Consider the following 135,367-nt stretch of genomic DNA (forward strand, 5'->3'; position numbering starts at 1 on the left):
CTCTCTACTTTTGGGCTTTATGGCTTGCAACACAGACACTGAGAGGTCATCATGTTTGGTCCATTATCTACTTTCAGCACACATCTCTCATCCTGACTGACTGATTCCTCCAGCCATCATTTTCTTAGTGATCCTTTCTCTATTCCATCTGCTTTCTCCCCTCTGCTCATGAAGCAGGTTTCCAGCTATGGGGCAATCCTCCTGGCCCTTGTATCTATCTATGTCTATTGAAGCGTTATTCAAAATAGCCAGAGGCTGGAAATAACCTGAGTGCCCGAGAACAGATGTATGGATAAAGAAACTATGGTACATCTACATAATGGAATACTACATAGCTGTTAGAAAAAATGAGGTCATGAAAATTTGACTATTAATGAATAGATGTGGAAAGTATCATGCTGAGTGAAATGAGTCAGAAGAAGAGGGACAGATATAGAATGACAGCATTCATTTGTCAGATATTAAAATATATATATAGTATGACACTAATATCCAATGCCAGGGAAAATGGGCTAGGAGGATTAGTCAATGGTTGTTCAATGTGTGGGAGATAGAGGGTAATTAAGATAGAGGAGGATCCATTATGACAATACTAATTGAAAATGAGCACTCTGGACAAGAACTATGTGTTGAAAGCAGGTAAAGAGATATACTTGATAACCTTTCAACATCTGTGACATAAAGCATAATGCCTAAAATGAGAGAAAGAGGGAGAAAGAGAGAGAGAGAGAGAGAGAGAGAGAGAGAGAGAGAAGAGGTGCCTGCCATAGGGGCAGGCTGGGGGGTGGGTGACTTGAAGGGGTAGGAGGGAAACTGGGGTCACTAGTGCTGGGAAATTACACTGGTGGAGGGATGGGTGTTGGAACATTATATGACTGAAACACAATCATGAAAAATTTTGTAATATTCTATCTCGTGGTGATTCAATCACTGTATCACTGTATCACTGTCATCCTGTTGTTCATCAATTTGCTCAAGCAGGCGCCAGTAACGTCATCATTTGTCCCTGTCTAGTGTAGCCCAATGGCTTCTGCTCACTCCAGGAACATGAAGAGCAAGCACATTGTTGTTACTATTTTTGGCATATCAAATACATCATGGGTAGCTTGCCAGGCTCTGCTGTGTGAGAAAAAATAATAATAAAATAAAATTTAAAAAAATAAAGAGGTCAATAAAGAATAAAAATAAAAAACACCACTACCATTTCTTTCTATAGATGTATATATACATATTTACCTATATATGTACATATATGTATACATACATTCATTATAGCAAATAAACAAATACAATGTTTATTTCCGGCTCTCCTCTCAAAACTCTAAGTCTCCCTCTCCCTGAAAAAGGACTCTGCTGATAGCTATATCTCAAAATCTGAAAAAGGATAAAATACCTCTATATTCAATGTATGAGCATTGGATAAAATGTGTCCTTGTCAAATTAAGACCCATATTCTCAGCATAACTGATAACACATTCATATCCACTCAACTATCCCCTTTGAGTGAAAACTTTCTTTGTTCTTTTATTATTGGTCAGAATCTGGGATGCATGCCAAAGAATACTGGTGCCTTTGAAGTTAATGCTATGAAGTCAGTCCTCTGCTGCCATCCACTTCAAGCTCTCTTATTGCTAAACTCAGTTCTTGGTCACTATCATATTTTCCTCTTTCAACACTGCAGATAGCTATTCTCTATGACTTTGAAAATACATGTAGAACTTAAGAGATAGCTCAACAGGCAGGCTGTAGTGTGTACTTTGCATGCAGGAGGCCTGTGTTTGAATTCCAGTACTGCATGGTCCCCTGAGCACTGCCAGGATTGACCCTGGAGCACAGAGTAGCTCCTGAACATTGCCATGTGTGGCCCCCAAACCCAAACCAAAAGATATAGGTGAGTCATCTGATAGACTTTTACTTCTGTCACTCTCTCCCATTGGTTCTCTCTAAGGAGTTTCACCTTCTATAGACATTGCGTATCTATTCACATATCACTTACTTCATCCATTGCAGCCCTTCACAGTTACAGCAGTAGTTTTAAATCACTGAGCAGACAATTCTAACATCTCAGCCATTTCTGGTTCTGCTGTTAACTACTGTGTCTTTTTAAATTGTGTGCTTTGCCTTTTAATAGGTCTGAACATCCTTTCTTTAATTTTTATTTTTATAAAGTCGTTCATAATAGTTTATTACAAATAATGTTCAAACACCAATTCCATCACCAGGCACCTTCCCACCACAAGAGGAAAGTTTATTTCACCCTTGAGCCATCTATGCCTTCATATAAGATATTACAAGCATGTGTATTAAAACCAAACAAATGTGTGCTACTTTTGGTATATCAGTGAGCTAGAGTGTAAGAGTATTTGCAGCCATGCTCTCCAGGACGTCCTGTGTTGCTGTCTTCTGGGAGCTTTATTTCATAGTCTCTGGGTCTTGGCCATTGATGGGATTATATGGCACTGGGGGCAATTTATGGCTGTGGCTGCCAAGCTATTGGAAAACTGGAGAGCTCTGGGGAGGACGCCCAGTCCCATTTCGAATGGACTTGGAGATCTCACTGACCATCATTTTTTGATAGGCAGACATGAACTGGATAACAGGAACAGTGGCAAATAGGATTTTAATGATGTGCTCAAAAGTTTGAGGGAAAGGGTTCTATATCATGATTAGGTTTCAGTCTCCTAGAGAGCCTGTTTCTCCAGCCTGTGGATCTCACAAATGTCTTTGAGTTTATTTTCTGCTTGCTCTGGTAGAGTGAGAAGGCTGCAGGGTACAGTTTGACATTTCCCTTCCACTGCTACTGACATATTTCCCATTCATGGCCCTCTCTCCCCTGAGTTTTTATGACATCAGGTAGGAAATATAGACACACATTTACAAATGAAATATCTAGTGATAATAAATGGTAAAGAAATTTATTTCAAAGCAAGGCTTCAAATGTTATAACCACAGTCCAAGCAGTGGGGCACTTGGCCACTCAGGATCTCTGCACCAGCAAGATGGACTCTGGTCAGCTAGTTTCCCTCAAGCAGATTCCTGTTTCATGGAAGGATATTCTGACATTAGTCAAAACGGTTCTGTTCCCTCCTACCTGTTGGAAGATTGTCTGACTGTTTTGTGTGTTTGTTTTGGTTTGGGGACTACATTGAACAGTGCTCAGTGTTTATTCCTGTGCTACACTCAGAGGGTTGGGGGACCAGATGGGGTTTGGGTATGGATCCTGGGTTAGCCACATGCAAAGCAAGTGCTGAAGCTGCTGTATTGTCTCCCTGGGGCCCCTATGAAGCAGAGGGATTGTTATGCAACAGTTCCCTGTGGGATTCTGGTCTAACTCCTGGAAGTCATAGCAGTGTTATGAGAGGCTCTCCAGGACTGGTTCTGGTTAACTCGTTGGGCATAGCACTTTGTTCAAATAAGCTCCAATTTTCATACAACCAATGAATTAACCCACTAGTTTCTGCTCCTCTCTTCAACTCAGTGGTTAATTCCTGAACTGGTCTAACTTTCTTGGACAAAGAGATTTGTCCTGTGTTCTCCCTCTCTTATGGACTGAACAAGAGTTCTTGGTCACTTTCTTTCATGTTTTTGGAAGAATATTATTAATGCACAGTTCATAGCCAGAACAAACTCAGCCTTATCAGCAGAGATAACTGAACTACTTGTAAAATATATAGAGCAAGGGGTGGGCATGGGGGACATTTGGACCACACCTAGCAGTGGTGAGGCACTATGTCTGGTTCTGTGTTCAGGAATCAACCCTGGCTGTGCTCAGGGGGCCAAATGAGGTGCCAGGAATTTGGGATTTGAACCCGAGTTGGTTAGATGCAAGGCAAGTGCTTTAACTGTTTTTTTTTTTTTTTTTAGATATTTCTCTCTGGCCTCTGAAGTACTGATTCTGAACATCTGAACACCCTGTTCAGTCCACCACCTACATTTTAGTTTTGCAATGTCTTTAGCTTATTATTCTCTTTTTTTTAAGGTCACACCTGGCAATGCACAGGGATTAGTCCTGGCTCTGCACTCAGGAATCACTCCTGGATGTGCTTAAGGGACCATATGGAATGCTGGTGATTGAACCCAGGTCGGCCACAGGCAAGGAAAATGCCCTCCCCACTGTACTATTGCTCCAGGCTCCTTAGCTTATTTTTTATTTTATTTTTTCATCCTTAGCTTTACAGATGCCTCCAACTTCACTGTCTGCCTCTCCCATCACTGGCCTACTTCCAGCCTGGTGCTTGTTCTTGACCATGCCCAGTGTTTGGTGACCATTTGGTGCTGGGAACCGAAGCTTAGGGTCCTCTTTAAGTTTTCTATGGCAAAATTTTATTTTCTGTTACTCAAATTGTTAATATTAACTTCCAGTTCATATCCTGAACTAAGTCTGTTATCTCTACCCATTTCAGCAAATACTCCAACCTCACAATTCATTGTAAATGCAGAACTCACTACAGAGGAGTGACTTCATTTCCATCTAACAAATATCAAAATCTCTGAAAACGTTGCACTTTCACAGCCTTCTTTTGTTAAAATTGGGTATTTTTAAAATTCTCTTTGGGCATTTCTAGTTTTTGACATCTATAATTTTTTCCTCAGTGCTTTGCTTCTTTAATTATTATTACACTTGTCTACTCCATATCTGCTTTTGATTCTCAACTTACTATTCTGCCAGTCCACCAATATGCACTAGTGCTTCTAATTTGAAAATTCCTCTATTACTTCTTCCATCATAATTACATCCTAATCATTTTTTCAGTTAAAAATGCACATACATTTACCCATAAGCATACAACATACAAGTTTTATAGGAAAAGTATATATATAAGGTTTGTTAAAAAAAGCAGAAGTTAGGGACTGGTAGCTCAGGTGGGGCACAGTCTTTCCATGCTGGAAGCATAGGCTCAGTCCCTGGCACTACATGGTACCTGGGTCACCACTCCCAGTGTCCTTTTAGCATAGAGCTAGGAGCAACTCTCAGGACTGCCAGATGTGGCCCCCAAGACAAAACAAACCCCCAAGAAAAGGAAAAAGAAGTCACCCCTCTTTAAGCAATGTAGCATTTCTAGCTTTTTTTGGTGGTGGGATGTCACACCTGGCACCGCTCAGGGCTTCCTCCTGGCTCTGTGCCCTAGGGGCCATAGCGGGTTTTGGTGGACCTGGCAGTCCACCTTGCCTGGCAGGCAAGCACCTTGTCCACTCACTCTACTATCACTCCAGCCCTAGTGGTTTAGCTCTTTGAGATCTACTCCATAGTTTCAAACTATATGCTTCCAAGTGACACTTAAAAATTATTTATATACTAAAGTAGGGTAAGGGAGGATCTCAGTTCAAATGGTGGTCCTTTTATATTTCCAAAGAATGATTCCAGCTCTTTATTCCCCAAGCTCTTTCTCAGACTATGGATGACTGGTAGAAGCACGTCAGTCCTTACGTGCTCCAGGGTCAGATGAGATTGTGAGGCCTTCATTTGACCATGCATCCAACACTCTTCTCCTTATCCCTGATTTAGAATGACTCGGTAGAGAGCAAGAGAGTTAACTGCCATTTCCATTCATTTTACTACTAACCATTTCCAGTGTAGCAACCAGCTAGAAAAATCTTGACTAATGTAAATATATTGTGCTACTGGGGGAGGAGGAGTGGCACACTCAGAGGTTCTCAGAGCTTGCGTGCAAGACAAGTGCCATACTCATTGTACTCTGTCTCCAGCTGCAGATATTATGCTATTGTTTTATGTAAGATTTTTTTATGACATCCTATTGTGTTTGGAATAAGAATTCCAAAGGTACTCCGTATCCCACAACACTACATATCGACAACACTACATATCGGGGCTGGAGTGATAGTGCAGCAGGTAGGGCATTTGCCTTGCACGCGGCCAACCTGGGTTTGATTCCCAGCATCCCATATGGTCCCCCAAGCACCGCCAGGAGCAACTCCTGAGGGCATGAGCCAGGAATAATCCCTGTGCAATGCCGGGTGTGACCCAAAAAGAAAAAAAAAGACTACATATCAAAGGAGGTTTCTCAATTATCTCTTCAACGTAATTCCTACTTGTCACTCACTAGTCTTCTTCAGTGCTTCTTATTTAATATTTTCCCAACTGAGGGTCTTTTTTTTCATTCCTGCTTTCCCCATAGGTTCTTCCTACAGCCAGCCTTCCTTCTGTCTTCTCAGTTACAGGTGCAAGACTTCTCTAGCACTACTGTTCTTCCCATTTATGTCTGTGTTCCCTGACATTAGCCTCTTTCCTTTACAGCTTATTCTATGTCATAACCTACTTCCCTTATTCATTTTTCTCTGTCTTCTCTTTCCCCAAATTAGAATGTCAACTTTGCAAGACAAACTCTTGTTCAGGGCTGGAGCAATAGTCCAGCAGGTAGAGTGCTTACCTTGCAAGTGTACCAACTCGCGTTCCATCCCCAGCACTGCATATGGTCACCAAAGTCCCACCAGGAGAAATTTCTGCATGCAGAGCCCAAACACTGCTGGTTGTGGCCCAACTGCTGCCCCCAAAGAAAACAACAACCCAAACAAAGACACCTACTCATTTTAGCAATTTATCAAGTAACTATCCCAAAGATAGAAATATAAAGAACACATAAAGCTGGGTTAATCCTGTTATCTGTGAACTAGATGCAAATTTAACTGCTTTGACTATTCGAGCATATATTGGATCCAGTAGGAGTGGGATAGAAATAGGTCCTTGAAAACTGACAAGGCATAATTTATAAGATGTCAAGTCTTATAAGACTTACTTCCTAGTCAGTTATTAGTATTTGACTGCACCAAATTTGAATTTTCTTGAGTTCTCCAGGGTCAGTACTTGGAAGCAACACAAAGGTTCTTCATCTGGGGCCTGGGGACCCAGGGGAGGCTGCTGTGGATTCATTTATAAAGGATGCTTGAGGGGCTGGAATGATGGAGGTCTTAGCCTTTTGTAGACATTGCCATTTTATGGCATGCAACCAGCTCACTGTGGGGAACTGCCTGACAATTTTCTTTTCGGAATATTCCTTTTGTATTCCAATGATGCTGAAGAACTGAGTGGGTCAGGTTTCTCCTCAAGTCCTCAATTCTTCTGGACTTCAGTCTCTTAGCAACAGTTGGGACTATGCCCATCCTCATTGTTCTCTCCTTTAGCCTCAAAGCAAACAAGAGAAAAAAGCTGGTATGGCAGCTTGCAGTTTCCCTTTAGTCATATTATCAGGCAGAATGCATTCCAATCCTCAGGGCAACTGATAGGGTGAAGGATCACACAGCTTTGCTGAGGAATGGAAAGGGATGCACAGGCAGTAAAAAATATTTTGGAAGGCATTGAGGGATTAAACTTTTCTCCAGTTGTATCATTTTCTTGAAATCCTTATTTATATTACTAAATTTTTATATTGCTAAATTTTGTATTACTAAAATTTTAGAAATAAGATGTATAAAAATGAGCTGCAATTCAGTAATGTAATTTACTGATGTAATGTAATTTACTGAACCTCAATTTACTGATCTTGTTATGTATTCACATCAAAGGCAAATTTGTCTGCAACCATTTAAGAATTTGCTTAAATTTCCACTTTTCTGTATCAAAAAATCAAATAAAGTCCACCACCCTTTCTTACAATCCATATGTTTTCCTATCCCTCCCTCTTCTCATTAAGTAGCCTGTCCCTTGGATTCTGGCAGTAGTCAATGTCCACTAGTTTTATTTCATTATATCCATTCATCAATTTTATATCCTTCTATTGCACACATAGTGAAATCATCTAGTACTTGTCTTCTTTCTCCTTATTATGCTTTGCAAAATACCCCTAAGTCTTTTCCATTTTACTGCTAATTGCAAAATCATTTAATTTTTAAAAATTTTATGCATGATTTGCAACTGTTAATGATAGGGTTTTGTGCAAACAACATGCCAACAACACACCCTTTCTCTCATGCTAAGCCCCTCACTCATCACTATCATCCCTTCCAATCCCCAACCATACCAAACTCAGTTATCTAGACCAATTCTTAGGTTCTGTTGCCCTTGGCCATTATGCCTCTACTATGTTTCTTTATATTCCACACGTGAAATCATCCTGTATCCAACCCTCTCCTTTTGACTGATTTCACTCAGGATGATCTTTCCATATCCTACGTGTAGGAGAAAATTGCATGATTAGGTATTTTTTTATACAATGAACAAGAGCTTACCTATTTTTTAATTAGCCATGTAATGTTCCACACTGTATTATGTATACACATCTTTATTCAATCATCTAACAAGCACTTGTTTCTACCTCTTAATCAAATAATGCCACAATATACATTAGATTGGCTATAACTTCTTTTTAATATTGTCATCCTCTTTGACATATAAGTGTGGTTGCTTGATTATATGACAGCTCTACTTTTAGCTTCTCAGGGAAGTTACATTTTTTTTCCAAGATGGCTTCACAAATTTTCATTCCCAGCTTCAATTAACTTTCATCTGGAAACTGTTTAGAATTTCTCATTTCTGATTCTCTTTTCAAAACTCCATCTATAGGAACTAATGCACCTGACATTTGTACTTGGCTATTAACTGCTATAATCACCTATTTAGTGACTATGTAGTTTTGAGTCCTGACACTACTGGAGAAAGTCTGGGAAAAATACTATCATGTCACACAAACTGTAAACTCCCACCACAGGGTAGAAGTCTCCTAGTCAGCTTCCTCTCCTAGATTCAGTTTGATTTCGATGGCTGTAACCCTATTCATCATTTACTGGAACAGGACTCTTCTAGTCTCAATTGGCTGGAATTTATTTAAGCCAGTTTATAAGACATGATGTTTTGTTCAAACGATAGTTTATGATAAATAAATGGAAGAAGCAGATGTGGCCTGCTCAAGGGACTAAAATCAGGAAGCAGAAGAGACAACCACAATTCCAAGGTACTTATTATGTGCCTGGCTGTCAGCCTTCCTACATGAGAGCCAAGTCTGGAGTAGAACTTCTTGGGTTCTAGTTTAGCATCCATTGTGTTTATTTGCTTTAGTCAAACTTCTTAGTTTCCCTACCTAAAAATAAGGGGCAGACATATTGCACTCAAGATACTTGGAATACCAAGTGACCCTAGAAAGTCATCTGATAATATTCTTGTTCTGCAACAAAACTGTGGTTCTCTGTATGTTCCCTCACCTGAGCATTTCAGAGGTCAGCAATCTAATACATTTTTTCAATCCCAGTTTTACATTCTTAGGACAAGTTGATTGGTCAAGAGAGAGTTCTCTGTATGTCCTGACTAAACAGTGGTGTTGCTGCCTAACACATACATGACTGTTGAGACATGCCCTGAACATATATTTGGTCTTTCTCAGTGGTCACAAACCAAACCTGAGACTTTAAAAAGGCTTTTTATACTTCAGTTGACTCACTTACCTTCTGTCCTCCCGACAATAACTCCTGATGTGCCATTTGCACTGTCATAGTGCTTATGTGGATGTAGCTATGACTCAAACTAAAACCAAGTGTATGCCTCCAAAACCAAAATGATTTCACTGAAAGTATTAGTTATTTTTCAAGAACAGATTATGTAGCTGAACTGCCTTTTATCATTTGAGATAGAAGACCTCAAGCCATTCAAAGTTGGATTCACACTGCCACTCAATTTTCAAAAATTGACAATCTAAGATTATCAATTTTGAATCAAGATTACCAAATAAGTTGCAAAATTTAAGTGTCCAGCTGAATGTGTAGTCATATAACCATCACCTACAGTGATAGAGCATACTTCCATAGTCTCATAAGGCTCTCACGCATCCATTTCCAAGCCAATAGCCAATTCAAGGTGGTAACTAACATTCTTACTTCCAGTACCTGGCATCAGTTCTGTGTGTTCTTGAATTTCATAGAAATGGAGTTATGAAATATATTTCATAATGTATTAGTCCCTTTGCATTTATTTCACTCAATGCAAGGCCCATGAAGCTAATCCATGTTATTGTATCCAGCATTTTATTATTTTTTAATACTGGGTACTGCTCCGTTAGAGGGGAAAAGCTTCAAATTAGAGGTTATAAAGAACACATTGAATCAATTTAACTATTTTAAGATAGAAGGGAGGCTTTAGGTCAGTTTTTGGAGAGAGATGTAGAAACTGGTACCATGGACTCATATAATACTTCTAACAGATACCAGAATTCATATCTTTTTAGTACATACTCAGAATTTAATTACAGAGAAAATACACATTCACCTAAAATGGACATCACCTACCAATTTCCCAAAGTGGCAATACACTAATAACTTTCCTCTGTGGTATGATTTCTTTAAAACAAGGAAAAATAACATGCTCAGTCTATTGTGTTAATCACACTTCTAGTTCTGTTGGTATTATAAATCTCCTCAGGTAATCCCTAATTTCGGTCAATTTTGAATTGCCTTCATTTCAATATATCACCATTCCAGGAACGTATTGTTTAAACTCTTAAGTTAATGACATTTCAAACAGTAGAGCATGAGGCATGTACTTGGAGAATAGGCAGTGCACAGAAATTCTCAAATCATACCAATTAAGTGACCACTGGTATCTCCAAACAAACAGCACAGCAGAATTATGCTATTCTTTTGCTGCTTAAAAAACAAATTCTTCCCAAACCAGATGGTTATATTTATGTATTTTCTCATACAAATTCTTAGAACTCTTCTCTGTATATCTAACCTCTCTAAAATAAAAATTCATTAAATGTCAGGTGAGAAAGAGAGTGATGGGCTGAGTGCAAGCTTATGCTTTGTGCACAGGAGGTCCAGGTTTGATTTCTGGCATCCCATGGTCCCATGCATCACCCAGGAGTGATCTTGGAGCAGAGAACTGGGACGAGTTCATGCACAGTGCTTGGTTTGAATCCCAAAAGACAAATAAAAAATAAATAAGCAAAAACCTGTAACTTTTCAAGATACTATTACCTTATAATACAAGTCAAACCTTGGTTAAATAAATTTAATATCCATGGTTCTATTTCTTTATTTATCATAATATACATATGCCAACTGGCTTCTGGTCTATTATTCCAACAAAAACATAACCAGTGGCCATCAACTTACTATGACCAATGTGTGTTATTCAAGTCCACTTTGTGTGGCTGGGCACTAGTCACCCTTTGTTGTGAAGTACTTCTCATGCCTGACAGCCTCCGACATCTGTGACTCTTTAGACAGCTCATCTTCTCCTGCCGTGGCAAAAACTTTGCAGCCCCCTAGGATGCCTCCCAAGCCTATCTCCTGTATACTAAGTTGTATATTCTCCAAACATATGGGATAGCTTTTTTTTTTTTTTTTTGCTTTTTGGGTCACACCTGGCGATGCTCAGGGGTTATTCCTGGCTCTGCACTCAGGAATTACTCCTGGCGGTGCCTAGGGGACCATATGGGATGCTGGGAATCGAACCCGGGTCGGCCGCATGCAAGGCAAACGCCCTATCCGCTGTGCTATCGCTCCAGCCCCTGGGATAGCTTTTATTTGCAGTCTAGATATGCCTTCTCAGTTCCAGACTTCTATCCAAATGCTCCTGATATATATTATGTAATACTATATATGTATTACATAATATATATAATCAGAGATTCCTAAACTAAGCTTATAATCTCCAAACATTAAGTAGGAATCATCACCACCCAGTAGTAAATATATAGCTTCCCTCCTCTTAATTCTGAATCCAAGAGCGTCAATAAATCTGAGACTTCCAGGCAAATCTAATTTTCTCCACTTCCATTACCCTACTCTGGTCTATCAGTGATTTCTAATCTGTCATCTGTCATACCCACATAACTTATTTAAGAATATTGTGTCTCCATTGACCTGCCCATTATCCTTTTTTTTTTTTTTAATTTTCAGCTACACTTTCAATTTGCAGATCCCATCCATACAAGCTAAAGTCCTTCAGAGACTTTCCATTGTTCCAAGAAAAGAATTTTGGGGCTCTAAATGGACTGATTAGTATAGCCTCATTTTCCTTTATTTCTATAGTCCTGTGTTTCTATAGTCTCTTACAGAAAGGATGATAATGTAACTGACCACCCAAACACAGACACTCCTGCAAGTTTAAAAGGTCTATCCTTGAAAAATTGGTAAATTGACATCTCTCTGCCATGTTTGATATAGAAACTCTTTACTTCTCTTTGGCCTATCATACTGGTTCTTCAGTTCTCAGATCATACCATTTCCTTAGGGAAAACTCTCCCAGTTGTCTTCATTATGAATTCTCACCACAATGTATGCTTTACAGTTTTGTTATTTTGTAGCATGATCATTTTCTGCCTTGGACCTCAGCTCCTGAAAGTGATTTTGTTTGTGCTATTATAATCCCCTCTTCTCCATACCAGCAGAATGTCTGGCACCCCATTCACTGAACATCAGTAACAGGCATTCGGAACACAGTTCAAAGAGCATAGAAACAAGTGCTTTATTATAGAATGACACGATACACTTTCAGAACACACAATTGGCTGCCAAAGGGTAGGCAAGAGCCTCACCCACCAGTGTCATTTCTTGGAGACTTAAAATAACTTCCCAGAGTCTGATTCATAAGACAGAAGAGTGTTTCTCACCCCCATCCCATTTCCTTCTGGTGCTACCCCTCCCCATTTATGATTCTCACCTATGCCCCACCTTGAAAATCTCGCCCCTGCCTGAGAAAAGTTGATAGAGGATCTCCTTTACCATGAGACACGCCTTTCTAAACACCTTATGAGAAGGTGACTTGTGTCAAATATGAAGAATGGGAAGTGATGCTGGGGACAGTGAAAAGACAAATATGTCTTGTATATTTATGTGCACTGAAAGCAGAGGAGTGATTTAACTGTTTTAAGACAGAAGGAGGCTTTAGTTCAGTTGTTGGAGACAGATGTAGAGAAAACAGAATTAGGAAGTATTAGGAGCTGGGGAACTGGCTGGGCTTTGCAAGCAGGAACGCTAGGTTGCCACAGCTGGGTGTGGCCCCCAAAACAAAATGTAGTGGGAATTAAGAGAGCTGAAGATAAGCTATATTAAGTAAAATAAACAGTAAAGGATTTGGGGGAGGATGAAGGGATACAGCATCAGTTACCTTTTTCGCTATATTGAACCTAGTAGATACACTAAAACTAGTTTGCTTTTTTTCTTACTCCGTGTGCACACTGCACTGGTAGTAGAAGCAGAGTCTTTGTATCCACTTCAGAGCTCATTAGATTTTGCAGGGTTGTTTCTTAGTGACATCCCCAAGAACTCTTTGAAATTTAACTTTGTTTCAAGAATTTATTAGTAAAAAATCCCAAGCCCCTGGAATCATATACAAAGTGACTAAGATCTCAGAATGTTGGGGCTGCTAGGCTCTGCAGGTTCCAGCTTGGGATCTGCGAGCAGGGCAGCTGGGTTTCAGAAAATCCCCAAAGTGATGAGAAGGGAACAGCCCTCCCCCTGCCTGCCCAAGCCAAAACAAACAAAGAAAAACCACAGTGATTGATCTCAAAACAATGTAGGCTGAAAAGCCTAGAAATCCTGCAGAGCAAGAGGCACGAAGGGTCTAGACCCTTGAATTTAGGTGACTGGCTCTGGCTGGGATGTACTGCAACCACAGCACCTCAACTTTTCATGATTAATAGAAAAGGTACAAGTGTTCACTGTAAGGTGACTTCGGAGCGCACGAGTCCTACTTACAGAGAACTTTATAATGCAAGTATTGTATTTGGAGAGGTCTGTTTATATGATCTGGAGGATGATGTCAGACTGAGATTTCAGAGTATTTAATCCTGTCTCAATTGTTTTAGGCACAAACAAATACTCTGCAATACGAGCATTAACTATAGACTAGCATCCTATCTCCATACTGAAAATAGTAACTGAAAAGCAAATGACTTCTCTACACATCTCTTAACTCAATTTATCTGAAACTCGCCAGTTCTAGTAGCATCTACCAGAATTCACAACCCACATAGTACTGTTCAAGACTTCATAAAAGCAATAGTCTTTCCAAACATGAAATCTCCCAACTAGTAATAGCTAGAATAAAAGTCCTTTGGTTGATGTCAGTTTTCGAGGATACTGATGGTGGTGGGGTGAATTTATCAACATTACAGTCACCAGTAAACTCATTGCTTTTATTACTCATAGAAAAGCCCCATGCACACAAAGTGAAACAGAACTAGTCAGACAACAAATGCTTAACCTTTTTGCTTTACTTATTAACAGACTTTTAAAAAGCTGTACTGAAGATTGCTTCAATTTTCCACCTCTACATTTCTCCAAGTTCTCAAGTCATTCTTAAATTCTGTGGGACCAAAGTACGATTTCTTATATAAAGTATAATTCTTATCAGATATACACATCATCTAGGCCCCTCAATTTAAAAAAAAAAGCAAGATTTTTTTGTCCTGCAAAAAGTGTCCAGAATATCTATGTAGCCCATTCCATCGAAGTGCAAAGCTGTCATAAAAAGGTGAGATACTTTGAGAATTAAGGTCATAAAGCAAATCTCTATAGGACAATGACAAAATGTACTGAGTTATAGCTGAAGCCTTTATTAAATGATCACAGCGCTCATGACGTTGCCAAAGCTCTGGGGGGCTCTTTCTGTTCTTCACTTACCCAAGAGAAAGTTGTAGCAGGGACAGAGGTTCAAATCATGAAGGCACATTCCCATCATACTTTTTTCCGGCGGGGGTAGGGGTTGGGCCATCCCCCGTGTGCTCAGCACTTAACTCCTGGCTGAGCTCAAGGTACCCTATGCAGTGCTGGGGGTTGAGCCTGGGTGGGCTGTGTGCAAGGCCACCTTATCCGCTGTACTGTCTGTCTCCCCCCGCCGCCCCACTTCCCCCTTATACTTCTTTAAAAAGCCCAATATTAAAAATCTGCTTGTATCTCCTACCTGTTGGAATACGATAATCAGAAATTTTTATGCTCAATGTTAGACCTCACACCCCAGCTTTATGACGACTGAGCAGGGAGCAAGGGGGAGGAAAGAAGTCGCGCAGAGATGATCCGGCAATGCAGAGCCCGACACAACGACCCCGAGTAACCAGTCCCGCCAAGCACCGGCCCGCGAGGGCCGCTGCAGGGCACCTCGGGAGGGAGCCGAGCCCCAGGCCGGGACAGAGTCACAATCGCGTTTCCCTCACGTGCTCCGGTCGGGGTGAGCGAGCAGGGGCGCCGCCAGGCTCACAGTGGACCGCGCAGGCTAACGCGCCACACGCCGGGCCTTTGCATCCGATCCCAGGACAGGGGTTGGGTGGGCGGGGAAAGGGGGGGTGCAGAGAGAAGCAGTACGCGCCCCCTGTCATCCCTCCGGGATCCGGAATGACGCATTGTCGTTGACATAGTCCTCAGGGCCGCCCTGCAGGAGGGGCCCGTGCAGCCGGGAGCGAACACAGCGGCCCCGCCCGGGCTCCGGGAGCCGCAGCCGCAGGTCGCCCACAGCGTCGGGAGTGGCGGGAGGTCCCCGCGGTGGCCCAGCAGTCCGTCCCCAAGAGGCCCGGTGTGACGCGGCGGGCCGGGCTCGCAGAGCCTCCGCACAGCCCACCGCGCGGGCGTCCCGGCCTGCAGCCCCCGCGCGCCGCTGCGGCTCCGTCCCGTCTCTCCTCTGCGACGTCTTCGCGCCTCGTCCGGAGCGGCAGGAACGTCCACACCCGCACGGGGCGAGCGGACGGCTCCCACTCCCCCGAACCCGAATCCCTCCCCGAGCTGGAGCGACAGCGGCCGCAACCGGCAGTCCCTTCGCGGCTGGCGCGCGCGTCCCCGCCGGCGCGTGCGCGCGCCGCGGCGCCCCGCCCCGCCCGGCCGCCAATCGCGCTCGCCCCGGCGCCCCCCAGCGGCCCGCCCCGCCCCGCAAGGCCGCCAATCGCGCTTTCTCCGCCGGCCCCCGCGGCCCGCCCCGCCCCGCCAGGCCGCCAATCGCGCTTTCTCCGCCGGCCCCCGCGGCCCGCCCCGCCCCGCCAGGCCGCCAATCGCGCTCGCCCCGCCGTCTCCCGCGGCTCGCCCCGCCCCGCGCGCGCGCCCGCCGCGCCCCGCGGCCTCGGCGTGCGCGCGCCCGCCCGCCGCCCGCCCCTCAACCTCGCGCGCGCGGCGGCCCGGGGAGCGCGCCGGGCTGCTGACGTCGGCGGGAGGCGGGGGCGACTGCGACCTCGGCGGCGGCGGCGGCGACGGCGGAAACGGTCGCGCTCGCTCGCTCGCTGCTCGGCGTCATGGCGGCTGCCGGGAGCCGGTAGGCAGCGGGGCGGGGGCGCGCGCGGCGGCGGCTCGTTACTCTGCCCGCGCCGTTGGCGCCTCAATAATGAACTGATCGTCGGGGCCGCTCCGCGGGGTCGCGCGTCGCTGCCGGGCGGGCTCCGTCCGCTCCCGCGCCTGCCCTGCCGGACCCCCGCGCCCGCCGCGCCGCCCCAGCCAGGACCGCTCGGCGCCGATTCCGCGGGGCCCCGGGCGCGGGCCAGGCCGCGGCCCCCGCCGGCCGCCCGCGGCCCCGCTGCCTGCGAGCGCGCCGGTGAGAGAAAGGGGGCGGCGGGGGCCGCGCGAGGGCGGCGGCGGCGGGCCCGGGGCGGACGCGGGGCGCGGGGCTCAGGGCGCAGGCCGGGGCGGCGCGCAGGGGGCGTGAGGGCCCGCGCTGGCCGGCGCCCCCCGCGTCTCCCCGGCCTCGGGGCGTGGGGCTGGCCGGGCCCGCGGCACGTGGGGAGCGTGGGGGGCGGGGGCGGCGGCCGGGGCGACCCGGGGCGCGGGGCGGCGGCCCGGGAAGTTCGCGGCGGGAAGCGGGCCGGGCCGGCGGAGGCCGCGGGAGGCGGAGCGGCGCGGTGCCCGCCTCCGTCGGCGCCCGCGGCGGAAACTTGGACGCGGCGGGCGCGGGGCTGGTGGGGGAGCCAGTTCCCGCGTCCGAGGGGCACGCGGGCCTCGCGAAGGGCCTTCCGGAGGGGCGCGGGAGGGGACTTGGGGAGGGACGCGGGGCAGCGCGGCCGAGCCCCGAGCCCACTTGATTGCGGGGCGCCCGGTGGCGGCACTTTTGGCCGGGACAGTTACTTCTGTCGGGGGCGCCGCGCGGCCGGCCCCTGCACCCCCTGCCTGGGGAGATCCTGGGGGGCGGGGGGGTCGCCCGAGGGGCGAGCGCGGCGCCTCGGCGGCAGGCTCGGGACTTTCTGGCCGGGGAAGGATCTGACGTCTCCGTCCCCCGCTTCTTCCTCTCCCTCCCCTGCCCGGCGTCTCCTTTGTTTATTCGTGCCGGGCTCGGAGGTGACGCTCCGGCCCGGGCGGAAACCCGGGAGGCGAGAGCGCGGCGGCCCGGCCGTTCCGGACCCTGAGCCTGTTCTTGTGGGGAGCCCGGGGGGCGCCGACCCTTGCGGGGGTCCCGGCGTGCGCGGTGTCTGCATGGGTCCGGGTGTGCGCGGAGCCCCGGCGCGGCGGCGATGCTGGAGGCCGGTCTCGGCGCGGGTCGGCCCGCGGGCGCGCGCGCTCAGCTGGACTCGCCTGGGCGGATCGCAGGTGCCCCGCACGCCCTCGGCCCTCGGTGCTGTGGCCTCGAGCATCTCCCCCAACTGCCCCTTTGAGCACACATAGTCTCCAAGTTGGGTTCGGGGTGGCCCCTTTTCCTTCTCTGTGCGTCCGAGCATCCTTAGAGACTCGGAAGTCCTGGCGCAGCGTGTTACAGTTGCCGGCGAGTGTTACAGTTGCAGTGCTTCGCGGTCTGATCACAGAGTGTCTGCGAGTGCGTGCGCATCTCGCTACAAAGTTACGCGCGACCTAGTTTCTGAAAGTTTCCAAGCCCTCCAGACACTTGAACGCAGTTAACAGTGATCAACGGTTTGCTACACCCCTCAAAGAAAGTTGTCACTCTTAAACCTGGCTGCCCTAGAAGACGACCCTACCCTGATTTGTCCCATGTAGAAAATGGCCTTACCCGTCTTCTCTCTGTAGGAAACTTCCTTACTTTCTTAATATATTTTCTTTAGGTGGATAAAAATCCCTGGAAGTCTTTGAATATTGAAGAAAATTCATCTGAATTTTTGATATTCAAGGGGGAGTCAGTATTTATATTCATCTTTTAAACTGGGAAGATTTATATTTTATATTAAAACTTCTTGATATTTACAATGAATGGACACAGTGATGAAGAAAGTGCTAGAAACAGTAGTGGAGAATCAAGGTAAGCACTCTGTTATCTATTTTGTGAAGAAACTTTGACCTTCTTAAATTAATTTTCGTTATAGGTAGCAGTTTTCAAATTTAGATTGTTTTTATCTGGCCAGATAGTCGAAGATGTCCGATATACGGTCCTTTATTATTATTATTAATCAATGTTTATTTTATTTTAGGATGTATAAAGAACTTAAATGTAGGAAATTTTGGCTTAGTGAAGTGTTTGGTGCTTTATATTTCGGTTAATAATAAAAGCCAGAGCAATTAAAATACTTAAATTGGCCTGGCTGTTAATCTACTTCCAAATAAAGACAGTAAAATTTTTATTTTGTTTTGTGACTTCATTGTAATGGCACCAGCCACATGTGGCTACTTAGAAAACATCAGAATGTAGTTGCTCGAATGCACTTTATCAAGGATTCAGTGGTCACATGTGGCTGGTGCTCAACTACAGTGCAGGGATAGTGCCAATGGCAGCACCCAGCGTTGCTGTCACTGCAAGAATTTCCTTGGACATTGTTGATGGGGACATGGAAGTATTGCTGCCTACCTCCTTTCCCTGCTATTTTCTAAGTTTGAGTTTCAGTAATGTGTGAAGGAGAGTAGAGCTCTTACCTCAAGGGAGGCAATAGTTCATGGGAGTATCTGGTTTTTAGCCATTTTGATGTGTAAGAAAACTTCTCAAATAGACGGCTATTTATTTGTTGTTTGTTTGTTTTTGGGCCACACCTGGGGCTCTCAGGGCTTGTTCCCGACAGCACTCAGCACTCAGTACTCACGCTTGGCAAGGTTAGGGACCTCTAAGGCTGCCAGGCTCCAACCTGGGTTGCCTTGAGTGAGGCAAGTACTGTACTGTCACTCCTACAAAGGCTATTTAAATTCTGGAGCCCTTGCATTATGAGTTCAAAATATAAGGACTCCGAAGGAAGTCTAATCTGTTGAATTTCAAGGTCACGCATGTTAAAAAACATACTTAGTTTTATCCACTTAGGTGTAGACAGTTAAAGAATATGGGTCAGAGTTAGAATTCCCAGTTTCTTATTCAAGTCTGCTTCTTACTCAAATCTGCTTCTTACAAATTATCAACCTCTGAGAGTTTAGTTTTTGTACTTAAAAAATGTAGATCATAGTGTTATGTATTTAAAGTTGAGAATTGAATAAGATCTTCCATGTAAGGGGCTTAGAATTTCTGATACAGTAGCACTCAATAGTCGATGATCATGATTAGTTTTGGAACTGATGTAATGTTGTAATGTAGGATACTAGGTAGCTAAAGCGTGCATTATAATAATGTAGAAATAGAAAGGACAAGAAAAGGAAAGGATTTTAGGATGGTTTCTGGAAAAATACTGGTTAGTAAATAAAGCTGTTAACAGAATGAGAAGGTAAAATATAGATAGAAGATTTTTTTTGGCATGAAACAATATATGAATGTGAAGATACTTAAAAATATTAAACTGCTTTATAAATTGTTTTCATTGGCTAGAATCCTTAATTGTAATTTTGTATTTTTAAGTTGAAGATTTGTATTTTTGTTTCAGTTTTTTTTTAGTTCTTTTTGGAAGTTTATAAAGTGAAGCAGGAATACAACATTTATGGTTGTATGATTTCTACCAAAAATGCTTATTTTTAAGAAATTCTTTTCACATGGAAGGCATTTTATAGTCACTTGCTTTTCTTTACATTTATTAAAAATAGGAATACACAAGAAAAGATGCAGTCCAGTAACCAACTAACAGTGTGAAACTTAATTACTAAGATAATGTGGGTTAGGATACACCTGTATAACAGTTTCATCTTGGTAGAAAGTTGGGTATATAACAGAAGTTAAGCTTTAGAAAGTTTCTATTGGAAGGTTTTAAAGTATCAATTCCCAGCTGTTTCGATTTATCGTGATATTTGTAACCAAGTTTTTCAATCTTGGATAGATTTTTGTTGTTTCTGGGCCACACCTGTCTGTGCTTATAGTTTATTCCTGTCTCTACACTGAGAGGTCATTCCTGACAATGTTCTCCAGGGCCGTATGGGGTGCTGGGAATTGAACCCAGGTTGGCCCTGAGCAAGGCAAGCATCTTATCTGCTGAACTCTCGCTAGGCCCAGATTCTTCAGAATTTATTTCGTTTTGGGGGCCATATGGAGCAGTGCTCAGGGCTTACTGCTGGTGCTGTGCTCATATATCACTCCTGGTGGGGCTCAGGGGACCTCATGGGGTGCTGGGGATTGAACCCAGGTTAGCTACATATAAAGCAAGCACCCTACTTGGTGTATATCAATCTAGTCCCATTTTTTGTAGCAATGGTTTGTGAATAATGGCCAGAAATCAATAAAACCAACTGGCCAATTCTTGGATATTTGCTTAATAAGAAGAATTTCTCTGATCCCATGTAGGCAATATTCATATACTGTATTTAAGTCACATTCTTCCCAGTCCCCCTTCTTAGTTTGGGGATGGGGAAAGTTGGATATCTAACTGTGTTCAGATGCTGATCCCTGTGGTCAGGAGCTGGGGATCATGTGATTTTGGGGATCAAACCTGGGCCTCCTGAATTTGTAAAGCATGAGCTCTAGTCCATTACATACCTTTAGCCTTTGGGAAATTTTTCATAGCATAGGTAAGGCAGTTGCTAGTCATGTTCTTTAATGGACTTAATTATTAGAATTAATGTTGAACTAGCAATCGAACTTTGTGATTTTTAGAAATCTGTTATTTTATTAAATCTTTTTTTACTAATAACTGCATCAGTATATTAACATGTTTCAAATACATATGTTTATTCACATTCTGTTTACTTGAAAGAATTGTTTCCCACTTAAAATTTTTTTTCTTTGCCTTTCGAGAGGCCCAAGAATCCAGAGGTTCCTGTATGCGGTCCCAGCATGTGCTCCTCCTGGTTTAATTCCCAGCACCACACACCAGGTCTCCCTTTATACCGTACACTGCTGGTACAGCTCTGCAGGCCCTGACACAGTCCAAGGTGGCTCTGCGGGGTCTCCCAGCTGCCAGGACCCCAGCAGTTTCATGCTTTCAGGCCCTCCTTGCATCCTAAACATTATATTGAACTGCTGGGCCATTTAGCCCAGGATAGCGGAGACTGTTTCTGGGCCCTCTGAGCACCTCTGGGGATGCCCCACGATGCATACATATGTGTTTGTGTGTATGTATGTACGTGTGTGTATATACATTGTGTATGTGTGTGTGTCTGTGTGTGTGTGTTTAATTGGCATGTAGAACATTAGTTGGTTTTCTGTCTTAAGTCTTTGGATCTCAAAGGTGTTTTTGTGAAGGCAGTGGGGTAAGCATTGTGAGTGAGTAATCAATGGAAATATACTAATTTAAAGTCTGTTTAAGAAATGAGAAACTTTGGGGCTGGAGTGATAGCACAGCGGGTAGGCGTTTGTCTTGCACGCGGCCGACCCGGGTTCGATTCCCAGCATCCCATATAGTCCCCTGAGCACCACCAGGGGTAATTCCTGAGTGCAGAGCCAGGAGTAACCCCTGTGCATCGCCAGGTGTGACCCAAAAAGCAAAAAAAAAAAAAAAAGAAAAGAAATGAGAAACTTTAAAGACTTTGAGATCTGTAGTCTAAAGTCAGTGTTTTTTTTTCAGCATTGTTGTTTGTTTTTAAATAGGTTTAGGGTGATTATGGCTTTCTCTTAAGGGCTGGGCTCTGGTTGACTTGTATGCTGTGCAAGGCAAGTGTCTTACCTACTGGACTCTCTCACTTGCCACCGTTTCCCACCCGAGGATCTAACACCTCTTTGAGCATCAGCAACCCGGAACACTGCTCTCCCGTATCGTAACTGTCAGGAATGCCATTCAGGGAGTTGAACCCAGGCCACACTTTTCTTTTAGTGTCCTGTTATTGACACCATTTTTGTGTGAACATTGTGTCGTTTTTATTTGTAACTCTCAGGAGCTGTTCCTGGCTTGTTGCTGGGGTGTGGGGTTGGGAAATAAGACAGGGTCTACTTGTAGCAGTGCTTAGGGAGCATTTGCGAACTGGCTTTGAACCTGGCCCCTCTTGCATTCACGGCGTGTGCTCCAGCCTGGGCCACACCCGGCTGTGCTCAGGCCTTAGTCCTGACTCTACTGAAGGATCCATCACTCTGGGCTGGGTTCAGGGGGCTTGTAAGGTGACTGGAGTCAAACCTGGCTGTCGGTAGTGTGGGTAGCATGGTTGCAGTAATATTATCTCATGATTTTCAGAAGCAAAGTTCCTGCACCTTCGCCACCACAAAAATGCCCAACCCCCTGCTTTGCTAATTCCCATTTTTCAATCTAAGGCCCAGTGTTTGCTCTCATTAGATGCCAGCATATCTCTTGTTTTATGTCTATTACAGATGACTGAGTTCATTTGGGTATTTGTCCTCTGCTGTGACTTCACTTATGTGTGCTGCTTGTAACTGAGAGAGCTCGTCCTTCCTTAGAGCTGTATAGTATTCCATTGTATCTATATTCTACAGTTCTTTACCTTGTTACCTGTCTTTGAACATCTGGGCTGTTTCCATAGCCTGGGTACTTAGTGTACTTAGTGATGCAATGATCATAGGTGTGCAGACATCTTTTTGAGTTGTTTTGTTTTCTGGGTTTGATGACTGGAAGGGGGATTGTAGGGTTATAGGGAAGATCTAGTTTTAATTTTGGGGGGTGGAGCGTTCTTTGGTCCCCCCTGGCAGAGGGCTCAGGGCTTATGCCTACTCCTAAGCTCTGTGTTTAGGGCTTTCTCCTAGTTCTGTGCTAGGATTATTCCTTCCAGGGCTTCTTCCTCTCATGCCAGGGGTGGGAGTGGGGCTACGGGGGGGTCTGGGAATCATGTCAGGTGCAGGGGTTGACAGGGGTGAATAATGTGTGCAAGGTAAGTGTCTTGTCTCTGCATTATCTTTTTGACCCATCTATTAATATTTTTAGAGAAGTCTTAGTACGGTGTTTCGTAGAGGCTGAATCAGAACATTCTTGAATGTCCTTTTCTACCACATTCTTGTCAACACTGGCTGTTTCCAGTCTTGTTGATATACTTTTCCTGACATCTCATTATTGTTTTAGCATTTCCCTGATCATAAGTGACACTGAACATTTTTGTTTGTTTGCTTTTGGTCACACCTGGCAATGCTCTGGGGTTACTCCTGGCATGCTCAGGGGACCACATGGGATGCTGGGGACAGTATGGGATGCCGGGATCAAACCCAGATCAGCCGCATGCAAAGCAGAGGCCCTACCCACTTTTATTGCTCCATCCCCAACACTGAACACTTTTTAGTGTGTTTATTTTCCTTCTGTAAGCCCTTTTCAGGGAAGTGCCTTTATCTCCTCTCATTTTTTGATGGTGTGTGTGTTTAAATTCTTGGGAAAAGTGTTATCTCCTCATTTTTTTTTGTGGGGTTTTGTGTTTCTATTGCTGTTGTTGAGCTTTATGTGTGCTTTATATATATTTTGGATGTTAGCCCTTATCTGACATATATGGTGTGCAAGATTTTCTCCCACTGGGTAGGGTGCTGTTTTAGCCCATCCTTTTTGCCCTGCAAAGCAATTTTTATTTTAATGTCTGGTTTGCTTCTATTGCCTGTGCCAGTGGGCACCCCTCTGTGCCTGCACCCCTCGAGGTTCTTTCTTGAGAGTTCTGCCTTTTTCCTTCAGTGTATCTGATAGACTATAAATTCGGGGATCTAAGTCTTCAAGTCTTTAATCCACTTTGAATTTGCTTTGCTTTTGTGTCTGTTCTGAGATAGGGTTCCAGTTGGGTTTATTTATTTATTTATTTTTGCATGTAAGTAGTTTTCCCCTAGCACCCTCTGTTGAAGAGGTTTACCTTCCTTGCTCACTCCACTTCTTTATTTAACTTTTTGTTTTGTTAATGGTACAGGGGATCAGTCTAGGTTTTTACACCTGCAAGGCAGTCACTGCCACTGAGCCTTATCCCTGGCCCTCAGCTCAAGCTTTGTTGTTGTGTGTTGTTTCTGTGTTTGGGGGGCCACACCCACCCTGCAGTGCTTGGGACTACTTTGTACTCTATGCTGGAGGCCATTCTCTGTGGGGTTGGGAGACCTTGGCTGATTGGGGGCAGGGCAGAGTGGGGGTCTAACCTGGGACTCTTGAATGCAAAGCATGCACAAAGCCTGCTAATAGCTTTCTTCGCCCCTTTCTCAATTTTTAAGGTTAGTTTATTGTTAAGATCTAAATGTTTCTTCTGAGAAGTATTTCAAGAAAGAGAAATATCAAGTCACAAAGCCAGAGTAGCCTGATTACATTGGGTTAAAGAAATAGGCTTAAAATTTCCTGTGATGTCATTAATTACAGGAAAGTGTGACTCTTCCATTTTGTTTTTTGTTAATCCCTATTTCACAATTCAGTATATGCACTCTTCATCTTTTCCTTCCCATTCCTCTCCAAATACCCTGAGTGGCTTATTAACTCTAAAGAGAATGCCATTTTTTCATTTGAGAACCCAATACATTCTAAGTTGGAACTCTCCAGGTAGAACTTTCCAAATTAAATTTTTCACCATATTTTAAGATTGTGGCAAGTCTACATTATTGTAAATTTTTTATGGTAAGGACAAAAGAAACTCAGGACTTCTGAAGACATTACTTTTATGTACATAGGTATATGGGCAAACGTTACTTTGAAATCCATTTAAAATTTTTGTTGTTGTTTTGGTGTTTGAATCACACCACCAGTGCTTAGGACTTACTCCTTTGCTCTTAGGGATCATTTCTGGCAGTGCTGGGGGTCATATGTCTGTGCCAGGGATTGAACCCAGCTCAGCCATGCACAAGTAAGCACTTTAACTCTTGTTTTATATCATTGCTTATTGAGATCTCGATGCCTACTACGTTATATCTGGTATAGTTTTGTGTTTTAAAGTGAAAGCACTTTCTGTAATTTTTTTAAAAAATGTTTTTAAAATTGTTTTTAAAAGGTAAAAATGTAAAACACAGAAATAGCAAAGTTTAGTGTCTCATTTGTGATCCTAGGACCAGCACGTCTGGGAGCGTGTTAGAAGTGTAGAATCTTGGGGCCCAGCCACACCTACTAAGGCAACATCTTCAATTTAGTGAGACTGTGATGTGATTTGTAGTGATGATAAATATTTATGCATGCACATATAAAGCAGTTGGCCTGAAATCTTTCTAATCATTCTGCACCTCACCTTATTTGCTTGTTACTGATGTTAGTACACATGCCTCTTGTTTTCTGGGGACCCTTCAAGATTCGAATTGTGGACCATCACATACCAGGGCGAGTTTGGGTGTATTTATTTCTCTTGTTAGAATAATAATGCAGCCAACCAGTGGTTACTGTGCTTTCACTGACTGAGCCAGCACCTGTCCTGGTGCACACTGATTTGTCAACATTTATCCTCACAAGTTACTGTGATGTAAGCGGGGGTTTGATTCCCTGCTCTCAGAAGGGAAGCCAGATTTATTAGGCACCTATTTTTTTTAATGGTCAAATTCCAGACTTTGAACAAGCCTTACTAATGTTGTTCTTGTCTTTCTGTTCTTAAAGTCCGTGATACCATGATAGCCTAATTTGTTAAATCTTCTTGGTGTTCTTTGGTCTGGGAGTTTCTGAATCTTTCTTCCATATGTTCTTTAATTGTCCTGAGAAGTACCAGCCAGGTATCCTATGCAGTGTCTTCCAGTTTTCTTTTCTTTTCTTTTTTTCTTTAAACTAAATGAGGCTTGTTTTTATGTAGAGATGAGGATCTCAACCATATTTGGGTTGCATAATATTCACCTGATCTTGCTGATGAAGACCTTCATTACTTGGCCTTGGTAGTTATTTGTCAGGTTTTTTCATTGTAAAATTTCTCTTTAAATTCTGTGTTGTATTAGGCAGCAAGTCTTTGGAAGATCTGGGGTGTGAATTTTATCTACTGCTGGAATCTCTAGACTTCCCTGAAGAAGTCATTTCTTGCCTCTCCACTCATTTGTCTGTGTGAGCATGGATTATGTATATGTTGTTTCTACTTAAGTTACAGTCCAGTAATGCTTTGTTTGCCTCATCATTTTCTGCCATGTTCATTGGGAATGCCCTTTTACATTAGTTTTGGTGTCTCTTTTATGTGCTCCTATTCTTTTGCCCTGGAATTAGCCAGTTATTTGAAAGTCCTTGTGTCTTTTGTTGGAGAAAATGGTATTACATAGAAAGATTTGGGCTCAGTTATATCTGTTGCTGATTCACAGCTTTTTGATCATTAGCAGACAAAGCAGACATGTAATTCTTTTACACACACACACACACACACACACACACACACACACAGAGCTGTGACTGTCTCATCTCTAGTTGTGCCTATCTAATGACATATTTAGGTAAATATGAATTCATATTGATGTCTCCAATTCAGTCCTTAACTAGAGTCATCCTAATTTTTTTATTACAATTTTCACTTCCAGCAGTGAGAAAGCTGACTTCTGTCATCATCTTTCATGTACTTGTGCACAAAATACATTTTCAGAATTTTTAGTCATACATTCCTAAGCCAGTTTACTAACTAGAATACAGTTTCTGCACAGCCCTACATTTTTAGTTTTAGTTAGTAGTCCAACACTATTTCCCAAATTTCTCTAGTGTAGTTATGCCATAAATTTTTAGTAAAATAAGGTTCATTTGTCACTTAAGTTGTATTTTTATTCTGGGAAGTTTGGTGATACTGGGTCATTTAAGAAAATTGCATACCTTACATTTGACTTCTATGGTACACAGCTTTGAGGCTTTTGACATAATACTGTGCACAAAAACATTTATTCGTGATCCTGGTATTATACAAATTTTTTTTACCTTAAAAGCTCCCCTGTGTATCCCAGTCTACTGAATAAATAGAATGTTCATTTTTACAAGATTCCCAGGAGACTGTACACATATGCTTGTATGTGAAGCTAGACTGTTGGAGTGATTCAATCTCTTCCCAGGTTTTAGAATTATAAATAAACTTGAATAATAAAAAGGTGATAAAGGAATAGGCAGGGTTACACATGCAATTGTATAAATTAATATACTATTTAAGAGGCCCTGTGGAGTATACAGCCAAGTCAGGTAAAAGAAAATGAAATAAATAGAAGCAAATTGGTTGGGTAATTTAATGTGCTTCAGGACGAGTTTTTATGCCACTTTCATAGTCTTGATGATCAATGATGTTTGAAAAATGAATGACAAATGGTGTGTATTCAGAAGTGTGAATAGAGGGACAGGAGTACAATAGTCTACTTTATAGGAACATGTGGGGAGAATATAAAGGAATTCAAATTTACAGCTTCACTAATGAAGACTGTTGGATCGCCTTATTTTTTTAGTTCTCAACACGGGGTTAATATAAAACAATGTTGTGCTCAAGTTTTTTATGACTTAGTTCCGGGTGAAAGGAAGAAACCAAAAATGGCTTAGTGGGATGCACAAAAAAGCTGCTGTGGCTGTGAGCCCCGAGGTGGACTGACCAGACCCCTGCTTGAGGGGAATCCCGGGGATCTGTGGTACCTGGCAGGCTCTGTCTTTTTCTGGTGGGGTGGGGTGGGGTGGGAGGGGCTTGAGCCACACCTGGGCTTGCTCTCCTGAGGATTTTAGGGGACTGTGTGCAGTGCCAGCATTCAGCTGGGGTCGGCCTTGGGCAAGTACCTTAATCCAACTGGTTATCTCTCTTTCCCTACTCCATTGAGTCAAGTTCTTGTATGACCAACTACAAAAGTTGTGATATGAATAACTAGCTTAAGCAGAAGTCTTTGTGCAGGAGTTTGGTTGGTTTTTAGGATTCTTCTATTCTTAAGGTAGTCCCTTTAGTTCTTCTTGTAAATATGGTTTTGAGTCTGAAGTTCCTGAGTTGTTTGTCCATGAAGTTGTGTCTCATTCCTTCAAATCTGAATGAGATTCTGTATGGGTAAAGCACTCGGGTGACTTTGATTTCATGGAGTTTTTTCACTATATTCCACCATTGTCTTCAGGCCTGGAGGATTTCATTTGGTAAATCGGCTATAAATTTCAAGGTCACTCCTTTGTATGTAATTTCCTTCTTTGATCGTGCTGCTTTCAGTATTCTATATCTGCTTCTTTTGTCATTCTGGTTAGGATGTGTCTTGGTATATTTTTATTTGGATCTCTTTCAGCTGGTCCCCTTCTGGCTTCTTGAACGTGGACACAGGTACCTTGTAGCTCTGAGACCTTCCCATCAATGCTGTCTTTGACTATTGCTTCTTTACCAGGGTTGCCTTCCTGCCCCTCTAGAACTCTGATGATTCTTATGTTGTTCCTCTTGAATTTACTCCAGAATTCTCTTGTCGACTGTCCATTTGTTTTGAGGTTCCCCCTTCCCCATCTTGCATTGTCTGGAGGATTTCTTTACCTCATCTTGGAGCTCACCGATTCTGGCCTCAGCCACTGTTACTCTGCTGCTGAGGCCTTCCAGAGAGTTTTTTGTTTTGCACACCAGATTTTTAGATAAGGTCATTGCTGTTTATAGTTTTTTCATTTTTGCTCTCTTATCCTTTTGTCTGTTCCATTCTTTCTTTGAGCTCCTAAATATCCACAGCAATGCTGAATTCCTTGTCAGAGAGATAATATAGCTCATTATTATTTGTTGAGTCTCTGGGGCTCCCGTCTTCACTCAGTGAGCATGGTAGGGTTCTGCATTGCTTTTCCATGGTGACTTTTGTAGTCTGGAGGTGTTTCTTGTGTGGCTTCTTTCTATGCTCATGGTGACTTATGAAGACACAGAGAAAAGCAATGCCACTATGCTCATGGTGGGGCCTCCTGACCTGGAGAACGAAATGGTGATCTTGGGGAGCAAATAGTGCTCTGATGCCATGTTGCCTCAATTTCTTGGGATCGAGGCTGGGTGGAGTCAAGTTGGAGTGGTTAGCAGCTTCCTACTAGCCCTCCCTCTACTCCCCCTGATGTGAGGCCCAAAATGGTGATCTTGAGGGAATCCTGCCCCAACACACTGCCTCCAGAAATATACTTTATTCTGGGTCCGGGGCCACACCAGTTATGCTGAAGGGGTTACTCCTGGCTCTGCACTCAGAAATTACTCCTGGTGCTACTTAGCGGACCAGTGGGATGCTGGGTATTGAACCCAGGTCAGCCACACACGAGGCAAGTATGCTGCCCACTGCACTTTCACTTCAGTCCGTGTTGAAAGTTGCTTTAAATACAGCATGAGATTTTTTTTGGCACCGCTATATCAAGTCAGGTCTAAGTTGTCACTGAGATTAAAATTCATAAACAAGCAGAGAGTTCAGGCTACACAGTACACACATCCTGGGGTCTCTAACTTGCCTTGCACCGACAGAAGGCATGAAAACAGTGCTTTAGCCTCCACATGCCCCACCCAGTCCCAGGGACTGGATTCAGAGCATCACTTAAGCACAGCAGATGCTCTCCCTCTAGCTACATCCTTTGTCTTGGGAACTTTTTTTCTGTTTCTGGGCCACACTTAGCAATGTTCAGGGTTTACTCCTAGATCTGCACTCATTATCTTAGTGGGGCTGGGGGCGGGGGGGAACCCTTGGGGATGCCTGGATTGACTGCATGCAGGCAAGCATCCTGCCTGCTGTACTGTCACTTGGTCCCTATTTTCAGTTTATTTTTTATTGAATCACCGTGAGAGTATTACAAAGCTGTTCATGATTGCATTTAAGTCATGTAATGTTCCAACACCCATCCCTCCACCAGTATAATTTACCAGCACCAGTGTCCCCAGTTTTCCTCCCACCCCTTCAGGGCACCCCACACCCCAGCCTGCCTCTTATGACAGACACTCTCTTCTCTCTCCTATTAGGCATTGTGGTTTTCAATACAGAGCTGCAAAGTTACCATGTATATCCCTTTTCCTGTTTTCAACACTCAGTTCTTGTCCAGAGTGATCATTTCCAACTAGTATTGTCATAATGGACCCTCCTCTATCTCAGCTACCCTTCACCTCCCACACCATTGACCCACCATTGACCAGTCCTCCTGGCCTGTTTTCCCTGGCCTATTTTTATTTTTGAAAAGAGAGACAGATTTTAATTTTTCAAATCCTTGCCTTTTACTGAGGTGATGAGTTAGACTGAGTTTCACACATAGCATCCCACATGTACCCAGAGTTCCTGCTTCCTCTGGGCAGTGTCCAAACCTCCCTACATCCCAGCCCATTCTATGGACCAACGCTCCAGGAACTCCGTTCCTAATGAGCAATGTCTCTCCTGGTGGTACATACCTTTCTCTGTCCTTAAGATGAGTGAGCGACTTCATGCAACTGTAGGTTGCATGAAATACTGAATTTGAGATTCTTCTTTAAAGCTTTTAAAGAGGAGACATAAACCTTGATTCTTTGTACTGTGAGGTAGACACAGTAAACACAGAGGGAATCACTGGTAGTGCAAAGGTAGAGAGCTAACTTTGATAAGAATGATTAATTTCTACACTGATGTAGAATATTGGGATGAAGTTTTTGGTATTTTGGAGGGAGATTATTTAAAATTCAGATAATCTTAAAATATATTTAAGGCCCTGATAATGTAATTTGATAATGTAATTTTTATGATAGTGAAATATTTTGATAAATTTAGGAAAAGGTTAGAAGGTAATAAATCTTATACTGCAGTATTTGTTATGTGAAGGTTGGAGCCCTTGGAGAATGACAACATTGTATCTCTTTGGGGAGGGGAGTGCCCCCCCTCAGTGCTCAGGACGCACTCCTGGCTCAGTGGACCATATAGTGTGCCAGGTCAGCTGCATGCAAGGCAAGTGCCCTGGCTTCTCTACTTCACTCCAGTCCCTGGCTCTGCATTAATTACATCAGAGACTTCTTTCTATGCCTGAAGTAGATATGTTATTCTTACCATTTGATACAACTACAGCTACATTCCTAGTTCTAAATGATTAAAGCCTAATGGAAGAAACTTGATCTGAAAAAGAATTTTTGAAAGAATTGCATTATATGTGATTACTAACATGAAAATATTTTATTCAGCAGGTTTGTTTTTCATTTTTGCTCTGGTGTCAGGGATCAGATTCATGTCTTACGTTACAGCTGAAATACATCTGTGATTTAGCAATCCATTGTATACTGAGGATTAAAGCCATGTGCATTGTATCTTAAAGGACCAAGTCAGGAGATTATTATAATCATATTATGCTATCTTGATTATTTTATTTATTTCTATTAAAAGACTTAGTACTTAAAACTATCATAGCTCTATGGGTATTTGCAGACTGAAGAAGACTACAAATAATTTTGTTAGTAAGGCGGGCGGATTGGTGCAATAGCACAGCCGGTAGGGCAGTTTGCCTTGCATGAAGCCAACCTGGGTTCGATTCCTCCGTTCCTCTCGGAGAGCCTGGCTAGCTACCTGTGGCGTATTCGATATGCCAAAAACAGTAACAACAAGTCTCACAGTGGAGACGTTACTGTTGCCGCTAGAGCAAATTGATGAGCAACGGGTCAACAGTGCTGCAATGGTGCTACAGTGCTATATGAGAGCCGCAAATGATGTAGTATCTGACAAGTTAGGCAAACTTCGTTTTTTGTTGCAGTACTTATTAAAAGTAATAAAAAACAAATATTCTTTAAATTTTTAGAAAAATTAATCAATCACTTAAAATTAGGTCATTTGATTACTTACATTAACTTAAAAGTTAAGGATTTTTTAAATATATGTAAAAGTAGTGACAAAGATATGAACTCACATGCATCTATCATTTAGCTTCAATATGTTTTATTTTATGGCTAGTCTGATTTTATTTCCAGATTCTGCCTAGTATCCCCCATTTTGCTTAAATGCTTTGAAGATTATTTTGAAGTATAAAATTTCTACATGTATCTGCTTTATAGGTAACAGTAAAGGGTACAATGAATACTATTGAGTTTCACCTGCTTGTTATAAGTAGTGGAGTTACAAATAGTAACAGCTTTCATGGGTTTTTGTGAAACTTGATTCTGGAGTTGTCTCCTTCCCTCTCTACTTCCTCCCTTCCCCACTGCTCCTTGTTTTTTTTTTTTTTTTTTTATGCTTTTCTAGATCCACTTGAATTTACTGCTTTTCCCTCACTAAGCTGAATCATGCATTAAATTAGTTGGGTTAGTTGCTACCCTTCCCTAGATTATTAGTTTCCTCATTTATTTATTGCAGTTTATTTATTTAGAGACTTGAATGTGATGGAATTTTACCACATTTATACTCTAAGAACTGTTCATTTAAAAAAATCTTTTTACTTCTGGCACCACATTTAGTGCTGGGGGTGGTGGTGGGGGCTGCAAACTGCATTGCTATTGCCTGTCTGGCATGTGACTTACCTCCTGCACGAGAACAGTTTACTTTATAATAGAATTTGCTTGAGAATTAATGATTTCTCGTGTTAAAAGGAGCTCTTCTCATTGCTGTTCAGTATAGTGAATCAATCGCAGTAACAGGTTTTTAAAACTATTTACTGGATCTTCTTGAACTTTTGGTAGTTATTTTGTTCTTGTTGTAGAAGGTACTGGATCATAAAATTTAATAGTGTGATTTTATAGAATTTGAAAATGGGTCTTACTGATCTTACCAAACAGGGCTAATTTCTGACTCTGTGCGTAGGGTCACTCTTGGTGGTACTTGGGGGACCATATGGGATGCTGGGATCAAGCCCCAGTTGGCTCTGAGCAATGCAAACACCTTCCCCACTGCGCTAGCTCTCCAGCTCCACATATCAGAAAATTAAAATGGAATCACCGATTTATGCCTGTGCTCCAATTAGTCTATTTGGCATGCAATCTGTAAATATGTGCGAACAGTCTTAGATTTGTTGGTGCTGCTGTTTGGAGAGGTTTTTTAATCGTTAATACCATTCCCAAAGAGAACACGAAACCAGAGTGGGGAGCATTAGGCTCGAAGTTGCTCTGGCAGTGTAGGGACTGTTCTGAGGGCTCTAGGTCTTCAGGACAGGAGGACGTGGAGTGTCCACCCTTGCCACTCAGTCCCTCTCAAGATGGTGATGGTTCTAGAAGAGTCTCCTCTGTAGAGCCCTAGAAAAGCTTACTGTACCTTTAAGGACATGCTTTTATTGTAAGGGTGGAATGGAATGTGGTGTAAAAACATTCTAAGAACTCTGAGGAGCCATGATTTAAGCATGGTCTTAATTGAAGTGTAAATGAGAGCATGATCAGAACAAAGCAAACTGTAAATGAATGAAACTAAGTTGGCGCGGGGACTGGTGAATTGGAGATCACAAAGTCACTGTAAGGAGCCATCGCCACTTAGAACAGGACTATATGAGAGGCCACCTAGTATTGCCAGTTATTTGATTTTTTGGAAGAAGTTGCTTGAAACTGTTAACCCCACAAACATTTGCACTTAGAGGAAGATGAAATTCAGAAGTACAAAAGTAAAGGTAAAGAAACTCGGAGGAAAGAGTAAGAAAATTTGTGTGAAAGATTTAGGCATGTTATAGGGCTTTAGAATAGAAAGCAAATTCTCAGGAGGTTCTGTTTGCTGTTAAATCAGTGTGTTTCCTAGGTTAGGTAGAGTGCTAGGAAATAGGGACATGTAAGTATATATGTATATGTATGCACCTATATATATATATATGTGTGTGTGTGTGTGTGTGTGTGTATGTATATGCACACACATCCCTGCACACAGTGACTTATTCCCAGCCAGTGCTAGACGCAGTTCACAGAGCAGAGCTAAGAAAAGCCCAATCTGAGAAGTGAAGGATGAACAGAATAGGAATGCTGTGGACCAAGATGGAGTAGAGATCAATACACTTTCCAGGTCAAGAGAAACTGGTCATAAAATTGAGATTATGAGGTGAAAAAGATTAGAAATGCAAGCACTGAAGGTCAGGTGGGCAGCAGAATAGAGATGAATGAAGTTGGGGAAATGGGTAGAAATCACATTGTACTTGTTTTATCCCAAGTGCAAAAGTTAACCTCAGTGTTACAAAGGGTGAGGCTTAAATAGCTTGCATGGGTTAGAGTTTGAGAAAGGTAGTACACTCCTAAATTTTGAACTTAAACAGTTAAAAAATTAATTTAATGAACTGGGATGTGGCTCACTGTCGATGCTTCTGGCTCATGTAAGACCCTGGCAGGTACATAAAGGATATTCATTTCATTTCTCTCTTTCTCTGTCTTTCTCATTCTTCCTTCTCTCCCCCCTCCATCCCTCTTCCCTTCTCTCTCTCTCTCTCTCTCTCCCTCTCTCTCTCTCTCTCTCTCTCCCTCCCTCTCTCTCTCTCTCTCTCTCTCTCTCTCTCTCTCTCTCTCTCTCTCTCTCTCTCTCTCTGGCGCATGCGCACTCTCCCCTTACTTGCTCCCCATTTCCCCTCCTCCTCCTCCTTCCCTCCCCTTCCCCAGCTTTGCTCCAGGTTTATGCCTGGTGATTATAGGCAGTGTCAAGAATTTGGGATTGGAAAAAAAAAGAATTTGGGATTGACCATCTTGAAGACAGGTATCTTTTTTTGTTTTATTTTGCTTTTTTATTTTTGGGTCACACTCAGTGATGCTCAAGGCTTATCCCTGGCTCTGCACTTAGGAATTACTCCTGGCAGTGCTCAGTGGACCATAGGGGATGCTAGAGATTGAACCCATGTCAGCCACATGCAAGGCAAGTGTGTGTCCTGCCCATTGTACTGTCACTTCAGCTCAAGACAGCCACCTTATTTCTGTTCTTCCTCTGGCCCTCTTACTAGACAAATCCAATTTTTTTCTGGCTCCTTGATGAGCCCTAAGGTTGACTTCTTCCTGGGAGCTGTGGGCAGTAATGCCCTCTGCTTGTGCAGGTGTGAAGTGTTGCTCAGGGCCCCCAACCCCCCACCCCACCCCCTTTGAGTTCCTAGTGCTGCTGTCTGTCCACTATTACCGGTTGGTAGCCAGAGCTCTCACCTGTCCTAGGTGAAAGGGCACACAGCCCTCACCAGTACATCTTTGGTATGTCTACCTGCCTGCTGTTGGTCAGCGTGGTCTCAGCTTCTGTGTAGTTGCACAAGTGAATGGGGACTACACTGACTAAGAGGATATCTGGATGATTGTGTATTAGATCATTCACAAGAGTACGGAGTATTAATGGCTAGTTATGAAAGTGAGGGATATAAACATTCTTATTTGTAATTTGCTTACATTCAAAAGTAATATATTAAAATTTTTCGAAAATTAGGGACAGAGGACAGTGGAGAAGGGATTTTGGGAATGAAAGTGAAACTTCAGATGTATCTCTGAAGTTAAATTCAAGTAGTAGTAAGGCAATATTATGTCAAAGTGCTCCCTAAAAGTAGAGGGAAAGTAGGTAGCTCTCATCACACCATTGTTGACCCCCCAAATAATTGTATTCTGCTGACTATAATAAGTTGATGGTGGGCAGGAGTTATTCCTCAAAGGCAAGGAATTGCAAGTAAATTTTACATGTAGTAATCATATCCTTAATTATTTTCAATTGTTATTATTTTCAACAATTATATGGTGGGGTATTTTTGTGTGTGGGTGCCACACCTTGGCAATATTCAGGGCTTACTCCTGGCTCTATGCTCCGGGATTGAACCTGGGTCGGTCTTGTGCAAGGCAAGCAACTTACTAGTCTCATTCTCTCTGGCCTATGTTGTATAGTATATTCTAAGATAAAGCATTTAACTTTATTAGTGTTATTTGGAACCAAGAAACTCAACCCTAGTAATACTATAAATATAAAATCAAAGAAATGAAAAGTTGTGGACTTGAGTTAAAAATAGTAGTGTACATTATTTTCCTAATTGTCTTTTAGAAAATATATCTTAGGGATCTGATAGATAGCTCAAAGAACTGAGTACACTCTCTCCGGCATGTGGGAGGTCCAGGTTTGGTCTCTGGCATTAGATGGTCCCCTGAGCACAGGACTTGGTATGGCCCTTAAGAAAACAAAGCACTTAAATTAATGACCAATCCAGGAATTATGATATAGTGATCTAATACTATGATTATAATTTATTCCAATTTAAATGGAATTTAGGCTTTTTTTTTCCCCAGTTGAAGGGAAGTTTTTTTAATTTTTAAAAATTTTTTGCGGGGCACATCTAGTGGTGCTCAGGGGACCATATAGGATGCTGGAAATCAACCCAGGTTGACTGCAAGCAACACAGTTGCCCTACTCTGACCTTGGAAGATGTCCTTTTAATGAGATGAGTAAGTTATAGTTTGGAGCAAGAAACATATTTTGCTTTATCTTGAGAGTATCTTGTGGTCACTTGTCATTATTGTTGGAGTTATTTTTCTTTTTTTAATTTTTGGGTTACACCTGGCTATGCACAGGGGCCATTCCTGGCTCTGCACTCAGGAATTACCTCTGGCATTGCTCAGGGACCATATGGGATCCTGGGAAACAAAACCAGGTTGGCCGAGTGCAAGGCAAATGCTCTACCCTCTGTGCTATTGCTCCAGCCCCACTTGTCATTATTGTTAAAGATGACTTGAGATCTAGTCTTGGGAAAGGACTTCAGAAGGATTTTCAGTTGGGTAAAGACGGAATGTTTTGCATAGCAGTGATACTGATGATGGAAACTCCTTAGTTTTAGATTTAGGAATTCATAATAAGATTTAAATCTTAGTGATTTAGAGCTGGAGACAAGGTGCCTTGTCGCTGACTCCAGTTTCGATCCCCAGTACCGAGTGGTCCTTTGTGCAGTCCCAGAGATCACGCCTGTGCAGAGCCAGAAATAGGCTTCATATGCCACAGGACGTGGCACCAAAACCCAAGCAAAAATCAGAGCAGCAAAACTCAGTGGTTTGGTTTGAAGGATGCTAGCAATTTAGCTCATTTTGAAAGCTGGCAAGTAAGAAAATGAAATGAAGTATGCCTTTACTGCGTGCTTCAGGGTTAGCAAATATGTTCTTGTTTATAAAAGTAGTTCACTTAATAGTGAAAAATCATGGAACAGGGAAGTGAAAACTAATAAAATGCCTTTAGAGACATTTTACTGCCTCTAAAGAGATAATAGATAAAGCTCACAATCACCAATGGCGGCTAAAAACATTCATTATAGAACTGATGAAGATCTTTGCGATAAATGTACCAGGATGGAAACACCTGAACCCACAGAGCAGACTGAACCTCAGAGAGAGGCAGGCCGCGAGCATCTCCTGTTGGCCCACCCGCTTCAGGTGGTTCTTATCGGGAGCAGCTGTTCAACCAGACAGTGGGCTCCGTCCTGCTGGACAGTAGCAGTTACAGGAATGACGAAAGTCAGAGAAATAGGTTGAACATAGTAGACTCAGACAGCTGGGAAAGTCGGTAGGAAAGTTTGCTTTTCCCAAGATGTAAGCTGGCTGTGGGGAGGGAAGCGAGAGGCCTCCGCTTCTGAGGGAGTGTGGAGTTGAGCCTCGGGCAGACCCTGTTTGGTTTGTGTTCGCTCAGCTGGAGACGGGAGCAGGCAGCTGTCAGGCAAACACGAGGAAACATTCAATTGTATTATAGTTTATCTTCATTTACCTTACACTGTGTATTGTTATTTTCCATCTTGGGAGGGTGGGAGTTGGTCCACCCTTGACCGTGCTCAGGGGCTATTTCTAGCTCTGGGCCCTGGAATGCCACTGGTGGTGCTGGGGCTGAGGTACCATGTGGGTGCAGGACTTTGAACTGGCTTGACAGCATGCAAGGCAAATACCTCATCTGTGGTACTATCTTTCCTGCCCGGTTTTTCATTGTGTCTTAAAAAACAAAAGCAAATGTTCTCCCTTGTACAAAGGAAGCAAATCATTTTGCGGGAGGTGTCTCACCTGCTCCCAGGTGATCTGGGCTCTGAGCTGGGCATCTTTGGGCGGTGATCAGAGCCCTTCATGGTGCTGGGCATGAACTTTGGCCAGAGGGTGCAAAGCTTGCTCTGCATATGCTCAGCCCAAGGTGCTCTGGCATCTCTCCAGCCTGAGTTATGTCCTGGAATCCTGGAGTTTGTTCTGCAGCAGTAAAGATAAGTTATTCCTTCATTTCTCAAGTCTAATTTTTTTTTTTTTTCAGTAAAATAGTTTTATTTAGAAAAATGTTAGGAGAAAGTATGTTCATGTCACAGGTTGTGATGTGGCAGCTGAGAATGCTTCTGGTCTAAACTTAATCATTATCATACTGTTGATCGTCATTTTTCTTGAGCGGTCTCAGTGACGTCTCTGTTCATCCTAGCCCTGAGATTTTAGCAGCCTCTCTTTACTTGTCCTTCCCAACAGTGCCACATAGGAGGCTCTTTCAGGGTCAGGGGAATGAGACCCAGCTTGTTACTGGTTTGGGCATATGAATATGCCACAGGGAGCAGGCTCTCCCATGTGGGCAGGAAACTGAGTAGCTTGCCAGGTTCTCCCAGAGGGAGAACTAAGCTATAAGATGTCCAGGAGCTTGGTTTTATAGTCTCTGAATGTTGGCTGTTGATAGGATTACACAGCGCTGGTGGTAGTCCCTGGGTGTGACCACTTAGCTACTGGAAAATGGGGTGTCTGGGTGGAGAAGGCCCAGTCCCGATCTGAGCAGGCTTGGAGATCTCAGCCCCGGGTCCTGCACATCTAGGTTCGTCTGCCGGCTCCTTCATGCGTGAGGCTCATCTGAATGTGTGGAGAGGGACCTTGAGTATGGCTGTGGCTGGGTTCCAGAGGTCCTCAGCTTAATAACTAAATAAAAATTCTTAAAATGCCTTAAGTAAATGCATTCTAACAAAACAGCTGCGTCATTAAAGCATTGTAGACTGGGTATTTTTTTTTCTTTTTTTAATTAAAAAACTAAAGAAGATTACTTTTCCTGCAGCCACAATTGCTTCTATCTGGAGAAAAAGAAAGAAAAGATAAATACATTCATTTTTTTGGTGTGGGGCCGCAGCCTGAGTTCTCCGGGGTGTTCGGCTAGCGCTTGTGGAGTGCTCTGCCAGTGCTCTGGAGAGCATGTCTCGAGAGGGGGCAGACTACACCCACTCTGTACTTTGCCACTTCCTGTCTCCGTACTGAGCTGTCTGCTTGTGTAAGGTGCTGGGCCAGACACTCTGCAGAATAGAAACAAGTCCTTCAAGATGGTTATAAGAAGATAACTTTTTTTTTTGCTCCTGTTTTTAAAGAGTTATCTCAGCTCTATTCTTCCAAATGTCCCCCACTCACCTGGTTGTATCTTTAGTGCTTCCTCCCATGTACCCAAATCTTCTGTTCTGGGTGGGGCTGCCTTCCGCCACAGCATGCACATGGGTCCGGGTGCCACTCCCGGTGGTACTACTTTGCTTGACAAGCTAAGGCTCCCGTTCAGTGTTCAGAACTCAGGCCCGGGTGAGGGGGGGGATGTTGCTGGAGTTACTGGAGGCCATGCAGCCTGGAGCCTTCAGTTGCAGTCCTCTGACCACCTCCCTAACCTGGGGCATTGATACAGTGCAGAGTAGGGTGGCACTGATGGCTCTCCATACTGTTGCAGCTGCTTTAAATGGCGACAACTTTCTCATCCCAGTGGATAAAGCATGGGAGCTCAGTACATTGACTGAATTTGTCATATAGAGTGGGGGATAAGATTTTCCTTTGGGGAAAATGAAATTTTGTCCAGAGACACTTTTCTCTGAATGTTTTTCCTTCTGTTTGGGGGCCTGTTGGTGTTTGGGACGTGTTCCTGCAATGAACTGGTGATCTCTTCTTGGGATGCTCACAGAGCCTTCGGAGTGCAAAGGCTCGTGGTGCTTGATTTTTTTCAAGTGTTTAGAACACATTTTGTTGTTTTTGCTTTTGGGCCACACCTGGCTGTGCTCAGAGTTTACTCCTGGCTCTGCACTCCAGGATCACTGCTGGTGACTGGGGATCAAACCCAGACTGACCACACAGCAAGACACATGGCAAGAAACTCACCCACTGTCAGGTCCATCCTTCTCCTCGTGGGTCAAGAGGCTCATCACAAGGCGTCCTTTTTTACCTCATTCACATCCCCATATCCCTGTGTTTAAAAAAATTGTTGTTGGTACTTGGTGGCTACTACCCAGTGCTCATGCGACCAGCTAGGTACCAGGTATTGAAGCTGGGCTTCCCGTGTGCAAAGCACATGCTTGATTCTCTGCTTGTCTCTAGTTCACCATTAAAAAACAAACCTAAAAAGTACTATGTAGCTTTGAGGGTAGAAATTGTGACCAAGATGATCTTTATATTATAGCCTTTACAAGTCCAATTTTTGTCTCAGAAAAAAGTATTTCACTAGCTTCCAGATTTAAAACAACGCCCACTAAATTTTGACTTTTATCTAAAATTTAAAACTAATTACTCCAGCCAACTTAAAAAATTTTATTTCATTTTTATAAAGTAGTTCACAATATTTGATTACATTTAATATTCAAACACCAATCCCACCACTATTACACTTTCCCACCACCATAATATTTCGGATGTTTCTATGCCAGGCCCCAACTCCTGCCTCAAAGCAGAGCCGAAATGATTTATTTTGTCTTGTTTGTTATGAATAAACCACTGAAGATGCTCCAAAATTTTTTCGTAGGGGAAAGAGTGTGAAGATTGTTGTGTTTCACCGAGGGGTCGAGACTGTGCAACATCTCCAGCTAACTTTTTTATTTATTTATTTAATTGAATCACCGTGAGATAATTACAAGCTTTCATGTTTGGGTTACAATCTCACAATGTTCAAACACCCATCCCTCCACCAGTGCACATTCCCCACCACAAATATCCCCAGTATACTCCCCTTTTCCCACCCTCCCCCTGCCTCTATGGCAGACAATATTCCCCATATTCTCTCTCTCCTTTTGGGCATCATGGCTTGCAGCACAGACACTGAGAGGTCATTGTGTTTGGTCCATTATCTACTTTCGGCAGGCATCTCCCATCCCGACTGATTCCTCCAGCCATCATTTTCTTAGTGGTCCCTTCTCTATTCCATCTGCCTTCTCCCCTCCGCTCATGAAGCAAGCTTCCAGCTATGGGACAATCCTCCTAGCCCTTGTATCTACTGTCCTTGGGTGTCAGCCTCATGTGATGTTATTCTATACTCCACAAATGATTGCAGTCTTTCTATGTCTGTCCCTCTCTCTCTGACTCATTTCACTTCACATGTCTATCCACTTATAAGCAAATTTCATGACTTCATCTCTCCTGACAGCTGCGTAGTATTCCATTGTATAGATGTGCCAAAGTTTCTTTAGTCATCTATTCTAGGGCACTTGGGTTGTTTCCAGATTTTGGCTATTGTGAACAGTGCTGCAATGAATATATATGTACAGATGTCATTTATACTGTGCTTTTTTGGAAAACAACATGGACAGTCCTTCAAAAACTAGAAATTGAGCTTCCATATGACCCCACAATATCACCTCTGGGAATATATCCCGAGGATGCAAAAATGTCCAGCCAACTTTTATGTCTTTGTCTTCATCTACTAAGTGCCGACATTTGTAATGTTTTCTTAGAGTAACACCTCCATCTGGTGGTGTTTTTGAAAACTACAAATGAGAACAGGAAGCTTGAAAGCTGAAGTAGCTCACTGGGTTAGAGCATGTGTATTGCATGCAGCAGACCTGGGTTACATCTCTGATATTGCATGGTTGCTACGTCCACCCCCTACTGCCACCACATGGGAGTAACCTCAGAACTTAGAGCTGGAAGTGACCCCTGAGCATGTTGGTGTGACACTCCATATCTCAGTGCCTTTGTTTTTGTTTTTTGTTTTGCCTTTTTGGGTCACACCTGGCACAGCACAGGTATTAGTCCTGCCTCTGCATTCAGGAATTACTCAGGTGACCATATGGGATGCTGGGAATCGAACCCAGGTCAGCCGCGTGCAAGGCAAATGCCCGACCTGCTGTGCTATCGCTCCAGCCCTTCAGTGCCTTTGTTTTTTACACATAATTCAGATTTGTGTTTTGTTTTGGCCCCTCCTGTCTGTTGTGCTCTGGAGACCATAGGTGGTGCCAGGGTTCTAACCAGGGACAGTTGTGGGTAAGGCAAGTACCTCCCTGCTGTACTGTTTCCCTGGCTTCAGTAATTAATTCAGATTTAAACACCTGGAGATTAGCCATTGTAGGGGATATAGTCATTTGTAAAGTGAACGCTTCAGTTTGCAGTGTCTTTGGGCTGCTGTGACTGGCACTGCCTAGCCCAGGACTCTCTGCCTTGTAGGTTCTGTCACTTTTTTGGGACAAGATTGTAAGTTTAACAGATTGAGATTCCTTTTTAATTTGTTTGTCCATGTACGGTTGAAATACGAGACAAATGGGCTTGAATGATTTGGGACCATTCTGACTTTCGAGACTAAGACTCATGACAAATTGCTCATTTCCCATTCACAGCCAGTCGGATGACGGGTCCGGGTCAGCCTCATGCTCTGGCTCTGGGTCGAGTTCTGCAAGCAGCAGCGATGGAAGCAGCAGCCACTCGGGAAGCAGTGACTCTGACTCGGGGTCGGAGTCGGGCAGCCAGTCCGAGTCCGAGTCCGATACGTCCCGGGAGAGCAAGGTCCAGGCGAAGCCACCGAGAGTTGACGGGGCTGAGGTAAGGACCAGCGTGTCAGTTGAGGGTCGATTCCCGCGTTGCTGTGGGAAACCTGTAATTCTGGTTTGTGGCCCTTTGGGAGGGTTTGTGTTGGGTTCACTCTGCAGTGCTCAGGGCTTCTCCTGCCCTGCACTCAGGGGTCACTCCTGGTGGTGCTCAGACAGTATGGGGCCTGGGGTCAAACACACAAGGGAGGCGCCCTGTCCCCTGTACTATCACTGTGGCCCCTGCTGGTTTACAGCATTTTAAATTTAGCTCATATGAAAATAAAATTATACCTGAAAAATTAATTTTAGTGCTTCTTAAATTTGGCTAAATATACTTGAACTAACTGGATTGGTAGAGAAGCAGTTTTCAATTTTAAAATAGCAACTACAGAGTAAATACTCAAAAACTGAACATTTTTCTCTTTTTGAGGAAGAAGTTTTATGATACTGTTTGTGGATAAAAAGGCTTTGTAAGATCTTTGGTTCTACAGTGTATAATCTGTTTTTAGTATCTCTATAGAAGTTTTGTGGTGTTTTTGGTTTTGACCTTGCTAGTGTTGAACAGACTAATTTTAAAAAAAGGTCATCCTTATTGCAAAAGTTTCTGTGTGCTATCAAGACTAGTCTTTGACATAACAGTGTATAGAGGTGTACAAGTATCGTTCCTAGTGATGTGATGGCTGGTCTAGGGTGTAAGTCAGCATACAGCTTCTCTCACGGAGATTATGCTGCCAGAAAAGCAGAACTAAAACTGCTTAGTGACATAATTGATTTGCAGCCTGTCACAAGCACTTTATCTTTACCTCACACCAATTTAAAAAATAGCCTGCAAGCAGTATTAGTTATGTTTTATAACTTGGTTTTCAAAACCAGTGTTCTTAACAATAAGGAAGGTACTGATGTTGCTTGCCTACGAAACAGCACAGATGACATTTTTATGTCCAATGGAAGCTCAGTATTTTATTTTAGCTCACAGCAATAACTTTGTACATATGATTCGATTAAGGAAGTAAGCACTTTTTTGGAGACAGAAGTTTGGTATATTTTTTAGTAAATTAACCTTTTCCACTTGTTCCAACTTCATTCTCTGGCTTCTCTTTCTGTTCTAGTTTTGGAAATCTAACCCCAGTATTCTGGCTGTGCAGAGATCTGCAGTGCTCAAGAAGCAGCAGCAGCAGCAGCAGACTTCTTCCAACAGTGGATCAGAAGAGGTGCGTTTTCATCATCTGGCTTTGAACTGCACCTGGTGGTGCTTGGAGTCCACTCTCTGCTCAAGGGTCCACCTCCCCCTGTGATGCCTGAGGACTGTGCACTTGCAGTGCCCTCACATGCACAGCAAGTGCCTTGCCTCCCGGACAGTCTCTCCAGCCTCGGTTTGACTTACTTTCCAGGAGCAGCCTGCTGACTGTTCTAACTCGTGCTGCCCAGGCTCTGAGGTGCTCGGGATTACCTGGGATACCTGGGCAGTGCTGGGACGGCCCTGGCCCTCCTGGACGTGCCCCCTTTGATGCTCAGGGACCATGTGGTGCCAGGGAGCTGACTGCTGAGCTATCTCCCACCCTCCCACTCCCCATTTTTATTAGGGTCCAAGATAATGCAGAGGACTAAGTATATGCATGCATACGTGAGGCCCAGAGTTCCCCCCCAGCTCCCTTGCTCTCTGAGCCCCCTGGGACGGACCTCGGAGCAAAGAGCCACAACTGTGTTTCCAAAAACCCCCCAAACAAAAATGGATATTCTCGGCCATTTATAGTATGTAGCAGTTTTTTAAACTAGGTAGGTACGAACCATTTCTTAATTTGCTTGCTAATACAAGCAAATTCTGCAGAATAAGAAGCAACAACTGCATTTTAGTACGTATATCAAGAATCCTGAAATATAGATGTACTTTGATTCAGTAATTTCATTTTCAGGAAGTAATATATAATAAGTAAGATGAATATTTGCATTTGGTCATCACAGGAGAACTAAAAATAAATTATGGGAGTATATTCACTGTGTCACTGTTGTCCCGTTGCTCATTGATTTGCTCGAATGGGCACCAATAATGTCTCTATTTTGAGATTTGTTGTTACTGTTTTGGCATATCAATACGCCACAGGGAGCTTGCCAGGCTCTGCTCTGCTGTGTGGGAGGGATACTCTCAGTAGCTTGCCGGGCTCTCTGAGAGAGATGGAGGAATTGAACCCGGGTCTGCCGTGTGCAAGGCAAATGCAATACCTGCTGTGCTATTGCTCCAGCCGGATATAATACCATACACAGAAAAATTGAAATGTCTTATCAAAACATATAAATATATATACACACACGCAGTGAAATTGATTCTCTCTCTCTCTCTCTCTCTCTCTCTCTCTCTCTCTCAATTCCTTTCTTGGAACACATTTTCTTTTTGTCCCCGATTCAATGGCCTTTGGTATGAAGTTTCAGCTGCCAGTTTAGGGGTGGGGCTAGGTGAGGCCAGTGACATTGGTGCCCACTAATTCCTTTCTTCAAATGAAACTCATGCACTCACCCAACAGAAAGAAATGCAGATCAAGTAACTAAAAAAAAAAAAAATCCACAGACCAGAGATACTACAGTGCTGAGGGCACTTGTCTTGCATGTATCCAACCTACATTCAATCCCTGGCATCCCATAGGGTCCCCTGGGCCTGCCAGTCTTGATTCAACTTTGATTGCTAGGTGCAGTCAAGGCTAATCCAGGTTTGATCCCTGGGGGAGTATATTAAGGAAATATAAACAAATACATGTAAAGAATCAACATACCGCTAGGTCTGTTGTCCAGAACATTGCTAACAGTGGTTGGTAGGAGAGTGGCAGCATCCAGAGCGATGGTTTCTCTGTGGATAGGAGCATATATTAGCACTAGACATGTGGGGAGACTCTTGCAGAAAATTCAAGCAAGAGAAGGAAAATGCTGAATAAGATTCTGCTTTGCCAACAAGACTTAATTTTTAAGGCTATACTCGGCAATAATGCTTTTCTTGAAAATGCAGACAATTTTACACAGTACTAATATTGTGAGACTTATCCAGTTTATTTGCAATTAAGTTGAAGAATGGTATTTTGTGCTAATTGAAGGCTACTATAGCATGAGACAAAGAAACGTTAGTTGCTGTTAGGAGTATAGCGAGCATGAGTCCCACGGCAAAAGTTTGATGCCAGATCTTTAGTGACATTAACTTTGTTTGTTTTCTCTAGGATTCTTCGAGCAGTGAAGATTCTGATGACTCATCAAGTGAGATTAAAAGGAAAAAGCATAAAGAGTATGTCATTTTGTTTAATTGATCACTTTTCATATCGGGAATCCCAATGGCATTGTATTTATGGAGAAATGTTGCCCAAAGTCGACTCTTATAAGTTCTTTTGTGCAATTTGTTAGGCCAGTTTAAACCATCAATCCTCATTTTTCTTTCTGATGTGGCTTGAGATTTTTGTGCCACTTTACTCCTGCATTTTCTCTCCCTTTTCCTATTTTTAATTTTGAAAATCATTTTAGTATTGGAAAATCTTTAACTTTGGTAAGAGGAATGTAAGAATCAGGACAATTGATCTGAGGTGATGCTGTCACTTTTTGTTAGTAGTTTTCTTTACTATTGTGTTCATCTTTGTAAAGTTTACTTTTGCTGCTGGAGAGAAAGTACTGTGGCCGGGGTATTTACCTTGTATGCGGCCGACCCAGGTTCGATTGCGGCACCCTATATGGTCCCCAGCCTCCCGGGATGATCCCTGAGCATTTCCCACTTGATGTACTATATCTTACACAACTCTAATGTGAAACTTTGTTCTTTTATTTCTATAATTGTCATGTACCTGTCCTTTTTCTTTTAATAACATGTATTAGGCACATGGGTTCAGGGCTAGCTTTTGGTTCGGGGCTTGGGACCATATGTGCAGCTGGGGATCCTACTAAAGTTGGCTTTGTGTAAGGTGCTTTACCCCTCCCCCCTCACTGCCAGGTTTGTAATCCCTTTGTTGCTAATACTGCATTATGGCTAAATTTTTAAATGTATGTTCTTATTTACTAAGTGTATTTTTTACCTGCCGTTTGTCTCATTAGTTTTAACTCTTCACTAAGCAGTTTCTAGACCTAGCATGGATAAAGTTAGTTTTTTGAAACAAATAGTTTGGAGTGATAGACTTCTTTATACAATTTTTAAAATTTATGAATTTATAAATCTTACCTGTTGCTGCTTCTATTATGTATACTCTACAAAGATTTTCATATAAAAGCATTTGTGGGCCAGGGAGACAGCTCATAGCTCTGAGGTCTGAGATGAGACGTGGGTTCTGTGCCTGGCATCGAGTTTCCTGTGCTCTCTGGGCACAGTGCCAGGAGTAGCCCCCGAAGGCTGCCGGGTGTGGCCTCTCCCAGAAAGAATTTCTTAGGGACTGGAGTAATAGTGTAGTGGGTACGGCCAACCCAGGTGCTTGCCTTGCCTGCAGCAAATCCAGGTTCAAGCCCCAAAGAGTCTCCGAGTCCACCAGGAGTGATCCCCGAGTTTCAGAGCCAGGAGTAAGCCCTGAACAACAACAATAAAAAATAATTTGTTTCTCTAGCATGCTTTTATCATAGTCAGATGTAGCGCCTCGCCTGCGAGACTTCATAGCAGGGTCATGACTGATAGGGCGCAGTGGGGCGGGACTCGGTAACCATGTGATGGGGGTATGTACTACATCCTTGAATCTTTTTCCTTGGAAGTTTACTATATAATAGAGCACTGACACCTGCATTAGACTACTTTTTTGCCATGCTGATAGGAGTTAAAGAGACTAGACCCCAAATAGTCAAAATGGTAATGCTCATCAAGTAGATTCATTTCTTTCATGTTTTTCCTCATTGTATTTTTTTTTCTTTTTGGGTCACACCTGGTGATGCATAAAGATTACTCCTGGCTCTGCACTCAGGAATTACTCTTGGTGTTGCTCAGGGGACCATATGGGATACTGGAACTCAAACCTGGGTTGGCTGCATGCAGGGCAAACGCCTTACCCGTTGTGCTATCACTCCAGCCCCCTCATTGTATTTTAAACTTCCAAAGAAGAATGTACTATTCTGAAAGTCAGTTTTGAGGGGAATGCTTTTTTACAGTCCATGTCTCGGTAGCTCAAAGGGCTGGAGGCTTGTGGGAGGCCGTTGGTTTGACCCCGGCATTGCTAGATATGCATACCCCTGCCAGTCTCTTGAAGTAAGAATGATGTGAGTGAAAACTTTGCGTTGAGAGCAGAAGATGAGTCAGAAGGTTTTCAAAATCATTCCATGACTTTAAAAAGGCATGCTACATTTTCATCTATAGTTAAAATTAAAAGAACATTTACTTACTTGCCATTCAGTGAGGTATAATTAAATGATAGCAAAATGCAAGTTGTGGAAGAAATCAATGTATGTTTTTAGTGCTTTTTTCTATATGTAATTTTAGCGTTTATAGTAGCAACTTTTTTTTTCTTTTGGGGAGGCCACACTTGGCAATGCGCAAGACTACCTCCAGCTCTGTGCTTGTGGAGGGGACGTTTGCTAGGGGTCCAGTCTGGACCTCGGCATGAGAACCGTCTCCTAAGACTGTTGAGTGTTCTCTCTGGCATAGGTGTTTCCGCTTGTTTTGGCAAAGGTGAGTGTGCTGTATGATGTAGGTAAAGATGTTTGGTTTGTTCACATGCAGTGAGGACTGGCAGATGTCCGGGTCGGGGTCTCCATCACCATCTGGCTCAGATTCCGGGACTGAAGAAGGAGAAAAGAGCAGTTGTGATGAGACAGAGTCTGATTATGAGCCAAAAAACAAAGTTAAAAGCAGAAAACCTCAAAACAGGTAAGCAGTTTTCTTTTTGATGCTTCAAGTGAGTTCAGAATGTATTCATCCTTTTTATTTGCAGTTTCTTAGATACTGTTTACGTCAGTCTTTCTGTAAGACACACACATTTCCCCTGTCTTTCTAGATCAAAGTCAAAAAACGGAAAGAAGATTCTTGGACAAAAAAAGAGACAGATTGATTCATCCGAGGAGGAGGAGGATGATGAAGATTATGATAATGATAAGAGAAGTTCTCGTCGCCAAGCAACAGTCAATGTTAGCTACAAGGAGGATGAAGAAATGAAGACGGACTCTGATGACTTACTGGAAGTCTGTGGAGAGGACGTCCCGCAGCCCGAGGAGGAGGAGTTTGAGACCATTGAGAGGTTTATGGACTGTCGGATTGGGAGGAAAGGAGGTATTCAGAAAATGACATTTACTAAAGTAAATTCTATCTCTCGAAGATCTTTAAAATTTTGAAATTTAAGATTAAAGGTGAATTTCTGTTGCCGGTAAAAGCAAACTTTAGGGTCAGAGGAGTGGTAGAGGGAGTAAGGTGGTTCTGACACACAGGCACATCAGCTGCAACCCTGATTGAAGTCTCCCTCCCGCTTACGGCCGCAGAACCAGGGATCACCCCTGCACTGCTGGTGTGACCTCACCCACTCTCCCGCCATTAAAATAAAAAAGGGTCACTTTAGAGCCAGGGAGGCGAATTCAGTGGAAATCACATGTGTAGCATGTACAGGGCTCGAGTTTGGCTCCCCACACACACCCACACCCACACCCACACACACACACACCACTTGTTTTCAGCAACAGTACATGGAATCCTGGTGGCATTTGCCCGAATGGCCCCATACCTCCCCCCCCCCACCACCATGGGCAGTGACCCCAGCATATACTTTGCTTAGTCGGAGTATTTGCTCCCTAGAATATTAACACACTTTTTTTTTTCTCTAATCTGTTTTTATCCAATTTATTTTTATTTTATTTTTTTTGTGTGTGTGTTTTTTTTATTAGTTTATTTTTAATTAGAGAGTCATCGTGAGGGTACAGTTACAGATCCATACATCTTTGTGCTCATGTTTCCCCCATACAAAGTTCGATAACCCATCCCTTCACCAGTGCCCATTGTCCACCACCAGTAAACCCAACATCCCTCCCACCCTCCCCAGTCCAGTCTCCCCCCACCCGACCCTGCCACTATGGCAGGGAATTCCCTTTTGTTCTCTCTCTCTGATTAGGTGTTGTGGTTTGCAATAAAGGTATTAACACTCTCTTAACCTCGCTTCCCACATTGCAGATAATTAGGGGGTGCCGATGGTGAGATTTTTTTTTCTTTTTTTTCTTTTCTGTCTCTCACCACACCTGACAGTGCTTAGGACTTCTGCCTTTGCGCTCAGGGGTCACTCCTGGCAGGGCTCAAGGACCATATATACTACTAAGGATGGAACCTGAGTTAGCCATGTGCAGTGTGAGCACTTAACCTATTGTGCATTTTCCTCAGCCCCAGATAAATTTTAACTTATGTATTTTAGAACTTTTTGCTGCTATGCTTATAGATGTCATTTAGGCACTTTAAATTCCAGAAGTGCTTTGAATTTTTTAATATGGCTTTTTTGGTTTTGGTTTTATCTTAAATATGTAGGTCTGTTTGGTCATCTTGGTGTGCTAGTTTCTCCCCTTGTCTTATTGGAAATAATGTACAGGAGGTGTAAGTTTAAGGGGTACATTGTAACGACTTAATATACTGTTATGTTTACTCCAGTAAGTTTAGTTAATGTCTTTCATACAACAAAGGTAAACAAATGCTTTTTCCTCAGTGATGAGGACTTAACCTTAACTAACGTCTTATAAATACAGCCATAGCAGTGTTGACTTACAGTCATGACACTGGACCACACATCCTCTGTTTTTTTGTTTATAACTGGAAATTTGTCCTCCTGAACAGCTTCTACTTCCTCATACTTACTGTATCCCTATTGCTACTTACCATATCCCTATAGCTACAACATGATATTTATTTCAACATAATTGTTGATGTTTGTGTAATTCCCTTAGTGCATTGCCTTCAGATGTCTGTTGTGTTGTCACATGTGATAGTTTATCTTCTTGGGTATTGGCGGGAATGGGGGGGCGGGCACAAAAGGTGGACAAATACTCAGAGAATGGAATGCTTTCTGCCAGTGAGTTTATGTGTATGTTTACATATGTCTCTTTACTGATGTATAGTTCCTTAATTTTTAAAAGTAATAATGCTGCATTGAACATGAAAGTTTTCAACATGGATTGCTGCATTGAACATGGACGTGCACTCTGCATTGAACTTGCATTGAACTCAGTGCAAGTGTACTCTTTTAGACATAATGATTGTGGTCGTGGTGCTGTGAAGATACTGATAAAAATTACCAGTCCTAATTATCAGTAATTGTCAAGTGCTGTATGTTGGCAAGTTTAGGGTATAGATGCATTACTCAGTTTTAAAATAGAATTAAAGTTGAAAATGTTGCCTTTAGGAAATTCCCTTTTAAACATATATAATAAAATTTCCCATACCTTCTTCTACCTTGGTACTTAAGAGATCCTATATTATTCTGTTTGTATATGTGACTTTTTTAGTGTCAGAGAGATAAATAGCCTTTCTTGTGCTTTGTTTTTCAGCTACTGGTGCTACTACAACCATCTATGCGGTCGAAGCAGATGGTGACCCAAATGCAGGATTTGAAAAAAATAAAGAACAAGGAGAAATCCAGTATCTAATTAAGTGGAAAGGATGGTCTCATATTCATAATACTTGGGAGACAGAAGAAACCCTTAAGCAGCAGAATGTCAGAGGCATGAAAAAATTGGATAATTATAAGAAAAAAGACCAGGAAACTAAAAGATGGTATGTATTTTACATCAGAGAGAGAGAGAGAGAGAGAGAGAGAGAGAGAGAGAGAGAGAGTGTGTCTGTGTGTGTGTGTGTCTGTGTGTGTGTCTCTGGGGTGAGGTGATCTCAGCTGTGGGCACCAGAGATCAAGCCCAGATCAGCATGCTGTTCCATTACTCTGGCCCCATGCTTAAAAAATAAAAAGTTTTAAGATTACTGCTAAGGTTTTTGTTGGTGAGAAATACATAGACAATAATAAAATAATAAGCTAAAGTAGATTTTGTTGTATATCAACTCAAAGGAGAACTTAGAAGTAGTCATATCTAAATCTATTCTTATTGGGCACATAGAATTGTATCCATAAGATAAATTTACGTACGTGCCAGGGATCAAACCCAGGGCCTCAGACCTGCAAAGCATGCTGCTAAGCTGCGTCTCTGGCTCAAGCCACAGACACCTAGAAAATCAGTGATGCTTCATTTCTTGGAGGGTTGGGCGATACCAGGCAGTGTTCAGGGCTTATTCTTGACTCTGTGCTTAGGAGTTACTCCTGGCATGCTCAGGGGACCACTTAGGGGCCAGAGATTGAACCTCGTCGACCATGTGCAGGCAGGCACCCTGTTGGCTGTACCATTGCTCCACACCCCGAGATGCTTCCTTTCCACTTCAGTTCTTTATTACCAGTCGACTCACATGATGAAAGGGGCAAAATTGCGAATTTTGTGCACAGTTTGTGTTTGGGAAGGATGGGTTCTATTTGGCAATTTTGAAGCCTGTTCCTGGATTAATAATTCTTCAGACTAAAAATGCTTCCCTAGAAGATCAGAAAAATTATAATTGCAAAGAATTTTCAGATAATCTGACAAGCAGTTTCAAATATTGGAGTGAATAATTGTTTAGCAGTAGTGATTCTAGCTTAACTTCTAATTTTCCTTTCAGGTTGAAAAATGCTTCTCCAGAAGATGTGGAGTATTATAATTGCCAGCAGGAACTCACGGATGATCTGCATAAGCAGTATCAAATAGTGGAGCGGATAATCGGTCAGCAATGATTCTTGTTAGACTTTAAATCTTCAAATTATTTTAAATGATCTGAAAAACGTCTTAGTTATATTGCTTGCATATAAGTACAGTAGCATGCTTTCACTTATTAAAGTAAGGGAAAGAGTACTGTAAGCCAAATGACAACTTTCTACTTATATGACTTATAATTAAGAATTATGCCTCAGGTAAGACTAAGTGCAAAATTTTGATGACCCGGTTTGTTGCACAGCTCATTCCAATCAGAAATCTGCCGCTGGTTATCCTGATTATTACTGCAAATGGCAGGGTCTTCCGTATTCCGAGTGCAGCTGGGAGGACGGAGCTCTCATCTCCAAAAAGTTCCAGCCGTGCATTGATGAGTATTTTAGCAGGAATCAATCAAAAACCACTCCTTTTAAAGACTGCAAAGTGAGTATTGTTAAGCATTTTTTATTTTCGCATTATAAATGTGACATACGGACTGAAGTAAAATTCTGGATCCTGGTTTCCAGTAGCTGCAGGAGGGAACTGCTTGGCCGTAGATTTAACAGGAAATTACATTTCTATAATTGCTGTGTGGTCTTAGGTACAGGACCATTCTTTAGCCTTAGTAAGTGAAAGAATCAGAAAGGTAATTTTGTAAAAGTTGTAGGGAGTAGGCTGGTGTTGGCAAATAAGGAACATTTCATGGAAAGTGGTTCAGGTAGTAGTAGTGTGCATTTGCAGTGAAGGTAGGGAAGGGCAAAGCAGCACAGCTCCGGAGGAGTGTACAGATGGGGTGAGAGGAGCATGCAGGTCCCCTTTCTAGTAAGATGTCTTTTTATTCATGGTCGTGATGATCTGGGAGCCTATGTGCTAACAGAATTTCTCACTGCAAGGTTGAATTAAAGTCATAATGGTAATTTGGAAATCAGAAATCAGATGGGAAGCATTTTATGGTTTATTTTGAAGCCAGGGCTAGCTCAATGGTTAGATGAATGAAATTTCTTACGGTTGGATCCACATTTCCCCTTTCATGGCGGTGGGCCACGCTTGGTGCTCAGGGTCTCCTCCTCTGTGCTAGGAGCCATTTCTGAGGACATGGTCCTCAGGGATCTGTGTAGTGCTGGGATCTCGCTGGGGTCAGCACATGTAGGGCAAGTGCCTTACTCTCTACATTTAGCTCTCTGGCCCCTAAGTGGATAAATTTAATACGACTTTTTTTCTGGACAGTGAATGAGACACATGTGTGTTGAGTCCTCATATTTTATTTGAGTCCTCATTTTTTAATCAGGACATTTCTTTCTGGGTTTGATTAATTAAAATGAAGATTTTAAGTTTATGGTAAACGTTGAGATTGTTACCTTTTAATGTAACTTTTACATTTAATAATTGTTCATATTGACCTTTTACTTTAAGGTATTAAAACAAAGGCCAAGATTTGTAGCCCTGAAGAAGCAGCCATCTTACATTGGAGGGCATGAAGGTTTAGAATTAAGAGATTATCAGCTAAATGGTTTAAATTGGCTTGCTCACTCTTGGTGCAAGTAAGTATATTTTGAATTACCTGAGAGGGAAAACTTACAAATAAAGCACTTGGGAAAGATACTCATCAGCATGAAGGAGATGAGGCTTTGCTGTTACCGTGCAGGTCTCTGAGTTTGTGTGTATGTGTCTAGGAACTTCTCTATATACACACACTTTTTTCTTACTGCATATAAGAAAACATCCAGTGAAGTTTGAGTTTACCATATTTGCATTACTTAAGATTATTGAGCTTAAAAGATAAATTTTATATAAACCCCCATCCCTCGTTCATCCTGAACTGTTTCACTGTACTGTTTTTTTAAAATTTGGTTTATGCCCCAACTCTTTTCCCTGTCTCATAATTTTTAGCAACCTAAGTAACTCTAGGGCTTTTTAAAAAAACCCTGACCATTGTCATGGCATTTCCTGCTGTTTTATTTTCCTTTTGACATTTTACTTAATCTGCAGTCTTCCATGACTCCATGAGCTGTGTTCTCAGTTAAGTGATTCAAGACACTGTCAGTTTGTAAGCCTCTTCCTGATAAGACGGTCAGCTCCTCCTTACTGATTGAGGAGGATGTTCCTGCGCAGTGCTCCCTGGGCCCCCAGGCTACTCCTGAGGTGTGGCTCAGTGCTCAGACCCAGGGCTTCCAGGTGCTCTGGCACCCCTGCCTCCAGACTTCCTCCTCACGCCGTCCTGCTACAAGGACAGTGGCATTCATCCTTTGTACATAATAAAGTAACACTGAGTATGATTCCTGTCAGATCAACTTTACTTGGGTTCACATAAACTTGTCCTGGGTTATATTTAAAAAAGATTATTTGTAATTTGAATATTGTGAGTTTAAATATTACTAACATGCAACATTCTGTCAGTTTTAGGTGTACCACAGTGATTTGACATTTTGTACACTGCAGAATGATCTTGTCTTATTGCCTATTTTTTGCAGTTTTTCTAATTTGTAGTATTGCACACTGCCTGAAAACATACATGCTGTGCACTATGTATCTGCACTTTATTGCTTCACATTGGAAACTTGTACTTCCTCACCCCCTTTGCTCATTTTTGCTCTCCTTCTTCACCCCTTTATACCACTCCCTCTATTCAGTAGCCACCAGTCTGGTCTCTGCATCTGGAATACTAGCTTACTGCAGTATTTGTCTGTCTTTCTGTCTGACATATTTCACTTGCTGACATAATGCCATGATGGTGTGCACCCATGTTGTCAAAATTGATACAGTTTCATTCCTTTCTGGCCAACATCTGGCAGTGCCCAGTGCTACTCCCAGTGCCTTACTTGTGGGTTGCTCCTGACCATGCCAGAAATTGAACCTGGGGTCCAGCCTGGGCCTCCTCGACGCAGAGCATGCACTTGAGCTGTTGAGTTTTCTCTGGCCCTTCATTCTTTATTTTTCTTTTTTTAACTGACTTAGTAGTATTCCATTTATGAGAGAGAGAGAGAGAGAGAGAGAGAGAGAGAGAGAGAGAGAGAGAGAGAGAGAGAGAACTACACATCTATGTGCTGCATCTTTATTTGTTATACTGTTGTTTTCATAGTTTGGACATTGTAAATCTGTAGTGACCAGGTATATTTATCATTTTGAACTAATGTTTTTGTTTTTAACATTGTAGGGGAAATAGTTGCATACTTGCTGATGAAATGGGCCTTGGAAAAACTATCCAGACGATCTCATTTCTGAACTATTTGTTTCATGAGCATCAGTTATATGGACCTTTTCTGTTAGTAGTTCCGCTCTCCACTCTCACTTCCTGGCAGAGGGAAATTCAAACCTGGGCCTCTCAGATGAATGCTGTTGTTTACTTAGGCGACATTAACAGCAGAAATATGGTGAGTCTTTCTGCCACAGACTCAGAAATCTAATTATATTTGTGCAGAAGTATTTTGTTTTTATAGTCTTTTTGTTTGTTTCTACTACAGATCTTACCACAGAATAAGTGCTCATACATTTTAACACTGCAATAAAAAAAATTCTGTATTAGATACATAATCTGTCCTTGGGGAAAATTTCAACCATGCGTGAATAGTAGAATAAACCTCCATATACTATTTTCAGTATCACAGCTTTTTAAATCACTTTGTATTTTTCTTCCTCTTTCCCTTTATTATTGTTGTTTTTAATATGATCAGGGGGTGCACATGTGCCTGGATGGGGGCACTTGAGCATTTTCTACCTCTGGAGCACTTCTAGGGTTTGGTGTCTTATTCTGGGGTCCTCAGACTTGGCGTGGGTGCTCATGGATGTTTGTCTGCCTTTAACTCTCCTATCAGGGGTCAAACTTCCAGACTATGGTGCTAGATTTTTTTTTGAGGGGTTGTGGACTTGCTAGCACTTATTCACTTGACTCTGGAACTGAAAATGTACTTCCAGAACTGATGAGAGTGTGTAGGGGTTAAGGTTTTTCCTGCCACCAACCCTGATTCAGTCCCTGGACCCACATAAGGTCACCACGAGGTGCAAGTTTGGAACCCCATCCCCAGTAGAAGTTGTCCCTGTGGCACTGAGAATTGCAGACAGAACTCCCGGGGGCATGCTTTCTCCTGCGGAACACAGGCATCTAAGCCACCAGGCTGTTCCTTTGCAGTTGGTGGTGGTGGTGGGGGTCGGGTTGTGTTTTGCACCACATGAGGCAGTGCAGGGTCTCTTCTTGGCTCCGCTCAGGAGTGTCCCAGGGGTACTTGGTGGGTTACATGTGGTGCTGGTGGGGATCAAACCAGGGTTAGCTGCTTGCAAGACAAGTGCCCTACAGTTCTCAGTTTCTCTCCAGTGTCCCAACATAAATTGTCAGTTTTATTTAATTTTTGTCTCTGCATATTATCCTCCCAGTTATGAAGCAAACCCCAGATGCCATTTTATTAAAAATTGCTATTAAAAAAATTACTTTCGTTAAAGAATATTCTTTAGTGAAGATTGTTTATTACAATCCTATCTGCTTTAATTTATAACATCATCATAGTATCTTGCACTGTGTATGATTAAAACAATTTTTACAAAACATGCAGTTTGGATTTTATTTTAAATATCCAAATAAAAATTACTTTTCTTAATTTTTATTTTGAATTGTCTTTAAAATTTCTTGATAGATAAGAACACATGAGTGGATGCATCCCCAGACCAAAAGGTTAAAATTCAATATATTGTTAACAACTTACGAAATTTTGTTGAAGGATAAGGTGTGTATTACTTATGTTTTTCTGTTCAATGTATTTTAGTTTAGTTTTTTTTTTTTCAACCATAAATTGTGGATGGCAGAAGAAAATTGGAGAGTCAGGAAACTGCAGCCTGTGGGTCAAATCTAGTTTATTTTTAAATGACCATTGAGCTAAGTAGCTTTTGCATTTCTAAATGATTGTAAATACAAAGTGCATGTGAAAGAAGCCAGTGAATGTTTATTTGCAAAGCCTAAAGTGTTTACATCTGGCACTTTGTAGGAAAAAATGCTAGCTTCTGATTTATGTGAAACCAGCTAACAATGGTGTCTGCTGATCTATAAGGTTTTTAATAGAAAAGGAAGATAGCTACCAATAGTTCCAGTAGTTGTCATACTGTGCTAGATGTTTTATAGCTAACTATTGTCTTATATATATATTTTTAATAGCTAGTGGTCTAGTAAATCATCTACCTTATAATGCTAACTGTACTGAAGCAAAAGTCTCAAATACATTAGTGATCTCGTCTAATAAGACCAGTGTCTGCTCTAATCTGCAGAGTAAAAATTCATGTTTTAGATCTATAGATTATAAATATTATTCAAGGAATTGTATCAACATTTAGGGTATGAGAGTCTAAATTTGTATTATATTTTCTCCAATTGATATTAATAAAGAAAGGATTGGCTTTAGAACAGAAATATAGTGTAAAAATTTTTGAAGGGCACTTGTTCCTAAGCTAGTGAAAACTTCCTTGATATTTTGCTGTTAGTTATGGCTAATTACTGACAGATTTTTTTTTCCTTGCATGTTGAGTTACGTTGAGGATTCCATTTAATGTTAAAAGTATACAAGCTTCTTTTTAATTTTAATTTTTCCCATTCAATAAATTTCATGTTTGTCCTCAGTATTAACTATGCTCTGTTTTATTAAGGCATTCCTTGGTGGTCTCAACTGGGCATTTATAGGTGTTGATGAAGCACACCGGTTAAAGAATGATGACTCTCTTCTGTATAAAACCTTAATAGACTTCAGGTCCAATCACCGTCTCCTCATCACTGGAACGCCTCTACAGAACTCCCTGAAAGAGCTCTGGTCTTTGCTGCATTTTATCATGCCAGAAAAGTAAGATATGCAGCTTTACTCTGCTGGGCTTAGTGCCTGGGCTGTTTAGCAGGGAAGTGAGTTTAGTATCACTGTCATCCCCTTGCTCATCGATTTGCTCGAGCGGGCACCAGTAACGTCTCCATTGTGAGACTTGTTGTGACTGTTTTTTTGCATATCGAATATGCTACAGGTAGCTTGTCAGGCTCTGCTCTGTGGGTGGGATACTTGCCGGCTCACCAAGAGGGGGTGAGTTTAGTACAGTGATTTATTGCCTGGAAACTTATATTAAGAGAGGGGAAAGTCCCAAGGTAGATAAATTCACTTTATAAAAACACTTCTTACAGATTGTAAGTATGTATAATGAATCACAACAAAAATCCAGATTTCTGAATAAGGGAAACTAGATAGGGATAGCATTTCCAAGGTACTGACATACATAAGTTTAGTTCATTCAGGACTTTAAGTTGATATTTTTTGATAATTACTCCCAGACTTAAAAATGCTTTGTTTAGTTAACACAGAAGGACCATAATTTTTACAAATAATTCATATTTCACTGTCATCCACGTTTCTTAGAACTGATTTTTAGAAGTGACTCATTTTAGCTAGTCTTTTCCTAGCAATTTATGTCTTGTATGTGACTACTTGGTTAAATCTTACGTATAGTTTGACTTCAGTAGTGATTGTATCATTTTTTAAATTTTTTTTTTTAAGGTTTTCTTCCTGGGAAGATTTTGAGGAAGAACATGGCAAAGGCAGAGAATATGGCTATGCAAGCCTTCACAAGGAGCTTGAGCCTTTTCTGTTACGCAGAGTTAAGAAAGATGTGGAAAAATCTCTACCAGCCAAGGTGGAGCAGATTTTAAGAATGGAAATGAGTGCTTTACAGAAACAATATTACAAGTAAGCTGCAAACAGAGCTGCCTGTCCATGCTTTGAAGTTTGTTCCTTGTCCTTTTCCTTTTGTCAGCTTGTCTCCCTCTTATGATCATCCTTGTGCAATAAAATTCTTAAATTTTAGAACTCATGGCACTGTGAAGCAAAAGATTTAATTGCATGTCTAAGATTACGAATGGCTACGAAGATGAAATCCTCTTTAAGCACATTACTACTATTATAAGGATTTTTGTAGTATTCTGTGATAACAAGGCATTATCTAATTATGATAATAGAAATAGAAGAAAATAAACTTAAATAAGATATTGGATGTGTCTGCTTTTTGAAGAGCATCAGTTATGCTTTGTACAAGTTATATCAATGTATCTAGTAACTTGTCAAGAAACCAAAAGGACTGTCTGCCCTACTATCTGTTCAAGCATTTAATTGCACAAAATGAACTGCTGTAGCAGAATTCAAAATGCACTTCAATTCTCAAGTATTTTATGGTAAAATTTGTAAGTGCTCTACATTCAAAGAAATACAGGTAGGGCCCAGGACCTACCCTAGTGGTAGATTTTCATGAGTCCTGTGTAAGGACAAAAAGTCAGTCCTCAGTGCGAACAAAAACACATTTACTGCTTAAATTATAGGGTCTTGGTAGAGAAATTTCAAACAAAAGGTGAATGGGGCTGGACATAGAGCACAGGGGATGGCACTTGCTGGCTCGATCCCACCTGCCTGGCACATAGTATTCCCTGTGCCTGGACAGGAGTGACCCCTGAGCACCTCTGGGTGTGGCCACACCACCCTTTCTGCACACCTCTCAAAGAGACGATGGCAAGTCCACCTCTCAGCTTAGCTTTCAGCCCATTTCCGGTTTATTCAGACTCTTAACTGGCCCCATTTCCTCCAGTCTTACTTTTTTGGAAATAAGATGTTTTTGTCTCACTGAGTCCCTTCGAAGACTGACCTCATAATCACTGTCACTGTCATCCCGTCGCTCATCGATTTGTTCGAGTGGGCACCAGTAATGTCTCTCATTGAGAGACTTATTGTTACTGTTTTTGGCATATCCAATACGCATGGATAGCTTGCCAGGCTCTGCTGTGTGGGTGCGATACTCTCCGTAGCTTGCCGGGCCCTCCGAGAGGGGCGGAAGAATCTAACTTGGGTTGGCCACGTGAAAGGCTAACGCCCAACCGCTGTGCTGTCGCTCCAGCCTGACCTCATAATGAAGAAATAAAATTCAAAATGGTAAAAGACAAAGTAGGTCATGGCGCGAGTACATGCTGTGAATAGTTCAGGGTAATAGAGTAAGCACCCATATGTTTTCTTAGTTACACCTATATTGTAGGATTGTTAATTATTTTGGGGGGGTTGGGTTTTGGGGTTTTTTGTTTGTTTTTTAATCTTGGAGCCAGAGCAGGTAGCCAGGGATTACTCCTGGCTCTGCTCTTAGGAATTACTCCTGGTGGCCACAGGGCACCATATAGGATGCCTGGATCGAACCCTAGTCGAACCCTGACCAAACGTGCTGCACTCTCCAGTTCTGGTAGGCTTCTTCTCAGAGTGATGCCTAACCAGGCCTCGAGCTGTCTGATGGGAAACCTGCAGGAAGTTGAGCTACAGAGTGCTGCAGACTTTCAGAGGGAGTCGAGGTGGGCGGGTTAGCGTGTAGACTCGGACCGGCTCTGCTGATGGCCAGAGGATGGCCGTCCCTTCTCACTGCTCTGTGAACAGGGCTGGGTCTGGTGTTTGTCAAGCCATCAACTTCGTAGGTCCACTTTTTGCTTCGTTTTTTTTTTTTTTCTTATTTCTTTATAGTTTTAGACTCCATCCTGACTGGTAATTATGGTACTAAACAAACATCTTTTTCGTGATTTTTTTTAACAGATGGATACTGACCAGGAATTACAAAGCCCTCAGCAAAGGCTCCAAGGGCAGCACCTCAGGCTTTCTGAACATCATGATGGAGCTAAAGAAATGCTGTAACCATTGCTACCTCATCAAACCACCAGATAATAATGAATTCTATAACAAACAGGAGGCCTTACAAGTAAGAATCTTGAAATACTATTTTGTGATAAAGCAGAATTCTAGAAATGTTTCACATTTAAATGAAAATGGTACAATGTGTTGTTACTTAGAAATTCCCTTTGCCTAAGGACATTAAAACAAAGGGCTTATTTTTTTAAAGTAAGTTTTACTGGATCACTGTGAGATACAGTTAAAAACATGCATGATCACATTTCAGTCATACAATGCTCTAGCACCCATCCCTCCAGCACTGCACATTCCTCACCACCATCTTTCCCGCCACCCCCATCCCATCCTACTCCTACAGCCCTCTTTATCCTTTCTCTCCAATTTTGGGCATTATGATTTGCAATATAGATACTAACAGGCCATCATGTTTGGTCCTTGGTCTACTTTCAGCACACATTTCCCATCCCGACCCTCCAATCATCATTTAGTTCAAGGTTACTTTCCATCCCAACTGCCTTTCCTCCCAGCAGGTGGCCCTTACTCTCTTCCAAACTGTGGTAGCCCTTATTCTCTACTGTCCTTAGGTGTTAGTCTCATATTAAAAACAAAGGGCTTTAATAGTAAAAGTCTTCATAATTTAATTTTGTTTTGCTGGGATCAAATAGTGGACTTCAAACCATAGATAACTTGCACTGAGCTACATCCTCTGCCCTTAAAAAGGTTTTTCAACTAGAGTTTATCAAATTATTTTGATTTTTTTTTTTTTTAAGAGATGAATCTCTACTCATGAGCTATTTTACTTTTGGGATCAACACCTACTGGTACCCAGGGTTATTTCTAGCTCAGTACTCACCCTTACTTCCTCCCGGTGACAGAACTACACTGTGTCAGGGGTCAAACTTGCCCTCTCTAGTGTGCCTCCAGCACGGTGAGCTCTCTCCTCAGCTCTTTTATTGCATTCGTAATTGGGGCGGGGGCGGGGTGAGTCCTGGTAGTGATTGATGGTTGTATTGAGTCTGTGCTAGGGCAGGTGGCAGTCTTAGGACATCTTGCTTTACGGTCTTTTCTGGAGACGAGTTTGATTGGAGCCAACGGCATAGTTACCCAGCTCACTGGGTACTGCTTCGAAATGCTGGGATTAGAGCCCAGTTATGTGTAAGTTAGAATATGCCTTGCTTTTAGAACCATTAATTGTTGCTGCTTCCCATATATTTTTCAACTAAGATTTTTTTTTTTTATATATACAGCATAACTTACTGAAGGGCAAGGAAGATTTTAACTCATCAGATATCAGAAAAAATTTGAAAACTGAAATTGCCATTTTTTGACAATGTTAACTCTTATAATAATTAAAGATACTGAAGTGTTAAGTGGGGCATTTGTTGCATTTTATTTGTTCTTTAACATATTATAAAAGTTGTAATTTTTTATTTCCTTAAGCACTTAATCCGTAGTAGTGGAAAATTGATTCTTCTTGACAAGCTGTTAATTCGCCTAAGAGAACGAGGCAATAGAGTTCTTATTTTTTCTCAAATGGTGCGGATGTTAGATATTCTTGCAGAATATTTGAAATATCGCCAGTTCCCCTTTCAGGTAAGCATTTTATCGTACCTCTTTTGTTGATTTCAATTTGTTTAATCCCTAAGCATGTTCTATAAAACTTACCTTAGGAATTCTTCTGTACATAAACATTTTAAATGTAAATTTATACTTTTAAGGAATTTATTTTTTAATTTTAATTTTTATTAGTGAATCACCGTGGGGTACAGTTACAAACTTATGAACTTTCATGTTTGTATTTAGTTTACATTCCTCCACCAGTGCCCATTCTCCTCCACCAATGATCCCAGTATCCCACCTACCACCCCCATCCCAACCCCTACCACCCCACCCTGCCTCTGCGGCAGGGCATTCCCTCTTGTTCTCTCTCCTATTGTATGTTGTAGTTTGCAAGAGAGGTATTGAGTGGCCATCATATTCGGTCTATAATCTACTTTTGGTACGCAGCTTTCAACCCAAGTGAGTCCTCCCAACATTCTCTACTAGGTGTTCCCTTCTCTGTCTCTGCTGCCTTTTCCCCCAGCATGTGAGGCCAGTTTCCAAGCTGTGGGCAGACCTCCTGGTTCTTATCTCTACTACTCTTGGGTGTTAGTGTCCCATTCTGCTACTTTATAATCCATATATGAGTGCGATCTTTCTGTGTCTGTCTCTTTCTTGCTGACTCATTTCACTCAACATGATGCTTTCCATGTTGATCCACATATATACAAATTTCATAACCTCGTCTTTTCTAACAGCTGCATAGTATTCCATTGTGTAGATGTACCAAAGTTTCTTTAACCAGTCATCTGTTTTTGGGCACTCTGGTTTTTTCCAGATTGTGGCTATTGTAAACAATGCTGCAATAAACATACAAATGCATAAGTCATTTCTACTATACCTTTTTGCTTCTCCAGAATATCTTCCCAGGAGTGGTATTGCTGGGTCAAATGGGAGCTCAATTTCTAATTTTTTGAGAATCGTCCACATTGTTTTCTAAAAGGGCCGAACCAGTCAGTATTCCCATCAGCAGTGAAGGAGAGTCCCTTTCTCCCCACATCCATGCCAACACTGGTTGCTTTTGTTTTTTTGGGATGTGGGCCAGTCTCTGTGGTGTGATATGATATCTCATTGTTGTTATGATCTGCATCTCCCTGATGATTACTGATGTCGAGCATTTTCTCATGTGCCTCTCAGCCATTTGGATTTCTTCTTTGGGAAAGTTTCTGTTCATTTCATCATCCCATTTTTTGATCAGGTTGGCAGTTTTCAAAGGAAATATGTTTTAAATTTTTGTTCGATGGTCTTTTTAATGACACTTTAGCAGGAGTAATTCACTCATTTTGTTGCTTTTTTAAAATTCTTTATTTCTTTTCTATGTGTGAAGCTAAAGGGACAGACTGCCATTGTCTGGAGACTTTCGTTTGAAGGGGCAAAGGGAGAGCAGTCTTTGTGAATGTCCAGGGATTGTGGGTTCTGAGAGTCTAAGTGCTCAGAATATTCTAATGCATGGTTTGCTGGACAGAACTGACACTATGGCAGATACAAGACCAAGATGGTTCTTGTGGTTCACCTGTTCAATACTTTTAGAATTCATTCATGATGGTTAAATTTAGTACCGATGAGTATTTTAATGTTGGAATCAGGTGCTAATCTCAGTATTTTACCTCCAATTCTATTTAACTCTTAAAGCAATGTTATGACTAGTACCTGGAACGTAAATGCGCTCAAAATAGTCTGTTGGAGTAGAATCCTACTGCGCAGCTCTTGTTTCTCTCCTGTATTGGAGCTGATCACCTGGTAACCTGGTGGTACTCATAGCTATTAATCACTCATGAAAACATAGCATTATTACTCTGGTAAGTGCTGTGACGGCAGGCAGCAAAATCATCTGGCCATTTGGGGAAAACAATTAGGAAGCACTGCTGCGTGGTTTTGGTTTTAGCACCACACCTGGTGTTGCTCTGGCCTCTTCCTGTCGAGGCGTCCCCCCTGGCCTGCTCTGGGCCCTTCAGGTGTGGGAGGGGACAGGCATGCTGCCCGGACTGCACTTGCTCCAGGCCCTGCTCGATGATAATAGAGTGTTTCCTTTTCTTGGGGAAAAAAATAAAGTCATACTTTTTACTGTCACCCTTTGTCTCCCGTTCTGCTCCGCATCGTGCCCCAGCTTTATGTTCATTTGCAAAAAAACTCAAAGACCAGTGCAGAAGTGCTTGTGAACCCTGGTTGTCTCCCCAGCCCCCGTGTCCTACATCTCTCCCGAGAGAATCATTTTAAATATTTCTGGGTTTCGTCTCCCACAGTAATTGGCAGTGCCATTCTTTTAAAAAGTTTTTCTAATTGTTATTCTTCGTGAAAGAGAAGTGCTTCGTTTTTGTGTTTGTTTGGTTTTGCTGTTGGGCATTGTTGTAGTGGGTGCACTTGTTGTATGCCTCACATCGAGTACTCAGTGCCGTGATGAGCCCTCTGTTCGGTGAAGGAAGTGCCATGATTTCCATTTCCTGAAGAGGAAACTGACATGTCTGTGGCATTCAGCAGTCCTCTGGATTCTCAGTTCTGTGCATTTTCACAGAATCCGTGGTATCCCAAATCAGTGATTCTCAAACTAGTTTAATTTATTATTGGTGGACTCACTGGGGTCCTGACTCTGCCGTCAGGACTCACTCCTGCTGGGGGTTGAACTGGACCTGGCCACATGCAAGGCCAGGCACAGCAAACACCAACACACACGCGCGCGTGCGCGCATACACACACACACACACACACACACACACACACACACACACACAAGCACAAAGCACACAGCACCCCAATCCTGCACTCTCTCTCCAGCCTCTGCGGAATTTCTTTTCCCTCTCCCAGCCACCACCACCACCACCACCACCCAGTCAGTTGAGTGATTCGGCACACCTTGGATGGGACTCAGCATTTTTCATTTTTACATCCTCAGGTGACTGGGGTACTGTTGCTCGGTAGCCGTACTGGGCTTGATCACTCTATCTACTCTATCTTATACTGGGCTGTGACCTGTGGATGCACCGAGAGGTCAGTTTAGCGAGAGCTGGAAACCTGGTGGGGGCCTACGGGTAGTGCATTGGCGAGGTGCTCGCCTGTCCTGTGGCTGACCCACATGGACCGCCCAGGGCCAGAGTCCCTGTACTCCAGATTGTCCTCCAGCGCCTCCTGGAGTGGCCCTGAGTGCAGGACCAGCTGCGGCCCCAAGACTCAGAACCTGCTTTGAGTGTGCGGCTGTGTGCTCATTGTCACGTGGAGTGTATTCCTTAGATGCGGTCTTTGGAGTAGATTGCAGCCCGTGTTCTTAGGCATTTAAGGGAAGCAGTGCTAGAACTTAGTAGGACAGATTTCTAGGGCCTTTTACTACTGGTAAGAATTGTATATAACATCATAGTCATTTATTCATGAACGATTTCATAATATTGTAATTGACTTTTTAACTGTTTCATTCTACCCTCTGCTGTGTTTCATTTCAGAGATTAGATGGATCGATTAAAGGGGAGCTGAGGAAACAAGCGCTGGATCACTTTAATGCTGAAGGATCAGAGGTACGACTGCTTTGAACATCGTAAATTTTTAGTCATTACTAATCATTTGGTTTGTTAAAAAAAAAGAAAATTGGGCGGGAGTGATAGCACAGCGGGTAGGGCGTTTGCCTTGCAGGCGGCCAACCCGGGTTCAATTCCCGGTATCCCATATGGTCCCCTGAGCACTGCCAGGGGTAATTCCTGAGTGCAGAGCCAGGAGTAACCCCTGCCCATCGCTGGGTGTGACCCAAAAACCAAAAAAAAAAAAAGAAAGAAAGAAAATCATTGCCAGTTTTGATTTATGAGCTTTTTTAAAATGGCTTTTTTGGTGATCAGGCACACCCCGCCTTGCTCAGGGTTTTGTCCTCGCTCTGTGCTCAGGAACCACTCTTGGTGGTGTGAGCAACCATACGGGATGCGAAGGGCTGAACTTGGGTTGGCCACATGCAGGGCTAACGCCCCACCTTCTCCATTTTCTCTCCTACCCCAATTTGTGAGAATTTTAAGTCACCATTTTATGTTAAACTTGAAATTTTTATTCTTACCAGTACTATTTTAGCAGAAGGTAGTCATTATGCTGTTTTCAATTAGAATTTGATGTATTATTCCCACATGTAATTTTTGTTGGTTTGTGTATGTGTGTGGTGGTAAGGTTTGCTGGATTTATTTTTTTAAGTGTGTTTCATTTTTGTGTGTTAAGGTACTTTTTAATATGAGAAAGTAAATTACAACATAATCATACTGATTATTCAGTCACATGCTAGAAAGACTAAAATTGTACCTATTCATGCTTCCTTTATTACAGGATTTCTGTTTTTTGCTTTCCACACGAGCTGGAGGTCTAGGAATTAATTTAGCCTCTGCTGACACTGTTGTCATATTTGATTCTGATTGGAATCCACAGAATGACCTTCAGGCACAAGCCCGAGCTCATCGGATTGGGCAGAAGAAACAGGTATTTTTGTTCACCTTAATTTCATTGAAAAATCCATTCTTGTGTTTCTTTCCTGTTGTGCTATATTTTTTGAGGTTGGGAGACCCACCTGCCTGTGCTCAGGGTTCGCCCCCAGCTCTGCACTCAGAGATTACTCCCAGCAGTGCTTGTGGGACTGTGGTGCTGGGGATCTAACCCAGGTGCCCTTGCTTAAGGCAAGTGCCCTAATGCTGTCCTTTTCCTGCTGGTCCCATTGTCATCTCTATTTTTGTGCAATTAGCTGGCTCTGTTACCTATAATGGGCTTTGGGAAGAATCATTCATCATCTGACCCCTTCGCCCTTGCAGTTTGATTTGCTTATCTCTAGAGAAATGCTGCATGGCTCCTTTCACTAGCAGGGCGTGTGAACAAGTGCCATAAGGAAGCCTTTGTCATTTGTGTTATTATTTAAAATGATATTTTCTACTGAAGTGTGCGTTGTGATTTAAAAAAAAATTTGGTAAGTATTCTAAATTTTATTTATAAAAATTTTATTTATTTTATTAAATCACTGTGAGATCCACAGTTACAAAGTTGTTCATGATTGGGTTTCAGTCATACAATATTCCAACACCCATCTCTTCACCAGTATACATTTCCCACCACCAGTGTGTGTTATGATTTAAAGCGAAGTGTTTTAGGAATGGAGAGGTAACTCGATGGATGGTGCACACGGGGTCGGGGCTCTTCCCCTCCCCACACCACTGTCCAGTCTGCCTGCAGTGGCTTCCTGGCCCCTGAGCATTCCTGGGACACCCCTGTGAAGAAAATGATGATTAAAAAGCAGTGCCTTACCAAGAACATATCATGCATTTTCTGTAATTTCTTGTTACTCAGGTAAAATGTATATTTTAAGTAAAAGCTTATATTTCTAATAATGGTTCTTCATGAGCCATAGTAATTCCTTTTTCATGGCAGCTATAAAAGGGGGTGTAAAAACACCCCCTTTTATGCCATGGAGTGGATACCTGTAATGACAGAAGCTGTTCTATTGCCCTAAAAATTTAAAAGAGTTGTTTCTCAAGTAATCTTTATTTCATTATGTGACTATACTAGAATGTAGAAAATTAAGTTTGAGTTGAGAGATTAAGAGTAGAAATCATCCTGCGTAAGTCATAGAAAAACAGGAAAGCACCTGGGGTGTGCTGGTGTGTAAGAGAGTGTATTTAACTTAGATTAAATTTTAGAAAATCTTTGAGCAGTAAAGAGAGGAAAAGTTGAATTTGAATACCCATAGGCTAAGACAAATTACAGACTATTGCCAGCGGAAAGGGAGGGGTCTTTCCACAGGGGAGCAGAGTCTGACGTGTGTGAGGAGTCAGAATATCCTGTATTAGGAGACTGGGTGAGAAGTCTTGACTAATGGTACTGAAGCAGATGTCTCCTCAGTTGAAATCCCCAAAACAGGGCTAGATATAAATTCTATTTATACTTCTGAAATATCATAGAAAATGAACACTAGAGGGCCAGAGGGAATGTTAAGAAAGTTAAGACATTTAACTAGCATTAGACACTTAGGGCTGCAGCCGGGACACTGGCTCAACTCCTGGCACTTCATGTGATGCCAGGCATGGTGTCTGACCACTGCTGGATGTGGCCCCAAAGCCGCCTCCTGCCCCCACCAAAAATAATTGAAAGAACAGAGACTAGGTAAGGAAAGAAGCCAACTTTTTTTTTTTGGGGGGTGGGGGGAGTGGCGGGAAGGGGCATGGTGTTCCATTCCTGGCAATGAGCATGTGGTTTCTGCACTCAGAAGTCACTCCTGGTACATATGGCTCAGGGGACCATATGGAATGCTGGGGATCAAACTTCGGCTAGCTGCATGCAAGGCAAGCACGTCAACCCACTGTACTATCTCTCTGACCCTGCAAGATTTTTTTTTTATTTATTTTTTTTTTGCTTTTTGGGTCACACCAGACAATGCACAGGGGTTACTCCTGGCTCTGCACTATGGAATTACTCCTGGCGGTGCTCAGGGGACCATATGGGATGCTGGGAATCGAACTCGGGTTGACCTTGTGGAAGGCAAAAACCCTACCCACTGGGCTATCGCTCCAACCCCAAGATTTTATTTTTTTAAACACAAATATGGTTTAAATATAAAGTACATTTTCAATGATGAGATTTTTTGTTATCTTTTTATTGATAAATTATGGTAAGATACCTATTGTATTTGGCTTTAAATTTAACAAAGGAAATATAAATCTTTTGTTAAGTATTTGCATTCTAACATCACAAAGTATGAGTGGCTGTAGTTGAGTGATACAAATGAGTTTTATTAATGATGGTAATTTTTATAAGCATTTAGAATACTTTTGATAAAATCCAAATAAAGCATTATCCAGTTATGTTACTGGTAAATATGACGCTTGTAATCATAAAAATTAATGTGTATTGTAGTTTTTCAAAATGCCTCATGTTTACATCAGAGTAAGATCAGAATTTAAACTCACCATGGGGGATTAAATTTAGATAAGACCAGTTTTCTGGATATGGCCCAAACCCTAGTGTGCCCCTCCCCGATAAAACCCAAAGCAGAGGTTTAAAATCACTTCAAAGACTTGAAAGACGGTAAATCCTTTACTTTTTGGTGTCAGTTGATTGCAAGATGTCTGGTATCCCAGGTCCTTATTTTCTAAATTCTAGTTTATTAAAATGTGGGTCCCTGCCACATAACTGGGGGTGGGGGGTTGCAAGAAATATTAAAAATTGGTTTTAAAATAATTTTTTAAATTATTTCATTTGCATACCTACTTTATATACCAGTAGACTTGGAGCCTGTTAGGAATTTCTCAAGTGGAAAGTGGCTGCAAGTGGAGAAGGTCTGAGCAGCCCTCATGCTTCGCTCAGCTGGCAGGGCTTGTCTTGCCTGGGGCCAGGCTGAGCTCCATCCCAGGAGCCCACCCACCTGACTAGTCCCTGAGGGCAGAGCAGGCGGAAGCACTGAGCACTGCCCGGGGTGGCCCCAAACCAAAATCCAAAGCAGCCCTGTGCCCTGCTTCAGATCAGAAGTTCCCAGACCTGTTCAGGCTACAGTTCCCTCTGCAGAGAAAACTTAGTCAGCGTCCCTGGGAATCACATTGTAAAAGTAACAAAGAGAAAGTGACCCTAGCATGCATTCAAGATTCTTAGGGACCTCTGGGGTCTTTGCGGGCCTGGGGAGGGTGGCATCACTTGCTCTGGGACCCATCTGAGCAGGAGTGAGCCCACCCAGTCACTGAAACCTTTGAGCAGTGCCCATCCTTTTTTCAGAATATCCTCGCAAGGGCCTGCCTTACGGAGCACTGGCTGACCTGAGAAACGGGCAGTTGCCAGTTTGAAAGATTTCAATCACAGGGCTTCATCATTTATTTGAGGAGCAGGTGTAGAATGGATTCTCGTAGCACTGGAACATGAATTGAAATGTGGGGTCTGCTGTAAGGGTATTTAACGTTCACCGTTTTCCCCAGAGAAAGATAGTTTAAAAATTAGTCATTTGGGAAGGGGGGCAGGTGAGGAATGAACTTTTGTAAAGAAAATGTACAGAGGGATATTCTTTCCACTATTAAACCAGAGGAACTCACCGTTAGCACATCTCCTGGTAGCGCACGCACCTAATTCAGTCATTGGCCCCACACGGCCACCAAGTACTGCAGGGTGTAGCTGTCAGCGCCCCAGGCCCAAGAATCAGGGCATGCAGCCAGTAGGCCTGCACCCTTCCCACTGACTGGAGCTTCGTCCTGGGCTCCCCAAGATGGCTGGGAAGGAACTGTGCTCCTGAAAAAGGAATATAAAGCTCCTTTGGTTACTATCACTTTCATTTTGCTTTTAGCCTGTGAAAACCTCATGTAGGATTATTTGGGAGCTTCAGATAAGTATCACTGTAGCACTGTATTCCATTGCTCATTGATTTGCTCGAGCGGGCACCAGTAACATCTCCATTGTGAGGCTTGTCGTTACTGTTTTTGGCATATGAATACGCCAGGGGGAGCTTGCCAGTCTTTGCCATGCGAGATGGGTAAAAGACATTCTTTCTGCAGTTTTTGTTTTATCATACGTATCTTTACAGGTGAATATTTATCGGCTGGTTACAAAGGGATCAGTTGAAGAAGATATTCTTGAAAGGGCCAAAAAGAAGATGGTTTTGGATCATCTTGTGATTCAGAGAATGGACACCACGGGGAAGACAGTGCTGCACACGGGCTCCGCCCCCTCCAGGTAGTCCCTGTGCCATCACGGGCACTGCAGAGCTGGGCTGTGTTTTTGAACCCTCAGGTGCTGTGAGCACGTCTGTCATGGGGTTCTCTAGGGTCGCTTCACACACGCGAGCACACGCACACACGTTCACATTTTAGAAGAGTGGAGTGGATTCTGTTCAGTGGCATACATTAGGATCTTGTTTCTGCCGGCTCCTGGTTTGGGCTTTGGGTTTTGTTTTTGCTTTCTGAGGTTCTGGAGATTCACAGGGCCCAGCACGTGAGGGCTGTCTTACTGCCGAGCTACACACCTCTGCGTACTTGCTAGTGCTATAAGCTCGGGGAAGTCCTTGGCTCTTCTGGGCTGTTTCGTTTGTTGGGAGGTGGTGAGAGGCATCAAACCCAGGCCTTCGTGCATGGGAAGGATGCGATCTGTTACTCAGCTCCCCTTCAGCATAGACTTCTGCTTCCTTGATTTGAGTGACTTTTTTTTCGGACAGGGTGGGGAAGTGACAACCCTGGTGGTGCTCAGGGCTTATTCCTGGTTTCTGCTCTTAAGGGTCACTGTTGCGGGAGGTTAGGGGATCAGACACGGCTCAGCCATGTGTAAGGCAAGTGCCCTACCCACTGTACTGTCGCTCTGGTCCGTGGTTCCTTGGTTTTAAAATAAGTGTACTAGCACCTGAAATATTAGTCATCTTCAGACATGTGGGGCCTTGAGTCTGATTCCTGGAACTGCACAAAAAGCAAACTAATTAGAGCTTCATTTATCTAACCATATCACATTCCTCTATAAAGGTGACTGTTTAAATGATTGGTAAATGGACTAGGTCAGCGTTAACTACTCTTTGTTTTTCTTGATTTTAGTTCTACTCCTTTCAATAAAGAAGAATTATCAGCCATTTTGAAGTTTGGTGCTGAAGAACTTTTCAAGGAACCTGAAGGAGAAGAACAGGAGCCCCAGGTGAAAACAGTAGTTGAGACTGTATTCAAGTACAAAGTGTGTTTGCTTTAAAAAGGCTTTAAGAAGGCTTCTTTCTCATTCTAGGAAATGGACATAGATGAAATCTTGAAGAGGGCGGAGACTCACGAAAATGAACCAGGCCCTTTGACGGTGGGGGATGAGCTGCTCTCCCAGTTCAAGGTACACCCTGTGTTGCATTCCGATGGTTTGACAGATGTGTAGTTGAGAGGGATTGAGCTGCTGTTTGTTCAGGATTTTAATCTCTTTAAAAAGCACAGTCTGCAAAGTCATTTTTTAATTTCAATTAAATTTTGGTTTTGGTTTATGGGCCTCAGTGGTCGTACGCAGAAGCCTGTGCCCATTGCCAGGAACTAGACCAGGTTTAGCGCCATAACAGCAAGCACCTTAAGCCCCCACTCTCTCTTCTAAAATCTTCACATTCACTGGTCCAGAGAGATAGTGCAGCTGGTAGGAAACTTAAGTGTTACCACCACAAAGAAATAACATAAAATAAGTAAGCAATAAGAACCAAGTAAAACTTACAAATTTCCCTGATTTGATGAAGACCCCAAAGTTACATGTGTCCAAAAGCACTGTAAATAAACCAGCATCATAAAGTTGCTTGCCAGTTGTTGAATGAGTTTATCAGATTTAGTGAGCATCTGCATAGGGACATAGCAGGGAACAAAAGCTTGTAAATGTGCCACTGACCGATGGTGGAGAAACTATTGCAGGATGAGAAGTCCAGTGGTATTATGAGCTGGAGTACTGTGTAGTTAGAAGTTGACCTTTATAGCTTGGTGTGATCTAATGAGTGTTGTTTAAGCTCTTGTCTGCAGATACCTTCTACCCATCCATGAAAAAGTTTAATACATGGCACACCTCGACCGTGTGCATAGCTGCTCAGACTTGCCCCTCATCTGGGGGATGGTCCTCAGCTCCCCCAGATATCTCCCTCTGGTGAATAGGCCCTGGATTGTGCCAGCTCCCCCACTGGCGACCACCCACTTCGGGAAAGATTGGTGTAGTGGCTACAGTGAGCTTTCTCAAGGACCAGCAGGAAGTTTTGTGGACGTTTTAATTTTCATTCACTGATGTGATTATCTTTTTCTGTCAACTAAGTTAAACTGTTTGCTTTACCTAGACTCAATGTCAGTTTTTTGATTTTTGTTTTTTTTCCTGTTTGGGTCACACCTGGCGATGCACATAGGTTACTCCTGGCTCTGCACTCAGGAATAACCCCTGGCGGTGCTCAGGGGATCATATGGGATGCTGGGAATCTTGAACTCGGGTCGGCCATGTGCAAGGCAAATGCCCTACATGCTGGGCTATTGTTCCAGCCCCTTTTTTTACTGTTTTTTTTTTTTTTTTTGCAGTTCTTTTTTAAAGTCATTGATAAGTGGACTAGAACAAATGCATGTTATCTTCCTAGCAGTATGTACCCACATTTATACCAGTGTTACCCACAGCTGACTTTAAGGCTCTCCCACTTTAAGCTTACTGACAGGAGAGCGCAAGCATTTTTCTGTCTCATCCCTAACACGAGTAAGCGTAGTTTCCGTATTTTTATTTTCCTCAGGTCAGCTGTAAGTTTTAAGGTATACTGGCTTTTTGTATATCCTACTACAGTCCACTGCAGTCCCTTTTTGTAGAAGAGGGTGTGTAGGGGCAGTGGTTGTGGGTCTGGGCCACACCCTCAGACAACTCTTACTGTCGTCCTGAGGACTGAGCTGGTGTTGGCTGTGTGCAAGGGAAGCACCTTACTCCCGTACCGTCTCCATAGCCCAGCCGTCCTTTTTATTTATTTATTTTTAATGTAATTATTTTTTAATTAGTGAATCACCGTGAGGGTACAGTTACAGATTTATACATCTTTGTGCTCATGTTTCCCTCATACAATGTTCGAGAAGCCATCCCTTCACCCAGTGCCCATTCTCCACCACAAATAAATCCAGCATCTCTCACACCCCCAATCCCATCTCCCCCCACCCCACCCCACCACTGTGGCAGGGTATTCCCTTTTGTTCTCCTTCTCTCTAATTAGGTGTTGTGGTTTGCAATAGGGGTGTTGAGTGGCCATTGTGTTCAGTCTCTAGTCTACATTCAGCATGCATCACCCTTCCCCCGAGTAGCCTCCAACCAACCACATTTTACTTGGTGTTCCCTTCTCTATCTGAGCTGCCCTCTCCCCAGAATGTGAGGCCAGCTTCCAAGCCATGGAGTCAACCTCCTGGTACTTATTTCTACTATTCTTAGGTGTTAGTATCCTACTCTGTTATTCTATATTCCACAGATGAGTGCAATCTTTCTATATCTGTCTCTCTCTTTCTGACTCATTTCACTTAGCATGATACTTTCCATGCTGATCCACTTATATGCAAAGTTCATGACCTTATTTTTTTTTCTAACAGCTGCGTAGTATTCCATTGTATAGATGTACCAAAGTTTCTTCAACCAGTCATCTGTTCTAGGGCACTCGGGTTTTTTCCAGATTCTGGCTATTGTAAATAGTGCTGTGATGAACATATATACTTTTTTGCTTCTCTCTGGGATATATTCCCAGTAGTGGTATTGCTGGGTCAAATTGGAGCTCAACCTCTAGTTTTTTGAGAATCGTCCATATTGTTTTCCAAAAGGGCTGAACTAGTCGGCATTCCCACCAGCAGTGTAGAAGGGTCCCTTTCTCCCTACATCCTCTACAGCAGTGGTTGCTTTTGTTCTTTTGGATGTGTGCCAGTCTCTGTGGTGTGAAGTGGTATCTCATGGTTGTTTTGATCTGCATCTCCCTGATGATTAGTGATGTAGAGCACTTTTTCATGCACCTTTTGGCCATTTGTATCTCTTCCTTGAGAAAGTTTCTGTTCATTTCTTCGCCCCATTTTCTGATGGGATTGGATGTTTCCTTATAGAGTTCAACCAGTGCTTTATATATCCTTGATATCAACCCCTTATCTGAAGGGTATTGGGTAAATATCCTTTCGCATTCTGTAGATTGTCTTTGTATTCTGGTCACTGTATCTTTTGCGGTGCAGAAGCTTTTTAGTTTAATGTAGTCCCATTTGTTTATCTCTGTTTCCACTTGGTTGCCCAATTGCATGTCATCTTTGAAGATACCTTTATCTTCAATATCGTGGAGGGTTTTGCCAACCTTGTCTTCAATGTCCCTTATGGTTTGTGGTCTAATGTTGAGGTCTTTAATCCATTTTGATCTGACTTTTGTGCATGGTGTCAGGTCGAGGTCTAAGGCCATTCTTTTACATGTGGTTGTGCATTTGTGCCAGCACCATTTGTTGAAGAGGCTTTCCTTGCTCCACTTCACATCTCTTGCTCCCTTATCAAAGATGAGATGATCATACATTTGGGGTTGTGTATAGGGATATTCCACCCTGTTCCGTTGGTCTGCGGCTCTGCCTTTGTTCCAGTACCATACTGTTTTAATTGTTACCGCTTTGTAGTAAAGTTTGAGGTAGTGGAGGGTGAGGCCTCCCATCGTCTTTTCCCCAAGAATTGTTTTAGCTATCCGTGGGCGTTTGTTGTTCCATATGAATTTTAGGATTTCTTGATCTGTTTCTTTGAAGAATGTCATGGGTATCCTTATAGGGATCGCATTGAATCTGTATAAAGCTTTGGGCAAAAACAGAAGTTATTGCCATTTTGACAATGTTGATGTCATAAGCATGGTATATGTTTCCATTTCCTTGTGTCCTCTTATTTCATGGAGTAGCGTTTTATAGTTTTCTTTGTTGAGATCTTTTCCCTTTTGTTCTCGCTATTGCAAACCACCCCTATTGCAAACCACAACACCAAGTACCTCAGAATCAGCTTAACCAAGGAAGTAATCTTTTACTTCCTTGGTTAAGCTGATTCTGAGGTACTTGATTTTCTGGGGCATGATTGTGAATGGGATTGCTTTTTTATGTCCCTTTCCTCTGCCTCATTTGCATATAGGAAGGCCATGGATTTTTGATTTTGTATTGATTTTGTAGCCTGTAACTTTACTGTATAAGTGTATTTTTTCTAAGAGTTTCTTAGTAGAGCCAGCCATCCTTTTTAAAGGTGAAGTTATGGAACCCAAGTCATAGTTTCTTTAGGTACCATTTTTAGCAATAGTAAAAATAAGACAATTCGATGGTTATGTACTTGACAGTCAATAACTGGTGTGGTAAGGAATTTAGAAGGTTAATTAGTACATTGTGCTGAGAAGTGTTTTATTGTTTCTGTTAATTTTCTGTAGTCTACCCAAGTATCATTTTGTTTGAGCAGCATGGCAGAAAAGAGAATCGTCACTGGAAGAGAATCTTAGAAGTTAACTTGGGTTTTTTTGTTTGTTTGTTTGTTTTTTCTTTTTTCTTTTTGGGTGACACCTGGCTCTGCACTCAGGAATTACCCCTGGCGGTGCTCAGGGACCATAATGGATGCTGGGAATCGAACCCAGGTTGGCTGTGTATAGGGCAAACGCCCTGCCCATTGTGCTATCACTCCAGCCCGGGTTTTCTGTTTTGACCCAATGAAGAAATAAACTTAACTGTTGAACTTGGCTGTGTCTATAGTCCTATTGATGATCCTGTGGATATTTACTTTTTATTTTTCTAGTGGCATTTTATTCCCCTTTAAAAGGGGGAAGGAAAAAATTTTAATGTGCATTCTATATAATTGGCTGTTCAATTCTGTAATTTATCAGGTTGCCAACTTTTCAAATATGGATGAGGATGATATTGAATTGGAACCTGAAAGAAATTCAAAGAATTGGGAGGAAATCATTCCAGAAGATCAAAGAAGACGATTAGAAGAGGAAGAGAGACAAAAGGAGCTTGAAGAAATTTATATGCTCCCAAGAATGAGAAACTGTGCAAAACAGGTGATTTTTTTTAACTTAAAATATCCCTATAATTTAATAATGTGCCCAAATCGATCTTTACATTTGAGATGTTACTCTGTAATTTCTCTTTAAAGGTTTTTCACTGAAATAACATTGTATTGTTATGTATATTTAGGTTATACATCATTGAAAATAATTCATTTTCTTATATCTGACTGGATAACTCATAAAATGAGTTCAAAAGCTAGTATAGGAAGAGTGTGCAGAAATGACATTACTTCTTCATGAAATATTTGATAGTGTTTGTCAAGGATACCATAAAGACCTGTAATTTTCTTTGTTGGAAGATTTTTTTTTTAATTTTTATTTTTTTATTTTTAAATTTTTTTTAATTTATTTTTTAATTAGTGAATCACCGTGAGAGTATGTTGGAAAATTTCTTTAACTCTAGCTTCAGTTTCTTTTTTAAATAAAGTACTCCTCAATTTTTTAATTTTTACTTTTAGTATTAAATCACTGTGAGATAGACTCTGACAAAGCTGTGCATGGTTAGGTTTCAGTCATACAGCATTCCAGCACCCCTCCCTCCACCAGTGCACATTTCCCAGCACCAGTGTCCCCAGGCTCCCTCCCTCACCCCCACCTCCTTTGGAGTAAGGCATCTAGTCCAGACCATGTGCATGCCTTTGTGAGGGCCTAGATGCGCGTGCATACATAGACACACACACTGAAAGTGTAATATTTCTTGACTTTGGTGATTCCAGGGAGTTTATTTTTTAAATCTAAGTTGTTGAATTTATAGGTATAAAGTTCTTCATATATTGCCCTAATGGAACCTTCAGTTTCTGAGATATGAAATGGTTTTCCATTTTCATTTCCTGATATTGATGTTTTTTTTTTCTTCCTCATTTTGGCAAAAGTTGTGACCAATCTGGTTTCTATCCTCAGCAACTCAAATGGTACCCTTAGGGGTGATCCCTGAGTAGAGCCAAGAATAAGCCCTGAGCACCACCGGATGTAGCCCTAAAATAAAATCTAATCAGCCTAATTCTATTTCTAGCAAGTACTTTAAGTACGTGAGCTGGAGGGGAAAGCCCACTATTTTCTTCTGTAACAAATTCTAACACATTAAAATACATGTCATTTGCCAAATTTTGTTAGACCAATAGCTAATTTCAAATTTGCTTTCTTCTTTATTGCTTTACAACACAATAGACAATTATCCCAATACAAAATTTATTTTTTGGCGGGGTTTCCACTGGCGTTCCTCAGGCCAGTGAAGTACCGAATACTTCCTTAAGTATTCGGTAAATACTTAAAATATTTACCGAATGTGCTTGCAGTTTGCTGTGGGTGCTAAGGATGTCTCGGCCTTCCATTAGATTATTTGATATCTGATAGATTGTTCACAGTGACTGTTGATTAGTTTCCTTCACAGTTTTAATCTAAGGAAAATTAAAATTAAAAAGTGATGTTGCTAGGTAATATTTTTACTTTTTTTTCTTTTATTTTTCTCCTCTTTTCTTGCACTTCTCTTTTTCTCCTCTCTTGTCCTTCTCTGCCTTTTTCTTTCTTTTCTTTCCAGCCAGGGATTGAACCCAGGGCCCTCACTTGTTTTAACAAAGCAAGTGTTCTATTGCTAAACTCTATTCGAGACCCCCAGAATTCTTTTAAGGCTTTTGTATAATAATAACAGAGGTGTACGACTTTGTGTTTAAATACCTACCAGAGGTATATAACTTTATGTTCCATTGCCAGTATTTGCTGTTAATGCATAGATAGTATTGGTAAGTTAATAGATTTAAAAGAAATATTTCATTGCTAAGTTTAATTCATACTTAAAATATTTACCAAATGTGATTGTATAATTTTATATTGATAGTGCTTGATTAATTGCTTTTTAGTAAACTTTCCCATTTTTGTAAAAAAAGATTATGGTTATTTTCTTGGTGATTCATAAGAATGTATAAGTATTAAGACTAGTAACTCTTTAACGTGCTGTATTTTTGTTTGTTTTTAAAATTTGGCTCATCTAATGTTTTTTGTGTATAAAACATTTAAATTTGCTAGTTCTGTCAATCTCTGTAATGTATTCTCTCTTTTTAAATAGCTCAGGTAGATTTTTGTTTTCAAATTCCAGATTAGTTTCAATGGTAGTGAAGGAAGGCGGAGTAGAAGCAGGAGATACTCAGGTTCAGACAGTGATTCTATCTCGGAAAGGAAGAGGCCAAAGAAACGTGGGCGGCCACGGACTATTCCTCGTGAAAACATTAAAGGATTTAGTGATGCAGAAATTCGGCGGTAAGATGGCATAAGATATTTTCAGTTCAGCTTGCCTTTTATTAGAGAATGAAAACCAACTATAGAGATCCCGTTATTTTTAAGATTACAGTGAAAATCTTAGAGATGGCAAATATAAAATAGACTAGGTTGTGGTTTATGTGGGCATTTTTAACTGAAAAAAGTATTTAACATCTAATTTTTGTTCATTGTTAGAGCAGATTGCTAATTTTTTTGCTTTTATTAATATGGTTCAGAATAGTAGCCCTTTTCAATAATGAATGAGAATGCATATATTAATATATTGGTTGTATTTATATTAAATATCCTCATTGCATTTGTGACTGCTAGTATTACTACTTTTATAACTTTAGTTTTATATTTTCTAGTTTATTTTTTTTTAATTATTGAGGTCATTTGCTTTTTGAAAGTAACCATGTACCATGTTAAAACTATTTGATATGTCCAAGTAGGAATTGAGGTAAGATTGGCCATCAAAGATACATTGTTGTTTTTCTTTTGAAACTGCATTTGTATATATAGATTCATCTAAGGGAAGTGGGGAATACAGTTTACTTTTTGTGTTATATTTTTGTACGTGAAATTTGTAAAAAGGTTGTTCATTGTTGTATTTACAGTATGTTGTTTCTTCAAGCCATTGTAACTCTTTTCTTTTAAATCATAGACCTGACAAAGTTCTTCCTCATTCTTTCTACCAGAAAACTAAATACATATTACTAGATTTTGTTCAGGGTATTTTTATGACCATCTGATTTGCTGGACTTTCTGTCTTTAGTTGAAGAGGCATTTCAACTTTTCCTGGATATTTTCCCTCATCCATCAACCACTTGGGTAGCTTTGTTCTTAAGTACGACTTTCATTTCCCATTGTTGGTATAATGCCATACATCTGAATCGAAGTGATAATCAGTAAACTCTTTTCAACACTTGGAGTATGTGAGGAGGTGTAGAATGCTTGATTACCCTGAAGACACTTCCTGTGGTAGCCTTTAACCATTTTTTTTGTCTTGTAAAAATAATAAAGTAATTTCTAAAATAAAATTTAGTTTCTATTGTTTTATTTACTTTGGTTTCTATCACCCCTGGTGTTAAAATGTCATCTTTCTTTGATGTATTTTAATGTGTTAACATTTCTGTTTCTAGCATCACTGATTCATTTTTGCTAGTAACTTTGAACTAATGTTTGTACTGACAAGTATTTTCTTGTTCCTATATGTTTGAAAAAAATTTTAATGGATACTGGAGCCTGCACTTAAACCAAACAATTATTTTCTGTCAGGTTCATCAAGAGTTACAAGAAATTTGGTGGCCCTCTGGAAAGGTAAATACATTTGCAATTTCATAGAATCAGAGAATGTCTTCCATGCTGCTGTCTTGATACTAAGATTCAGGTTGTCCACCTTGTTAAGTTTACTTTCACAGACATTTGCAAAATTAATCTATGGAAAGCACGTTTCTAGTAAATTTGCCTTTGTTTTTTTTTGCTGTAGCTGGGGAGATAGTAAGGGGTAAGATTCTTCCTGTGTCTGTTGCTGACTCTGATTGATCCCCTAGTCCTCCCCAGTTCCCACAGGCCCTGGCAGGGAAAACCCCAGAGCACAATAAGTGTGGGGCTTCACCCTCCAAAAGAAGAAAATTTTAATTGCATTCTTAATTCTTTGTGGAATCTACAGACAATTTTTTTATGTTATATGAGGTTTTTTACATCTCTCTTTTTTTAAATTACAACTTGTAGATTCATTCAAGAGACTGAGTTGACTAATTGTGTTTTCTCTTACCATGGAAGTTTCCTTAAGTTTATCTAATGCTTCTTTTTAGATATATGTTACTAAATCCTGAAGCCCTTTTTTTTTTTGAGGGGCGAGTGGGGTGTGTTTGTGTTTTGGGGCCAAACCCTGTGGTTCTCAGGACTGACTCCTGGCTCTGCGTTCTGGGTCACTACTGGTTGAGCTTGGGGGATCGTGTGCCATGCCAGGGATTGAACTGGGGTTGGCTATGTGCATGGCAAGTGCCTTAACCCCTGTACCATCTCTCTGGTCCCCTGTGAAGACCATTTTAAAATATTATGGTTAAACTTTATTGCAGGTGATTTTAATTTTTATTGTCCTTTGCTGTGACAAACTCTCTGAATAGTCATAAAGATGCACATTGATTTCATTTTTCTCTCCCCAAATCTTCTCTGAAACAAATGTCTTTTTAAGATGAAATAGATGTTTTTAAGATGAATTTCATGAAATCTTTGCCTGATTATTTTTAATGACAGAAGCCATTTTGAACACTAGTAGTTCATATTTCCTACTTCGTTGAGTAATAAAACTTGTGAAGTTTTGTTCACCTTTTTAATTATATGATAAACACGCATATTGAACTTAAGTTATGAAAAGATTTTAGATAATGATTATGTAACTTTTAAATTTAAGATCATGTTATCCATAACAAATTGGTCAACTTTATTAACCTTGAATATTAAATGAATTGTATTCTCATGAAATTTTTCCAGTGCTTATTTTAATCTCATGTCAGTTATGTGAACTGTAGAGCATGTAATCAAAAGATTTGTAGAATGTGAAAATGAAACTTAGTTTTAATGTAGCTCCATTTTCTTTTTTATATTTACCTGAAAATTGTATTTTTTTTATTGCAGATTAGATGCAATCGCTCGAGATGCTGAATTAGTTGATAAGTCAGAGATAGATCTCAGACGACTAGGAGAATTAGTACATAATGGTTGTATTAAAGCTTTAAAGGATAATTCTTCAGGAACAGAACGAACAGGTAACATTTAAATGAGAGAGATTTAGGAAAACTCAAGTTTCAAGATACACTTGTTGGGTTTTGGGGAGACATACCTTAAATTATCTATTCATCAGTCTTAAAAGATATTTTACAAAAACAGTACAAGATCATTTCAGGATAATAGAAAGTGAGGGATGTTTTCTTATCGGAAGCAGAAGCTTGGGTATATTCTGGCAAGGAGGTAAACATGGGAACATCAGGAGATACTGTGCACTTTTTTTTTTTTTTAGTATATGTGTGTACATGATGGGAAAATAGAATGTCAGTGTACACAGATGATAATGACTTAACTCTTTGCTATGTTTATCTTGTGATTCATATTTCTGCCCAGAAAGAAACATGTAGGACAAAACTTAGTAATCAGACATGCGGGGGGTAAGAAAAGATGGTTGCATCTGTTGTAATTGATTAAGCAGTTTTGTGACTGTTAAGTTTTAGGGGAGATTTAGGTTTGCTAGTAAGCCTTCCTTTAAAATAATAAAAGCAGGAGCATAGGTTGCTTTATATTTTGTAGGACTTATGTGTTTTATTTTTTTTTTTCCAAAAACAAAACTAAGGAGGTAGACTTGGAAAAGTGAAGGGTCCAACATTTCGAATATCAGGAGTTCAGGTGAATGCCAAATTAGTCATTTCCCATGAAGAAGAATTAATGCCACTGCACAAATCCATTCCTTCAGATCCAGAAGAAAGAAAGCAGTGAGTTACACAATTTTCTCTGTAACCTAGTTGTTGTTATAAAATGTGCATTTTAAATATATATTTTTTTTTTGTCATGGGCTGGTTTGAATCACTTTTTAATTTAAAGCCCAGTATCTTGAAGTTTATATTTTGATTTTAAAATAATTATAATTAAACATAATTATAAAAATAATTGTAATAAGAGAATTGTAATCCTTACAGTGGTTGTTATTTTGATGCCAGGTATACTATACCATGCCATACGAAAGCAGCTCATTTCGACATAGACTGGGGCAAGGAAGATGATTCCAATTTGCTAATTGGTATTTATGAATATGGATATGGAAGCTGGGAAATGATTAAAATGGATCCTGATCTAAGTTTAACACACAAGGTACTTAAATATTTCTTGGTTCTGTTACCATTAATGCTGGATTAATTTTACTTTCTCTCCTTTTTTGCGGGGTGTGCCATACCTGGCAGTGCTCAGAGCTACTCCTGTTGGTGCTCTGGGGACTATATGGAATGCCAGGGATCAAACCTGGGTCTGCTGCATGCAAGGCAAGAGCCCTGCCTGCTAAGCTGGCCCCTTATTCTAATTTTTAGTTTGTATAAACAATGTTGGAAGCAAACTCACTGAAGTCAGGGAAACCAAGGCGCCGTCTGTGTGACCTTGTTTTAGAAGATGGTTTTTATGCTAGTATGTGCTCTGTTACTTGAGCTGTCTCTGGCCTGGATTTCGGGTTTTGTGCTTTTTTTAAAATAAAATTTTATTTAGAGTAATACGGGCCAGGAGAGCACAGAGAGCCAGCGTGTACGAACCTCCATCTGCCTCCCTTCTCAGACACTCGTTCACAAAGGTGCTTTGCTGCGAGGGGGTGGCCAGGGACTCTGGGCAGCCTTTTCCTGTCGGCCTGCAGTTGCCCCCCACTCTTACCCCACCCCCTTGGGTTTTGTATTCTTGAGAGGAAATAAAGAGAATGAGATTAAAATATATATGGGAAGTAGGCCACTAGGTAAGGGAACCCCTGGGAATGAATTTTAGGAAGCCATAAAACCAAGACATGATCTGAAAAGGACCTACCCTGCCCCACTGCTAGCCCAAAGCTGCCCGTGCCTGCAGGCTGGCATCCTGAGAGATGGCACAGGGCAACAGGCCCTGGAAGGTGACTGCAGAGCACTGGGAGGCGGCCTCCTGGCCTGCAGCAGCTGGCACAAAAATCCGTGAGCAGTGTGGCTGATGGTGCTCAGCTCTTGCCCATTCTTTCCGCTTGGTTTGTTTTTGTTAACTGTGTGAGTAATTTACACAGCCTTGAATGAGATTATTTTTTCTAAGACTGTGATATGAAATTATTTTTTTTAAGACTGTGATATGCTAATAGCTTCTCCCGTTCGATTAACTGTGTTTTGGGGGTCTGTATTGGCTCTGCCCCACAGCCGATGACTCACCGCTGGTTGGCCATGTACCTTGTTGTAGAAGAGTCTATGGTTAGCTATTTGCAAGGCAACGATGTATCTCTGGCTCAAATGTATTTGTTCAGTTTTCTCCACGTGCAGAACTTTACCATTTAATGTCCAACTGTTTTTTATCCTGCTTTTAGACATACTCTTTTTTTTTTTTTTGCTTTTTGGGTCACACCCGGCGATGCACAGGGGTCACTCCTGGCTCTGCACTCAGGAATTACCCCTGGCGGTGCTCAGGCGACCATATGGGATGCTGGGAATCGAACCTGGGTTGGCCACGTGCAAGGCAATCGCCCTACCCGCTGTGCTATCACTCCAGCCCCAGACATACTCTTTTTAAAAAAGATTAACTCCAGTGATTTTAACTGCTGCCTAGTAGACTACTACTCATCAGTTTTATTATTGATAATTTCATTTATTGTTAATTATATTTATTAATTAATAAATGTAAATATTGGTATTTATTAATAAACGCCAATGTTTGGTAAATTGGTAAATAGTATTTATTAACTATAATAAATATTAAATTAATTATAATAAATATTATTGATGCCAATATTTGGTAAATTGGTAAATATTGGTAAAAATTAATATTAATAAATATTGGTATTTATTATTTACTTATTTAGGTTGCTGTTGACACTGAGCAGAGCTACTCCTGGCTCTGTACTCAAAAATTATTCCCGGTGGATTCAGAGGACAGTGTGGGATGCTGGGGATTGAACCCGGGTTGACAGTGCACGGCAAATGTCTTACCTGTATTATATGTCTGGCCCCAACTGACTGTTTTAGAAGGTTGAAACAACTGTATTAAAAAAAAAATTAAAGAGTAAAATCATAAAGAAAAGTAGTGTTAAAAAAGTATATTAAAGTGTTTAGGATTTTCAATGATTAGATACTACAGTTGTAACTAGAAACATTTCCTTATTGTCATTTAGGTTACCTCCTTATATTTTATTACTTGGAAAAATGGAGCTTGTAAAATGGTTATTATGAAACAAAAGTTAGTTGTGAAAGTTTCCTCTGTCCTAAGCCCTACACCCTACTTGAGGTGCGCTGCACACCTCCCCCCACCCCATTCAGTTTTCTCACAGAGCATGCAGTAGCTTAGCAGATGATACTTCGGTGTTCTTGGACTTTATGTCTACTTTATATGTACTGTTACTGGCAAGCTCCCCATGGCATATTCAATATGCCAAAACAGTAATAGTGGTAGGTCTCATTCCCCTGACCCTGAAAGAGCCTCCAGTGCGGCACCATTGGGAAGGGTGAGGGTAGTTCCTCCTGGCAGTGTTGGGAGACCATGTGGCTGGGCTTGAACTCCGCCCTGTAACTCCTGGGCAAGTGCTCCAGCCCTGTCAGTCTCCATAGGCCCACTGTCTCTTATGAAATGGATAGATCTGAGAGTGGAGTTATGTTATTTGGGGGTTGGAGGAGGTGGGTTGTTTGCTCTTTTTTGGTTGTTTATTTATAGTTTATTCCTAAGGAAATTGAATATTTTGTCTCTGGTAAAAATAATGAAAATTCCAGGGGCTGGAGCACAGCGGGTAGGGCGTTTGCCTTGCATGCGGCCGACTTGGGCTTGATTCCCAGCATCCCATATGGTCCCCTGAGCACCGCCAGGCGTAATTCTTGAGTGCATAAGCCAGGATCCCTGTGCATCACTGGGTGTGGCCCAAAAAGAAAAAAAAATAATGAAAATTCTGAGTTTAGGAGCTGGAGAGAGAGTATCGCATACCGGGAGTTTGCCTTGTACACAGCTGACCCGGGTTTGATTCCTAGTACCCCTTGTGGTTCCTGAGCACTGCCAGGAGTGACTCCTGAGTACTTCCAGGTGGAACCCTAAAAACTCTCTGCCCCTCTCAGAGAGCCCGGCAAGCTACTGAGAGTATGGAGCCCCCACGGCAGAGCCTGGCAAGCTACCCATGCGTATTGGATATGCCAAAAACAGTAACAATAAGTCTCTCAATGAGAGACATTACTGGTGCCCGCTCGAACAAATCAATGAGCAACGGGATGACAGTGATAGTAACCAAAATCTCAAAACCAAAAAAAATTATGAGGTTTTTATTCCTGTAAGTTTGAAAAATTGTTACTTATTAGTGAATACACACACATAGTAGATAAGCATATTTAGCACTAAATTTCACAGTTATTTTTTGAATAACTGAATTCTTGAATAACTGAATAATTGATTGCTTTTCAGATTCTTCCAGATGATCCTGATAAAAAACCACAAGCGAAACAATTGCAGACTCGTGCAGACTACCTCATCAAATTACTTAGTAAAGATCTTGCAAAAAAAGAAGCTCAGAGACTTTCTGGTGCAGTAAGTAAAATTTTAAATATTTAAGAGCAATTTAATTTTCAGTAAAATAGTTTAATTTACTGATAACTGTGAACCTTCATGTAATATTAATTAAGCTGTAAGTATATATTTCTGTTAATTTAGTGCCTGTATTTGAGCAAAGTCATTTTTTTTTAAATTTTATACTTTTTAATTGAGACACTGTGAGAACAGTTACAGGGCTTTCAGGATCAAGTCTCAGTCATACAATGATCAAATACCCATCCCTTCACCAATGCACATGATCCACCACCAAGAACCCCAGAGACCCTTCCTCCCACTCCCCCTTTGCCTGTGTGGCAGATGATTTTCAATTAACTCTCTCATTGTTATGATAATATTGAATTTTTGACCAAAAATTCACTATCCTTATTTGGAATTTTCCCCCCAACAGTCAGACCTGTCAGAATGGCATTAGATCGTATGTTTTCTATTGTTGATAACAATGAGCATATGATGTTGCACGGTCGTGAAATTGGCCGCCCAGTTTTGGGATTCTGGTATTAAGTCCAGAGGTATTTCTGCCAGCGGCCGCTGCATTTCGAGATTGGTTTGTGTGCCTCTAGGATCATGGCTGTTCAGGAGCGGGGGACTGTTCGTGGGAGGCCCCTGGGATCTCATTAGGGCAGGAAGCAGGGCCGGTTCTGCCCCCCGCCCCCCATCGCGAGATTCCCCATTCGTCCTATCATTGCAAGCTCCTACCTCTCTGTCCAGTTGGCACTAAACGGTGGTGGTCGCCATGCTGCCCAGAGGGGAAAAGGATGAGGACAAAAACCCTTTACCTTCTGGAGCTGCACGGGACCTTATTTTAGTTCAAAGTCCACGAGTATAGCTGCCAGCAGCCTCTCGGTTTCTGTGCCTCTGGTATAATGGCTGCTCAGGGGTGGCAGAGCCATTCCTGAGCATTTTCTTTGGATATCAGGAAAGGTCGCGCAGCCACAAAAGTGGCCATGCGGTTTGGAGAGATTTCCCAGTCCCACAAACCGGAGCCATGTTAATAGAAGCTCAATGTCGCCGGGACTCCGTCTGGAGAAGGCGGGGACTCTGCACCTTCTCCGTCTGGCACCCCGGTGTTGTTGGCCCAGTCTGGGCTCCAGAGCTTTCTCCGGCTTGCGGTGCCGCTGGCCCGGGTTCTTGCTGCTGACTGTTGAGCAAAGTCATATTTTGCCTTAAATTATCTCAACTTTCTTGTTAAAGTGATAAGTAATTTCACGCTGGACAAGGTCTGAGGGTTAAAAGTAGGTAAGGGGTATTTTGATAACCTTTCAGTATCAATATTGCAAATCACAGTACCCAAAAGGGGGGAGGTGGGAGGACAGCTAGAGGAGGGGCAGGAGAAGAGGAGAACTGCCAGAGGTGATAGGAAGGAACCTGGAGACACCATGCTGGGAAATGTGCACTGGTGAAGGGGTGGGTGTTGGAATCCGTTACGCCTGAAATCCAATCATGAGCGGCCTTGCGATGCTCTAAAATAATGATAATAGAAAATTTTAAAAATTTAAAAGCAGTGATAAGTGATGGCTTTCAAAAGTGGGATCCCCTTTGTATTTATTCAGGTAGGTTGGGGGGGGAACTTGCAGAGTACAGGTTTCTGTTTGAGAGGCCAAGTCAGAATATATGAGACAGTATTGAGGGTGACCACACTTAATTATGAATGGATTTTAAACCGTAAATTAAAGAGACTGAAAAAAGGTGAATGAAAACTAAAGTGAACGTTTGCTTATGAACACACTGTAACGACCTCTAGACTACTAAAAATCACTTCTAATGATTTCTCCCGTGTCGTCTTAGCAGAAGGTGGAGGGGGGGAAGACAGTGCTCTTGCTCCTCAGTATTTTCTCCCAGGGCGAGGGGCAGGAGGGGCAGGGGAGGCGGTGGGTGGGGAGGGTGGGGGGAAGGGCTTCCAGTGATGTTGTTGGCCAGCCAGACTAAGATGGCTCAATGCCAAGAATGCAGTGCTGCCCAGGCCCTGTGCTGCAAAGGTTGCACAGGCCACTTGGGGGTGCTTAGGGGTCCTCCAGGACTGATCCCTGCCCTGTGAGGCCGGAGTTTGAACCAGGTCATGTACCTTAACTACTGGACAATCTCTCCAGCCAGTCATGGTTGTAGGTTGTTGGTATGGGCATACGTATCAGAGTTGACTCATTACATCATGTCACTTGAGTGGACTAAGATGAGTGGATGTTGTCAGTCAGCTAAGGAACGAGTAGGACTAACTATAGATACTATTTTAACATTTTAGACTTAACATGTAAAGGGATTTTTAAAAATACAATCTGTGAAGTTGGTTAGAACTTAAAGAAAACTTTATTTTTAGGGAGGTTCAAAGAGAAGAAAAGCAAGAGGTAAGAAGAACAAAGCAATGAAATCTATAAAAGTAAAAGAAGAAATAAAGAGTGATTCTTCTCCACTGCCCTCAGAAAAGTCTGATGAAGATGATGATAAGGTAAGAATATATTTTTAGGGAAGCAACTTTTTAAGTAGAAATGAAACATGGATTATTTTAAATTTGAAATACAAATTTGATACCTGAAATTTCAGATTCTAGTTATTTTTTAGTTTTCATCATATAGTCTTGTTTACAGAACAGAGTTCTATCTGTCCAATAGAATATTATGAATATGCATCACTAGAGGATAAGATGAAAGGTCCTTCCTTTTCAAACATTTGCCAGTTGAGTGAAGTTCTGTCTCCTTTGATTTTTATTATGAATTCTAAATGGAGCTGGTTTACCTTTATTCTGATAGGAAGGTAAACATTGCATGTATCAGTATTAATGGGATTCTGTGTTATTTCTTTCAGAATCCACATACATGCAATCCAAAGTCATGCAAAGAAAAGAAATTAGTCTTTTTTCAGGATATGGTTAGTAATACATTGGCCATACTTGCACTTTCCAGGATGAGATCACTTCTGTGAAACATCCAAATAAAAAAATTAAAACAGAAAGAGACAGTGAAGAAAAACCTGAGCCAGATGTTTGTATAAAGAAGGAACCAGAAGAAAAGAGGGATGCAAAAGAAAAAGAGAATAAAAGAGAACTTAAAAGGGAGATAAAAGAAAAAGAGAATAAGAAAGATATAAAAGATTTTAAAGAAAAAAGAGAAAACAAAGTTAAAGAAGCTATGCAGAAAGAAAAAGACATAAAGGAAGAAAAGGTATGCCAACCACCCTCTGAAATTTAGAAGTGAAATAATTAGCATTTTTGTTCTTACATATTAGGAGAATAAATTACTTGTCCACCCAAATTAATCTAATAATTTAGTTCTTTAAAGATACACACTGGGTGTTCAGTAAAGGAGAAAAGCAGGTTTGAATACTTTTTAAAATGCCTTAAGCTAGGGTAACATCACAGAGTAGCTTTTAATTATGTTTATCCGAAACAAAATAAGGAGAAGGTAGACAGGAATGATGTGAATAAACAATTATAGAAAAAAATCGCGACAGTAATTGTTTTCTGACTGTGTTAATTACCTTTGTTGTTGCTTTCTTCTCCTCTGTGCTACATTCAGTTGAATGAATCCAAGGCTGACAGTAAGGAAAAATCTAAGAAATCATCTGTGTCAGATGCTCCTGTTCATATAACTGCGAGTGGTGAGCCAGTTCCTATATCTGAAGAATCTGAAGAGCTAGACCAGAAGACATTCAGCATTGTAAGTAGGAAATCTGGTGATCTGTAACAGTTGATGTGGCATTTTAGTTCAGTTCCCTGTCCACACTTGGAACCTATAGCTGGTCCTTCTTGGTCCCTGGTGCCTGGCACATGCTCCACCTATTTGGGTGATGATACCCTTCCACAGGTCCTGGACTTTTAACATTACCTTTATAAAGTATCTTAATCCTGACTCTTGATCATTTTCTGTTGATTTTTATTTTTCACTCTTTTCTATTGAATAGGAACAGGAGGGAGTTATGTGCTTTCTCTCATTTATCCCCCACCTCCTTTATCCCTAACAAATAATTTAAAAGTCACCAACTAATTTAAACAAATAGTTCAATGAAACAATAAACAAGAATAATGTAACTTGCCAATCATAAAGCTAAACTTACTCTTTTCAGTGTATTTTTATTTATTAATATGTGTATGATTTACTGGAGTAATTGTGGGTAGGGAATCACCCTCAGGGTCTGTTTTTGGCCCTGTACTCAAGTGAGCGCTCGGTACACAATACCCAAATCTTTCAATAACACAAAGAATTATTTTTGATCTAATAATGACAAGTCTTGCTCTGAAAAAAATTTGTTCAGAGTTTGAGGTAAAAATCACTATTTGAGCTTTGCGTAAAGCCATCCCCATGTAAATGTCATTGAAAGCATTGGATCTTTTTTGAATAATGTTTTTAATACATGTATTCACTTTTCTATTTTAAAGTGTAAAGAAAGAATGAGGCCTGTCAAAGCAGCCTTGAAACAGCTTGATAGGCCCGAGAAAGGCCTTTCAGAAAGAGAGCAGCTGGAGCATACCAGGCAGTGTCTAATAAAGATCGGCGACCACATCACAGAGTGTCTGAAGGAGTATGCGCATCCCGAACAGATCAAACAGTGGAGAAAGTAAGCGATGTGCTTTTCAGAGGGTTTAAATGTGTTCACTGGATAACTGTCTTCTCATCACCTGTTTTTCCGTCTTGTTCCCCCCAATTTTCTTATGTTTGGATAGCAAAATAGAGATAACTGAGGATAATTGTTTTCATCATTTTTCTTTATTCATGTCATGATAAACTTAAGCTGCCATCTCTGTGATAAAGCTAGAAAAATAAGGACAGTGCAGCAAATGATCCTTCAAATTAAGTTTACTTAAAGAATACTGATTTTTTTTTCTATATAATTTTAGTAATAAGGGGTTTGATTTCTATCTACTAAGATTTCTGTAGTGCTTACCACTTTTTAAAATCTTACTATAGTGTAAATTTGAGGTTGTGAAGAAGGCAGAATATATTTCACTTGTTTCGTAGATCAGAAGTAAGCAACATCTTTGCACAATTACATGTAGGTCATAGTTTTAGATGGTTGCTAGGAAAGGAGGAGAGAAGCCTCTAAAAGAAGAAATACCAGTGTCCAAGAGACTCTTTCCATGTTTATCTAGACCTACCGAGGCTTGATTATCTCTTTGATTTCTCTTTCCTTTTCTTTCTTGGTGGGGGGGGCGGGGCACATCTGGCAGTGCTCAGGGATCACTCCTGGTGGTGCTTAGGAGACCATATGGAGTGACAGGGTACCAGGTAGTTGCATGCAAGGCAAACACCCTCCCTCCCTCCCTCCCTCCCTCCCTCCCTCCTTCCCTCCCTCCCTCCTTCCCTCCCTCCTTCCTTCCTTTCTTCCTTCCCTGCCTCCCTTCCTTCCCTGCCTCCCTTCCTCCCCGCCCCCCCATGAGATACACAGTTAAACAGTTGTTGATGGTTTTCAGTCATACAATGTTCCTACACCTATCCCTTCATCAGTTTACATTTCCCAATTTCCTACCACCAGTGTTACCAGTTTCCCTCCCACCAATCCTCTCTGCCCCACAAAAAAAATTCAAAAGTTTTGGTTTTATATATTTTTCTTAAAAACACTGTGATTTGTAAAGTTTTATTACACAGTTGCCTCAGGCATTTAGTGTTTGAGTACCACTAATGTGACCTTTCTCAAGCAATGTTCCCATTTCCTCTCCCTTCCCCAGCCTGCCTCCTTAGGCACATAGAAAATTTACTTAACAAAATTTTAAAAGATAAAAAATAAGGGGCTGGAGCAATAGCACGGTGGGTAGGGTGTTTGCCTTACACATGGCCGACCTGGATTTGGTTCCCAGCATCCCATATGGTCCCCTGAGCACCGCCAGGGGTGATTCCTGAGTGCAGAGCCAGGAGTAATCCCTGTGCATCGCCAGGTGTGACCCAAAAAGCAAAAATAAAAAGATAAAAAATAAAATGATCAAAAAATACATCAAAGCCAATTTGTGATTGCTATATAATTTTAATCTATGTAAATATGGAAAATAAAACCCTTTAATACAGTATAGGAAAATAAAACTTTAATGCAGTACAATAAAATGCTTATTTATATTTACATAAGTTCTCAACTTTAGAATCTAAAGTACATTGCATTAATTTTATTTTATATTTAGATTTTATTACAGTAATCATGCCTTACCTATCATTAATAAAAGTTTTAAGGAAATTCTATGCTAATGTATTTTGGAGTTTACATGAAATAGCCCACTTACACTTTATATAAACACTGTGATTCGCAATATAGTTCATGATGATTTGTTAGAGACATTCAGTATTCCTGTCAGGCCCTTATATTGAACCGCTAAGCCCTGGCTTAAGAGTAGACTATGAACTATATATGATGGCCACTTAGTACCTGTATTGCAAATCTTAACACCCAAAAGGAGAGAGCGGGTGAAAGGGAGTGTTCCTGCCACCAGGGCAGGGGGTATGGGAACACTGGTGGTAGAGAACAGGCACAGGTGGAGGGGTGGGGACTCCATCATTGTATGACTGAAACAGAAGCAAGCACAAAAGTTTCCAAGTCTGTAACTATTTCATGGTGAATCATTTTTAAAAAAGAAGAAAAGAAATGATTGAAGTAAAATAAGAAAAAAAGTGACTTCCTGGGCCCTCTAACTTGCTTAGGAGGCCCCCAAGCTAAAGAACTGCCACATGTATAAAGACATGACCATAATAATGTAATGTGTATTTGTGTTTGTCTTAGCAGATGCTTCATTCTAACCCAAGTTATGAAATAAGTAATTTTTTATTGTCATGTAGCAAATTTTACTAACATTTGTTTAGAATTATCTTTCATGACTTGGCATTAGCTGTTTCTTTAGTTTTGTTGGTGATTGTTTACATGGGCTAGTTGTAGTCTAGAAACTTCTCCACTTCACCCTTTTCCAACATTCATCACTGCTAGACTTTGTAAGGAGATATGACAGAAATTTCTTCTTGTTTCTTTGGTTCTACATTATAAAATTTTTCAAAACTTACCAAGTGTTATCTTTAACATTTTGCATTTCTTTGTATCTACACTTATAAAAGACAAGTTATGAAATAAGTAATTTTTTATTGTCATGTCATTATACAGATATTAACTGCTAACATGTATTTTAAATAACTGAGGGGGAAATATAACAATACTTGCATTTTTCTTTGAAATACATCAAACAAAAATTGACCAAAAAGAAATGCCTGTAGAAATGGTACATGATAAAACTAGCACAGTTAAATGTTAATAAATCTATGTAAGTAATAATTGAATTTTTTCGTCTTTGAATTGCATTTGAATTTTTTTGTGATGTTAGTACACAGTTAACAAAATAATATTCTGTTAGTTTAAAATTGCCTATTCTAGTCTTGATATTTACTATAGTATGCATTCATAATACACTACTGCTTGTTTAAGTAGCTCAGTTTTTGTCAGGGGAAGGGAAAATACTTGTGGTTTGGGCTTTTTGGTTTTGAGTCACACCTTGGGTGTAATCTTAGCTCTGTGCTCTGAGATTACTGCTGGTGGTCCTTGAAGGGCATCAGGGATCAAACCTAGATAGGCCTGGTACAAGACATTTAATTAAATGTCCTACCCACTGTACTACCACCCTGCCCCCCCCAGGTGTACCGCTCAGTCCTAAAAACCAAGTGTACTGTACCCTCAACTTTGGAGAGTGTTGAGCATGTCAATGGTTGCTCTTTAAGCTGCTGTGCACTTTTACAATTTGTTCTTGTAGAACTACAGGACAAAATATTGATAAAAGCTAGGTACCGTAATGTTGTTCCATGTTAATATTTTTTTTTTTTTCAGAAACCTGTGGATTTTTGTTTCTAAGTTTACTGAATTTGATGCAAGAAAACTACATAAGTTATATAAGCATGCTATTAAAAAACGGCAAGAATCTCAGGTACATAAATGACAGCATATTGTTGCTCTTAAGTTGTCCCATTGAAACTTTGTCCCATTGAAACTTCTTTAAAGAATCCAGTCAATCAGTGACGTGATTACTAAAATCATTGTCAAACTCTGAGTACCACAGTCAAACTCTTTGCAGATTGTGTAAGATCTATTGAAAGAAGCTCAAGTTAACAGAGAAAGAAACCAAATATTAGTGCTTTCTAAAAAAAAAAGTATCTCTGCCAACATATTTATTAGTTACAAAGAGAAAATATTTACAGGAGAAACCTGTTTGATAGCACACCTTAGTCACCCACTTTTGATACCAGGTGGTCCTGATGAAATGCCCTTAGAAAGCTTCACCACGTCTGCAAAATTCTTGGCAGAGCTTAGCATCAACTTATTAAGAGGAGATACTAGACAAGCCCTAGTTGAAATAGGTTCTGTCAAAATAGCTGTAGAGTACTCTTTTTCTTTAAAAACTAAGTTGGGGAGAGGGTCTCCTAGATTGGAGAAAGCTAACAAAACATGAAAACTCTTGAGTGTATTGTGAAGTTACAGATTGGATCCTGGAACAGAACAAAGCTTTAGTGGGAAAGTACAAAATCTGAATCGTCTGTAGTTGAGATAGTAATATTGGGCTGATGTTCATGACTTAATTGTTATTATTTCGCTATGGTTGTTCAAGATAATAACATTAGAAAAATCTGGATAAAGGACATAAGAAGACTATTTTTAAAACTTTTTTATAAGACCAAGTTTAACATCAAATTTAAAGAAAAGCTAATTGTTTTTAAGCATAATACTTTATGCTTAAATATATTAGGATACATACACACACCCACTCATCCCCCAAGAGCATGTGTAAGCACTGCCTTTAGCATTAGGATTCTTTAAAGGATTTTTCCTGTTTTGTAAGGATATTTAGAGTCACTTAAAATATACTCACAGATATGTGTTTATTTTAGCAAAATAATGACCAGAACAGCAATTTGAATGCTCACGGGATTAGGAACCCAGGTAAGCCTTTTTGTTGTTGTTATTGTTTGTTTTTTTTTTTTTGGCGGGGGGGGGGGGGGGGGAGGGGGATCAGGGATTACCCCTGACTCTGTGCTCAGTAATTATTCCTAGTGGCTCAGGGGACTGTATATGATGCTAGGGATCAAACCTGGGTTGGCCATATGCAAGGCGTGAGCACTACCCCGTGTATATCTCTTTACCCCCTGGTAGGTAAGTCTTGTTTTGTAAAGTAAATTTTATGTCTTCCTTTTGGAGATGTTTTAGAAAAAGACATGAAAACGTTTTTTAAAACTTTCTAAGAAGACACCCTTAATTTAATTTAACTTAATTTAATTTACACACTGCAATAGGCTGGAGCAATAGCACAGCGAGTAGGGCATTTGCCTTGCAACGGCTGACCCGGGTTCGATTCCTCCATCCCTCTTGGAGAGCCTGGCAAGCTACCCGTGGCGTATTCAGTATGCCAAAAACAGTAATAACAAGTTTCACAATGGAGACGTTACTGGTGCCCGCTCAAGCAAATCGATGAAAAACGGGACTACAGTGCTACCCTTAATTTAATTGTGATCCTAATGGATATCTACAATTATATAAATTGTGTTGTATAAACATAAATCCTCTTTAGATATTTTTAGCTTGTTGTTAACTGTTTTATAGATCAACTTTTAGTCAGTTTCTGACAATTATAGAATTTTTTTTTTCTTTTTGGGTCACACCCAGCAATGCACAGGGGTCACTCCTGGCTCATGCACTCAGGAATCACCCCTGGCGGTGCTCAGGGGACCATATGGGATGCTGGGATTTGAACCCAGGTCGGCCGCGTGCAAGGCAAACGCCCTACCTGCTGTGCTATCACTCCAGCCCCCCTATAGAATAATTTTTTAATTGAACATACTTTCAATATATTGTGTGAATAGTGCATTCTTTGTTCAGTTATAAAAGTACCATCTGAAAAGGAAATGGACTTTATATTTTTAAAATGTGGTTTTTATATTTCACAGTCGTGAAGCCTTTTTGCTATTTATTGCTGTCATATACCTTTTCTAAAATCTTACTCTGCCTGTATTTGAAAATTTATTTTCTTTTGGCAAGAGTTGAAGCAGGGATTCCTCTCTAGCATTCAAATTACTCTTGTTTACCTGATTGTTTCGTTTCCTTTGAAGTCATTAACAAAAGTTGAACTCTTTTGCCTAACAGATGTGGAAAGATTGAAGGACAGCACCAACCACGACGACAGCAGCAGGGACAGCTACTCGTCCGACAGACACTTGGCTCAGCATCACGACCACCACAAGGACCGACACCAAGGAGACTCTTACAAGAAGAATGACTCCAGGAAAAGGCCTTATTCTTCTTTCAGCAACGGCAAAGATCACCGTGATTGGGACCATTACAAGCAAGACAGCAGGTCAGTTTTAAACCTTAAACAAGGTTTAAGTCCTTTTATTCGCTGTATTTGACTTTTCAGACAATTCAGTCTATAGCGTACCAAAACATGTCTTTGTTAGACTAAGGTTACTTATTAAAATAAAAACCAATATATAAAACTTTCTTTTAATATTGAGAACTGATTTTCTTTATTGATTTTTGACTCATAAGTTTAATACCAACATGTGCAATAAGAGACTTAGTGAAGGCAGTCCTAGAGCTATAATGCATGTTATAGCTATATAACATGCATTATATAAAACTCATGAGAGTTTTAGAGAATATTGACTCAGTACTCTTCAGAAATAGTAATAAACTAAAGGTTTGTTTTTATTTATATATATTTTTGTTTGTTGGTGGGTGTAGACATACCTAGCTGTACTCAGAGCTTACTCCTGACTCTGATCAGAAGTTACTCCTGGTTGGACTCTGGGGACCACGTGAACTTACTGGGAGAGAATCCAAGCCACGCCTGTGCAAAGCAAGTACCCTACCAGCTGCACTATTACTACAGCCCTAAAGCGCCTTGAACTTTGGGGCTGGAGAGATGGTCCAGTGGGTAAGGCACTTGCCTTGAACAGGGCTGACCGGGGTTTGATTCCCAGGAACCCAAGGTGGACCGACCACCCAACTGCCCAAAAAACAGTCTTGAGTTTTAATGTATTCTAAATAGTCATCTTAATTCCTACTCTAATAGTGCGACATCTAATAGCCTGGTTCTCCCTCTTGGAGAACCAGACAAGCTACTGAGAGTCTATTACCCGCTTGGGAAGCCTGGCAAGCTCCCCATGGCGATTCATATCCCAAATTCAGTAACATGTATACATACCTCCTGGAGAGCCCAGCAAGGTACCAAGAGTATCCTTCCTGCATGGCAGAGCCTGGCAAGCTACCCGGGGCGTATTCGATATGCCAAAAACAGTAATGATAGATCTCATTCCCCTGACCCTGTAATAGCCTCCAATCGTTAGGAAAGACGAGTAGGGAGAGGCTGCTAAAATCTCAGGGCTGAGTGTAATAGAGATGTTACTGGTTCCCACTCAAGTCAATCGACGAACAATGAGATGACAATGATACAGTGAATTCCTACTCTAGACAAGTATTTCTTTTCCCCTTTGCCCGGGGGGGTGGGGGGGGGAGTTGCCAACATGTGTGCGCCCAGGATGCTTAGGGCTCACCTGCAGTGCTTGTGCTGCTTGGACTGCTGGTCCAGGCTAGGGCGAGGACGAGGGGCTGCTCGAGCCGTGTGGTGTCGGGCTTCTTCAGATCCCCTTGTGGTGCTCCAGGGGCCATGCGTGCCCCTAGTTGGTTCTGAGAGCTGTGCCGCCGCCCGCCCCCCCCCCCCCCAATCTCCTAGACATTAAGGTACGTGATACAAATAGTGCATAGAATTACAAACAACTAACCCAAACTAGTCCTGTAAAATTGATGCTATCAGGGGTGCTCTATGTATGTGGTCTACGTTATTTGTGATTCAGAGCCAGGGAGAGATGTTTCCAGAGGTTTTTAAAATCCATTTTTATTATCTTTGTGTTTTATTCCCAAATAAGAGTAGGCTTTTATGTGGATATGTTTCATTTTTACTGTTAATTGAAAATCTTCATTCTTCTTTTCTTAGATATTACGGTGATAGAGAGAAACACAGAAAACTGGATGATCATAGAAGTCGAGATCACAGGTCCGGTTTGGAAGGAAGTTTGAAAGATAGATCTCATTCGGATCACCGCTGTCACTCAGAGCATCGGTTACATTCGGATCATCGATCAGGTTCTGAGTACACGCACCATAAGTCATCCAGGGATTATAGGTATCACTCAGATTGGCAAATGGACCACAGAGCTTCCAGTAGTGGCCCAAGATCACCGCTAGACCAGAGATCTCCGTATGGCTCCAGGTCTCCGTTCGAACATTCAGTGGAACACAAAAGTACACCTGAGCATGCGTGGAGTGGTCGGAAAACATAACAAAGACTGATATGGTGTCTCTTTGGACTTTTCTTTTAGCCATAGATCATAAACCAACACAGTAATTGCCTTACATGACTTGAAAGCTAGAAACAGATCTATCAGTAGCAGTATTGTTACTTCTTTCCAGGATGCAAGGTCTATTCTCCCAACAGAAGAGAAAATATTTTTATATTTAAGGATTATGCTGCACTGTACTACAGATGTTGTGGTACTTTTTTTTTTTTCTTTTTTAAAGAAATGAAAATGTTTACTATTACAGGGACCTCAACACTGCCCTTGCGTGTAGGCTGGACAAAACTTTTTAAGTCAGATTTTAGACTGACCTTCATTTAAATTATGTTTGTATCTGGACTTTACTCTGACCTGTGATCATGTTTCAGGAAGGAATGAAAGAGAGTTCTTTTCTTAATAAAGGAAAAACACTCAAGGACTTTGTTCACTTTCCAAAGCTACTTGTTTACATTGTACACTGCGACCACCTTTGCCGCTTTCATCACAAGCTTGAATATTTAAATTCTGTACTTATAACTGTAAAATAGTCAGGAGTTTCCTGTTTGTGATCTATTATTATGCCTTTTTACACACACACAAAATATGGCTGTAAATTATTGTAAATGGATTAAATAAGCTTTCCTTACTTCTTCCCTTTTCTCAGGCTTTTTTTGACTGTTTCTTTCCCTACCAACTCAGGCCTTCTTATTATTAAAAAATAATAAGTGTAATAACACTTTTTAATGATTTGTCTTGATGGAATCAATGTTTAGAATGTAAAAAATGGGGAAAGGGGCCACTTATTTCCATTAGTCCCTCTTTTTATATTGACTATTTTATTAGATACATATTGTTTCTTTCCCTTTTTATTTTCTTTTTTAGTCAATATTGTATATGTAGTAAGAAAATGAGATAATATGTAAAATCTAAACTGCATGCTCTGGAAACTTTTTTCAGAAGCATTTGGTTTAAAGGGGTAGGTGTATGAACACTTTCAGAATCCAAAAAAGGCCAAAAGTTACGTCAATCTCTTTGTTTTCCCTGTTCATATGGGCAATAATGTCAAATGTGCTATGCAGCCAGGTAACATTTTAGAGAAACTTGATTGACTTTTAATATAAACTGTTACAATGCACACTGATTGTATATAAAAACCTTATATATGACAAATTAAATTTAAGAAAAAAGGATATGTGGGCTCCTGTAATTTTCTGCTGCATTCTTAGTTCCTTAAGCACTTAATGTTTTTCTTTTTTTTTTTCTTTTTAAGTAATAGCATTTAGCTACCAGACATTTTGGTTAGCAGTTGAATTATTATTAATGTGTAAAGTTCTGCAACTAAATCTATTTTGAGGATTATATGAATCTATAAAGTAAAATTTAGATTAAAAAATTTGGTTAGACTGGATTCTGCAGATAATTATTTTAAATTGTCATATATTTATTCACAGATTTTTATTTTGTTATATTCAGTAGGATTATTTGAACTGGGCCACATATTCTTGAATGTGTGCTTTGATATAACAAATTTTGAACCTTACTTTGACAAATATAAGTACACTGATATATTCCTGTAATAGTCTTAGCTGTCTCAGTTGATTAGCTGTGAGAGCAAGGTACAGAAATTTGTGTAAAGGTTGTTTATAAATCCAACTAAGTCTAAAATTTATACTATCTGTATAAAACAAAGCATATAATTAAAGCAGTGATTCTTCATTCAAATTACCCCCAAAGGATATTAATTCAATTTTCCTGGTACATCACATAGGATAAAAAATAACTCAATTTTTCAAATTCAGATAATAAGATACTTGGTATACTACACATTTTATAGTTTTTATTTTCTCCACATTTAGTAGAAATGCCTTTCCTATGATGGCATTTAATGAAAAATTTTAAAGAGGTCATATGCCAATACAATAAATACATCAGGGTTGACATTTTCAGTTCAGGACTTTGTAACTGGGATATTTGCATTATATTCTCTTGTACAGATTTTATAGGACTGTATTACATTTAAAAAAGGGGGAGAGTGGGGTGGGGAGTGATCTCTTTTACAGTGGTACATTTAATTGATAAGCCAACCAACCGAATGAAAATTCTGTGTGATATTGATTGATGGAAAGTAGCTCCCATCAATATTCATAGGAGATCAGCAATTACGTAGAAAAGGAACAAGCCATACACTTACTGAAACACAAGGGAGAAAACATTCGTACTTAAACAGGGAACATTTCTTTATAAAATTTGTTTGACTTTTGTCTTTTACCTGTTCATTCTGCTTTGCTACTTTAATCCATTTTGTTTAATTTTCCAAGGATGAGAGATTATGCGTAGTACTGTACCAACTAACTCTCCACTTCAAATAATATACAATAAATGATTCTTACTAAAAGCAATGGCCTGTTTGCTTCGAAGGAAAATATTCTTTGTTTCTGATACATTGTTTTCAAACTGAAGAGCTTTGGGAAACCTGAGTGAGTGATTTGTTCAGTAATTTGAGAGCATTTTGACAGGATCTTCAGGGGTGTGTAAAACAGGTTATAAGTGATTGGTTTGGGTTTTTGATACCTTGTTTTTGTCGTTAAATAATGGGCACCTTGTGTGGATTATGTGCTAATGAATTTATGCTTTTTGTATTTCCTTGTAATTTTTAAGGTTATGCACAAGGAATAAATGGCATAATTTTTATTTATAACATATTACTGTATTTCTGACCACAAAGTGATATTTGGGCCATAAACAAGAACTTTTTAAAAAATATTTTATTATTGAATCACTGTGAGATAGATCTTTACAAAGTTGTTCATACTGTGGTTTCAGTCACACAGTGTCCCAACACTCATCCTTCCACCGGTGTGCAATTCCCAGCACCTCCCCCCCCACCCCCAGTCTGCTTCTAGGACAGGCATTTTTCTTCTCTCTCTCTCTCTCTCTCTCTCTCTCTCTCTCTCTCTCTCTCTCTCTCTCTCTCTCTCTCTCTCTCTCTCTCTCTCCCTCTCCCTCCCCCTCTCCCTCCCTCCTTCCCTCCCTGTGGTTTACAGTACAGATACTGAAAGGTTATCTGGCATATCCCTTTACCTACTTTTAACACTCAGCACTTGTCCAGCGTCGTCATCATTTCCATCCTGGTCCATTCTCTGTCTTACCCACCCTCTGCCCCACACACACTTGTGGTTGATTCCGACCATTGACCACTCCTCCTAGACCCTGTTTTACCTGCTGTGAATATGATTTTCCACTATATGTACATATTTTTTATATACCACAATTGTATTCAGTTGTTCTATATCTGTCCTTTCTTTCTGACTCATTTCACTCAGCATGATACTTTTTCAAGTTCATCTATTTATAGGCAAATTTCATGACTTCATTTTTCCTGGCATCCAAGTTAGTATCCCATTGTGTAGATTGATGTGCCATAGTTTCCTTATCCATTTGTTCTCAGGTACTCAGGTTGTTTCCAGATTCTGGCTCTTGTGAATAGTGCTGCAATGAACATCAGGGTGCAGATGGTGTTTCCACTGTGGGTTTTATGCCCCCCCAGGGGATAGTCCCAGAAATGGTATTATTGGGTCTACTAGGAACTCAATTTCTAATTTTTTTGAGGAATGTCCATATTTTCCAAAAAGATTAGACCAGTTGGCATTCCTACCAGCAATGAAGGGAAGTCCCCACATCCACGCCAGCACTGATTTGGTTTATGTTATTATATTCTCCTTATAATAACATAAGAAGAAAGACTTGGAAACAACAATCTTTGGATTTTTTTTAATTTATTTTATTATTGAGGTAATAAGGCTCCAATAGTGTTTGCATTTGTGTTTTTGACATAGAAAAATCACTGCACCTTCTCTAAAGTGGTGCCCAAACTGTCCACCACAGGACTCAGGTCACTTCTAGTCTGCCCTGTCTCCCCTCCCCCCCAACCCTGCTTGCACTCTAACCCCAGCGCTGGTCAGTTCCAAGTCATGTTTTCATGTCACACTGACTTCACTTTCTTTTGTGTGCTTCATCTGAGTGGGGTTGTGTGGCGCTCGTCCTTAAGTCTGATTTAGTTCCCTTCATGTTATACTCCTAGTTTCATTTAGGTTGTGACAAAAGGCAAGGCTCCATCTTACCTCTGACTGAGGCGCATATACACCACAAAATGTCTGTATCCACTCCTGCTAGATGTTTGAATTGCTTCCAGAACTTGGCTGTTGTGAATAGGTGTACTTGTATATTTTTGGGATAATCATTTTGTGTTCTTGAGATAGGTGCCAAGAAATTAAATAGCTGGATCATATGTTAGTTCTAGTTTAATTTTTTTTTTTTTTTTTGAGAAGTCTCCGTGCTGATTTCCATAGAGCTGACCAGAAGGCATCCCTGTAACAAGTGAGATTCCTTCTATCACTACAGCACTGGTGTTTCTGGACTTTTTTATGATTTCTTTATTTTGAGCCGTGGCCACACGCAGCAGTGCTCAGGGATTACTCCTGGCAGTGCTCAAGGGAACTGCCGGGAGCATAAGCCAGCACCTCACCTGCTATCCCACTGTCTCTAGCCCTTATTTCTGGTCTTTCACCAGACTCTTCATTGGTGTATGGTATACCTCCTTGTTTGGGTTTGCATTTCCTTTTTCATGTGACTCTTACATCTTTGAGGTTCAGCTCCTCCCCATTAAAAATATGTGGTTGTTTCTTGAATTGTTGGGGTTTTTTGTTTGTTTGGGAACTACTCTCAGCAATGCTCAGGAGTCACTCCCGCACAGCCCTCAAGGGGCCCTGTGATGGGGGATTGAACTCAGGGTGGCTGCATGCTACCCTATACTTTCATGGGCCCTGTTGTTGAGTTTTAGGAATATTTTATATCTTTTGGACACTAAGTGTATGATGTGCAATTTTTTTCACTTTCAGGAGGGTGTTTTGTTTTTTTAACCATCTTCTTAACAGTGCCAAAACTTAGTTTGGTATAGACTCAATTATTTTTTTAGTTTTGCTTTTGTTTTCTTTGGCATTGGAGTGGCATCATTAAAGACCCCTGAAGTCAAGGAAAGTTTGTGATTTTCTCAATGTATTTTATGGATTCAGGTCTGCTGTTGATGTCATTAATCCATTGGGGGAGAGGCGCTGGCTACAGCAGGAGGTGCTCAGGGCTTACTCCTGTCTCTGCTCAGGGATCATTTCTGGAAGGGCTCAAAAAACCATATGTGCTGCCAGCAGTCGAACGGTCACATGCACAGCAAGCTCCCTAACCACTGTCCTATCTTCCCAGCTCCCATGATTCCATTTTGATTGAATTTACATGATTATTAGCTAGGGATTCAGCTTAGTGGGTTTTTTTTTTTCATGTTTCTAAGCAGTTTTCCCCTCACCATTTGTTGAAGAGGTTTTTCTTCCTTCACTTACTGCACTACATTTCCGTATCATAAATTAGCCATCCCAAATGTGGAAGTTTGACTTCTGAGCTCTCAATTCCAAAGCATCAGTGTGCAAGTCTGTCTTTATCCCAGTGCCACAGTGGTCTGATGACTGTGACATTATGCTGAGTTCAGGGAATGCAATGCTTCCCATCTTTTTTCCTCAGAATTGCCTTCTTGTTCTTTGAGGGAGTTTTATGATTACAGATAAATTTCAGCAGTATTTGTTCTGTGCTCTTGAAGAATGCGTTGGGAATTTTGGTGGAGATTGCACTGGATCTTTTTAATGCTTTGAGTGGGATAATCTTTTTTATTCTTTGATTTTTTAAACTATAATATATTTTTGACAGTTAACTCTTTTATACTGATGTAAAATATAGAAGTAATAAGTTAAAAGTTACAAAGATTATTGAGAAAATGATATTTTGTTGCATCTAAAAAATATCAAACCCATTTCTACATAAATCAAGACAATCTTTAGCCACTGGAAATATCTAGATACTTCCCAACGCTATGATAGGACAATCCCTTAACTATTAATACTCCTGATTCATGGACTTGGAAAAATATCCCATTTCCTGTGATCTTTATAGCAATTCACAGTTTTGAAAATACACATCACCACTTTGTTGATTCCCAAATACTTTCATTTCTAACACAATTGTAAATTGGATTATTTTTTAAAGTCTAGCTTGTTGCTTGCATATAAAAAGGCACCCTGTTTTGATGTGTTGATTTTGTAGCCTGCTTATTTATTGAAGTTTGGGGTAGCGTTTTCTGTGTATCATGTCATCTGTAAATAGAGTTTATGTAACTTGTCGAATTTGGATGGCTTTCATTTCTCCTGCCCAACTGCTGTGGCCAGGATTTCCTCAGTACAAACTTCCTTAAGACTCACCGTCACCCAAGAGTGAAATGTGAAACTTACATGCCACTTAATCTTTAAAATTTTGAGTAGTGAGTTAGCATGAAAAAAAATTTCTGAATTGATAGGTTTAGATATATTGATACATACTTCAAACATTAAAGAATTTTAAAAACAACAGATTGTAGCACTTTTATCAAGTCCATTTTAAACTTTGATGTTTTAAAACTTTTGTATCCTGCCTAAGAATCCTTTGTCTAATCTAGAGTCACGAAGATTTTCTAAGTTTTCTGTATTGTTCGAGCCCTGGTGCGCCAGTCTCAGCGGCATGTACGTGGGAAGTCAGGGTCGGGGTTTCCTCCCCTTGTGTGTTCAGTTTCTCCAGCATCACTAACTGGGATAAGGAAGTGAACTTCCCTTATTATTCAACCCCCTTATAAAGGCTAATTTGCCGCATTTATCTCACTGGGTATTCTATTTGATTCTGTTGATGATATAACCCTTTCCACAATAAAATGGTCTTGATTACTACAGTTTTGTAGTAATTTTTTTCTTCTCATAAGTTCGATGATCAAAATAAGAACCTTGCATATGGGAAGCTTGTGGTCTACATATCAGCCCAGTCATTCTTGAAATCACTTATTTGAGAGTGCTCCAACTTTGCACATTTTCTAAATTGTTATGGCTGCTAGAGGTCCTTTGCCCATATGGAATCAGCTTTTAAATTTCTACCAAAAGGTTGTTAGGGTTTTACATTGAATTTTTTTTAATCTATAGATGAATTTGAACACTTGATATCTTAAAATTATTAAAATCCCCTCATCCATAAACTTTGTTTGTCTCTAATTTCTGCATCTGATTTCTTCCAGTGATATTTCTCAGTTCTCAGTGAATTCACGTTTTTATAAAATTTTCTTTATATATTTAATACTCTGGATTGCTATTACTAAAAGTCATTTTTTTTATCTTTTTGCCTAGAATACGTATTAATACTGTTGATTTCTGTGGCTGAGTTAAGCTTTGTCTGGATTTGGGCCTCAGTGCCCCATGACCCCCTAAGAATCAAGCATAACCCTTTCCTAGGGTTAACTAGATATAGTAGTTAACTTGCCTGGGTTTGATTCCTCCGCCCCTCTCGGAGACCCCAGCAAGCTACCGAGAGTATCTTGCCCACACAGCAGAGCCTGGCAAGCTACCCATGGCATATTTGATGTGCCAAAAACAGTCACAAGAAGTCTCACAACGGAGACGTTACTGGTGCCTGCTTGAGCAAATTGATGAATAATGGGACAACAGTGCTCCCTTTGGCAGGTTAAGATGTTCTAAAGGACATCGGGGTTGCTGCTGAGTCTGGGCAGTTAGAAATGAAGCATTCACATGCATGTGTAGGTTTTTGTGTGAACCTAAATATTTTTCCTACTCATCTGAGCAAGTATCAAATATGTTGTATGCTGAGAGTATATTTAGTTTTACGAGAAAATGCAAAACTGTCCTCCAGAGAAATGAGGCATTTTTTGTTCCCTTTAGTAATGAACTTGACTTCCTGTGAGCCTGTGTACTCTTCAGGTTTGGGGAGGTCAGTATTTTGTATTTTGGCCATCGGGTGTATAGGATAATGTTGGTTTGCCCTTCCTTCCTGGGCACTGGGAGCTTGTGTTTGTTGATTGCCCCACAACCTGTCAATTATCTTTGTCTCCTAGTCAGACTCTGACTTGTAAATATTGTGTTTCTCTTTTCCTTAATGTCCTTTGCATGGGTAGCCATTTCAGAGAAATTTCTTTATTCTAGAACTAAATTATTTGGTATTTTAAAATTTTAGATATACTTAGAGATTTTTATTCAGTATATTAATATTTTATATATTTATGTAAATTCATTGATAAATTTTCTTAAAATTTGATTCATATTTTTACTTAGAAAATAATAAAAGTATAAAAGGAAGAAGTAAATTGATCAACACAAGTGCTTTTTACAGGTTAATTATTAATAAAGTCAGTAATAACTAAATGTGTTTAAATTTCTGCCTTTATTTTACAGATGTAGCAATGGTTTATTTACTTCAGAATGTTTGGTTCAGTTATAACATAGGAAAACATGTTTGGTAAAATATATTTTTATTAAACAATTATTTTCAAGGGTGTATTAATTATTTTCCATATTTATTTGTTCTCCTAGGCCTTCACTATAGGGTTAAATCTGTGCAAGCAATCTGCAAGGAGAATTTTTTTTTAATTTTATTGAATCACCATGAGATAATTACAAGTGTTCATGTTTGGGTTACAATCTCACAATGATCAGACACCCATCCCTCCACCAGTGCACATTCCCCACCACCAATGTCCCAGGTATATCCCCCCTTTCCCACCCTCCCCCTGCCTCCATGGCAGACAATATTGCCCATACTCTCTCTCTACTTTCGGGCATTATGGCTGTCTGCAAGAAGTATAAAGACAAATCCTCTACTGTTGCACTAAAAGAAACGAGTAAATAGGAAAATTCTCATTCAAATAATGGAGTTTCTTTTGTCTCTGGAATTAAGAACTATTTAGATACTTTTGGAAAGCAAAAATATTTTTATCTGGGGCTGCAGCGATAGTACAGCGGGGAAGGCGTTTGCCTTGCGCGCTGCCAACCCAGGTTTGATTCCCAGCATCCCATATGGTCCCCTTGAGCACCACCAGGAGTAATTCCTGAGTGCAAAGCCAGGAGTAACCCTGTGCATTTCCGGGTGTGACCCAAAAAGAAAAAAATATATATTTTTATCTGGTGAAAACCAAGTCCCAGTGATTAAAATCCTCTGAGTTGTCAAATCTTCATTTTCAAGGCCACCCCACCCGTCTGGATTGGTGCACAGAGTGGAGTCTAACTATCATGTCCGCCAGGTGGCGCTATGACCCCACCCTTTTCAACCTACCCCACCACTACTTTGGACTGCAAAATTTTGGTTCTGCAGCTCCCAGAAGTGTCAAAGACGGAATCCCTGCAAATGGTTTAAAATGAAACCTTAAACTTTCAAGATCTTTTTATGTGATTGCTTCTGACGTATTTTAACGATTAACTTTGGGGGAGGGTTGGAAGGGGGCGAAGGAGGTGGCCCACGCCCAGCAATGCTCGGGGCTTACTCCTGGCTCTGAATTGCACCGGGGACTCTATGGGATGCTGAGGATCAAACCCGGTTCTGCTGCAAGCACTCACCCACTGTACTATCACTCCGATCCATTATTAATGCTTTTAAGTAAAATACCACCACCTGCTTTATATATTTAAAAGAAAATATACACGCCCCTGGCGAATTGAACATTCTTCCATCAGTCGTTTACAATTTAGACAGTAATGCTTGGGTGAGAAGTATAGGAGGTGACCCTTGATTCCCGCCTCATTCTTTGTGTTTGATGAATTAATCCACTCCCCTGATTATATGGACACCTCTGCCCCACCAACCCAATGAGAAGCCATGACTTGATTAATGGTAGATGCAGTACAAATTTCATACCAGACTTCAATTGCTCTTTTTTTTTAAAAAAAAAATTATTGAATCACCATGAGATATAGTTACAAAGCTTTCGTGATTCAGTTTCAGTCATGCAATGTCCCAACATTCATCCCTCCACCAGTGTACATTTCCCACCACAAATATCCCAATTCCCTCCCGCCACCCCAACCTATGGCAGGTACTTTCCTTCTTACTCTCTTTTTTTTGGCATCATGGTTTGCAATACAGATACCAAACATTGTGTTTGGTCCTTGGCCTGCTTTCAGCACCCATCTACCTCCCAGGCCTCCCTCCAACCTCCAACCATCATTGCCTTAGCTGTCCCTTCTCTATCCCAGCTGCCTTCTCCCCACCGCACTTGAGGCAGAATTGCTCTTTTGATTCTGAGCCGCCACCTAGCACGTTTGCATTATTCAGGCGGCGGCATCATTCATTCTATAGTGGCATTTCCAATATTATTACAATTGTTCTTCGTGGCCTGGACCACCACCCCTCCAGCTGTCTCACTCTCCACACATACAGTTTCACCTGGTTCCAGCCCCGTTGTTTTCTTCTGACACCTGTGGAGAGAATCAGGGCTTGCTTGGAGCTTTTCATGTTTTTGAGACCCTTAACAGCTTCACTGTCAGTTTCAGCGGCTGGAGCGGGGCTTTGCTGAACTTAGTCCTGGGGCTCAATTACCATCAACCAAGGCCGTGCTACAGACTCAGCCCTCAGATTCTGTTTGAGACCCACATCAGCCCGGGCAGGGGAGGGAATGGAAACTGTCTGGCCAGAAAGAAAGGGAGAGCATGACCAAGGGTTGGTGCAAAGACAAACCGGCTTCACTTTCTTTTGCAACTGGAAAATTTGCATTTTCTACTTACTCCTTGTCTATAAATTCCACTTCTGGCACAAGTTACCAACTGGCAAGGTTTTATTTTGTTTTTGATAACTCTCTTTCTCTGCAACAAAAATAATTCAAGTTTAGATTTGGATTTCAAAAACTTCCTCTCACCATGATTCTTACTATAAATAGTATGTCATTCATAATAGCAAAAATGTATTATTGATGTTGATGATAATTAAACCAATAAAGAATAGTATTATATTTAAAATAAAGATTTTAAGTCGCAGCGAAATGGGCATTTGCCTTGCATGTCAGAGCCAGGTTTGATCCCTGGCACCTCACATGGTCCACCAACTCCTGCTAGGAATAAGCCCTGAGTGCAGAGCTAGGAGTAATCCCTGAACATCGCCGGGCATCCTCACCCCCCAAATGTAGATATTAATAAGTTAGGGTGGCTTGGTGTGTCACGCTTCCTGGTGGGACTTGGGGGCCGTGCAGTGCCCCCAAGTCCCACCAGGTGGGAATCATGGTGAGGGACAGTTGTGGGTCTCCTGTGTGCAAAGTCTGGGCTCAAGAAGCTGAGTCATTTCCCCAGCCCGGAGAATTCCAAAGGCAACTCTATTTTAAACTTATTTTGGAATGAGACAAGTTCCAACAACCATGTTTTTATTACTTTGATACAAACTTAATCACATAAATAAGTATACAAAAACAGAAAGGCATTCCATGCATATCAAAATTCCGGGAACTTCTTCTCCGTAGTATAAGACAAAAACCACATCTGGATTGCTTTTCAGAAATGTTTCGACGATCTGGGTTAGCTTCTATTTTGTGGGAAGAATGGAAAGCTGATTGATTTATTAAAAGTTGGTTCACCTGAAGGTGGGGAAAAGGAAACTTCACCCATGGCTGGTGGAAATGTCAACTGGTTTGGCCTCTTTAGTTAATAGTATGGAAACTTTTTAAAAAACTATGAGGATGAACCGAGAGCCGCGGCACGAGAAGCAGAGCCTCCGCGCCTATTGACTGTGATCCTGAGGTCTCCTAACCCATTTTGGCACCAGAGCGGATGCTTGAGCCATGCATTTTGACTGTGAACTGAGCTACAACCTTGTGCAGCCCTGGGAGGGATTTTTTTCCCTCTCCACCCCATTTTTCTGAGCAAAAATGGCGGCAGCGACAGTAGCCACGCGGTGAGAGCCACCCTCTAAGACCCCTCCACCAGGAGGTAGGACTTTCTTTAGTGACGTAGCCTGTAGGTGGTCCTGGGAGGGAGGGTGTTCCCGGCGCGCCTTCCGCCCAGAGATGAACCGAGAGCCGCGGCACGAGAAGCAGAGCCTCCGCGCCTATTGACTGTGATCCTGAGGTCTCCTAACCCATTTTGGCACCAGAGCGGATTCTTGCAGTCATCCATTTTGACTGTGAACTGAGCTAAAATATTAGAAACCCAAAACCGCGCGGCCGCTATTGCGGCTGCGCGGACTCAAAGTCTTCACTCTTACCAATGAAGAGAAATTATTAGATGATGCCTATTCAGCAGGCCTGATTGTTGGGGAAAATTTCCAATCAATAATAGTGAGTTCTGTATGGAAATATGAAATGTACTCAATATATATATAGAGAATAATGGGAATATCATTAGCTACTTAGATGGGGGGTGGGGTGGGAGGGGGGTGTATTGGGGTTCTTGGTGGTGGAACGGGTGCACTGGTGAAGGGATGGTGGTTTAATCAGTATTTGACTGTGACTTGAACCTGAAAGCTTTGTATTTTTTTCTTGTTTTCTCGGTGGTTCAATAAAATATTTCTTTAAAAAAAAATAAAAAACTATGAAATTGAGCTTCCGTATGACCCAGCAATTCCACTCCTTGGCATCTACTCCCAAGGCCCCCAAAATACTATTTTGAAAGGACATTTGTAAACTATAATGCCCAAAGGGAGGGAGAGACGGACAGACAGAAAGGAGAGAGAGTGAGAGAGAGAGAGAGAGAAAGAGAGAGAGAGAGAGAGAGAGAGGTGCCTGCCATAGAGGCTGGGGGTGGGGTGGGGAGAATTGGGGTCATTGGTGGGGGGAAAAGTACACTGGTGAAGGGACAGGTGTTGGAACATTAAATAACTGAAACCAAATCATGAACAACCTTGTAACTGTGTATCTCACTGTGAGTTAATAAAAAAAAAAAATTAAGACAGTTGCACCGTGAATTCACAGTAATCAAAATCTGGAAGCAAACCTTATCCAAGAACAGATGATTGGACATAGGAAACTATATTCACAATGGAACACTACTTGGCTATAAGCGGGTAGGGGAGTTCATGCCATTTGCTATCACATGGATGGAGCGAGAGAGAGGAGAGGGGTTTGACACTGATCCCTTGAAGATGCAGGGTATGAATAGCACAGTAAGGGGACAACAAACGGCCAAAGGCAACAAACAGGACAGGCTGGACCCCTCCGGTGTGTTGTAAAACTATGAATAAACCCCCACTATCAGTGCTATAAGCACACTATGGGACCTCAATAAAATGGCACCTTAATAAAAAAAGGAAGAAATTTTTTTTAAAAAAGCGAATACTAGCAATTTTGCATTTCAAAGCCACTTGTCTATGACATGGAAGGCAGAGTACTGTATTGATTATTTCTTTTCTCAGTGAAATTTTATCACAGTTTCATTAAGCAGAAATTTTGAGTTTCATTTAGAGTTGGATTATGATTGAGAATCATTTTCTCCATAACTTTTTTACAATCAAAGTGTTTAAGTTCCCATTAATATATGTGCTGTTTGCAACTTCCATCTCTTCCTGCTTGCACATCGACTGAAACATTTGAGTCACACACTTGTAGCATGTATCAAAGGGTCAGCAAACGCTATAACTGTCTGGAGAGTAATTTTCATCCTCAAAGGCCCTAATGGCCCTCTTATGTTTATTGCAGAATTCCTGTGGTTAAAAAAAAGATATTTACAAACTAATTTTAAAACATAGCTAATAAAAATTAAAATGAATCCACATGCTTTTCACACATCAGGTCATTTGTACTGAATTTTTTTCCATGTAAAAATATAACTACTGTTGCTAGCTGGTGGCTGAATAAGGATGGTCAGGTTTGGCCTGTAGCCCAGAGTTTGCTGACCCTTGAATATCTAGATAAAAAAAAAAACAGTAGAAATTTCTTCTGATTCAAGAAGAAATAGAATGGGAAAAAAAATGAAGTATCCATGTTCATGCAGGCAGGGTATTCAGTAATAAGTAAAGCAAACAATAACTCATCAACTTAAGCTTCTGTTTTGTACTGTTTGGGCACAGATGCCAAAATATGAATCAGACTTTGACCTTAAGTGATTCCCACAGAGAAGTGAATTTTCTGCTTAGTTTACAGAGGAAAAAGATCGCTCTTTTATATTGCACACCATTTCTATCCGATAACATCATAATCACTTGAAAAGGAATTTTATGTATGGCTTAATTTTGTTTACTGTCAGGCAGGTTGAGACTCAGGATTTTAATAAATGTGTTCAAACCCAGACCAGACATGTATATTCTTTTGGTACAAATAGTAGTTTAAAATGATATTGCACACTCGCTTTCTTTGTTTGGCTTGTCCATACCCAGTAGTGCTCAGGGATCACTCCTGACTCAGGGATCGCTCCCTGATCCCTGAGTGGTTCTCAGGGGACCACAGGGAATGCCAGGGACTGAACCAGGATCATCCAAGTGCAAGGCAAGAGCCTTGACCCGTGCTATATCTCCAGCTTCATGCTCAATTGCTCTTTAAGAAATGTGTGTGTTCAGGAGAATTAGAGAATTCACAATCTTGACTTATCTCCATCAGTTTTTGAAAATATACAACCTTTTTTTTATTAAATATAACACTCTTGACCCAAACATTTCCTTCCAGAATTTCTAAATATGACAAGCCTTATAGTCTGTCTTCCACATCTCTTAAACACACTTTTTCCTTTTTATTATTATTTTCCCCTTCATTTTGATACTATGATTCAAGCTGCTCTTTGCAATGAGTTTTCAGACAGTTCCCTCTCCAATCCCACCACCCTGTGACCCCCTCCCTCCACTACTGACCCCGATTCCCTCCATCCTGCAACCTAACTCTTTGATAGCCCCATGTTTAACTTTAGTTGTGGTTAGATCCTGTGCACATGGGGGCAGTGGATTTGGTACTTTAACACAGATTCTTCACCTCTGCACCACAGACAACTCGGAGGCCCCGCCCTTCCCCCCTATCTGTATTCCCCCACCCAGACCTCCTCTTGTTGCCCCACATTCATTTCTCTCCTTCCTTCCTTGTTTCTGCGATCTAGAGGCAACAACACTCTAGAGCCGTTGGTCATTGGTCCAAGTCCATGTGTTGCCTACTTTTGACATCCTGCATTCCCTAGACAAGTTAGTTTACAAACCACAAGGTAGTGAGAATGTCTGGCACTCGTTCTTCTGCTTTCTCAACATGTGACCACCCAACTCATCCAGGTGCAGTGGATTGTATGATTTCATCCTTATTTGTGGCTGCATAGTATCCACCCTGCACCATTATTCCACAATTCAATTATTCTTTAATCTGCCTTTGGACCCTTGGGTTGTTTCCATATTCTGGATGTTGCACCCAGTGCTGCAGTGAACACAGTTGTGCATAGATCTTTTCAAATGTATGTTTTTATTTTTACTATGAACTCTTTTTAAGTGTATGATTAAATTAAAGTATTATTCTTATACCATAAGTACTTTTGTGGCAAATCATATCATTTTTATTGGTACTTAACATATTTTTGAAGATAAAATATTAATGTATAATTTATCCTGGATATCCTTAAATCTGTCTTTCTGGTTCTCCCAAATTTATGATTAGTGTTTTTATATTTTGTACATAAAATATGTCTAAGATTTCATCTCAAAGTTAGTTATTTTAGATGTACAACAGTTTTCTTCATATGGTTTGCTTCTGGTGGTTCTAGTATATTGTTTAAGAAATTGATACTTAATTTGAGATTATAAGTATTTTCTTGTAACACTTAAACAGTTTTATTTAGGCATTTGAACCACCTAGAGTTTCTTTTCTTTTTTTCTTTTTTAAAAATTTTATTTATTTATTTATTTATTTTGCTTTTTGCGTCACACCCAGCGATGCACAGGGGTCACTCCTGGCTCTTTCACTCAGGAATTACTCCTGGTGGTGCTGGGGGAACCATATGGGATGCTGGGAACCAAATCCAGGTCGGCTGCATGCAAGGCAAATGCCCTCCCTGTTGTGCTATCGCTCCAGCTTCTAGAATTTATTTTCATGTAGAATGAATTAGGATATAATGTTAATCAAATTTTTTTTAAATCCCTGGGCCACACCTGGCAAGACTTGGGGGGTTTCACTCCTGGCTCTGTGATCAAGGGTCATTCCTCATGTTGCTCAGGAGACCAATGAATGGGTGAACTCGGGGTCACCACGAGCAAGGCAAGCAGCTTACCACTTGACTACCTCTGGCACGTTGTCATTGTAGTGAGGCATCCCTGTTCAGGCACCAGATGTTGTTGTCACTGTCTTTCAGTGACCTGGAGGCCCCTGATGCAACTGGGGCCAATGACCATCCCTCCCAGCCAATGGACAAAGGAATGGAGCCACAGGCTGGTAATCAATGGCACTTTGTTCAAATCTTTCAGCATTATTATAAAGAAATCATGAAGGATTGGGGGACAGCAATTGTCATAGGTGTGGTTGAAGATTAATGTAAATAATGAACAGCTGTAAACCACCTCCTTCAGGGCAAATTCTCCTAGGAGACCCACCTGAGGGCAGAGTTTCATTTAGGGGTTCCAGCTCTCTAGATTCTGTCTAGCTGATCCATCCAGGGATGGCATCCCACCTAGGGCCATATGCTTCCTCCTTTTCTTTTCTGGTACTCCCATTTAAACAATCATATTAAATTTACTTCTTTGTAATATTTCTGGTCACTTTGTATCAACACAGATATAGGCTTTTTATCTATACCCTAGATTAAGCTTAAATGGTCTCTCTGGAGTCAAGAAAAAGGTTGGTTCTTCCTGGAGACATCTCACTATATTTCCCAGATGACAGTTCTCAGGCCAGATTAATTTTTCCTAACCCCAGAAGGGTGCTCATTCAGTTACTTCTTTTGTAGTCTTGTCAGACTTGGTTCCATGACTGTGCTCTTAACTTATGTTACTTAGCCTGCCCCTTCTCAAAGCCAAGGTAGTGTTCAGCTTGCCCTGGATCCATCCAAGTTCCTCAGTGAGATGCACCTTTTGGAGGAGTTAGGAACTGAGGTGAATCTAAAGGCAACTGAGGCTAAGGTCAAGTAAAGATGACAGATGCCCAGGAGTAAATATTATTCAGACTCAATTAATTCCCAAGTTACAAAAGCATAGCACTTACTGTCTTCCTGTGTCTGCACAAAAAAAGGACATTGCTTCAAAATAAACTATGCAAAGGACATAAAGGAAAGAGAAAAGTAATATTTCAGATATACAAAATCCAGAGCAATCAGAAGGTTTTACTGTACAAGTTACAGTTTCTGATTTGGAGATATTTGAGACTAACAAATGGTGGGGCAGGGGGGAGCACAAAGGAGAGGTTAAAGACAAACCTAGAGGATTGGGAGTGCCAATGGAATTTGGTGTGCCCCAGGAGCACTGTGGTTGGTGTAATTTAATTAAGTCAAGCTCCCTGTGGGAGGAGAAAGGACAAACCAACATTAAATCTAAAATTCTTGGAAGTGTAATTTAACAGCACATGAATAAGCAATAATCAAGTACACTCAATTACGTACTTCAATCTTTTCCCATTGAGTCATATGATCAATTCAGTCATATATCAAGTTTTCATAGGTCTACTTCTGCCCTCTATTTTGATGTCTTATTTGCTTTGATTTGGTTTGGTATTTTTATTTATTTTTTGGGGGGCAACCCAGCACCGTTCAGTACTTACTCTGGGTCTCTGCACTCGGGGATCACTCCTGGTGGGGCTCCAGACACCATGGGATGCTGGGGTTCAGAACCCGTTTGGCCACATGCAAGGCAAGCACCCTCTGTGCTGTACTATCTCTCCAGCCCCTCTATTCTGCTTTATTACTCTTTCTGTGGCACTATCATTAATTGTTGGGGTGTTATACCATCTTCTGATTCCTGATAAAACAGGTTTGGACACATTTTTCTGCAACATCATTCTGCTTCTTCTTGAACATGCTGCATGTTTGGTTCTGAAGAGTTCCCAGCAACACGGCAGCAATGTGGCCAGATGAACACATCATGGTCACTTCACTTCCCTCAGAAGAAACTTAAGCAGCGGTCTACTAAGGTTGATTGTGCAAGGAGTTGCTCTGTTCCTCCAAGACCATTTTGGGAGTAGATTATGCACTGGTCAGGTCTCAAACGTGCTCCTTTATCTCGAGTTACCAACGTGGCTGCACATGTGGAATCCTGACGCTTACACATTTTCTTTCTTTCCTTTTTTTTTTTGTTTTTGCTTTTGGTTTTAGGGCCACACCCAGCAGTGCTCAGGGCTTACTCTTGGCTCTGCAGGGATTGTTCCTAGGAAGCTTGGGGGACCATATGAGAAGACAAGGATTGATCCTGGGTCAGCCATATGCAAGGCAAGATACTGTACTATCTTCCCAGCCCCATGTTCACATTTTCTTGCCCAACTCATGCTGAATCGCATTCTATATTAATGTTGACATTCTGCTTCCCAGTTATATTTCCAACTTTATTCCAAATGATTTTCATCACTTTTTGATCTTTTATAAAGCAATTCTTCTTCTTCTTCTTCTTCTTCTTCTTCTTCTTCTTCTTCTTCTTCTTCTTCTTCTTCTTCTTCTTCTTCTTCTTCTTCTTCTTCTTCTTCTTCTTCTTCTTCTTCTTCTTTTTATTATTATTATTATTATTATTATTTTGCTCTTTGGATCATACCCAGCGATGCTCAGGGATTTTACCTGACTCTGCTCTCAGGAATTAGTGCAAGATTTTTCTCTCAGCCCTCAGGTCTGGGGTCTAAATTTCCTGTGTTTTACCACCAGATTTGCTCATGCCTTTCTTGGGACCTGCCTCCTACAGTTTCTGGGGCATTGGGCTGTTTCTGTGGATGCACGGAGCTCTTTTCTTGGGGATCCCCTACCCTGCACTTGGGGCTGTATAAGTCTGCTGGTGCACGATCATTCCCTTGTTCACTTCCAACAGCACTTTGAGAACATAAATCCATCTAAATTTATTTCTTTATCTATTGAGTCTTGTGGGTTTTTTGGGGGGTGGGGGCATACCCATCAGTGCGCAGTATTTTACTCCTGGCTCTACATGCAGGAATTACTACTAGTGGTAGTCAGGGGCCCATATGTGATGCTGTAAATCAAACTTGGATTTGCTACATGCAGGCAAGAGCCCTACCTACTGTACTCTCTCTGACTCCCATAAACTCATTTTAGTAGCCTCCAAAATCAACTCCTTTTCTTAGCTGTTAGCTGGTAATAAAGCAAATAAAGGGTTGAAAGATCCTGGCTTTGTCCTTCAGTGAGATTAGTCTTGTTCAAGCTGATGAAATTTCCTTCAGTTGGAAACTTTCTGAGTTGTCCAGAGCCAAACTCAAAGGCATCATTGTGGCTCAGGCAGAGAGAGGTTGAGGGTATGAAGGGAAAGTCACAATCAAGTTTACCAATCTAGTCAGTGAAGCCAGATCATTGTCCATGGTCCATGGTCTATGGTCATGGTCAATAATTCCAGAAACTATCACAGTATCTCTCTCTCTCTCTCTCTCTCTCTCTCTCTCTCTCTCTCTCTCTCTCTCTCTCTCACACACACACACACACACACACACACCACCTGAAAAGGATTCTTGGCCAACCAGAAGGAAAACTGATCCTGCATTGTCAGGATTTGGGGAGATGCGGGTGACTTATTCTCAAGCAGACAGCAGAACCATCCACCAAGGAGAGGAACGTGAAGCCATTCGCCCATGGCAAGCCCTTAGCATTTGGTCAAAACTGTGTTGATGCTGCCGGGTAAGTCCAGACCCTACGGCTGAAGGGCAGAGTTGAAACAGACTCCACAGAGGGCCAGAGTACCCTACCACAGCATCAAGTCTCTGCAGAGATTTCCCACTGAGGCTTCTCTCTTCTAGATCAGGTGTCTTGTCCTCAAAACCCCAATAAACACTGAAATCTCTCTCTCTCTCTCTCTATATATATATACACATATATATACACAAATATATCTCTCTATATATAGACAGTGCTACATATATATGTATATATATACTACATATATGTATATATAAATATATATAAAACTGTTGTCACGTTCTTCATCGATTTGCTTGACCAGGCATCAGTAACATCTCCATTATGAGACTTGTTGTTACTGTTTTTGGCATTTATTTATTTATTTATTTATTTATTTATTTATTTATTTATTTTGCTTTTTGGGTCACACTTGGCTCTGCACAGGGGTTACTCCTGGCTCTGCACTCAGGAATCACCCCTGGCCGTGCTCAGGGGACTATATGGGAAGCTGGGATTTGAACCCGGGTCAGCCGTGTGCAAGGCAAACGCCCTACCCGCTGTGCTATCTCTCCAGCCCCTGTTTTTGGCATATTTAATATGCCACGGGTAGCTTGCCAGGCTCTGCTGTGCGGGTAGGATACTCTTGGTAGCTTGTCAGGCTCTCTGAGAGGGACGGAGGAATCAAACCCAGGTTGGCTGCATGCAAGGCAAATGCCTTACCCTCTGTGCTATTGCTCCAGCCCCTCTCTCTATATATACATATAAATGCATATATGTATATATGTATAGGTGTATGTTTAGTTGTTATGTGTGTATAGCCACTTACATACCCTGACCCTGTTGAAAATAAGACGCACATACAAGTAAATTTTCCAGTTAATAGCATTCCTTACAGACCGCTTTGTCTTTTTCTTCCTCCTCTTCCTGTATCTCCTCCTCCTCCTTTGCTTGTCTCTGGCTCATGAATGAGAGTGCTCAGGACCTGCTCCTGGTAAGATACTCAGGTGTGTCTCTGGCTGGTACCCAGGGGACCATGCCATGCCAGGATCAAGCTGGGCCCTGTGAGCCGCGCAGACACACTAGCCTTTTGGACTATCTCCCTGGCCCCTGTGTGTTTTCTTCTATTCAAAAAATTTTTAATGTATATTCAAAGATTCATATGATAACTAATGCCTTGTTGCCTCAGTTTTAATTATCTATAAACGGATATAATTATACCTACCACATTGGGTAATTATGAGCAATAAATGAGTTAATATTTATAAAGTACTCAGAACTATGTCTAGCACACCATGAATTCCAGACAAGTTTTTAAAAGTGAAAAAAAAACAATGTATAGCATAAAAAGACAGAAATTTGAAGGAAGTGAGAAAGATGAGGCAACTAAACAAAAGAAGGTACAAAAACCAAATTTAGGACATAACTCCAAGGAAATTCCTTCCTTGAATGAGAAGCAGACCTGGGAATTTTTGGTGCCAAAGCAAAATATAAAAGGGGAAGAACTGTCTGATTTGGGGAATCCATAATATAAATAACAGACAATATTTCTTATGCTAAGGACAGAGAAAAATGTATTGTAACACATCCATTCCTTATAGAGATATTTTTAATTAATTGCCTCAGAGTTTAATAAAGTAGCAGGTTTTATTTGCTATATTTCATCATCCCCGCCATATCATAAAGTCATTTTATAATAAACTTTAGCAAATAAACACTTTGTCCATAAGCTATTGGCTGGAGCCATAGCACAGTTGGTAGGGCGTTTGCCTTGCAGGTGGCTGACCCAGGTTCGATTCCTCTGTCCTTCTCAGAGAGCCCGGCAAGCTATTGAGAGTATCCAGCCCGCACGGCAGAGCCTGGCAAGCTACCTGTGGCATATTCGCTATGCCAAAAACAGTAACAAGTCTCACAATGGAGACATTACTGGTGCCCGCTTGAGCTAATCGATGAACAACGAGATGACAGTGTTACAGTGTTGTAGTGCATAAGCATCTAGAGCTGAACTATAAACAAGTGAACATGTGGGTCACCCACACAGCCTTTAATGTTTTTCTTTTGCTTTCTGGGTGCACCCAGTGATGCTCAAGGGTTTCTTCTGGCTCTGCACTCAGGAATTACTCCTGGCAGTGCTCGGGGGACCATTTGGGTTGCCACAGATCAAACCCCAGTCAGCCCCATACAAGTCAAGTACCTTACTAACTGTGCTAATGATCTGGCCCATGTCAAAGCCTTGATGTCCTAATACAGTCTTAGGGGTAACTTCTTAGGGGTAATTCTGACAATGTCATTAGCCATGAGCAGTTTCCCTCCCAGATCTCTGTTATCAAGATTTTTTAATTTAAATTTTTTATTTTAATGAATCATCGTGAGATACAGTTACAGACTTACAAATTTTTGTGATTATGTTTCAATCAATGTTCGAGTACCCATCCATCCACCAGTGCACTCAACACATGAACAAGTACTTGATGTCTATTTAATAAACAAATGAAATCCTTTCTTTCTGCCACCTTTCTTGAAAATCTTCCTGCAGTGGGAAATGCACATTTTTTTGTTTGGCATTCACATTTGGTAAATTTAATGCACAATTTAACCTATTCTTGATGGCTCAGTACCCCTGTAATGAATATGGCTGATGGCCTTGGGGATGCAGAGATGCATAAGCTTGTTCACTCCCACACTCTGATTTAGAATGATAGGTCTTTTATTCCAAAGTGTGTTTTGAACTTCTTGTCTCTTCACTCAAAACCCTTGTCATGTTAGTTTGGTTCTTGCAGTAAGCCTGTTTCCACCAGCCTTTTTTCTTCTCTTTGCATATTTGTTCATTCTCTTCTTACTGAAAAGGAGAAATTGGGCTCTGAAGAGAAATTACAGTGGGTATGGCACTTGCCTTGCCCGTGGCTGACCTGAGTTCAAAGCCTGGCACCCCATATGTCCCCTGATACCCCAGGTGTGATCCCTGAGTGCAGAGGAAGAAGGAAGCCCTAAGCACCATTGGAAGTGGCTCCAAAACGAAAACAAAAAAGAAATAAAAAAATTGGTTAAGTGCATACCGGTTGTGTCCAAGATTTTAAAAATGTTTATAGGGATGCAAGAGAAATAGGATAGCAGGTGGGGCATTTGCTTTGCATGTGGCCAACCCAGGTTTGATAGCCAGCATCCCATACGGCCCCCTGAGGCCGTCAGCAGTGATGCCTGAATGCAGACCCAGGAGTAAACTGACCCTGACCCTGAAACAAAAGCAACCAAATAGTATATACATCATGGATGCTGAGCTGAGAAGTCCTGTAAGTGAAATGTGTAAGATCCATGCACTTCAGAGGGTGGTTCAGGTCACTCATCTCTACTGTCGCCTGTGTCCTGGACAGTTGAGCTTCGCAAAAGCAGACCAAGGGATGAATTCAGTATCAGTTCAAATGCATTATCAAGTCACGCAAGTTGGGAGTTAAAAGAAGAGCTTTCTTGCAAGATATTTTGTGAGAAAGAGATGGTGGAAGTGTTGGGAAAGTTCTCTTGCTCTACATGCTGGATTAGTCAGGCAAGAGCTCGGAAGGACAGGGACCAGACGAACGAGATTTGGGGCTGAGTCATCCAGGATCAGGAGACAAAGCTTCACTTGGAGTGTGAATGTTCTAGATATTTATCTGAAACCTTTCTAGTTGGTCTTTGGAGCAAGAGTAGGCTGGTTGATTGGAGCACGGGGTTCATCAAAGCCTCTCTGTCGCACAGGGGTTCAGGGAGGGAAAAAACATGCCTTCATAGCTTGTCGGAGATTTGGAGAGATGGATGCATCCAGTTTTCATCAAGGGATTTCATTAGCTACCCAAATTATTTGCAGGTACTTGGAGAGTTTTCTCCGAGAGATCTAAATACACCTCTTTCCTGTGACAATGGCACTTCATAGTTGGCGATTGTGGCCTGTTCGTCGTGCTATGAGGTGATGTTAAAGCACACGACTCCAGCTTGGAACACTAAGTCTAGATCTAAGTTTGCTCAGGCCCGGCCCTTCACTGCAGGCACTTAGTGGTACTCTGGGATGGAACAGCATAGGCGTGAGTGAATAACACAGTGTATTTGATTTTGGCTCTTGTTTGCAGGATGAATAGGGATAACCAAAGTCAAGTGTGTTATGTTGTAGTTGTTTGGGTTATTTTGGGGTGGGGAGGTCGAGTAAGGGGTGCACATCCAGGATGCTTAGTGGTTACTCCCGGCTCTACTCTCAGGAATCACTCTTGACAACCTCTAGGACCAAATGAGGTGTGCGGGCTCCATCATGGGCCGGCAAGAACATCACCTGCGGTTCCATCTCTCCAGCCTCTGAAGCCAGTTTTTATTTTCATTTAATAATTATTATGGCTTTGGAGTGCACTCAGGAAGTACTCTTGGTTTTGCTCGGGGATGATCCTGGCAGGGCTCGGGGGACCAGAGGTAGTGCTGTGGGTGACCCCGGGTCGGCCCCATGCAAGGGAGTCTTTACTCCTGTACTGTCTCTCCAGTTCCAGGGTCAGTTTTAAAGTGAATAAGTGCAGCTCAGTGAGCTTGAAAAGCAGGCAGAAAATCTTCAGAACAAATATGTAAGAGTCTGTTTAAAGATGCAGCGGAGCCGGAGTGAGAGTACAACAGGTAGGGTGCTTGGCTCGCACACAGCAGACCTGGGTTTGAGCCCCAGAATCCCATATGGCGCCCCATGAACCACCAGCAGTGATTCCTGTGTCCAGAGCCAGGAGTAGCCCAAAAGGCAAAAACAAAACAAAACAAGAAAGAAGCAAACATCATATGTTTGAAACTCAACCACAAATAACTTTGTAAATCACAGTGCATCAATAAAAAAGTAAGATTAAACCACAAGATAATAAAGTTATACTTTCTATGAACTGAAAAGAAACTTCTAATCCTAACACAGACAACATTGTTAATTTGGGATGAATTGTGCAGGGCATTCCTTTCTCCTAAATTTCAAATTAAACCAAGCCTGCTGTTCCATTCCGGGTCAGGGAGGTGGCGGGAGGAGGTGGAAGAGGAGAGGAGAAGGAGAAAGGCAGGCAAACTGGAAGACTGGAAGGACAGTACAGAGATTAGGGTGCTTGGCCTGTGTACAGCCCAGACAGGCTTGTGCCTCTGAGAAGCACCAGATTTGATCTCTGAACACAGTCAGGAGACAGCTCTGAGGACCAGTAGGTGCGTTCCCCGCCTCCCTCGCACCTGTCCTTAAAGAAGCAAACCTGGGCGCTGGACATTGATGGGTGGGTTCTGAACATTGTCCACAGCATCAGGATGGAAGATTCTAGTCACTAGACTAGACACTTTGAGATAGAAATGGAGACAGAGAAGAGAGGGGAGAACAAGAGAAAGAAAGAGAGGGAAGGAAGGAAGGAAGGAAGGAAGGAAGGAAGGAAGGAAGGAAGGAAGGAAGGAAGGAAGGAAGGAAGGAAGGATGGAAGGAAGGAAGGAAGGAAGGAAGGAAGGAAGGAAGGAAGGAAGGAAGGAAGGAAGGAAGGAAGGAAGGAAGGAAGGAAGGAAGGGAGGAAGGGAGGAAGGAAGGAAGGAAGGAGAGCCAGAGTTTTTTCCTGGTAAAAAGTGTTCTTACTAACACAGGGAAAGTATGCATTAAGCATATTTGAAAGTCCTATAAAATTTAGTCTACACTTACCTTTTACTCATATTTATTCACCTTAAACTAATACTTTCTCGCTAGCAATTGAGCTTGCTTCAGTCAATCCGACTGATGATGCAGAGTATTTGGACCCAGTAACTTCTGAAAGAGAATAAAATTAGAGCTGAAATTTCCCCGCACATTTGCACCATCTTGATTCCTATCCATTTTTCTCCAAGATCTAAATGCACTTCTTTTCTGTAATAATGACTTTGTAGAGAGTGATCGTCTATTATCTATCTCGAGTCTTTCTTGCAACCTTGGTATGAATCCCACTTGATCAGAGTGTAGGAGCTTTATGATCCTTCTGATGTATTGTTGAAATTGGTGTACGAAGACTTGTATGAAGATCTTTGCAGCTATGTTCATCGTCTATAAATTTTTTAAAGAAATGTCTGTTTGGGGGAGGTGGGATAGATCGGGGAAAGGACCATTCAGACAATGATAGGGGGAAGTGGTCACTCTGGACGTGGTTTCTGAAAGGAGGGCAGGTTACAGTCACGGTGCCCTCAGTGTTGTACCCACACTCCGCCAAGGAGGCAGGCTGTAGAGGGCAGGATGGCAGGGTGGGACTCGGGTGGAGGAAAGTGTGCACTGGGAAGGGCTCGCGCTTCAGTCTCGAATAGTGTATGCCTCCTGGGACTCAGTCACAAACAACTTTACAGCTTTGTAGTTCATGGTGACTCAATAAATGAATGAAAAAGTAGAAATGTCTCTGTCTACTTTTTGGCATTAGACTTTTAATTGCTATGTTGGTCTCGTGGAAACTGTTAGGAAGAATTTCTGTTTCTCAGATTTTCTGCAAGAGCATAAGAAGGAAAGATCTTCTGTTCGGAAAGAGTTTTTTTTCCTTTTAAAATATATTTATTGTAATGTGCCTGATCACGCATTCCACCTGAACTCAACTGGGATTACTGCCAAGGAGACGGGTGCAGGACACCGTGTGCTGCCTCTCTCGAGCTAGCTCCTGCCCAGCAGGGCCTGGACGGGCTGGCCTGCTCACTGGGTGCCCAGAAGCCTGGGCCACTCACCCTCATGTAAGCCTGAAGGGCCATGGAGGCCAAAGAGAGCCGGGCTTTGAGGTTAAAAGGAGATTCTGGGAGGGCCGTCAGGTCAGGCAGTAGTGTGTGTGTGTGTGGGACACCCAGCATGGCAGCTCTCTGCAAACCTGTGCCAACCCATGCCATTCTGTGCCATGCAGTACCAAAACTTTGCTTTCAGGCTGGGTCTTGGAGAACAGGTGTATGTAATTGAAGGGCCTCAGCTTGACTGGCCCCAGCTGCAAGCGGATACTCTTGGAAGGAGAGATTAAGGGTGGGGCCCATTTGCCAGTCAGCACCAGAGGATGCCAACCAGTTCCAGACAGTGAGCACCTAACCATGCCAGCCAGTGCCATCCTGTACCAGGAGGCACCAGTCTGTGTCATTCTGTGCCAGCCAGTACCAGCGATGCCAGTCTGTGTGTGTCCTGACAGTGACTGTGCCCTTCTCTGATGCTTCATTAGAGCCGTTAGTCACCTGGCCACATGGCTGCTCAGAGCTCAGGGCTTGTCCTGAACACCATCCTCCAAGACCTTCACCACCTGGCCTGTTCAGTGGGTAACGCAGGCACTCCCGAGCCTGCCCGAGTCCTGCTCATCAGCAGAAAGTTCTCAAAGGAGGAAACAGGTTCAGCCTTTCTGTACTCTGATAAATCCTCTGCTGGGCAGCTAATTCTTGGCCCTTCTATTTCCCAGGAGATGTGTGAGCGATGTGCTACCTGGGCACTAGATTTACAGACGCCACCCTGTGCACACCCTGTGCCAGCCAGCAAGCGGCCTGTGCCAACCCCCTCAAATGCTTAGAACAGTTCGAATGGTGATGGCATGGCAGGAGGGGGAGATGCGAGGCAGGTGGCAGGTGGAAGGTCTTGGGCTCTGGCAGAAAAAGTGGCAGGGGGCTGGAGAGATGGTCCCGGGGCACAGAAAACTGTGCCCCAGTTTGATCCAGGCAGGTGCCATCTGGTCCCTGAGCGTCCCCAGGTGTGGTCCTGGAAGGTCCTCCCCCAACCTCCAACCTCTACAAAGCAGCGCCAATGTGCCTGGGTCACCCCCAGGATCTCACGGCCTGAGCAGTGGCCAGACTGGCATTAAATCTGGCATTGGACCTTGGCTCAGGTGGCCGAGAACCGCCGGAAGCCCCATCACCTGCCACCGGAAAATGGAGATGTGAGCATCCTTCAGGGGTTCATTCTGCCCCATATATGTGTCTGACCTGCCCTGGAACAGGGTTTCATAGAACTGAAATGGCCGGACACACAAATAAATTTTGGAAGAGAGCAACACACTGCAAAGATGCCTCCTCATCCTGCACCAGGCTGACCTCATCTGGGGAACCTGGAGGAAGGTGAGTGAGTCCCTCCACCTGCCCCGGCAGCCACAAGCTCCAGAATCCACCATGCGCACAGCTGACTCTCACAGGCTCAGGATTAGGCCCTCAAGCGTGAGAATGAATCCGCTGTAAAACCCAGACATGTGTATTTTTGTGACTGAAAATACAGGCTCACACAGAGTTGGGAATGGCTCCCCCCCATCATCCTGTGCTTTCAGGAGCCTGGCAGCCATGCCCACGAATGGTCTCTGGGCAGTACTTAAGCACATTAATGACCATGATCCAGAGACTTCACAAATAAATCTCAGAAGAGAGCAACACACCAGACCTCAATATCACCATCAAGTTAAAAGTTTAACTCAAACTCTATCACTCTATTTAAAATTTTAGAATTCCTGGAGCAACATATCATTCTCTGCTCCACTGATATACTAAGAGTAGCACACCACATTTGTTTATATATATATGTATATGTATATATGTGTATATATATATAAGCACGCAAGGCTCAACTGTAACAACATGTTATACAGGTGTTATACGGCTCCAGGGTGAGACACAACAATTTTCACACAATTTTCTCTAAGGAAATCTTTTTGGATAATTTCTAGTGGATTACAAGCAATACAAAATTAATTTCTTAACTTTTGCCTTTGGGGCAGGCATGGGTATTGATCCCCAGCACCACATGTGTTCCCTTGAGCACTGTCAGGAGTGACCCCTGAGTACAGGGCCAGGAGAAAGTCTTGGGCAGCATTGATTGTGACATTGATTGTGACCCAAAGACAAAATTTGGGAAAATTTGAAATATCGGTGGTGGGAAGGTATAATAGCGGTGCGATTAGTGTTGTAATATTGAATGTAATATATTATTGTGAACAATCTTATAAAAATAAAATTAAAAAACCCACAAAAATGACCTGTAGGCTAGGTCTGCCCAGCCCCTGGACAATACTATGTGCGTGTGTGTGTGTGTGTGTGTGTGTGTGTGTGTGTGTGTGTCTTGTTACATAAGATAACTGAAGATTTAAAAAGAAGTTTAAAATAAAGTGATTTTAAAAAGTTCCTACAGGAATTTCATCATCCAACTGCATGGATCTTTGTGATGCCCCTGTCACATAGCCTCTGTCCCTGCACTGGCACTCCACAGGCAAAGCTCAGCAACGCAGTCATCCAAGATGGACTGATGTTGGTAGAGGCTCGGAAAAGTGCGGCTCCCGGGAGGTAAGGAAAGAGTGCTCCTCCCTCTGCTCCCGACCTCTCGGCCATGGCACTCAGGAAACGCTGGCCTGGATCAGGAGGGGGAAAGTCCCTTACCAGCACCTGCACAGCAGGACACTCACATCACGCCAGTCCCCTGGGCAGCGTCCAGCTGAGCCTGACGTCCACTTGTTCTGCCCAGGGGGGGAGGGCAGAAACTACTCATTTCTCAAGGATCCAGATGGAGCCAGGAATTGCTCTTTGCAGGAAAGGAATATTAAGTGTTCTGGGTTATCGCCCTTCCCACACAGAAAAGAGCTTCAGGAAGAGGGGAAGTGATGAGGTGAGGCAGCTTTTATCCAAGAAAACTCGCTTAGAAAGATGTGAGAAGGAGGAAAGAGGGGGAGACGTGTGCGAGAGAAATAACTGAACAGAGATGCCAGCATCTGTGTTTGAGGGGAGAACTGGGGCTGGGAGAGCAGGACTGAGGAGCGATTTAAAATCAGATTTTTGTTTAAAACTCCATCAGATTTTTTGTTTCCTACCCATTAATTCAGTCTTGGAAAGTTGTGTGATTAAAAAATTTCTTCAGTTTCTTTCAGGTTCTCTAGGTTAGTTGTTGAAAGTTGTTCATAGTAATATCTTTCAATTCTTTGTATTTTTGTGGTATATATTTTAACTCTTATCTTTCATTTCTGATATGATTTATTTGAGTTTTTTTTCTACATTTTTCCTTGTGAATCTAGCTAACAGTTTGCCAATCTTATTTATTCTTTAAAAAAACACCTTTAGGTTTTATTGTCCTTTTGTATCATTTTCTTGACTTCTGCATCATTTATTTCCACTCTAATTTTTTGTTAAGAAGGCTTTCATCTTGTTTGTTTTGGGGTAACAATCAATGCTGCTCAGGACTTTCTCTGGGCCCTGTACTCAAGGATCACTCTGGTGATACTCAAGGGAACACGTGCGGTGCTGGGGATCAAACCCAGGTTGGACACATGTAAACCAAGCATCCTACCTGCAGTACTATCTTTCCAGCCACACTTCCTCTCTCTCTTCCCTCCCTCACCCTCTTTCTCTCTCCCTCTTCCTCTCTCCCTCTCCCTCTCTCCCTCTCCCTCCCTCCCTCTCCCTCTCCCTCCCTCTCTCTCCCTCTCTCCCTCTTTCTCTCTCCCTTTCTCTCCCTCTCTTTCTCCCTCTCTCTCCCTCTCCTCTCTCCCTCTCTTCTCTCTCCCTCCCTCTCCCTCTCTCCCTCTTTCTCTCTCTCCCTCTCCTCTCTCCCTCTCTTTCTCCCTCTCTCTCCCTCTCCTCTTTCCCTCTCTTCTCTCTCCCTCCCTCTCTCTCCCTCTCTCCCTCTTTCTCTCTCTCCCTCTCCTCTCTCCCTCTTTCTCCCTCTCTCTCTCCCTCTCCTCTCTCCCTCTCTATCTCCCTCTCCTCTTTCCCTCTCTTCTCTCTCCCTCCCTCTCTCTCCCTCTCTCCCTCTTTCTCTCTCTCCCTCTCCTCTCTCCCTCTTTCTCCCTCTCTCTCTCCCTCTCCTCTCTCCCTCTCTCTCCCTCTCTTCTCTCTCCCTCCCTCTCTCCCTCTTTCTCTCTCCCTCTTTCTCCTTCTCTCTCTCTCCCTCTCCTCTCTCCCTCTCTTCTCTCTCCCTCCCTCTCTCTCCCTCTCTCTGTTCTCTCTCCCTTTCTATCTCCCTCTCTTTCTCCCTCTCCCTCCCTCTCTCCCTCTCTCACTTCTCTCCCTCTCTCTCCCTCCCTCTCTCTCCCTCTCTCTTCTCTCTCCCTCCCTCTCTCCCTCTCTCTTCTCTCTCCCTCCCTCTCTCCCTCTCTCACTTCTCTCCCTTTCTCCCTCCCTCTCTCTCCCTCTCTCTTCTCTCTCCCTCCCTCTCTCTCTTCTCTCTCCCTCCCTCCCACTCCCTCTCTCTTCTCTCTCCCTCCCTCTCTCTCTTCTCTCTCTCCCTCCCTCCCTCCCTCTCCCTCTCTCATCTCTCTCCCTCCCTCTTTCTCCGTCTCTCTTTCCCTCTCTCTCTGTCTCTCTCTTCTCTCTTCTTATCTCTCTCTCTTTCTCTCCTTCTCTCTCTTCTCTTTGCCACATTTAGTGGTGCTCAGGGCTTGCACTCAGGAATCACTCCTGATTGGGCTCAGGGCACTTACCCCTGAATTCTCTCTGTGTTTCTTTCTCTGTCTCTGTCTCTCTGTCTTTGTCTGTCTGTCTGTCTCTTGCTCTCTCTCACTCAATCCTGTTTGGTTTTGGCATTGCAACCACTGCTGAGGTAGATCTGAGGAAGCAGTCATCATTTTGTGCCCTTTGGTTGAAGTTGTCCATACCAGGAAGATTATGAAAGTCCTTAAACAGCGTAACACTCTTATTTTTATTTATTTTTTTTTTGCTTTTTGGGTCACACCCAGTGATACTCAGGGGTTACTCCTGGCTCTGTATTACTCTTGGCGGTGCTTGGGGGACCATATGGGATGCTTGGGATCGAACCCAGGTCAGCCGTGTGCAAGGGAAATGCCTTACCTGCTGTACTATCGCTCCAGCCCCAAACAGCATAACACTTTTATCGCTATCATATAGCGGGTTTTAGTAGATAAACATCTGCTGAATTGAAGAAGAGCTGAAAGGACATGGTACTCTGAGCTAAGCACTGAGATTTACTATAACTGACAATTGTGTCTGAGCTTGTTTCTGTGCTGTATGAGGTGTGTATGTGTACATGTGTGCCTGTGCATGTATGTGTTCATGTGCATGTGTATGTCTGCATGTTAGACTGTTGAGGCAGTACTTGTCTCACTATTTGAAGGGTGTTTCCTTTCCTTAGAGATAAGTAGATAGAAAAAAACTTGTTTGCAGGCAGTGGGTAATTTACTGAATTTTAAAGTTTAAATAACAGGTTAACATAATTTGAAATGAGACACTGCACAAGATAATGAGTTTCCTAACTGTGGAAAATTGTTTTCTAAAGATATTGAAACAACCCTCATACCACATAATCTACAATGTGATCTGAAATCATCAGTTAGAGACATTTCTTTCTATTACCAAGTTTGGATAACCCCTGCTTTGACTGTGAACCACAGGGAAAGTGAAGTAGAACTGACTCCTGGTGTAGCTCTTCTCTATATTTGATTAATGATTTGCACAGATATTAAGAAACTTCTGGGGCCAGAGGATAGTACAGAAGGTAAGTGCTTGCTGTGCCTGAAGCCGACAAGCATTCAGTTTGGGCGCCTAGAGCACTGTTGAGGATCACTCTGAGCACAGAACCAGGAGTAGCCCCTGATCCCTGCTAGTGTGGCCTGAGCTCAACCTTGCCAAGAAGAAAGAAAATCGGCCTGCACCATGTCCCCTCTGAGTGTTCCCTTGGCTGATCTGTTGTGTGGCTGCAATGCTGGTCAGCATCAAAGAGAAGCCCGATGCTGGTTCTGACTCTCCACCCAAGTTGCCTTCCAACGGTCCCTGCGCATGAGGGGGCCATGCTGGATGTTCAGTTTAACAGAACCTTCCATGATTCCGCACCCAAGTGCCTTCAAACCACCACTGCTGAGAGCACATAAGGAAGAGCCACGATGTGGAGTCAGCCAAGTTGCACACCATGAGATGTTGCTGACCTCAGGGGTGGGCATTTCCAGAAATGAATAAGCCTGATACATGTAGTCCACGGCCACTGTTTCACAAACTTACCGAACCCTCTTTCCTGACTAATCAAACAGACTGGATGACTGTCTTTGTATTCTGGTCACTTTTGGAAAACAATATGGATGATTCTCAAAAAATTAGAAATTGAGATCCTATTTGACCCAGCAATACCAGTCCTGGGAATATATCCTGGAGAGGCAAAAAGTTATAGTAGAAATGACATCTGCATTTGTATGTTCATTGCAGCACTGTTCACAATAGCCAAAATCTGGGAAAAACCAGAGTGCCTAAAAACTGATGACTGGTTAAAAAAACTTTGGTACATCTACACAATGGAATACTATGCAGTTGTTATGAAAGATGAAGTCATGAAATTTGCATATAAGTGGATCAATATGGAAAGTATCATGTTAAGTGAAATGAATCAGAAAGAGACAGACAGAAAGGTCGCACTCATTGTGGAATATAAAGTAACAGAATGGGAGACTAACGTTAACCCAAGAGTAGTAGAGATAAGGACCAGGAGGTCTGCCCCACAGCTTGGAAACTGTCCCCATGTGCTGGGGGGAAAAGGAAGGGAACACCAAGTGGAGGATCTTGGGAAGACCCATTCGGGTTGGAAGATGTGTGCCAAAAGTAGACCATAGACCGAACATAGTGGCCACTCAATACCTCTATTGCAAACTACAACACCCCAAAGGAGTGAGAACAAAAGAGAATGCCCTGCCACAGTATGCCCTGCAAGGTGGGGTGGTGGGGGATGGGGTGGGAGTGGTGGGAGGGATACTGGGAACATTGGTGGAGGAGAATGGGCACTGGTGGAGGGATGGGTAAACGATCACTGTATGAAATGCAAACACGAAAGTTCATAGCTTGTGAACTCATGGTGATTCACTAATAAAAAATTAAAAAAAAAAAACACCAGACTGGATGAGCCAGCATTTTTGTAATCGTCCTTCTGGAGATGCTTGGTCCAGCACTGCAGACTCAAGTTTCAGTGGTGTGATGTTGGGGTCCTGGGGGGTGGGTGGGACGGCACCTAAGTGGGCCCTGTAGTGCTAGGGTTCAAATCCAGGATCTCAAATGTACCAGATTTCTGCTCTCCCTGGGTCCCCAGTCAAACGTTTCATTTCTGGTCTGGAGACCCTGCCTCATGCCCAAGTCAACTTCGCTTGATCTGGGGCACCCCTGGGGACAGCCTGGTGGTTCCCAGTCCTGACAGGTCCCAGAAGCATTGCAGTACCACACTGAGCACTGACCACTGGGTCCCTGAGTCCCTGGACAGTGCGTGGGGGACCTCACATTTTCACTTCAAATTAAGCATTTGAGAAATTTTTGAAAACTTTTTTCCTTTTTTTAATTGAATGACCATGAGATAGAGTTACAAAGCTTTCATGTTTTAGTGTCAGTCATACAATGATCAAACATTCATCACTCCACCAGTGCACATTCTCCACCACCAATGTTCCCAGTATACACCCCCCACCCCATCCCAACCCTCCCCCTGCCTCCATGGCAGACAATATTCCCCATACTCTCTCTCTACTTTGGGGCATTATGGCTTGCAACACAGTCACTGAGAGGTCATCATGTTTGGTCCTTTATCTTCTTTCAGCATGCATCTCCCATCCCAACTGGTACCTCCAGCCATCATTTACTTAGTGATCCCTTCTCTATTCCATCTGCCTTCTCCCCTCCACTCATGAAGCAGTCTTCCAGCTATGGGGAAATCCCCCTGGCCCTTGTATCTACCATCCTTGGGTGTCAGCCTCATGTGATGCTGGCCTACCCTACACTCCACATTGAGTGCAGTCTCTATGTCTGTCCCTCTCTTTCTGACTCATTTCACTTAGCATGATACCCTCCATGTCCATCCACTTATAAGCAAATTTCATGATTTCATCTTTCATAATAGCTACATAGTATTCCATTGTGCAGATGTACCAAAGTTTCTTTAACCAGTCATCTGTTTTAGGGCACTTGGGTTGTTTCCAGATTCTGGCTATTGTGAACAGTGCTGCAATGAAGGTACAGGTACAGATGTCATTTCTCCTGTAGCACTGAGAATGTAATAGAACTTTGCTTCTTGCTGAACTATAGGTGTTTAAGGTAAAAAACGACAGTTTTTCAGGTTTGAATCTATAGCATTCAGCAGTGTTTGGGACTTCCTAGGTACTTAACAAATAGTGTTACATAGTTATTATTGTTGTTGGTGGTGCCGTGTTTGGGACATTGTAGGTACTTAACATATATTGTTACATTGTTGTTGTTGTTGTTGTTCTTCTTCTTCTTCTCCTCTTCCTTCTTCTTCTTCTTTTTTGGAAACAAAACCCAGGTCAGTTTTCCCACTCATAAAATCCTTTTTCAATCACACTGAATTATTTTATAATTGGAATTCATTGAATTGAATTCTACCTTGATGGGCAAAGAACCTGTTTCTGGTGAGTTGACACATTTTAGCACATTGAAAAAAAACACAGAGTCTCTTGCTCCCACACCTGGCTGTCTTCCCCGGGGCCCCTAGGAGGGGATGGGCTCCAGCTTCCCTCCCCACCCTGAGCAGAGCTTCCGGTGGCCAAAGACCACCAGAACCTAGCTACAGACATGCTTGAGGCCACTTTCCACATGTTCGCACAGGCCTCATGCATGAAGGTACCAGCAGAGGAACCCAGGTGTGTGTAATCCCATCAACGGCCAACATCCAGAGAGAGACTTAAAAGCAAGCTCTCAGAAGGGAGATATCTTTAGCCTACTTCTCCCTCTGGGAGAAACTGGCAATCTTCTGAGAGTTTCCTGCCCACATGGGACAACCTTGCAAGCTTCCCATGGTGTATTCATATGCAAAATCCAGTAACAAGCTGGATCTCATTCCCCTGACCCTGAGGAGGCCCCAGTGCAACATCGTTAGGAGGGCCGAGTCGAGATGGACTTCTAAGATCTCAGGGAAAGGACAAAATGAGCCCGCCCGAGCAATTGGTGATTAACGGGATTTCGTGATTCGTGATGTGATAAAAAATACAATATTGGGGACAGGGTTGGGTTACACCCAGTGTTGCTCAGGGCTTATTCCTGGCTCTGTGCTCCGGGATTCTGAGGTGCCCAGGTTGGCTGCATGAAAAGCAAGTGCTTACCCATTGGATTGTCTCTCTGGCCCCAGAATTGAGCTATTTATTTTGCTTGCTTTTAGACCGTACTTGTGGGCAGGGCTTACTGGGATCACTCCTGATTGTTTGGTGAACCATGTGTGGAGCCAGGGATCAAACCAGATCAGCTGCCTCCAAGGCAAGCTCCTTAATCCATGTACTATTTCCCCAGCCCCAAATTTGGTTTGGGGGCTAAACTGGACATTTTTCAAGGCTTATTCTTGGTTCTGAGCTCAGTGATTCCTGGAGATGCTTGGGACCACGTGGAGCTGGGATTGAACACAGGTTGGCTGCATCCAAGCACCTTGACCACTGTACTGCCTTTGCCTCCTCTCCGCCTCATTGTTGGGGGTGAGGGGGAAGTTTGAACACACCCCACAGTGTCCAGGCGCTAATCCTGGCTCTGTGCAAGGTTCAAACTGGGTGAGTCACATCCAAAGCACCTTTCCTGTTTTGTGATCTCTCTGGACTTCTTTTTTGTTTCAGTTTTGTTCTAGTTTTACTCTCAGGCATCACCAAATTGAATTTGTTTGCTCCCTCCCCCTTTCTACAGTTTCTCCCTTCTGTCCTCTCTCCCTCCCTTTTGTTCTATCCTTCCTCCCTTACACAAATTGATTTTATTTACACAACATGGGTATCATTATTTTTTCTGGCAATGAAAGAGCAAATAGGAGGGAAAAAATCCTTGTCCATGAATTCACGTACTAGTGGGCTGGGCAGAAAAGAGCACCTAAACAAGGAATGTAGCATATTATACGCTGGTGAAGAAGAAAAAAAAAGGAATAAAGAAGGTTTGGGGACAGTGAATCAAGGAACTGATTCTAGGTGGGGCTGTCATGGTGAACCTCCGAGCACTGCCAAGGTCTGGTGCTCAGGCCCAGCCCGATGCAAGTGGGATGCCCCGAGCCCTGTGCTCTGCTCCTGGAAGACTGCAGGGTGCCCAACACCAGCCTGCCCCAAGACAGAGGCTGACAGAACCCAGATTCGGCCAGGTGGCCATACTGTCCCAAAGTCATCTGCGAGGGAGAGATGAGTTTATAGGGCGAAAGAGGAAAAGT

General features: G+C 41.8%; 1 protein-coding gene across 3 annotated transcripts; it reads left to right on the forward strand.

The window, feature by feature from the left end:
* Window positions 1-16,082: 16,082 nt before the first annotated feature.
* On the forward strand, window positions 16,083-101,589 carry CHD1 (chromodomain helicase DNA binding protein 1). 3 transcript variants are annotated; one of them, XM_055140789.1, is made up of 37 exons: window positions 16,083-16,186; window positions 17,916-18,109; window positions 42,321-42,522; window positions 43,619-43,720; window positions 45,710-45,774; window positions 48,169-48,315; window positions 48,443-48,714; window positions 50,961-51,186; window positions 52,111-52,211; window positions 52,444-52,622; window positions 53,592-53,719; window positions 55,333-55,549; window positions 56,804-56,893; window positions 57,804-57,994; window positions 58,691-58,879; window positions 60,749-60,911; window positions 62,282-62,434; window positions 65,872-65,943; window positions 66,728-66,877; window positions 70,944-71,092; window positions 71,938-72,034; window positions 72,119-72,214; window positions 76,716-76,892; window positions 78,994-79,154; window positions 80,433-80,474; window positions 81,798-81,928; window positions 82,507-82,645; window positions 82,871-83,021; window positions 86,298-86,420; window positions 88,756-88,884; window positions 89,339-89,596; window positions 89,951-90,091; window positions 90,811-90,989; window positions 94,221-94,317; window positions 95,276-95,327; window positions 96,525-96,735; window positions 98,374-101,588. In XM_055140789.1, exons 2-37 carry the CDS (start codon window positions 18,057-18,059, stop codon window positions 98,717-98,719), a joined length of 5,379 nt encoding a protein of 1,792 aa, XP_054996764.1. In that variant the 5' UTR covers window positions 16,083-16,186; window positions 17,916-18,056; the 3' UTR covers window positions 98,720-101,588. The 3 variants fall into 3 exon arrangements, with proteins under 3 accessions (XP_054996764.1, XP_054996784.1, XP_054996775.1); XM_055140800.1 differs by having other exon boundaries at window positions 16,103-16,462; XM_055140809.1 differs by lacking the exon at window positions 89,339-89,596 and having other exon boundaries at window positions 98,374-101,589.
* Window positions 101,590-135,367: the final 33,778 nt, after the last annotated feature.

This window comes from Sorex araneus, chromosome 1, assembly GCF_027595985.1.
Source record: "Sorex araneus isolate mSorAra2 chromosome 1, mSorAra2.pri, whole genome shotgun sequence".
Classification (NCBI taxonomy): domain Eukaryota; kingdom Metazoa; phylum Chordata; class Mammalia; order Eulipotyphla; family Soricidae; genus Sorex; species Sorex araneus.

Excerpts from the sequence above, each read along its gene's own strand:
- CHD1 (XM_055140789.1), top strand. The coding sequence starts at position 18,057 with ATGAATGGACACAGTGATGAAGAAAGTGCTAGAAACAGTAGTGGAGAA. Across the intron at positions 45,775-48,168 it reads AAAAGGAAAAAGCATAAAGA|TGAGGACTGGCAGATGTCCG; the intron begins GTATGTCATTTT and ends GTTCACATGCAG. Across the intron at positions 80,475-81,797 it reads TTTGGTGGCCCTCTGGAAAG|ATTAGATGCAATCGCTCGAG; the intron begins GTAAATACATTT and ends TTTTTATTGCAG.